At 40.3% G+C, this 144,179-nt stretch overlaps 4 protein-coding genes across 4 annotated transcripts in view; 2 read left to right on the top strand and 2 right to left on the bottom strand.

The window, feature by feature from the left end:
* The first annotated feature begins 265 nt into the window (after positions 1 to 265).
* LOC119726162 (gamma-aminobutyric acid type B receptor subunit 2-like) lies at positions 266 to 46,560 on the top strand. Its single transcript, XM_038197781.1, has 16 exons — positions 266 to 661; positions 21,764 to 21,901; positions 23,967 to 24,137; positions 25,366 to 25,467; positions 32,839 to 32,904; positions 34,372 to 34,563; positions 35,423 to 35,653; positions 36,209 to 36,272; positions 36,884 to 36,973; positions 38,685 to 38,841; positions 40,002 to 40,134; positions 41,159 to 41,266; positions 41,709 to 41,834; positions 42,162 to 42,307; positions 44,142 to 44,334; positions 44,817 to 46,560. Exons 1-16 carry the CDS (start codon positions 266 to 268, stop codon positions 44,997 to 44,999), a joined length of 2,496 nt encoding a protein of 831 aa, XP_038053709.1. The 3' UTR covers positions 45,000 to 46,560.
* A 4,372-nt stretch (positions 46,561 to 50,932) lies between these two features.
* LOC119726174 lies at positions 50,933 to 100,600 on the top strand. The gene is made up of 3 exons (XM_038197786.1): positions 50,933 to 51,115; positions 78,728 to 78,873; positions 98,643 to 100,600. Exons 2-3 carry the CDS (start codon positions 78,771 to 78,773, stop codon positions 98,990 to 98,992), a joined length of 453 nt encoding a protein of 150 aa, XP_038053714.1. The 5' UTR covers positions 50,933 to 51,115; positions 78,728 to 78,770; the 3' UTR covers positions 98,993 to 100,600.
* A 6,224-nt stretch (positions 100,601 to 106,824) lies between these two features.
* LOC119731961 lies at positions 106,825 to 110,730 on the bottom strand. The gene is made up of 5 exons (XM_038205290.1): positions 110,655 to 110,730; positions 109,900 to 109,983; positions 109,070 to 109,417; positions 108,322 to 108,400; positions 106,825 to 107,733 (listed from the first exon to the last, which is right to left on the bottom strand). Exons 1-5 carry the CDS (start codon positions 110,728 to 110,730, stop codon positions 106,881 to 106,883), a joined length of 1,440 nt encoding a protein of 479 aa, XP_038061218.1. The 3' UTR covers positions 106,825 to 106,880.
* Positions 110,731 to 126,835: 16,105 nt separating this feature from the next.
* LOC119726187 overlaps positions 126,836 to 144,179 on the bottom strand; it is a 26,524-nt gene continuing 9,180 nt past the window's right edge. The window contains exons 2-8 of the mRNA XM_038197792.1: positions 136,509 to 136,598; positions 135,394 to 135,433; positions 134,057 to 134,137; positions 132,192 to 132,254; positions 130,623 to 130,667; positions 129,113 to 129,185; positions 126,836 to 128,728 (exon numbers count right to left, since the gene is read on the bottom strand). Of these exons, the coding sequence (XP_038053720.1) occupies positions 128,722 to 128,728; positions 129,113 to 129,185; positions 130,623 to 130,667; positions 132,192 to 132,254; positions 134,057 to 134,137; positions 135,394 to 135,433; positions 136,509 to 136,595 (396 nt within the window). The 5' untranslated portion in view covers positions 136,596 to 136,598 and the 3' untranslated portion in view covers positions 126,836 to 128,721. The remainder of the gene's footprint in view (positions 128,729 to 129,112; positions 129,186 to 130,622; positions 130,668 to 132,191; positions 132,255 to 134,056; positions 134,138 to 135,393; positions 135,434 to 136,508; positions 136,599 to 144,179) is intronic.

The raw sequence follows: 144,179 nt of genomic DNA on the forward strand, positions 1-144,179 counted from the left end.
TTGTCGTGCAAAGTATTCCAAAATGCGCTAGAGGAAGGTCTTAATTAATTTGCACAATTTCCATAGATCAACACTCTCAACTCGTGATTCGCTACAGCCAAATCGAAAAACCAAGGTTACATTGTCTACGCGTTTATACCTGTGAAATCACGTGCCATTGGACCAATGTCAAAATTACATCAGCTATTGTTCATGTTCCGACAGTGATACAGTTATGCTAATTATTGGGCGAAATGGAACAGGCCAGAAATTTGCACGCGCAAAAATGGACGAGTCCTACTCGTCAAACACTTTGATTACAGACGATGCGATCGTGCGAGATAGAAATGTATTTATTCTTTTGAGCCGAGAGTTGATCTTCACTTCTGAAGTAATCCTAGGCGCCAGAATCTTGTTAGAAAAAAACCCTAAAATGTTGATGATCGTGCTATCATGGATTTTGCTGTTTCTGGCGGGCCACGCCGGCAACCTGTGTACCGTGTCCGCCAGCCGTACGCCCCTCCACATTGCAGGGCTTCTCCCGCTGTCGGAAAAGGACGGCTGGAGCCGTTTCTTCGGCTACAGTGCTCTGGTGGGTGCCAATCAAGCGATCGTGGACATCAACAACAGAAGTGATATTTTACCGAACTACACCCTGGTTCTGAACGTCTCCGATACAGAGGTATTTTTTTTTTAAATAATCATTTTGTTTAAAATAAACGTCTTATTCATTGTTCATAGTTTAACCGACAGTAATTTGGGCCATTCCATAAATTTGGGGTCGAATTATGTTACCAGGCCCGCCGCTAAGGGGGGAGGGGCCCAGCCCCCCTCCCCCAACGACGAGCAACTGCCCAACCCCATCGGCAAAAACCATAAGCGCATATACAAGTGTGTTTTTTTCTTATGGTGTACCCCCTAATTTGTACTGTGTCCTCCCCCCCCCCCCCCAATGATCGGAGCTGGTGACGGGCGTCTGATATAAGATTTTGTAAATTCAGGACACATTCTTTAATGCCTTCTATCTCCAAGAGTGATTATGCAAAGCACGTGCAAAACAAATAAAAAATAGTTTGAAGTCAATTTAACGATACCTGCATGGCCAATTACGCAGGTCAGGTGTAACAGGGACACATGAAATGTCACGCTTTTCGAACCCAATTTATGGAATGACCAATATATTTTTAACCTGAAAACGAGCCTTGGATACTAAATCATGAATCAATCGAAATCAAATCAATCAAATGAATCTGAGACGAATTGTCAAATTATTGACTCTCATATCCACATTCCTCAGAATGTAAGACTGAGTGGCGTGTCAACGTGAAGAGTTGAATATGCCCTTACTTATGCATAATTGTGAAAAGGGAATAGGAATCATTGCGTGTGTTATCAAAATTAACGTCAGTGCTAATGCATAATGTGTTTAGGCCATACAGCTGTATTAAATTACTAGAGCGCTGACTCGTATACGCAGATTTTGGGTGATGCCTGCTGAGGGGCGCATCCACGTTTGTGCACAAACCTATGGAAAAGTTGAAATTTTGTACGGCGTTTGTACGGCTATTTGCATATCTGCGTTTGTATTCGTTACCGGTGCGTCATCGAAGCCGATACTCCCAAATAAAAACCGAAACCATTGATCTCCAGTATATGGAGATCAATGACCGAAACGCACGATCAGCAAATGAGCGTTTCATTTTGCTCTGCGCAAACAGCGCAAGGCGTGCGCGTACTTGCGCGTTGCCTTTAGAGTACACTTTCAAAATTCAATCCATTTAATTTCATTATGTTCATAGATATAGAATAAAAAGACTAGATCGGCAGCACGTCCACACGCGCCCATTCACTTTGCGATAAATCTCCGCAATTTTTGTTGTCTTTCGTGGACGTGCAACAAATTAACGTAAAGTAATGGAGCTTAATGTATCTTTCCTCCAGCACTTGACCTAGCTCAACGCGCGTGAAGCTAGAAATGCGCACCGAGTTTTTACGCGCTGCGCTCACGCACGCTAACACGTTGGTGGCGCTTTTCATTTCGGCTACGGGATAATCAGTTTATTTTCTGCAAAGTTCAAGAGATACTGATTAAAATAAACAAGCGTAGACTGGTGTTTCAACATTATAGAAACGATGTTATCTTATTTATTCTCTGGTGTATAATTATTAGCATTGAAGGTCTCAAGTAACAGAATATAAACTCGCAATGTGCGCGTAAGCGGCGGTGCGTTCGTCACGTCTAGCGCGCAATTTGTATCTTTCCTCCCGAGTAGTAAGGGAGGCGGGGGTGCTGGACTTTGTCATAGGTCTGTGGGTAGTACAGGGCCATTAATGAGAAGTCAGGGTACCAGACTTTGTCATAGGTCTGTGGGTAGTACAGGGCCAATGGGAAATCCCCCGATCTCAAGAAAAAAAAAAAATAAAAAAAATAAATCTAACGGAGAGAGAGTGAGAGAAAGAAAAAAATTAGCTCCTTACCCTGTAAAAGGTGAGGAGCTGTTTTTTAATATAAAAATGGAGAGTAATATGTTTAGACCGACGAGTATTTGAAAAATGAATAAAAAATAATATCGGTTTTTATTAAATAGATGGAATACTTTGAGATGACACAACTTGGAGATCAATGCGATCATCATATACTCATCGAGAATGGTTTTTTAGTTTGTGAAACGTGCGGTGAAATAGTCTCGCGTTACTTTGATTTTTCGGCAGAAAATGCGCAAGAAGATCGTATCAATTGGTCAACTTTAAAGAGAAACAAAAGAAAAACTGTGGAGAAACTTATTTTGTCTGTGTGTCCAGAGCAAGACGTAGAAGATGTCCAAGAAACAATCAATAAATATAACGAGCTCGTTAATTACAAAACATTGAGGGGGAATGGTTGCGTCAAACGGTCATTAATAGCGGCGTGTTATCATCACGTCGTTGGATTAGACAAAGAACGAGTTAGAGATTTATTTAAAGTGACTCAAAATCAATTGAATAAAGCACTAAAAAGATACGATGACCACTACAATAAAGGCGGGGCCGAGGGTAACACCCTAAGAGGTGAAATAGAGGTATAACTCGGTGGTTCGCTTTCATAATGTTTATTTACCGTGAATTTGAACTTGTAAGTTTTTCGATAAGAGATTTTTTTTCTTTTGCCAGCCGTTCGTCTACCCGTTTGTTAACTTCTTTTTCAAAGTCTGTATCGTTTTTAATCTTTTGAAGCTTTGTGCTGGTTTTTGTTCTAATTTTCTGCTTAAGCTCGTTAAATTTGGCGAGCTCTCTCGTAATCAATAAGAACTCTTCGTGTGATATATCTCCGTCGTTGATGGCTTGAGACACATATTCTTCAATCGTGTTAAGTTTGGAGTCTGCTAATATCTTAATCTGGTCGTGCTTTTTTAGCTTGGCGGATAATCGCCTAGACGCGATTCTAAGCAGAATATCTACACCAAAAGCGCCTATAAACGTTCCTTCTAGCACCAATCCAACGGGGGTTGATATAACACCCAAGAGAGCGGGAATACCGACAGCCCCCGCTATAGCCCCCAATCCTTCTAATCCTATCTCTACGTAATTAATAGTGTCGATCACTCTCTTTATTTTTTTATAAGTGTGCTCTCGGTGGTCTCTCTCTTTTAAGATTAAAGATCGAATCTCTTCAATCTTTTTAAGTCTGTACACTTTTGTTTCTTCGTTACTATTTAATCGGAGTACATCTCCAGAAATATCGGGGTATAACGCCTTACCATCTACACTCATGTTTTTAATATAAAAAGATTTTAAAATTAAAAGATCTCTAACTCTATCATGATACTCACACCCTTGTTGTTGATGATCTGTCCTTTTTCACCTATGATTGAAAATGTCAGTTTGTCGATTATACCGTTTTTAAGTTTTTTGAAATCCTCGACTCTATCAGGCTCGGGTTTGCGCGTACCCACGGGTACGATTTTTAAGATGTCGGACGGTCGACCATCAAAAAAGTTTTCACTCGTACTTAATTGCGGGCAGCGAATAAACAAAAATTTAAACGGATTAATGTCGTAAGACCCCGTATATACCACTTTGGGTATCAGTCTTCCTTTGGGTAAATTAAGTAATCGAGAGACTTCTCTGTTTAAACGCAATTTGAGATTGACGTCGGTTACCACCAACGTCACCTTTTTAGATTCTCTAAATATTCGAAAACTTACCCCGGGTATATAATTTAAAATAAAATCGAACCAATCGACGTCGTACCACCCAGGTGGGATGGTGACTGAACCGGTGACTCCAGCTGGTAACGGCGCTAAAAGACTCGGAGAAATAAAATCTAAATTATCACCAGACACGACAAGACTCCCACGTATTGTTATCCCAGCATTTCTAATTACTCTCGCTCTAGGTTCGCTTATTATACCTTCGATATATTCTAGCGCTATCATTTTACCTTCATTGATGAAGCTTCTTCTTTCTGCTATAAGTGTTATTAAAAATTTAAGCGTATTGCTTTGTTCTTCGGTTAGTGTTTTGTCTTGTCTTTTAAAGCTTAAAATTCTTATACCATCTACAATTTGATCCATTTCTTCCCGGATCGATTCTAAAGCAGAGTCTAGTCTATCTTCTTCGTACGCTTCTATAAGATCGTTTATAACTCTATTGAAAGTATTTTCATCGTTAATTAAAAAGTCGTAGGGGTACTCGGGTACCAACGATTCAATATAATCTCTATCTGTTCTTACTTCTACATCTGGGCTAACCAGTTCGGGTCTTATACCATCATCAGGTCTTTCAGCGGGTCTCCCATCTATTTGCGTATACCAATCAATCTCCGTGGCGCTGGAAATATTAAAATATCCGGGGTTAAACATCACCCTTTTTACGCGTACAGATTTTTGACCGTTTAAATTATCTACGACGTCTTCTAATTTAAACGTCTGCTCATTTTGAAACAAGTGAAACGAATGCATTTATTTTAAAGTCTTTTTATATTAAAACTGAAACTAAAATAATGGCTGCTTTTATGTTGTTAAAAAAGCAGATACAATCGATAGCTGATCAGGTAACGAGACAAGTAAATCAAAATGTAGCCAAGGCAACCGAGCCAAAGCATCAAGCTGCGTCCCAAGCAAAGTTTTTAAACAGCACTAAACCCAGTGAACTGGAAGTTATAGTTAATAATACCAACGGGTTTTTAAGCTCGTTTCCCGACTTAACCTCAGACTATAAATTGCCTCACGTTGAGACGGATGAGGATGTAGATCGTTGGAAATCACACCCCATGTCGTTTTATCAAAATCAGTTAAATTTTGCGATCTATTGCGCTACTACGGGCTGCGGTGTTGGATTTGATCTTTTAAACGCGAGCAACCGTTACGTTTGGGCCATCTTTAACTTTCATTTATATTTTACGGTTAGAAAGATCCTATATGACCTTGCCGCTCCTTTACCGGGAGATGACACATTTAACGTTCTAGACAACAGTTATAATCATAGAGCATTTAACGATATCTGTTTGTTGTTTGGCATAGATCAAAACAAGTCTTTTAAACAGACGAGAGACACAATATCTAACGGTTTGGGTAACTCGTATAGCTTTAATAAGGGCAAGTTTTTGGCGGTTGGCGATTATTATAGAGCACTACCCAACAGCCCCAAGGTTCTTTACGGCAGCGGCGGCTACGGGGGTCTAGATAGTCCTAAAAAGAGAGGAAACAGTTACCTTCCTTACACGATTATTTATATCGAACAAAATGAATCGGTACAAAATGCTTGGTTAGATTTTATACCCACCAAGAGTTCGTTTACCCCCGCGGGAATCATAAAGATCAACGAATCGATCAGATCTTATGTATATGCTTTACTCGGTGCGCAGGCTCAAACAAAAACGAGCGTATTATCACCGGGCACCGGATTAGACGCTCAGAGACAATTTAACGTCATCGTTGAAGATATCATCAATGCAGTAGACGACATGGAAACGAGTATCAATCAATTTCAAGACTCTTTGCAGTATGCCAGAACGCCTTTAAATTTTGTCGTGAAACCGGGGTTATATTTAATTCCATCGGATATGAACTTAAGGATTGGAACGCACGACGGCTATAACAACAATCTTCAAATCGCTACCCAGAGTATGAAAACTGGTTTGGTGCCAGATTTAAACTCACAACCTCAGCCGGACGACTCTTTTGATGACACCGATGACGTCGCGCCACCAACACCCCTAGAGCCTATGACCGATGTTGTATCACCAGCACCAACACCAACACCAACACCAACACCAACACCAACACTAACACCAACACCAGCACCTACACCAACACCAGCACCAACAGTTTTAACCCAACCCACAAAACTACAAACTCACCAAGACGAAAAATTATCGTTGACGGTAGGAATATTAGCTATCGTTGGCATGGGTATTTTAGCTTACGAGGCAACGCGATAAGTCACACTCTAATCTCAAAAAAAAATAAGCCTTACCAACTTTGTGCTGGTAAGGCTTATTTTTTTTTGTTGTTTTGTTTTTAACTTTGATTACAACTACCATCGTTTTTGTAGGTACGCAAACACCAAGGCCCCCACACCCAAAAACAAAGCCCACACGTGTTCGGCCAACCACGATACGGACTTACTCAGCGCGTTAAATAGCCAACTCAGTACGCTACCTATGATGCCCGGCAGAGCACCCAACGCGCTCACTCCGAGTTTTTGAAGAGCAGATGCAAAATTAGCGAGTTGTTTTGAAATCCACTCTTTGATACCACCTTTTGGTGGTGTTGGTGTTGGTGTTGGTGTTTGCGATGGTGAGGGTGGGGCACCCGCACCTCTCACGCTAGCGACGATGCTACTCACGATCGTGCTGATGGCTAAACTCAAAGCGGCTAAAATGCTAACTACGGTCACACCTTGTTCTCTAAACAGAGTTCTAATCTTTTCCGCCAGAGTCGTGTCGTCGCCTAAAATTTTATTAATCGTTTCTTTGATTCTAGCGATCTGACTTTTGAGCCCTCGTTCGTTGGTTTTTGCGGTTTCTAATCTGGTGGATCTTTCATCGTCTAAGACGCTCAATTTATCGTTTAACTCTCGTCGTTCTTCTTCGCTGATCCTATGGTCACCTAATTCATGTTCGACATCAAATATCTCTTGGTCTAGTTCTGTGAGACGCGCTAAATTAAGTTCTAGGTGACCTCTCAACGTCTGAAGATTTTTGTCTAAACCCTGGAGTTCTCTGTAATTTAATCCTTCCGTTTGAGTTTCGGTGGTGCGGCGTAAATCTTCTATAATCTCGGTTACCTCATCGGTGGCTCTGGGTAGTTCTGACAAGGGGACACTCTCGGGTTGTACTTTTTTGAGTTTATCTTTTAGTTTGGAAAGTAGTGTTGGGTTATAGTCAGCGATTTTGAGGGTGTCGCGAATAAATGCGGTACCATATTTATTTTGTAAGGTACTTAATTTGTAATATATTCTTTGACCACCTCGTCTATAAGATAATGGTTCTCGACCTTTATATGTTTTAACGTATAGATTTCTGTCTTTACCAATTTCAAAATCGTTGGGGTCGATAAACGCGGGGTCTATATTATTTTCTTTGTAAAATGAATCAACATCTTCTTTTATTACTTTTATAGATAATCTGCTTATTGTTCCCGTGCCGAGGACGCTTTCTGTGTCTACCGGTGGTGTAGTAGTATCAAAGTCGTCATCTACATTGGTCTCTGCTACATCATCATCGTCGTAATCATCTGTTTTTTCGTAGTCTGGATCATAAAATCCTCCCTCATCCATTTATTTAATAAACCTATTTAAATTATGCCGTTTTCATTATACTGCCCGGTAGTATACCCTGGGTCACCAACCAATTTTGCGTGGCCAGAGCTCCACTTATAATACCCGTCAATTTACCCGCATCTTCTACGCTTAGTTTGCTTAAATCCGGCGCTTTCATTTTGAGTAGTTTAGCTCCTACCATGGCGTATCCCATCACCAAACCCGATATGACGGCTCCGTGATAAATCGTATTAGCTATTCCGTTGGTGTCAAAGTTACTCATCGTTTTTAATATAACAATTTTTAAATTGCTGGTTTAGCTACAGACCTAAAAGGTCTGATCTATTCCATGTCTAGCGTTTTGGGGGCGCTGGGTGTAGTGGGTTGCGTGACTACCGGCACTGGCTGTACTACCGGCGCAGTCACCTTACTTTTTAGTACCAGCAGCCCCACTCCTATTATAGACGCTATAGCCCCCCACATCGCCCAAGAGTTGTAGTCTGGTGAGCTCGTATTATCGTCCGATGTTACGTTCATTTTTGCTAATTTTAATTTCATCTGTCTATTGTGCTCGGCTAAAGCTTTACCCTGCTGTATTCGTTTAGGATTTTTAGTCTTGGTCACTCTCGTTACCGTCGGTGACGACGTTGTTTTTATCGGTTGGGGCGTCTCTGTCTCTGCTGGTTGAGCTGTGATCGGTGCTGTCGTTGCTTTCTGATCTTCCATTTATTATATGAGGTTTATTAAATTTTAAATGTTTTGTTGTGATTATCGTAGCAACTAAGGGTGATATTAAAGTTCCGTACTTGTAACAAACGTCGCTCAACATACCAGCCATACTCGCGCTTATAATAGGATCGGAACTCAAGTCGTTGGTGAGTTCTTCTTCAGAATCTATAGTGACGTTATATCCTAAAACTTGTACGGGTGTAACCACAGCTAACACTCTCGAAAATAGACTTAAAGTGTATTTACCAACAGTTTGAACAATTTCATTTCCAAATTTAGTTTCGTACAGATGATACAGCTTGTCGAGTTCTTTGCTGTCAAGAGCTTCGATATGTTTAACGGTGTATTCCTTTCCCAGGTACTTTCTAGAGTTTCCGGCTGCTACGACACCGCACAAACGATCTTTATGTTCTGCGTTGTGATCTTGTTCGTTTGTTAAAGCAAGTTTTAGGTCTTCCATTTAATTAGAAACGAATTTAATTTTGTTGTGGCTTTTGCAACTTTGTTACACAAGCAAAGGTACTCGTAGGTGTAAAACGATAAATTAATCGATATGACGATAATAGCCAAAAACTGCAAATACTCGAATATTGCTATCATTTACTAACAGCAAAATGTATTTTGTTGACGTTTGTTGATTAACAAATTGTAATGGTTGTGTAGCTTGTTGAATAGGTTGTTACTCAGCTAGCTTATTTAATTTGAGCACCTAGCTTATTTAACTTGAGCACCTTGCTTATTTTACTTGAGCACCTAGCTTAATTTAGTTGAGCAGTTAGGTTATTAACCTACTCAAGTAGCTCGTAACTAACTGGAGGTTCGGTGTATACGACCAATTTACTATATTTCACATCTCTCAAACGTCGTTTTATATAATCTCGTTCTTCAATGGGTACGACGTCGTTTTCATCTAACGCTTGATCAAACGATGTTTTATCTTTACAGTAAAATAACGCTAACCATGCCGTGTTTTCTCTATAATCTTTTAAAACGCTGTTGTACTTTTGGGTCAGTAACCAACAGCTGTGATTTATGTGTCTTCCGCTAAACGCCATCTTGCTTAAAGCGCACGTCTTTTTACGATATTTAATCTCTTGATCCGAAGAGCAATCGTCCAAGATAAACAGCGTGGCAACACCTTCGAATACCTTCCTGTAAAAATCGATCGCCTCGTTGAGCGTCATCTTGTACATTTCCGGATCGCAGAGGTATACCTCGGGATCTGCTTGAATCCACTTTCTGGAGATGTACGTTTTGTTTTTAAATATGGTAGGGCAAATGATGACTATCGCTTCAAATACGTTTTTATAGTCTGACTCTAACAGATCCAAAATCCATTTGGTTTTACCCGAATTTGTTTTGCCGACGATTAAAGCGCAATGCGGTTGTGTCATTTTAACTTAACAGAGATTTAAAATTCCCGTCTTCCAAGGTCAATTGAGCATCCATGACCAAAAAGACGTACATCGTGAGGTCACCTTGAGTTTCGGCTTCTCTGTTAAATTGAACGTTGATGCCTCCTCCGTCTCCGAGTTTCCTACCGGATCCGTGAGCAGAATTGTCGTCGTTACTTCTAAAATCGAGCCACAGACCGTACTTGTTTTTTAGATAGTCTCCGAGGTCACAACCCGTCAAATTTAAGTCTTTAGCTACTCCACGCCCGCTTTCGGTATCGCTGTCTCCAAAGAACTTGCTAATTTCGTTCCAGTGTTGATATTGAAACATGCCTTGACTGTAGAGTTGATTGGGTTTACCTTCTACAGTCACCGATGTTTTGGTTAGTTTTGGATTGTAAAATCGCTGCGGGCTTTTCTCAGTGGGATCTTTAAACAAAAACAAAATACCCTTGAGACTCCTGATGGGTTGATTGACGCTGACGTTCCAAAGCGTGTCCGATTTGTTAACGGATCTAACTTCTAGCGAGTGGATTTTATCAAACAGATATTGCATTAACCCCTTGTGTTTATTTCTGATGGTGATGGCTAGGTCTCTGTTGGTCACCACTTCGTATTCGAGAGACAAGTCTGAGATACTGTACATCGCCGCCGTATCTGAACTGTTGACTACTTTATCGTGATCGTTAAACTTTATCTCGTACGTCAGAGGTTGTTTTAAACCGCTGGGGTAAAAAGGGTGATGCGAAGTCAGTATGTCAATGTCTAGGGGGATACAATATCTGTTACCATAGGCATCAGCGATAGCCTGATCTTTACCGTTGTTGGCGCCCGCGTTAGCATCATTTGCCCCCGTTCTTAGTTTAGACACGTTTTCTTTTTCTATGCCCGAGTACGCCATGTTTCGAGTTGCCGAGCTGTTGATCCAATTGTCTTTAAAGTTGTGATACACGTCGGCGTTACGATAACTTATAATTTCGTGACCTTGAAGCCTGACGCTGATTTCGCTGACTAAATTTCTGGCCAAATTGCTAAAAATGGTTCTATTGTTGTCGCCTGCACCTTCGAGTTCTAAATTAAAAGCTAGTTTACAAGTGTCAGGTACGATCACGTCGTCTACGCCCAATTGAGGAAACTTAACTCTCAGCGTTTGTCCCGCCGATATACTACTAGGATTGTGGGTAATGACCACCTCTTTTCTCTCACCCTTGATAGATCTGGGTATTTTTAATAGCCTGCTGGGATTGAGCTTTTTTCCGTACGCATTCATTTTATTTATACGAGTTTTAAATTTAAAGATATCTGTAAGCCAAGAAGCCCACCAAAAGCGTTCCTCCCGCGATAAACGCCAGTTCTTTTTCTATTTGTTGGTCGCTAGGCTCGTAAAAATCTTCGAGTTTGGGTTCGCGGGGTAACTCGACGTTTTCTCCGGTCATTTCGTTGTAGTAACGCAACGCTTGGTCTACGTTGGAAAATGTTTGTTTAGAAACATTTTGTTTTCTGATACGTTCGTTGAGAAAATCGAGTCGTTTTGTTCGTTCTCGTTGCCACCTATCTTTGGCGGCTGAGAGTTGTTCTGTCGCTAAATCGTGTCTCTTACGCTCTTCGCTGCCACCACTTAGACTTGAAAATAAATAGTTTGAACCCGAAAAAGCTAAGGCGTTGACGACCGCACCTCCAACCATCATAAAAAGAGCTGACGCCATCTATTTAATGTATAAAGCCTTTTAAATTATTATTATAGTAAATGATGGATAAACTTCAAAAACTGTATTATAGCCCGAGCGGTTATTGGAAAGGTGAAAGCGCCGTCGACCATTTACACGATAAAACCAAATTCGATAAAAAGGTAATCAGGGATTGGCTTAAAAAACAAGCGATCTGGCAAATTTATCTGCCGGGTCCTGCGTATGTACCCAGACCTACGAGTACATCGCAAGAGTTTGAAACACCAAACGACTTTCACCAAATGGATGTGCTATACCTACCCTGGGATAAAGTAAAACGCAAGACTTATAAATACGCTTTGACGGTTGTCGACGTAGCGAGTCGATACCACGAAGCAGAACCTTTGGTTTCTAAAACGGCGGATTCCACGCGGGATGCTATCGTCAAGATTTACGCGAGGTCGCCTTTGAGTTACCCTAAAACGTTGAGAGTAGACGCCGGTACCGAATTTAAAGGCTCTTTTAAAAAATGGATGGCTTCAAAAAACGTCGAGATTATCGTCGGCAAACCCGGAAACCACCGATCGCAGGGTATCGTAGAAAGATTTAATCGAACGCTAGCCGAGAGACTGTTTGGTCATCAGTACGCTCAAGAAATGTTAAATCCCGAGAGTAGAAACACGCAATGGGTCGAGCGATTACCCAGCGTGATCAAAGCTATAAACGATGAAACGACGAGATTAATAGCTAAAGCACCGTCAGAGGCGGTTAAACTATCCAGAGTCAGGCAATCGCCGGCTAAACCCGTTAAAACAAAAGAGCAACAATTACCGCAAGATGCCATGGTTAGATATTTATATTACCCGGGCGAGCAAGAGGGTGGAACCTCGAGAAGAGCCACAGATCCCATTTGGAGCGTAGACATTTATAACGTGGAAAAAAGAACGAGTCAATTTAAAATGATTAACGGTAAAAAAGTCACGACGGGTCCTACTCTTTATTACCTTCAAAACGGCCCAAAAAGGAGTTTTGTGAGACAAGAGCTTCAAGTCGTACCCGAGGACACGCAATTACCGCCTAATTAATATCTAGATTACGGTGACCATAAGCGAGCGTGTGTATTCCATCCGGTAAAATGTACCTCTTGGTATCCAACGGACTCAACGATAGTTTATTTTGAGATATGGTGTAAAGGATGTGATTTTCCGACCTAATGTGAGTCATCGTTTCTGTTTTAGATTTATTGTTAAAGATGCAGTCGTAGTAGTGCTGGTGTTTTAATTTTTTGTCAGTGACCGATTTTGTGACCCCCTTGGCTTTTTTAAGAGTGATGTTGTTGTCATCCGCTAAAATCGAGTACATCTTAGGTCTTACGCAAACTGCTTCTTGAATGACCTTACCTCCAAACTCGTCTTTAAATTTACCGATCACTTTCTTATTGGTTGGATTGTACAAAGGATGATCTGTTGGGTAATTTGAAAAGTCGTAGTGTTGCCCGTGAGATTGTATGTCTTCGTATATGTCATCCGTGTAAACGACAATCAACAAACTGTCCGTATCAGTATACATCAACCTGATTTTATCTCCGTACTTGTCTTTCAATCGGTTGTAATAAAAATCGTACATCAGCGTCTTTGAGAGATCTAAGATACTCACTCCGCAGTAGATTGGTTTGTTTAACAAGGTTTTAGTCTTGTACGTTTCGACAAACGACAGGTCACATTCTGGAAACGGCGTTGTTGTTTTATAGCTCGGTTTTTGAATTATTTTTTTGTATTTTTCTTGATCGCTCTCGTTATTGTCTCTCAGTAGGTAACCGTCTATTCGATTTCTAACGTTTTCCATCGTCTTACCAAACACGCTGTTATTCATCAGTTTAAAAAAGTCTTTCTCAAAATCAGAGGTCGCTTTGGTTCGGAGTTGTGTGTTTTTGTCGATGTAAGATTTCATCCAAGGCGCTTGTTTAAATTTTAACACGCGATGCACCTTTTTTAATTTCAAACCTAGATTGAGGTATGACTGCAACGTAACGTAGTGCAACACATATTTTTGTTTTGGATTGAGGGTACACGTTAATTTTTGTACGTCGCTACTAGGTTCGGTATCTAATAATTCGTTTTGATAATCAGACATCCACTCTTGGGGTATGATGATGTTTTCTGGTGCTAGTGGATAATCGTTATGCTTGACGTGTAGATCGTGCGGGTAATCGAGGTCTACTTCAAAAAAGTAACCGGTATTAGACGTTTTCTTCAGCGTTAATATTCTTTCTTCGGTAAACGGTTTCGAGGGTGTCCATTTAAAATCGCTGTACGGTAGATATTGACTCATAGCCCAACCGTACAGATTGTTGGCATCCAGATAAGCGATATAACTCGAGGGTTTGTTTGAATCGTAGTCATCGAGATATTGATTATTTGCTTTGTGATGTCTCATTCCACCCACGCTCGATATGCCTCCTCGTTTTGCCTTTTCAAAAAATAAATGTTTGTCGACGTCTTGCAATAGTTCGAGTTTAATTTCCGAGTGTTTCAATAGAGCATCCCAGGACAATCCGGGTGCGGTGTAATAATTGGCTGGATCTAGCCCGTAGTTTGTAATGCACGTTCTTCTAAAGTTTTCAAATACGCCTGCAAGTAATAACGTATCGGTGGTCACGTACAAGTCGTGATATTCTCCTAGATTGTGTATATTAAACTCGTTCCACACGCGTTGAGCTCTGTCGTAGTCTTGTTGCGATATATGTTCGTCTTTTAGTCTGCTGTAAAACTTGCCGATGGGTGGTAGGCTGGTCTCTTGAAACTTATCAAACGAGTTCATATATTCGTAGGGATAAATTCCTTTTTGTAATAGCAAGTCAGAATGTTTAAAATGCTTTTTGAGTAGCTGAAACGACTCTTTTGGGCAAGCTTTTACTAATTTATCCAACGATGATGCCATAAAACTAAACGAGTCTAGAAATCGTAGATTTCCTATCGAGAACGAAATATACTTTTCTGAATTTTTAGCGATCACTTGTATTTCTGTTTGACTATCATATTCTGTCATTCCCTGCATGATTAAATGCGCGTCGTAATTTTGTAAATTGTGAAAAAAGACCGGTATCGGTGTACAACCGGGTTTAATTTGTAGTTTGAGGTTACAATAGGCGTGTGCGGCACCTCTATATTTACCAGTGACGTGGCAGTGATCTCTCACCTTTCTAAATTTATTAATGTTCTTGTTACAGTCGAGACATTTAGACTCGGTAAATCCCTTACTATTTTTGTACTGATATTCTTTCTTTTGTTTTATCGTTTTGGGTTCTCTGGGGTTCTGGCACTGACAGTTGCTCGAATAATTGGTATAAATTGGTTTTTCGCAAATCCAACACGTGTTTGTTTTATCGTGATGATCTTTAGCTCGCTCGTTAAATTTCATGGTTTGGGGTTTTTCAAATAGGCAATTAATATCGCTTTGTAATTGTAACAACGTCGTTATAAATCTAGTTGAAGCGTCTTTGCCTCTATAAGTCTCTTGATATACATTTTTACCGTCACATCGGACGACAACTAGCGAATAACCGCTAGCTTTGTGAACGTTAATCTTTTTTGTGTTTGTCTCTTTATCTGTGGATGTTGTTGTTTGTAATATGGATTCAAAGTCGGCATAAATGACAAATGGTGCTTTTTGTTTGTGCCTATAGTTTTTAAATTCTAATATCGGTACGTCTCTCTCTTCACTTGGTTGCCCGTCTATGTATTTTGGTTTACCCAGAGGAAATACAATCTTTGATGGATGTGTATCTATACCCTTACAATCGGTGATATGTCTGTCTAATTTGTTTTGATTGGTAAAATGACAAAGACATCTTCGACAAAAATATTTCTTACATTTATGTTTCGTAACGTCGTATATCAACCTCGTAAAATCTTTTATCCAACAATAGTGATGCTTGTCACCTTTAGAAATCAAAAGCAGATCGATCTCTTTCCCCTTGTAGTTTTTAGACACGTATAATGGATATATCTCACCCTCATAACCATATACGTTTATCGATAAATTATTTTGTCTTTCTATCTTGGGTATCTGATCGACCGGTGTCGGAAAGTCAACGCCTTTAAAACTGAGTCCGTCGTCTTTGGTGTATACAACAGGTTCTTCTTTATGAATTTTATAATTAGGATTATTTCTTATTTGATTTTTTACTTTATCCGTATACAACTCAAGAGCAGCTCTCAAACACCATCTCAAACACTCATCGTCTTTGTTTTTGATGTTGATCATCGCCTTCTTAATTTTAAGATATTCGGGTAGGTCTATGTAGGAACTACCTCTCGCTGGATTATATCTGTTGATGTTGATGTATAACGCCATTATCTTTTTTAAAACCCAACCCGATCCTTGATTCGTATACCTTTCATCCTTTTTGAATAGCTCTTCGATCTCTTCTTTTAAAGCCTGTTTTATTTGACTTTGATTTAAAACGGCTTTTTGCTTGCTATAATGAATAGCTTCGATCGTTTCGATCGTACCATCCGGTTTGGTTTTTTCGTATTTTATTTTGATTGTGAGCTCCATTTTTAAACCTCTCAGCTCTCTCAATTCAGACTTGATTTTATTGACTATTTGTTCCTTGTGTGAATCAAAAAACTTGATTAAATCATGGTTATAAAGTCTGGGGTTTAATTCCCAGTTTCTGTAGTAATTTCTAAACCTTCTCGTTTCTCTAAAAGCTGACTCTGTAAAGTATTCGGGTTGTCTGTATGTTTTAATCGCCGAGATTAAATCTTTTTTCAAAACTCGTCCTTTATAACCCGTCGGTACGTATTCTAGATTGTGTTCGTCTACAATCTGTTTGAGCTCATGTAGTGTCTTTTTCCTCAAGTTTTTAAATTTACTTTCATAATGTTTTATCCCCTCGATGTAAACTTTACGAGTAAGAGAAACATTTTCATTGTGCGGTATATTATACCGCTGTACGTAATCACGCAGCGTGGCTTTGTTCCATTTAGAATATCCTTTGACGGTCGGTCTAAACATATTACTCTCCATTTTATTATAGGAAATATAATATTTTTTCTTCATTTTTTTTTGAGGTTAGACTTTTAGATTTATAAATAATTAGACTCCCCTCATTCGTGCCTCAACACGTTTCAAGGTCGCGTTGTTTACGCCAAAATTTTATCGTGCCTCAACACGTTTCAAGGTCACGTGGTGGTGACTCCCACATTTTTCAAGGTCACGTGGTGGTGACATCACCTCATTTTAGCGATGACAGATTTTTTTATTTTTTTTTCTCTCTCTCTCCCGGCGTCAGATTTTTTTTTTTTTTTTTTTTTTTTTTTTTTTTTTTTCTCCCGGCGTCAGATATTTTTTTTTTTCTCTCTCTCTCTCTCTCCCGGCGTCAGGATTTTTTTTTTTTTTTTTTTTTTTTTTTTTTTCTCTCTCCCGGCGTCAGATATTTTTTCTTTCTCTCACTCTCTCTCCGTTAGATTTATTTTTTTTATTTTTTTTTTTTTTCTTGAGATCGGGGGATTTCCCATTGACCCTGTACTACCCACAGACCTATGACAAAGTCTGCTACCCAGACTTCTCATTAATGGCCCTGTACTACCCACAGACCTATGACAAAGTCCAGCACCCCCGCCTCCCTTACTACTTCCCGAGCCCGACCCATAGCACGACCTTCCAGGCAAGGCCGTGCGTATGCACGCGCTGCCGATCTAGTATTTTTATTCTACATCTATGATTATGTTCTTACGATTGGTTTGCTTACTAAAGATTGTAATAACTAGATTTGCAATATCTTAATAAAAACAAAAAAAATATCTTGCAAAGATCATAATATTGAATGGTTTCTCGAGGGGAATATTCACAAGGAACAACCACGGATAACCGAATTATATCAACATCGTCAGAGATTCATTGACATGAAATGGGACGCAGTCTAGATATTTGTAATAATCAAATGTTGTTCCACTTAAAAAAAGTCATTCCTGCTCTCTCCCTCTGCTGAAAAAAAAAACTGCCCGCGGTTGAAGTTGTTTGAATATTTTCCGGACAGATGGGACGCGGTCTAGATTATGTAGTGATAATCAAATAGTCCTTCACTTTCTTCAGAAAATCATGCGACTCGTGTGCTTTTGAGGAAAACCGTTGGTAGCTGAGGATATTGGAATTCTTTTCAGACAGAATTAAAATTGCTGTTTTTTACTCGAAAACTTTATTTACCCAAATTGTTTTTGATTGATTTTTTTTTACCTTTCAAGGGATTTAAGACGGACGATTTTTTTGTTTCTTGTTTGTCACTTTTTGTTTGCAGTTTAATGGTCATTTTTATTTGTTTTTTATTGTGTGTGTGTGTGTGTGTGTCTTGTTTCTCATTTTGGATGAAATTTAATTAAATACTATTGTTGTTTTGTGTTGAATATTTTTGTGTCACAATTATTGAGAATTTTTTTTTACGGTGACGATATTTTTTTCTAAACTCAGGAAACAAACATGTTTAGCGTCCCCGCCCGCTTCCTTTTTGGAGGCCGCCGCCTCCCTTTTTTTAACGAAAAAAATGATGAATTTTAAAGAGTGACATCATTGTGCCTCTTTGTCTGTTGCATCTAGCCAATATCAAGCTGGTTTGTCATTTCCTGAGTCCAAGTGGCGGCCATTAAAAAAATAGCTGGCGGCCATCTTGAAAACAAAAGCCCGGTCGGGCGGCCATTTTGTAGTAAAAAAGGGCCTCTTTCCTTTTCTTTCAAAAAGGCAGAACGCTAAACATTTATTTTTTCATTTGGCCTAAGACTGAGATGAAATATCGTGGCCTTGGTCGCACCGTTTTAACAAAGAGTAGGACTACGCATGTAGTGCTCAGTAGCGGTTTGAACAGATTTTTCAAAGACAAAATAGGATCATTTTCTTTTCATGCATTTTTCTTCGTTTCCCAAATCTAAAGAAGAATGTTCAAAGCCTAACCTGTTGAAGTTTCAGCTCAGTGGATATTGCACTCTTCGAGAAAACAGTGAAAAGCCATGCACAACCTTTTGATCACGAAACACAATTTCGTCGATAACACACTTTATTTCCCCAAACAAGTCTTTTGACTGATCATTGGAAGCATATATTTCTTGATTTCTTCTTAATGACAGCAAGCCAGACGAAATAATTTCACAGGGTGTTTAGTACCAGTATACGATCTTTAATTCTGATAATCTTGGCACTAATTTGGTAGGTTACCTTGCTAAAATGCAAATGAATCTATATGCCTTAATTGGAACATACAAGAGTACTGTCGGTGTGGCGGAGAATGGGCGACAGACACCTTAGGGCTTTAATGTAACCTTAATTTAATTCAACGTGAGTGTTCGACATTCATTTCAAACAATCTCTAGTCTGAATCAGTCATGCCCCGGGGAATGGACAAGCCCGGCCGCTAAAAGCTCCATGATTGCTTCACATGTGTACCGTTGGCTTTTGTATTGAACCGTTTCCGTTACGGCGCTTCCAAAAACCAAACAAAATGAACACTATAAGATGAAACGAACATAGTATTTTGTAAGCTCTCTGACAATTCTAACCCTCTTCTTCCTTTTTCTGTTAAGTGGGAGCACTCAAGCACCAGTCCGTAAAGGGCCCGGTGTCTGAGAGCCATTTGTTGTCCAAGGTTAAAGAAGTATAGGGCCTACATTGTTTATAAATGTGCGAGTCATAGGAAGTGCCGAGACAGCATGTACAAATCCTGCATACCTTATGATAGTGTTCCTAGTATAGATCTGATTCAACTATGCAATTGGGTCATTCTGTACATTTCGGATCCAAATTGTGCCATTCTTTTCATGTCCCTGTTACCTTGGTACGTTGTGTTTACCAATGAAGTATCATTAAAGCTATAGTCCATCATTTGTAATTAGTGCATTTTGTTCGTTTGAAGCAACAAAAGTGTGCAAAATCTAATGAAGGATACTGAACTACTTACTTGATGAAGTTTAAGCTCAGCTTCAGCTTCATATTCCAAGAAAAACAGCATTCTAGGATCTCAATTTAAAATCAAAAGTTGCTAAATCATGTTTCGAAGTGTTTTGAATTGCAGCTTTACGCGATGTCGCGCACTGATCCAACGAATTATAGCAATCGCGCGCGCCTGTGCGTCGTTCCAATGCTTGTGCGCGCTGCGCCGAATAACAAAACGAACAACTAATTTAAATTTTCCTACGGTGATTCTAAAGTAGCACCGTTGGAAATGCCTGCTTTCGTCGATTTCTTTAAAATGAGAGCTTGCCAGAAAGGATAATTTCACAGGAAGTTTAGTCCCCTTACTATCTTTCAACCAGTATGTTTTTCAACAATAATTACGCCAGTTACTTTCTTGGATATCTGCAAATGATGGACTTGGGCTTTAAGAATGGCTTCAAACGATTTTGCATTTGTTAGATATATAGTTTGCTTTTCATTATCACTCTTGGATGATGATTGTACTAAGAATTGTATCAAAATTATGAAATCATTGATGTCAGGTGAAACAGGGACAGGAACAAGAGTTGATCACAAATGTATAGAATAACCCAATGAAAAAAATTATTGCTTTCGAAATCATAATTTAAGAGCATGTAAGGGTACTCCAGGTTCACAAAAGATTGAAAAAGTACGATATATTCGCGATACAATTTTATATTAATCATTTTTAAAGTGATTCTACGAAATTACTCAACCAGGAGGAGCTCCGTGTATCGCGTGTAAATCGAGCTTGGGTGACATTGCGAAGGTCATATGTGACCCGCTCTGCAAAAATGAGTCACATGTCTCCAAAGCCACTTTTGAGCTAAAGGTCTTTGAAAGAATGTTGCACAGTGTTTAAGCAATTGGAATCCTCAACATTTTAAATTCTACACAATGTCCATTTTCATCAAGCCAAACATTCTTTCAAAGACCTTTAGCTTAAAAGTGGCTTTGGAGACATGTGACTCATTTTTGCAGAGCGGGTCACATATGAGGATTTGTTTTTTTTCTAATCATGAAACAACCGTAGTGATCGTAATAATTTCAAATCCCGCAGATAACAGTCGCTGACTCAGTCTTCTCTACCCTCCGCAATCAATTATCAATTTGCTACTGGCTGTTTTTCCCAGAGGCACATTTCCAATTTTCTGTTTTTTTGCTGTTGTTTTATCCCGTTTTAGATCCAAAGCTCCCTCTGCTTGACTAAACACCGCCAGGCGAAAACTGAACTCCGAAAAATATGAATACAGTTCAAGTTTGTAATTTCAGGTCATCCGAGAATTGAAATTGCTATGGGAAAAAACCAGCAAAGAGTCAAATTGAACACGAAGTGTTGACAAATGTTTGAATGATGGAATTGCGTATTTCAGTCGTTTCTTGATTGTGTTGGGTTTCTCTTACGATATATAGCCTAGGCCGACTAACAAATCATGTTTTTTTTGCTTCTCATTTGGTAACGAAATGGCCATAACTCGCATCATCAACATAGAAGGAAGTGTTTTGTGGCGCAAGAAAATGTCCATCTCTGCACAGTGACAACAGCATACTGCACTTTCCATTTCTGATTTGATTTGTATACCTTGTGCTTGTGCATTTTTTTTCAAGTAACACTATTTTTTCTGTTGTAGAATCGCTGCATTTTTTTCTCTTTAATCCAAACACAATGTTTAGCTTCATAAGTTAAAGGATCTAAATTTCACATTTTTTTTTTCAATTTTTGGGGTGGCTAAAAAAAAAAAAAAAAAAAAATCATTTGAAATTTGAACAGATTTTTTTTGTTTTTAATTTGAACAGATTTCTTTTTTTTTATAATCTCGGAAAAAAATATAACATTTTGGAAAAAAATATTACGAACTGGTTTTTAATTACATTAACATTCCAGTCTTTGTCATTTATAAACATAAATGCTGGAAAGGATTCAGACTCAGACATACGGCAAAAGCAGAGACTGATTGCATAGTCATTAACATTCCCTACAAGTCAATAACAATTTTAAAGAAGTCCCATTAAGTCTTAATTACAAACAGAACCACGCAAAGAAGGCCGTTGATTAGTCTATGTAATAGACCTTGGCGAAAGTTATACTTGTTAAATGTGTCTATCTGTGCAAAAATGCATTAGTTCGGTTTTGTTTTTGTGTTTGGGTTTTTTTGTCTGGGTTTTATTCTGAAATCTTAATTAGTGTGGTTGGTGTGGTTGGTCATGCAACGCTATTTCCTTAAGGGTTTTCCATTCCAACTCTGATATTTAATTTCAATGTCATCTTGGATTTGTCTGTAGGGGAACTTGCCCGCAGCACTGAACAGGTTGTACGAGTTCCTTTACGAGCCGCCGGTCAAAGTCGCCATCTTCGGCTCTTTGCTGTCTTCGCTGACTGAGGTAGTTGCTGAAGTAATTGGAAAGTGGAGCATCGTCGAGGTAAATATAAGATAAATTAGCAGAAACCTTCAACATCCGCTCCGTTCACAAGTACCTCCTCACCGGCAAAGAAAGTACAGTTGGCGGTCGGACCGAACGACGCCATCTTGCCTGACTGCAATATTTTTTTTCCGCGGAGCGCGGCCACTGCGTGTACATAGTACAAATCCCCTGGTGTACGTGCGTCACACAGGGAACGATGCACGCGCGTTAACCAGCGAAATGTATGTGTCCCGCCTAATGAGACGTCGTTGCTGGGTACAAGGGCGCCCTCTTTAGTTGGCGCACGGAGCCCATAGACTTATCCGGCAGCAGCCATTTTCTGCGGTGGCGCCAGGCTCCCGCGAGTCGCACTCAGGTAGTACGCACGCACTCCGGGCTCCTTCGACCCCTTCTTACAGGGGGGGGGGGGGGGGGGGGGGCACCGTACCAGCATGTTATGAGGGGCACCATGGGGCTGAACCTCTTTTTTTCTATCAAATTTATGCACATTTCATAAAGACGTATGGTTAAGAGAAGAGAACAATAGTCATCTTGATTCCTCTTCGTTTTAATAACTCAAACAGTTCTGTAATTGTTGTTTTTTGGAGGGTGGGGGGGGGGGGGGGGGGCACCTGGGGCTTCTTGGAATGGGGACGGGGGGGGGGGCACGTTCCGCAAGCCCCTACACTCCCTCTTAGGCTATGCCACTGTTGCCCACTACCGGTCCCTACAGTAGACATTCAAAGGACAATGGAGGGACCGAGAACCAGTCTTAGTTTTGACAGGGCAATGCAACGCTAAAAAATAATCAATTTGGTTATCGCACACGTGAAATCCGTGTGCCAGTCTGCCAGGGTGTAGCCTTGTCACGATTGATAGCACCCATTCTCGCGCGTATATATTGCGCGCGTTCTTGTCCAATCCTCAAAACACCTCAAAAATTCAAAAAGATGACCAATGAAGGCTCGCATTGAGTACCTTCTTTGGTGTTGGTTCAATTCTTTCCTGGGAAGAAAACAAGGCATGGTAGTTTGGAAGCCAGTAGGAAACATTAGGACTAAGAAAGGACGATGCTGATACAGAGAATCCACGTCGTCAAAATGTCTCATAAGTCCATCACAAGCCCATCACGAGTCGATCACAAGTCAATCACAAGCCAATCACAAGCCAAACACAAGTCCTTCACATCATCACATTATCATCTACAATCGATTACAATATGCATTTGCGTCAAGCACGATGACGGACACGCCACATGTCCCGTTCCATCATCAGCGTCCTGAGTTCATCAGTAGTCACGGCACCACTGTCCTCCATTGAGGTCTTCACCATGATTTTGGAAGGCGCCCACAGTTGATCCTCCCATGGGTCGGTTCCCAGATGATGACTCTTGCTGGCAGGCGACTTTTGGTGTGGCAGACAGTGCCCGGCGAGTTGCATCCGCCTCCCTGCTATCTTGTTTGTTGACATGGGAAGATCGCCATAGAGTTGCTCAATTGGTCACTTGCTGCATCCACCTGACGTTGAAGAGCATCCGGAACATCTGAGTGTAGCAGCCATCAAGGGACTTACTTGGCCATGAACTTAGTGCATGAGTGAGGGTCCAAGCTTGACATCCGTAAAGGAGGATTGTCCCGATTAAGGCTTCGGATATATTGAGTGCTCTGGAGAGGTTGGAGGTCCAGATAGTCCTCATATCACTGAGTGCTTTCCAGGCAAGACCTCTACGCACCTTTGATATCGTTATCCGAGCTCGCCATGAATGACCCGAGGTACTTGAAGTCAGAGACTCGTCACAAGCTCATCACAAGTCCATCACAAGTCGATCACATGCCAAACACAAGCCCAAAACAAGTCGATCCCAGAAACAGAAGCAATCCAGTCCTAATACAGGTAGCGTGCTGCTCTCATCAACATCTACTTGTGACTATACTTGTGTTTTTCTTGTGATTGACCAGTACACGATTTGTAACGGCCTTGACTACAGCCGTCTGGAACAAAACAAAATCCCGTTTAAAAATTCTGACGAACTCAATTAATTGAGTGGGATTCTAACCCGGTACACTGTTTCTGTTCCTTCCAGATGTCCCCAGGTGCGACCACTCCAGTCTTAAGTAATCGGGACAAGTACCCACACATCTACCGAATGCTGACGTCAGCGGCTGGCTTCTCCGGAGCAGAGTTTCGCATGTGCGGTATGTTCGGATGGAACAAGATTGCGACCCTGCACGAGACTACAGAGCCGCATGTTGGAGTGAGTGGAACCAAACCAAGCCAAACTTGAATCCCACCTAGCCCATCCCACCCCATCCCAATTCAGCCCAGCCCAGATCACTACCAAACCCAACCTAACCGAAATCAAGCCAACCCTACACAACCCATGCTTTAACAAATTTAGATGAACAATTACCTTCAAATAAACTAAGGCCTCCGAATTGACGAAGGTGCACGAAAAAACCCTTTCCAACTACCTGTATTTACCTGATCTAGGAGTCTCTTTACCCAAGCAGCTTTTAAAGCAAAAATGTTCTGCTCAAAATTGATTATATTCCAACCTCCTTGATCAAAATTATTAAATAAAACAGTGCGTGTAATTTTGTCCGGTTCGTTGTTCCACAAAAAAGCAAAGAGCATAGCATTAATTTTCTTTAAAAAGATCTTGTTAGGAATTGGCAACACAGAAAAACAAAACTTAGCTTAGGCATAACTAATGATTTGGGGATAGTAATTTTACCCTGTAGAGTCAAATTTATCATACTCCAAAGTTTGAGAGAATTTTCAATTGAGAATACAATATAAGATCACAATTTATATAAAGATGTGGTCTTTATTTAATGAAAAACAGATGCCCAATGATTTAAAGGAATCTTTACCCAATTTGAAGGGAAAATCAGACTTGAATTTGGCAGTACTGTTTCTGTAACAGCCAATGTGAACAACCTCTGACTTATGGTAGTTAACACTTAAAGCAGAACATTATCGTCTTATCGTAAGCCTTTTTCTTTATCTTCGAGAGTGTCCAATGTTTTACGTTAAGTGTTTTCAGACCCATCCCAAATTGAGAAATGTTTAGATGGTCACCATCAACATGAATACCATTAATATCATTGTTCCTCTTAATAGCTTCTGCCAACGGTTCAACTGTTAAAATATAGAGAAAGGGTGATATCGGGCAACCTTGCCTTACTCGTCTAGTGAATGGAAAAAAAAAACCCGAAGAATTACCGTTGTTCATAATCGTGCTTTCAATATTGTTATAAAAAGCCTTGATCCAGTTTCTTAAATCTTCACCAAAACCCTAATAAATAAGAGCCTTATTTAAATAATGCCGTTCAAGCTTGTCGAAGGCTTTTTCAAAATGTACACAAAATATACCAGGAATATCTTCCTCTTCAGTATACTGTGAAACTTCCATGATAGTTACAATTTTTTTCACGAATATATCTTCCTGAAACAAACAATACCCCCATTCTGCATTGCAGGTTATAAACGAGCTCCAGCGCCTGGTATCGACCAGCAATGTGTCCATTATCGCCGCGGAGAGCTTCTACAAGGACCCATATGAAGCTATGGAGCGCCTCAAGGTAAAATTAATTTGCCGTAGCCAAACATCGAAAGGCAATTATTTTCGGCCAGCAAGTGTCGAAAGCCTTTAGGTCATGGACCGCTGTGACGTTTTCTTTAGGAGCACCAGTCATTTATTTAACCACGTGTCTGGAACAAAAGCCGATACAGTGGACAATTGAGCAATTATAATTCATTGTTACGCAGTTAAACCGACGATGAGACAAGGAAATACACATGCGACAAATATGTGTAAACCATAATTGTTGGGCAACGTTATTTTCCCAACATTGGTATGACGTTACCTCTTTGTTTGTTCATTCGGTTAAACATTGACCTACAATTTCAGATTTGCCCAAAATGTCGGCAATGGGGTACGTTGACCAACATTGGGCAGAAAATCAAACCCATTCGCCCCACTTTTTCTACAGTGTATTAACACAGAAACATGCGTAACTATAATTGTCAGTTTTTCTCATTGGTTTTGCACTTCAATGTCTTAAATTTACAATCCATCGTTTGTAATTGTGCATTTTGTTCATTTGGAGTAACAGAAGTTCTCAATATCTAAAAAAGGGTGCTGGATAACTAACCTGTTGAAGTTTCAGCTCAGCTTCAGCTGTATTTTTTTTCGAAAAAAACAACAACATTATTGGATCTCGGTTTTCAAATCAAAAGTTGCTGAATCATGTTTTAAATTGAGCCTAAATTCAGCGTCCGAGACACGTTCTCACTGAGCCGATTGCAGCTACGCGATGTCGCGCACTGTTCCGACGAATTATATTAATCGCGCGCGTGTGTGCGTCATGTCAACGCTTGCGCGCTTCGTCGAATAAAAAAAAAACGAATTACTAACGGAAATTGATTGATTGATCGTTGATTTCTTCAAAATGACAGCTTGCCAGAAAGAATAACTTCACATCGAGTTTAGTTCCCTTACTTTCTTTCAACCAAGTATGTTTTTCCACAATAATTACGTCAGTTACTTTTTGGATAGCTGCAAATGATGGACTGTAGCTTTAATGTTATAATCACTGTATGTTCAGTACTTTTAAAAGCTTATGAACAAAAACATTTGTTAAGAAACAAGGTTGTTCGGGTCGGACTCGAACCAACGACCTCCCTGTTTGCAATGATTTGCAATTTTTTCTCGCATCAAATGCACCATCAGACGCACGAATAGCCGAGCCTGCTAAGAGTTGGCTAAAGGGTTCTAATACGATCTTTAAGCTCCCTTCAGTGGCGGATCCAGAGAGGTTCGTGCCGGGGGGGGGGGGGGGCGCAAAGGCTCATTCGAGTGAAAAATTGCCTTATTTTAAAAAAATATGGTCACTGCCGGGGGGCGCACGCCCCCGTAGCACCCCCCATGGATCCGCCAATGCCCTTCATAAGTGTTCCTTCAGCGACTAGGAAAGGAGAGTTGGGGGAGACATCGATTGGATCCCGGTACATCCACTGCGTATTTCGATTGATTTAAAGTTATGGGGGCGGGGATTAGTCTGGGAGACTATCGCAAGTTAGTGTTGGCTATTCAGGAAATCTTGCATACTTCACGCCCAAACCAGTAGAGTACAGTACACATACGCTGTGTGTCCCGTCTACGGGGCTTTCAAAGGTGGTAAAACGCACCCTCTTTTGATGGCGCACAAAGCCCATAGCAGCGGGTACCGCAATCAGTATCTTGTGATTTCTTTTTTGTTCAAAGTAGTGAATGGTTGATTTCATCTCCCGTACAAATCCGTGAAAAACGAAACATTACATCTGTTGTAATTAACAAGAACTCAATCCAAAACAACATTTAGAAGGAAAAAACATAAACCAAAATAAATACTCCAACAAATAAACAAGACAATTCCTACTAAAAATACAGCGTCACAAATAACAGCATCGCCCACTACCATGCATACTGCCAAACTGATATAAAACTGTTTGTAAAAAAAAGGGGGGAAAAATTTGGTCATGCTAAGAAAAACCAGTCACACTCATGTGAGAATGACAGTCGATACCAATCCCGCATCGCGGAAACGTAAGGCCGACTCGTGTATGTTCGTGCGTCATGCACTCGAAATCCAATTAGCGACGTCTGGCACTACGAATTATCCGGAAACAATGATAAAAGAAAATGAAATAATGAAGATAAAAACCTTGAGAAGCCATCATTTCCTACATTGATTCCCATGAGGTTTGTTTCCCATTTCCTGATTAAGAAAATGATGACCAAACTAATACTTGTGCATACCAACCAGCCCAATTACGTCTGAAGAAGAGACACCTCCGCTTTCTTGATTAAGTAAGAACATTCTTACGCCTCGCGCCTTATCTTGAATTAGATTCCAGCCATACTCGTTTATTTTATTTTATTTTGTTGGGCTGTTTCGGCAACCAGCCGAGACAGCCTTTGTTTTCGTTAAATTTGTTTTTCTTTTTTCTTCTTTTTCAGCCTTTCCCCTTAGCATTTGTACACGTTTTCTCAGTAGAAGGCACTTTGGGCACTAAAATCAATCCGATTGACCTTATACTCGGCACACACTTAGACCAGCATCCGAAGATGTGTGTCGAACACTGGCGTCATCATGACGTCATTACGTGACCCGTGACGTCACAATATAGGTGCATATTTTGAAGGCCTATATTTTCATAACTACAGGTCAGATTGGGTTGAAACCTGGTATGTACCTAAACCAGGATGTGCTTCAGATGAAAACATACGTGACTTCACGATTACGTCATCACGTGACAAGTGACGTCATATTAAATGTGCATATTTTAAAGGTCAATATCTAATGAACTACAGGTCTGGTTGGTTTGGAAGTTGGTATGTACCTAGACTGGGATGTGTTATAGATGAAAATAGAAGTGATGTCATGATGACGTCATCATGGGTTACGTGACGTCACGTTAATGATTAATAAATTTAATCTTTAAAAATCAATATAAAATCAACCGTGAGAGACCTGAACATGAGTTTTGCAAGAATTGATAGAATAATCCAGGGTCTTCATTTTTGATATTATGTGCAAAATCATGTGACCCTTCCTTCAGGTTGAAACCGGAAGTGCCTTATAATTAAAAATCGGTGAAAGATGTGAACTTGCTTTCAACGATATATGCTCTGACTAAGTTGTTATTTACCCAAAAAATATAATTATAGATGAACATTGATATTGACGTCGTTATGACGTCATCACGTGACACGGGACGTCATAAATCAAAGCCCTATACGAATGTTATCACATATTATATGCTACCATTTATTATAAACATAACTATCCTTCCTGGATAGAACTCATACTTGAAACTGTACTGGTCACATGTCACACAAAAGTTAACCGAAACAGCCATGTGTTTGTCCACAAACATACGTCTAGTTATGTATTTGTTATTATTTTCTTTTGCTACGAAACTGCGGTATATACTGGGTACAAGCCAGGACACAGGTGCGTAGAAGTATACAGGAAGACGGAGGCAATTACTATGAAATAATGGTTTTTATGGAATTGCAGATCAATACATATTTCACGATGCATGCATTTTACATGGTCACATGTCATAAAAAGTTAACCGAAACAGCCCTGTGTTTGTCCACAAACATAAGTCTAGTTATGTATTTGTTATTATTTTCTTTTGCTACGAAACTGCGGTATATAGTGGGTACAAGCCAGGACACAGGTGCGTAGAAGTATACAGGAAGACGGAGGCAATTACTATGTAATAATGGTTTTTATGGAATTGCAGATCAATACATATTTTACGATGCATGCATTTTACATGGTCACATGTCACAAAAAGTTAACCGAAACAGCCCTGTGTTTGTCCACAAACATACGTCTAGTTATGTATTTGTTATTATTTTCTTTTGCTACGAAACTGCGGTACATAGTGGGTACAAGCCAGGACACAGGTGCGTAGAAGTATACAGGAAGACGAAGGCAATTACTATGAAATAATGGTTTTAATAAAATTGCAGATTAATAGATATTTACGATGCATGCATTTTGCATGGTCACATGTCACAAAAAGTTAACCGAAACAGCCTTGTGTTTGTCCACAAACATACGTCTAGCTATGTATTTATTATTATTTTCTTTTGCTACGAAACTGCGGTATATACTGGGTACAAGCCAGGACACAGGTGCGAAGAAGTATACAGGAAGACGGAGGCAATTACTAAGGGAATAACAGTGAGAGGATCCGGTCTTCACTTCGTGGTAATGACCGGGTTTGGGGGTGACCGCTGTAAATGGACCGAGGTCCATTAACAGCGGTCACCCCCACACCCGGTTATTATCACGCAGTGAAGACCGGATCCTCGCACTGTTATTCCCAATAATAAATACCTTTTTAACGAAATAACAGTTAAAATGCTCCAATTTTGTGACTTTTTCCCAGCGATATTTCGAGACTTTTTCTGTGTTCATGTTCATGGGCCATATGTTAGCTTATGCGTGGTACCCTGTCTCTTCAATAAGCGTTGTTATATACACCACAGCCGGGCCCAGGCTGCGCAGGACAATTGCAACGTCCTCATTGCGTACGCGTACGACTTCTGCTGCCGTAGCCAAACAAATTACAACAATGTTTTCATATTTTTACCTTATGGAGGAAGCTGAAATTTCTTTTACACATTCCTTGTGTCCAGAATTACAAAAATGCTTGGTTTAGGAAAGGTAAATATGTCGATGGGCGAAGTATTTACAGAAAATAAATCGTAGATCTACGCTTTCGTCGTAAACATCCTCAGTATACTGCACTGCCGCTGTACGATGTCGTTTCAAAACTTGCTTAAAACCACATGTACACAAACCAGTCCCTGCGTCGCCTAAACACCGGATGAGTTTTTTTGAAACTCCCGCTCTCCGGTTATCACCAATCTAATGGACCCGCTGGCGAGGTATGTGTTGACAAGTTATAACCCACCCATCACCGCAACCCAGCAGTGGAACTGATTTTACTCCCTATATGTGTATTGAATTTCCAAAAAAGGAAAAAAAAAACTTAACAAATACGCTCTAGGCAGTTTAGTCATATAACTACACAGGTATCCATACCAGTGCTTGTAAGTCTTAAATAAACGAAAATCTTCCCTAGCTGGTTGCAAACACAATGTTTTCAAAAAAAGATTCATCAGCTCGCAGAGCCCCTCATACTCCAATGTTATCATACATCCCATAAAAAGAAAAGAATGAGGAACGGCCCTGCTGATGCTGATAGCAAATCCCATCCCCCTCCCATGTTTTAAACCCCAATTCACGGCGGCAACTTTCTTGGAATGACCTTGGAACTTTCCAACAAGTTATTAATATCAACAGATTATTCCCTGAATTTTGCTTGCACAAAACCGGCTCTTCCTTGCTTTTTTACTAGCCAGAAAACCACTTCTTTTTAAGAAAACACAAGTCTGATAAAAACTTAGATGCATGGTGGCGGCCAAACTCCATTCAATTTAACTTAAAATGTAGTGGCGACATGTATGATTACGCCCCTTCTTATTAAACACAGATCTACGCTTTCGTCGTAAACATCCTCAGTATACTGCACTGCCGCTGTACGATGTCGTTTCAAAACTTGCTTACGCGCCCGCACCCATAGCAACTGTGTTGCGTACGCGCGCGTCAGTCTCACGTGAAGGTGGTTGAGCGCATGTGCAGTGCTGTATTGTTACAAGCTGCCGTATGACTGTTGTAAATTTGGCCAATCATTGCCTTCCATGAGGCTGGATAAATGCTGGTTCAGGGGCCATTTTTTCGCTTGTTCTTTGAAACCGGTCCATTATCACCGTTAATGCCCGGCCACGTGATAGAGTTTCGACCAATCAGAAACCATCAACTATCCAAGGTATTTATTACTATGAAATAATGGTTTTGATGGAATTGCAGATCAATAGATATTTTACGATGCATGCATTTGGCATGGGACCGCGTGATAGGAGTCCTATTACAAGCGTTGGGCCACCTCTTTGTAAACCTAACCTAATTTCCCCTTACTGGGTAAGCGACAAATGACAAAAGTAAGCATTGAAATAAGTCATAATCCATGCATCAAATGTAAAAAATGCAGAAAAATGTACATGACACAAACTTTACAGATCTCATGGGTCGTAGGTACCTCAGAGTGGCTGTTCTTTGTTATTATAATTTCATATCAATGAATACACAAAGGGCTTACTCTGCCTATCCCAGATTAAAATAACCATTGTCCTCTAACTCCACCTTATCGAATAAGGTATATTGCCATATGCTTGAAACATCATATACAAGCACGAAATTTAAGAAAATATTGTGTTCAGAAGGAATCCAAAAGATGTGAAATTTTTGAACTAAATCGTACTACAATTGTTATTGTTATTTCTTATTTGCTCAAATATCATTTGCTACCTTGAATATCCTTGCTTTTTACAGTATAAAACATTGCACATTAGTGATTTGGTTACCATCGCCTCTACAGACTTATAATCTGCTGTTTATGTAAGATGTGATTGTGGCGTGCACATTTCAGCTGCCTCATTGTTAAAGGTAGAGTCCATCATTTGCAGCCATCCGAAAAGTAACTGGCGTAATTATTGTTGAAAAACTAACTTGGTTGAAAGATAGTAAGGAGACTAAACTCCCTGTGAAATTATTCTTTCTGGGAAGCTGTCATTTTGAAGTAATCAACGAAAGAAGGCATTTCCAACGGTGATTCTTAAGAAGCACCGTAGGAAAATTTAAATTAGTAGTTCGTTTTGTTATTCAGCGCAGCGCGCACAAGTATTCGAACGACGCACACGCGCGCGCGGTTGTTATAATTCGTCGGATCAGTGCGCGACGTCGCGTATAGTTGCAATTCAAAACAATTCAAAAACATGATTCAGCAACTTTTGATTTGAAATTGAGATCTTAGAATGCTATTTTTCTCGGAATGTACAGCTGAAGCTTAGCTGAAACTTCATCAGGTTAGTTGCTCAGTATCCTTCATTAGATTTTGAACTCTTTTGTTGCTTCAAACGAACAAACTGCACAAATTACAAATGATGGACTCTACCTTTAAAAAAAGAAAAGAAAAAAAAGCTACGGCAATGAAATGAAATGAAGGTTGAAAGCTAGGCAGAAGGCGGGAATTAACCCAATAAATAAAAATCAAAGTGCTTTCCATGATCTGGGTCTAGGTTGGAATGTCTGTATAATGTCTTCAAGAAATACTGGTCTATTTGTATAAATAGCAGGGACACGAAATCCTTCTGTCCAATTGTCTGAATCCCTAGGAAAGTGTCCAGCAAAGATCAATGTTGGACGGTAAACCTCTTCAAGGCGATGTCATTATGAAATAATGTTACACATTGGCATTGAATTCCTTTTTATGTATGGGTTTGGCAAGGATAACAACATATTAGTTTGTTCTGTTGTTTGTTGCAGAGTAAAGATGTTCGGATCATCGTAGCGAGCTTCTACGAAAGAATGGTTCGGAAGGTGTTCTGCAGTGTGAGTGACCTCTGATTAAGGCTTACCATGGACAAATGTTGAGCATAAAGGGTCGGGTTTATGTCTGCCTGAGACCACTTTTATAGAACAGCTATGCACAGATTCTTGCCAAGCACAGCGTTTTGCTGTTAGAAAACAATGCATAAAAGCCACGGGAAGCGCCTGTGCGTACTTTTGCTGCTGCCAAAATATTTTTGTATCTGATTCAGGGGTCAAAGTAAATACGGAGCTTTTCAGCATAACGCTCTGCTAGGCACTGCAATTGTCCTAGCCCATTCGCGGGGAGGTATCCAGACTTAATACCATGTGACTTTTTTATGGTTATGACTTATTCTCAGCCAATCAAATAGAGACTGAAAGTGTGCCATTTTACATCTGTGAGCTTCCGTTCCTGACCCTTCCGTGACCCTTCTATGGGAATTTTACACGGAGTTGCCCTTTATCTTTCTATAATTGTTAATAGAATGGTTTCTAACCGTAATCACCTCAAGAAACATTCATGTTGGACTTTTATCTTGGCATTCCACAAAAAAAAGTGATGAGAAATCAGTTGGAGATGGGTAAAAAAGAATTTTACTTACGACCTTTCGCATCCGGGTTTTCGTACCTAGGTCTCCTTGTTTGATCACGTTTGTTTTCACATCGCGTACATGCGTGAATGATAACGAAAATGAAAACGAAAAGCATAACGACGCGAAGATTTACCTACCTACGTCTGATGAATTCTAGATTTAGTCGGGCTTGCTTGAACTTAGTTCGTATCAACGGTCTTTTTTTATTTGTTTGTAAATGAGAATTTTGTCCTTCAACTTTATTAAAAAACAAATTCTGGTCATCAGGGTCAAACTTTCAGGCTGTATAACGGATGACTATTCTTAGTAATGGAGCGCTTGAGGAGAACGTTATGCTTGCTAAGCACTACGTTTATTAGCAAAATTAGGGCTATACCAGACGAAATGTCACGCCATATACATGTACATGTATAATGCTTGTGAATGGTTCTGACATTATGCGTTGCAGGTATCTCAGGATGTTTGTTGTTGTTGTTGGTGGTGTTTCAGATGATTAACAATAAAACAATGGACTTTTTGTTTGACTCGTGCCTATCCAAGCGATCAAAACCATTCCCATCTAACACCGCCTTAATGCATAACGTATATTTATATGTCACACCGTCCACAAATAAGCGCCAATTCATGGAGCTATAAAATGTTTGGCTCATCAACATGTTGTTGTTGTTCTTGTTTCAGATGATTAACAATAAAACAATGCACTTTTTTTTACTCGTGCCTATCCAAGCGATACACAACCATTCCCATCTAACACCGCCTTAACACATAAGGTATATTTATATGTTACACCGTCCGCAAATAAGCGCCAATTCGTGGAGCTTTAAAATGTTTGGCTCACACAATTAATGTATAAGCTGCTGCGGCAATACATTTGTTTGCTTGTCACTGTGTCCAGATATTCAAGTTGAACATGTACGGCCCTAACTACGTCTGGATGATACCCGGTTACTATAGCAACGGCTGGTGGATGGTGGAGGAGGAAGGGGTGAGCTGCACCGTAGAGGAACTCAAGCAGGCCAGCGAGGGGTACCTGACTATCGCTTACAGCAAGTATGGAAGGGGCGAGGAACCAGGTGTCGGTGGAAGGGTAAGGAGATGGATCCAGCAATTTAGACCTTCAAAGACTTTTTCAAACTATAGCGCCTAGGTTCCAGCTGGCAATTTTGTTGACACAATATCCATATTCATATTCACCTTGCGATGTTGTTTCCTTGTCTACAGTAAACATAATTCGGCGTTGGCGTCATTCAAAATCCTTGCTACAATGCACTTTATTTATGAATTAGGCACGCATTTTTGGGTCCATTTTTTGGTACTGTATGTTCTCAGTGCATGTATTCATAATATCCGGACACTGGCCGCTACGGTTGGCGCGTTTCTTGACCTATCGCCGTTTGCGTGTTAGCCAAGCCCCTTAGACAACCCTATGGACTTTTTGTACACAAAGTTTTATTTGTTTCAGATTTCGCGCGTTCCGCGCCCATTTGTATATCATGTAATTGGACAATATTTCACAAGCTGCGTTGTCGCGATTCGAACGCGATTCTACCGCGATTACGTCTATCAGTTCACGTTGCGTGCTTCTGGCAACGAAACGTTGCGCCCTATGCGGTACAAGTATGACGATATGTCAACTCAACCATGCTTTAATGTGCACACGGTGTATCATTGCACCAATGGAACCGGAAGTTACCGCAACGTGAGTGTTAAACCAATGGGCGATTGTAATCAGTGGTGTATGCGCGTGTTTAACGAAGTCACCTAAACGAACCTGATAACTACCATGTTACGCAAACGCTCATTGTCATCTTTAAAAAAAAACGCGCGTCGTGCGACTGTCGCCTTGCGCCTTGCAGGACGTAGCGTTTTGTGGTCAATAATTCGGGCGAAAGTCAGGTCTGTCATCACATTATTACTTATTCAACGTCCTAACCGTATCTCTGCAGACGCCGGCAGAATTCAGGCACGAGATGGCGGACGTGGTCGGGTACGAGATTACCATCACCGACCGCGGCTCGGTGGCGGCGGGCTATGACTGCATCTGGGCCTTAGCCATGGGCCTTGAGTCTGCTGAGGCCAGGCTGGGTAGGGGGCTGGATTCGTACCGGTACGGGGACGATGAGTTCGCCCGGACAGTCGGCAGAGCTTTCCAGGATCTGAGCTTCCCTGGCATGTCGGTGAGAACTACGTGAAAGCTTAAAGAAAACACATGAGATTTGAAGGTTAAATTTTGTTTAAATAAAAAGGAAAATGTCCAGGATTAATATCATAATAAGAAGTTGCAGTCGTTTATTTGTTATTATTTTTTTTTTTTACATTTGTCGCACCACAAAAACATCCCCCGTCATATCAACAAAATGTGTATACATCTTTTGATGCATTAAGATCCGCATGACACTTCTTTTTTGGGGCATTGTCTTGTTAGCATCAAAGATTATCCAGAGGCGTAGGGGGGGGGGGGTGTTAACAAGTTCGTGAAAAGGGCGCTGTTCAAACCGGACGATCATGCAAACTATCAGACAAGAGATAGTGCTTTTCAAGTCATGCAGCTGGTAATAAAAGGTGCTTGTTAAAAAAGGGCACTCTGCAAATATTGTGTGGGGTGGACGCTGGTTAAAAAATGGGCGCTTGAATGGGAAAGGGCAGTCTTTAGAAAACCCCCGGTGGTTACGCCTCTGTTATCCATTGTTGTAACTAATCTACCATACATTTGTCCTTGATTTTGTTAACAGGGTCCAGTACAGTTTTCTGAAGGAGGCGACAGAAGTGGTGACCTTTTGATAGAACAAAATATAGGTAAGAATAACCATTTTTAATTCTTCCCGTCCGGAACTCCCACTAACAAAAATAAGTAAATACAAAATGAATACCCATTCAGGCAATCGAGACGTTATTCGAAAAGCTATGGGAATTAAATCCCAGAAGTTACGAGGGTGTTGCCTCAGAACATTACCAGAGGTTTACAGTTTACCTATAGCATAGGCGTAGCCAGCAAAAAAAAGGGGGGTATTAAGGGGGCTATTTCCCCCCTCTCCCAATATTTCGTGAAGACTGCCTTTTTCCATTCAAATCCCTTTTTTCAACGGGCTACCCCCATAACTTGTAAAGAGTGCCCTTTTCTTCTGAACAAGTGCCCTTTAAAAAAAAAGAAGTGGTGTCCCTTTTTGTGTCATCTGCCGTTTTGGGTGCCTTTTTACTGAATTTCGCACATGTATCGCCCTGAAAAGCACATAATGGCCGTTTGTGTGCCTAATCGTCGGTTTTGAACAGCGCCCCCATCAACAGATGGTACCAGCCCCTCCCCCCCCCCCCCCCCCCCAATTTTACGAAAATTTCTTTACAGTGTCAATGTCAATTGCAGAAAGACGAGAGAGCTTACCATCTTCTATACTTCATTGACTTTACAGATGGGGTCGAGAATATCGTAGGCATTTACAACAACATCGAAGACGAGATCACGTGGAACAGACCCACTGAAGAGCTGTGGTATTACAGTGGTAAGAAGAGTCTTCAAAAATACTTTCCCCTGCTATTTTCGAGTTTCACCTGGAAAAAAATGTTGTAGATTGTTATTTGTTCGCATTACAAATGTTATCCACTCTTGACATCGAACCAAAAATCAATCCACGTTTAGTTATGGAATCAAATGATATATTTGCAGCCACACAGTAATTCAAACGTACCTTTTGCGCGTAGCAGTCGCAAAGGCAAACACCCCCCCCCCGCAAAATAAATTAACAAATAAATAAATAGATACATTAAATGAAAAAAGCCAACTGAAAGCTCAACCAAATAGTGCACAGCTATTATGTCTGTGATTATCATGGTCAGTGAATATAGCGCCACCAAGAGTCACAGTAGCAATGAACTGGTTTAGGGGTGCACTCCACCAAAATGTGTACATTCCTACGCGCGAGCTCAGTAGTATTCTGTAATTCTTAGGCAATTTTGAAGAAGAGGTCCTTTCGACCTCTACTTGGGACAGATTGTAGAAATGTTTAGGGAGATCAAGCATGAGCAAGCTAGTCAAGTTCTCCTCTGGAATCCTGAAGCCCCTCCACGAAAAGGTCGTCCCAACATGACCCTGAAAACATCCATCGAGCTAGAAACTGGTCTGAGTGGTCCATCTCTTTCCACCACTATGCTCGACAGGGACATTTGGGCCCAACTCATCAAGTCATTATGAAAATGAATGAATGAAGAAGAGAAGCATTTGTGGCTTCGAACTCGGGGGAGTTTGTTCAGAATAAGTCTGGAACTATGTGTAGCATAGAGGCGGGGCGCTGCCGTTATACATCTAGACCCGCGCTAGAGAAAGCGAACGTTTAAGGAATGGTTTAGGGGAGGGGAATATAAAAAAACTCAAAGTGGCTATCTCTGACAAAAGTGAAATTAAAATTCTCCTGGCGGTCGTAATCTTTCATTTTCAGTGAGTAACCAACCACCGCCTTCCTCCTGAGTGCCACCAAGTCGCGTTTTTTTGTATCCGATTGTGTGTTTTGTTTTTCTATTAGCGCATATCTAGTGGAGTACGGAACCTTTGGTAGGTTTGTCTCCGTGTTGACTAAAATCCTTCACGGTTGTGACCACAATTTAGGTAGCACGCCCTCTTTTGAACGAAAATTAAAGTTGACTTCAGTTCAGCGGGAATTTCTCCGTGTGGACAAAATTTCTTCACGGTGGTGACCACTTTTCCTGGAGCGCGTCCTGTTTCGAAAGAAATATTTTACTTTCCTTTACAAAATCATTTATTCTTTGTTTACGAATCTATTCCCCCCCCCCCAAATAACATAATTTTGGGATTTTTTTTCCAAAGTGTAATTTTGTCAACTCTTTATTTGTTACCATAATATGTTTTATAAAGTACAGGGCCCCGAGGGGGAACAATTCAGTGAAAAATGATGGGGCTAACCTGGTAAAATAACAAGTAATAACAAAAAAAATAAGTATGCACTTCTCTAAGCTTATTTGATCGAGCTATTGTTTCAACAACTCTTTGTTTCTGAAGCGTAATGCTATTCGAATCTTTGTTTGAGTGATTTCACATTATGCGAATCGTATATTTTCTGTATCATGATAATTTTGAGCCTTTCTTGCTTTTTAAGGAGCAACAGTTTGTGTCCAAGCACTGATTATCCTGTAATACACTTTCTTCACAACATTTCTAAATTATTGAATGGAAGTGAATCTTTTTTTTTTATTGCAAAGACGGGAAGCCGCCATTCGATTCCGATATAACCAAGACCATTGAGCTTCTACAGAGTATACCGATTAGCGTCCTGGCTACCGTGAGCGTGTTAGCGGCCCTGGGGATGGTTCTGGGGGTGATGTTTCTAGTGTTCAACATCTGGAAGCGCAACAACAGGTTAGTTTTCCAGTTAGCCCTCGTTTATAAATAGGCTGTCATAACCTGCTGCATGTATATTCATTCAATGCTTTATTGATTATAACCAAACAGCTCCATCTCTGATATTCACGTTTTGTTACATATATGGCGCTTCTCAGTACACATGTCATTCGTCAGCTGTTAAATGAATATCTGTTGACGTAATAAGACAGAATCTCTTGTGAGTGTATATAAACTGCGAAGTTACTAAATATACACTTCCATTTTGTTCATATTACACAGTGGTACTTTGCAGCACGTTGGGTATTTAGTCTAATCACCCAACAATGTTCCTGAGCCTGTTTGGGGTGTAGTCTTATCTCAAAGGATTGGAAACAACTGCCACTGAAAGTTTATTGCCGGTTATAGTGACAGGGTGATTGATTATGCCTGCCCTGCCTAGCTCAAGGCCGAGTACCCAGATAGTTGTAAATACACATAGATGGTTCTTGTTACTGGAGCTGGTGCCTGGCTAGGAAATTCTAGGTGCATTGTTCAACCGGGGCTTGTGCATGTTATCTTTCTATGCTTTAATGAGAAAGTTGTGAAACGTGATTCTTTTTTGACTCAGAAATTTCGGAGTAATAAAAAAGTTACGCAAAACGTACTGCAAAAAAATAGTATTGTCTCTGGAGCGACGGTTCAATCGTGTAATCCAAAGTTATGAATTTCCGAAGCAATCGATGTTTACATCGGATAAATTCATCTTTGTAACCTTGTGCAGAAACACTAAATGGCGCTATGTGATAAAGGACACAGTCCGTGCGCAAGCTGGTTCGGGCATGCTCCTATGGCGTGCTCATTGCGTATACACGACACATTTAAAATGGAAGTTGGCTACAAGGCCGTAGTCGTTTGCGCTCGACGAGCCACATGTGAACATGGGCACGTGCTGCATGGTCCCTCATTTGTCCTGATTTAATCAATGTAATGGAAAAGGAAATGTTCATTCAAATTGCAATTTGAGACATTTTGCCGAGGACGATAACAAATTCTCAGATACAGCATGCAGATTGTCTTAGAACTTTTGGAGGTGAATCGTACAATGTTAACCGAACATTTGTCATAAAGATTTGACGTTAATCTCGGAAGAACTGCAGGCGATATATTTTTTTGAAACAAAAAATCTTTCTTCTTAGGCAAATCAAGATGTCCAGCCCGAAAGTAAACAACATCATCGCCACTGGTATCCTGCTGGCATACCTCGGTGTGGTGCTGCTAGGCATCGATAGGTCTATGGTAGAGGAGACGTCGCTGCTTACCATTTGCAGGGTGAGGATGCTCCTACATTTGAAGCCATTGTACGATCAATTGCTTTTCGTGCATTTGGTTTGTTTCCACTTAAACACCCCTCAAAACCCAAAAGAGAATGTCCAAAACCCTTACCTATTGAAGTTTCAGCTCAGTGGATATTACACTTTTCGCGAAAACAGTGAAAACACGCACAATCTTTTGATCATGAAACCCGATTTTGTCTATAGATCACTCTTTATTCCCACAGAAGTCAATAGACTAATTGTTGGAAAACACCTACATTTCTTGATTTCTTCTAAATGACAGCAAGGCAGACGAAATAATTTCACCTTGTTTTTAGGATCAGTACGATCTTTAATCCAAGTAAGCTTTTTGATAGTAATTCTGTAGGTTAGTTGTTGGATCACAAATGCAAATAGTCATACTTGCCTAACCTTTTCATGACCGATTTTGGTTTTTTTTCGGCAATGGGAATGAGCACACCGGGACCCGCCGTAATTTGAATTATTCCTCGATCGATTTTTTTACAATTCAGGAGGAATGTTAGTTCGCATTTTTTTCATACTGGCGAATGGGTGACACCGCGTTTTTGTTCCATACTGGCGAAGGGGTAACAAAATTGTAATACCTGTTTGCCGGTATGGAAGGGTCGCGGTGCAACCTGTTCGCCAGTATGTTAAAACAACGCGACGATATGTTGCATCGTGACGTCACTGTATTTTGCTTTCGCCACAACACGAGTTCCTTGACTATTTTTGCTTTTTTTTCTACAGTCCAAAACAGTGTTTGTGGCATAATCGCTTCACTTGTTTTGAGGCATGTATTGACCCCGATAAAAGTTGTTGAACGCCAGCAACTTCATTTCATTCGACCGACACCTTCCAAAGATATCATTAGCAGAATTAGAATCTGACAGATGACTAAATGCTATCGCTTCATGGCGCACTCCTGCATTGTAAATGACTTCCGATACCTGAGCTGAGAGATTCTGCTCAGACGAATGATAAACCTCATGTCCTATATTGGCACTTTTCGGTTTCAGGTTCGTTCCTGGATCATTCCCATTTCCTTCACTCTTGCATTTGGAGGAATGTTCACCAAGATGTGGAGGGTGTATAGCATCGTCATTGCCAACAAAACTAAGAGAAAGGTACTTAATTGAGAACTTTATAAAGTTGTTGACTTTTATGTAGTGGCACGTAGTTTTTCCAGATATCTCGGGAGGTGATTCTTATAAGTCAGCTAGGTATGTGTACTAGCAAAGCTCATAAATATTCATGAATAACTTAGACGGTAGCCATTTCTAATGGATACAGGAGTCAGCCACGTGACGCACCTCAAACGTAAATTTTAAGACCGTCGATACATTACACCAAAATGTACGGACAAAAAAAGCTTGCCAAAACGCATTTCTTTAATCCTATGAAATATTGTAAGGGTCTGGAAAATATGCCGAATTCGCCAACAGCCTTCTCCAAATGTGGACAGTGTTTGGCTTTACGCTCACATGCCATTGCTAGGCCTTTGTGATGCCAGTCTTGTTTAACTTTTACTTTTTTTTCCCTCTGATTTCCTGTTTCGTGATTTTTAAGGTGATCAAGGACTACTATCTCTTTGGTATCATCGCCGTTCTGCTGTTGGCAGACTTGGCCATTCTCATCCCCTGGCAGATCATCGATCCAATACAGATCAAGGAGAACAGAGTACCTATACCTCAGGTATGAACGGTTTCCCATATTTCACTGCATTTACCAGCCGTTACTGTAGAGAACCACTAATGAGGGCGCTTTAAAAGTACCAAACGGCGCCCTCAAGGTTTCAAGGTGTTAGGTACGAGTCGAGAACTGTATCACAAAGAATGACTACACTACCGATGTTTGCAATGTCATGTACTCTTGTAAGACAATGTAAGACTCTTGAAAAATGTGAAAATTCTTATAGAGTATAATTATCTTAACACGTTGAAATGCTCTATCGCATGCAGGCCTATTTCATGCTTAGATACATTGTAGTTACCGACTTTTTTTCCTCGTTGTTTCACGCAGACCGAAGACGATCTCACACGTCACGAGAAACGCGAAAAGCTGTACGTGAACTGCACGTCCAATAACAACACCATATGGACTCTGGTGATCATAATCTACAAAGCGTTCGTTGTCGTCTTCGGTGCCTTTCTGGCGTGGTCCACAAGGTAAACGAACACTGTGCTACTTACCTAATTTCCCTCTCAATGGGTGACGTTTGAGACTCGTGGGGGCAGCAAACACATCGGTCCTTTTCTATTGTTTGCGAAATTTTGAACAGGCGTACGTTAGATTTTCAGGGTCAGTAGTCCGACTCTGGTTAAAAGTGCTCTCACCACTTTATTTGGCTTTGTTTGAATGGAGGAACTTGTGAAATATTCAAATGTTGACCAACAATTGTTGGAGTAATTAAGCAAACGGACTACGCTTTTTAATACCATGCCTATACCCGGGAAACTTAAACATCTTCGCAAACGATAAAAAGGCCGGTGTGTTTGCAACCAATAAAAGCAACTGAAAACGTTTTCCATTGACCACTGGGGTCGTTACTGCAGGTGCACACGTGTAGATATGCATGGATCATTTACGGCGCAAGCTAGTTTTTTAAACTTAATTAACATGCATTTTCTTCACATTTTTGTTAATGGAAGAGACAAGCATTTATCAGCGCTTTTGGATGTGGCGGTGGATAAAAGCAAACATAGGGCAAGTCCGCGCAAGAACTATTGTTGACCATTGGTTAACCATAGTTCGACTAAAGTTAGCCCGAACTCTGTCTAGTCGACGGTGGTTGACTACGCTAGTCATCTATTTCGAACCAGCATACTGGGACTGATTGCATCGCTGGTAACCAATAGCCGCGTACATTCATAACGTACAGCAGGGAACCAGGATCCAGACGTTTTGCGATGACATTTGACCAGCGTTTGACTAGAGAGGTTCTCACGTTGTTATTAGTCCGCAGGCGTAAGGAACGTAACAAATCAACCACTGGTCGACTAATGGTCCTTGCCCGAACTTGGCACTTGTTCTAGAGGTCTTGCTGTTTTATGTTTAGGACGCCCTCTTTGATTATCAAATACGCCAGCGTTCGAAAGACTTTGATTTTTTTTTCTCAGTTAAAACTTGGCATTTGCAGCGTTGGCGGGTAGGCTAAGCTTACTTTCTATAGCATTATTTCAGAATGCTCATCGAAAGCTGTGTGCAGCAAATTATGTATTGATAATTCACCATAATATAACAATAATTGGATATAAAGAGCGCCAAATTGCCAAAGGATACAAGGCGCTGTAACAAAGAAATGAAAAAGGGGAAAGAAGACAAGACAAGCAAACTACGGTTTGGGAAATAGATGTGTCTTGAGAGAGAGCCTTTTTGAAGGACAAAATACTGCTTGAATGTCTGATGGGGATGGGTAGGCTATTCAATAACTGGGGGCGGCAATAGAATGCCCTGTCACCAGCCTGTTTACGTGACCTGTGGATGACAAGGGACTCTCCAGCAGAAGAACGAAGGGAGTAAGGATGGGTCTGGATTATGAGAAGAGAGGAGGTATAATCTGGTGCAGAGTGTTTCAGTGATTTAAAGTGTGAATCAATGTGTGGAACTGAATGCGTTGGGTGACTGGGGGCCAGTATAATTATTGTTTGAGCAGGCGATAGAGGGTTTGGGTGTGTTTTGGGCTTCTGAAAGATACGCCTTGCACATCTGTTTTGGAGTCTCTGAAGACGAGACACGTCTTTCTTAGAGACACTGTTTCGCAGACAGCAGCAGTAGCCCTGACAGAATTAGGGCACTGACAGCATTGGTGCAAGCATAAATGATGGAAGTAATCCTACCAGAGAAAACAAATGAAGGAAGTTCACGTGAAGAATAGACTGCGCAGCACCGATATCATATTAAGATGATGGAATGTAAGTCAGATAAGAGAGTAAATCAAGCATGCTTATCTATCAACGCTGACTACAAGACCTTCTTTTGATTCATCTTGTTTTCGTACAGGAATGTCAAAGTGTCCGGCTTGAACGATAGTTACTACGTGGGTCTATCCATCTACAACACCGTCATTTGTTGCATGGTAGCCGTCTCGCTATCCTTCCTGAACACCTCCTCAATCGTCGTGACCTTTGCTCTAGTCTCCGGTTTCCTTCTGCTCTGTATTACTATATCCCTCTGCATGCTCTTCTTTCCTAAGGTGAGTGGGCCACTGATCTCGATATTGGAGATGGGCGTGAGTGCTTCTTAAATGAATGTATGATTTGCAGCGGCGGCTGAACAGTTTTAATATGAGGGGGGGGGGCACCTGCGAACCAAAAAGCGGTCAGTCTCGGCATAAAGTAGGGGTGGGGGAATTGCTGCCGTTTCAAAGGTGGGGTTGAGGGGGGGGGGGGGTATTAGCCCCTAGGTCCCCCGGTTCTGCCACCCCTGATCATTGGCGTTTATCCCAAAAGCAACCTACCACATTACTATCAAAATGCTTACTTGCATTTATTAATAATAAACACACCTTATTGATAATTCCATAAAGACATGTTTACCTTGACACCTGTTGTCTGAGAAACGAATAATTAATTTACTTGATAGCAGTTGTCACAGCAAATATGAAGGTAAATCTAAAGCTGAGTTAAAAAGTGGGAAAAGTATCCTAAACATTCCTGTGCATTTTTTTTATTCCAGGTAATCGCTGTGTATCGCAAGAATGAAGTAGCCGACGAAAACTTCACAGGGATCAGAGTAGGCACGACCATGGTGCCCACGATGGCTCACAAGCCGCGTGCGCTAGGCGGGGATATGCCCACTACCAGCGCTCACAATGGCGAGTTTAAAACCGCCACCACTGATGGATCCAATCCAAAATAGGCTCATCGAATGGGGGCGCTGTATTACGACGCCGTTCGTGGATAACAGCGAGACGTGATTTCAAGTGAAGTGCATTTAAGCTCATTAGTTTATGGGAAAGACGTTTGCAAGACCAGCATCTGTGATGTGCGTGCAGATTTGGCGATCAATATTATGCAAAACAACTGCGTCTTGACCTCCAGATTCTGACCATTCAGTGGGCGCCTTCTATCGTGTCTTCGGTAACCCGATGACGTATGAGAAACACTTGGTGTATGCAAGCAGGCCTATGACCAGTTAACATCATTGGCCACTCTTTTACGCCACGATTTGGAAATGCGGCTGCGATGGGCTGGCGGGCGAGGTCGCATACAATTTGCGTGCTCGGATATACATGTATCCGCACAGCTATAACTTCATATGAAGCGCACATGATATTTGAAAACACGTATGGATGAAGTGCGCCCTCAGTGACAGCTTAAACGGACTGTGAATTAATCGAGGGAGGTAAAGTTTTAATATTGCCTAAGTTTGTGGAGCTTGTGCAGACCCGAGGAGAGTGTATATTATATGAGGTCTGATATTGTTCTTGTTATACAATCCCCTAAATTAATGTGTCCTTGCCGCTTGATATAATCCGTTCTTGATGCCCAGAAAAGTAAAAGTATAGTTGTTACGTTCGTTTCAAATCGTTTATTTATGACACATTTGGATATAGGTTATTTTCTTTATTAGAAATGTAAGTTTCCCGTAGATCTGATTTTATAAACGATTTTATGGAATTATTTTTAGTTACTTAACTCCAGACACGAGGATGTTTTAACATTTTACCATAACAAAGCTCGTACTGACGCGTACAAATACTGTGGGGTAGTTCGTTTTCCTAATTGCTTTTCCGAGTCTTGTGAAAGAGTCTCTTAAACTATTCGGAGGTCGGGGTTGTGGAGAGTTTTAATAATTTTCATTTTTTAATTAATGTGTCCCGTGTTGTATATGTAGGTAATTTTTATCAGCCCTTTTTATCAGCTCTTTTTATCGGTCCTTTTTACCTGGATAGGAATCCCACTTGTCTTTTAGTCCTGTTAATACAGTTCTGTGGGTGGCCATAGTCATGGATTTAAAGAAAAAATGGGGGACCTCCCAATATTTTCCTTTTTTAAAATTATTTTTTATTACTTTATTTTTTTTTTCATTTATTTTATCAATATCGATTTTTGTCTGAACCTTTGTGTGTTACCTTGATTGTAATCAGGGGTATGGATGAATACATTGTCGGATGACAGTTTTTATTCATCTGTTCATTCCTTGACAGCCCCTGCTTAATGTTTGATTGTAACCTTAACTTAAGATTTAAAATAAATAAAATAAATATATGTTGACACTGTGAAACTTAGAATAATGTAATAATATAATCAATATTGGTTTAACTTGAACTGTTTATGAAAATGTTATTGTAAATTAATATATTGTTATCATTCCTAGCCATGAATATATTTTTACAAAATGAACAATTTCCAATTAAAGCCTTTGAAGACTAGCTTGGAAATATGGACATGAAGTTGTCAAGGGCGGATCCAGAGGGCCATACCCCCCCCCCCCAAAAAAAAACCGAACCCAATTTGTTTTTAAAGTGACGTCGCAATAAAGGCAGGCACTGCGTACACCACCATCTTTTCCTAACAAAAATGGTCAAAGTGATCAGAAATTGCCTCAGATCGCACCACAGAGCATCTAGAATCTCTGAACACCATGCCGAAATTTATGGGCCCCACGTTTTCGGCAACCAAAACATTTTTTGGCCCCCCCCCCCCCAGTAAAAGTTGTGTTCTGGATCCGCTTTTGGAAGCTGTCGGTAAACAGGTAATGTTGGGACGGAAAGACAAAAGTAACATTTCTGATTTCTACCGTACTTCAACTCACCTGTATATATATTTTTTTTGCAAAGATGCAACAACGAATAAATTATGGACACAAGGCACGGACGGTAGATGGCGCTTTTTGTGAGCTCTACTCTTGGAAATGGAAACAAGGTTGAAAAAATGCAAGTGCCCCCCCCCCCAGTTGTCTCTCCAAAATCTCCATTTGTGACCGCTGAGGGGGTACTCGTGCATGAAGTTCATAGCTCCCTGTCTGTTACACTTATAATGCCTTGAGCATTTTTGTAAATAAGTATTTGTATCAGAATGTCTTAAAAAAAAAAACCATTGAAATGTTGTAAATAATGGTGAAGTTTCTTTCTAGCTGAACTGCAGGAGGACAGCCGTTTCACCAATTAACATTTCACTCTATCTTGACCTGTATGTGGCCATGCAATGCCATTATATCACCATTATATCACCACTCCACAATCGTTTGTTTTGTCGGGGTCCGCTCATAAGTCCGACGCCTCATAGGTCGGACGTGTCATAAGTCCGACAAAATCGCATCCCCTAACCAAATAAAGGACCATAAGTCCGACGCCTCATAGGTCCGACGACTCATAGGTCCGACGCCTCATAGCTCCGACGCCTCATAGCTCCAACGCCTCGTAGGTCCGACAAATTAAACGCCTCGTTTTTCCGATGTCGGACTTATGAGGCGTCGGACCTATGGGGCGGAATAAATACATGTTATGCCTCATAAGCCCGACGCCTCATAAGTCCGAAATTTCGGACATATGGCGTCGGACCTATGAGGAGTCGAACTTATGATACGGCCCAGTTTTGTCTCCCTCTTTTTCTGATTTGGTTTCTTTGAGTCCAATTGGTTGTTCTGTATTTCCGCCGGTTGTCATACCTCCTTGCAAGGTGACCTGCCCACCTCCACTTCTTTGAATAATGGTATTAATAATGTCCTCAACTCCTGATTTCTTTCTTAGATTCTCATTTGTCACCCTGTCCTTCTTTGTTACTCCTATCATTATTCTTTCCATAGCCCTCTCTATCACCTTTAGTTTTTTTTCTAGACGTTTGGTGGTAGTCCATGTCTCGGCACCATACGATAGACACGTAAGATGCACTGGTCGAATACCTGCCTTTTCAGGGATAAAGGAAGGGTATGGTTTCGAAAACGTGGCTGAGTGTGCCAAGCTAGAAGTATTGTCTAGTATGTAAAACAAGTATTCTTCCACCAGGAGCGATGTTGTTTTGCCTGTAAAATCGAGTCATCGAAAGTAAACTATACATTAAGTAAAAAGCGCCTTTCTATGAGCATGACGTGGTTTGCTCCATATTGACCCCCCAAAAATCTGTTTGTTAAAAAATGACGCAGCGGTTAAAATAAAGAGCCTGCGTACGTCCATTGTTGCAAACGATAAAAAAAAGGAAAATGTAAAATGTACGTTGAGCAAAATGTGTTGGCCCAGAATAGCACTAAATACCAGATGCCCATTTCAACGATAACAACGTACCGTCTTTGCATAAAAAATTACTATGAGCCAAAACCAAACTTAGAATGATAGGCAATTTACATTAAACAAAACCAGAAGTGCATTTTGTAAAGTATAACATTGCTGTTGAGAAGAAGCTTACCTTCCGTTGTAATTTTTCTTCCGAGCATAAAAATCTTTCAGGAAAATAGCATTTCCCTTTCTTTGAATGAAAATGTCATGTAACTGTTTCCGTCGGCAATGTACTTTTAAACCTCCGAAACCAATGGTTAACAAGCGGGGTTTTTTGCATGCTTTTCATTGAGGACGTATTACAAAATGTGTGACGTCCGCCCTACCCGTCCACCCACGTGACACCTACGTCATCACATGACGTCACAGTCCCCGCCAATCAAATAATTTCTCTTTTTTTTATGTAAAATAACCGCGTCTTGAACCTCCGCGCACCTTTTAGCATATGCTTAGTGTTAATGGGCATGTGAGGGATATAGGGCAGAAAGTGTCTAAACAAAAGTATTGTCTGGCAAAACTAGGTGTTCGGTTGAAATTATCTCTGCGAATCGTGTTAAACAAGCACGTCGGAGCTTGATACACTGTCAGTGATTGCAAGGTAATAAAATGGCACTAACTAGGCAGACTGCACTGACCAACAGCTGAATGTATTTAATTCAATTCTGCAATCAACGTCATTGTTAGTGAAAACATCGCTCAAGAAGCGAGGAACTCTGTCCTGTGAAATATACTTTATAACGAGAGAAAAGGCTTATAAGCCATCGTGAACGTTAATTACACAAAGACGAATACCAAACTACCGAGGACAACTATATGTTAATATTGGGTTTTCATCTTCTCTTAATTGTTTTATACATACCGTAAAGAAATTGCGATATTTTTTTTCAAGCTTACTCGGATGGGACTCGCACCCTCGATATCCTGCTTACTAAGGAAGACGTCTCACAACTCGACCACCGAGCTTGGCTAGCTGGCTCGAGTTTGATGCAGCACGGGTACTGCAACCAAACGGGTACACACCTTCCGACACACCTATGTTCCGACACCCCTATGTTCCGACTGTAATTCATTACTCATATCCCTAACCCTAAGCGGCAGTAACACAATCTAACATGGGGATTGTCGGAACATAGGGGCGTCGGAACACAGAGCAGTCACCAACCGAACGTTTTATAACATGGAATGTGCGTCGGGGAGTTGAACATTCTTACATTGGGTTTTGCCCTTCGCCAAAGTATTTAAGACACACTGTATTCTCAGTATAAATACGTCTGCGAAGAATTCCATCTCATAAAAAGATACAAAGTCTGGTGCACCTGTATGTTTAAATATATTGGATCGAATAAAAATAAATGTAACTTTTGATTTTACAGTGATATATTATGTACAGTTGTCCCTATACGAAAACCTTTCATAATAACATTTCCAGAAAGCAAGTGTTTTCTTTATGCCGATGTAACCTTGGCTGTTAAGAGTAAAAAAAATAAGTGGGAAGAGAACTCGGCGACTCGGCTTTCTGTTTTTTTGTTGTTGGCCGGTTTATTCTGGATAAACTGGATAAGGAAGGAAAATAATGAAATGGTCTTTCCTCGTCTCTGCATGGTCAGCATAGCAATTACGCTATCGCGGGTCCTGTTGACTACGGCTATTCTGATTGGCCGTGGGTGATTTTAATAATAATGGATATTTTTAATTAAATAAGAAAAAGAGTACTTCAGGAGAAACGAGAAAACTAAGGGGGACCTTTGTCAGACATGTGACACCAGTATACAAACTACACTTTAAGAAAGTGTATTGTGTGCTCTTTTGAACCCAATGGCACAATCAATGATGTCGTGTCGTTAAACATTGCTGAAGAAAATATTTGTTTTCTCTCTACAAAAATACCCAATATAACTAAAACGGCGTAGTACTTTTCCAGTGTTTGCATTAATCTTGTCCTGAAAACATCCAGTATAAGCAAATATTAAACCACAAGCAGTTAAGAATCGACGTTAACGACCGCTCATTTTGGACGATGACAATTTTTTCAAAGAAATAGTAGTTTCCAACTCGAGTGTGAAACTCATTTACTCAGCTGCTTTATGGAATTTGTTTTTATGTTCGATGAGTCTGTACTTTAGACACTTCATCAACATTGGTAGTTAGCTTTCAAAAAGGAAATGACGCATATCACGGCTTCAAAAGGGCACACTACTTGAAATAAAACTTGTTATTATTGAAAAATATCTGATCTTCCAAAGTTACAACATTTTCATCAGATTTTGAATGACGAAAATGAACATGTTGCTCTCTTCAAAACAAGTTGATGATATCAAGTAATCAATTTACAAACTGGTAACGTAAGTGCTGTTGCTGCTTCTGTTAAGCAAAAAAAAATATAAAAAGTACCGAACGTCAGAGTGGCTAAATCCGCCCACGTGATTATTAAGTCCTTTTCCCCTCACGGGGAAAATTCCCTGGATTGGATAGATGAGGATTTCGCGACTAGGGGCGGGCTAATATCTCCTATACGCCGTGAGTGGACCAATAGGGCGTGTACAGAACGCAGTTATATAAGCCGGGTAAAGTAGACGGGCACCACTAGAATTGACCGGAGCCGTGTGGTACTCTACCTCCCTATAGAACACCGAATGCAACATCTCTCCATTGTTGTCGCTGTCTGCAAGTTTCTGCCAGTACTACAGTTTATTTTTTTCTCATCCGAGTTTCAAGGGAGCTACTAGGAAAAAGAAGAGGGTGATTCCACCTAAGAAAGGTTAGTAACAGTTTTCTTTAGTTGGTAGAAAATGATATCAATACCACAAGAAACATGATGTTTACATACGCTGGTATAGACCAGAGTGGCCCAATCCACTGCAAAAACCTGTCTTGGAGCTGTGGACTGATTTTGAAAAATACTAGATATGTTCGTCTATTGTAGAAAAGCATCCAAATTAATTATGTTGTATAACTAGATATTTTATACTGTTTTCGCTGTGACGAACGCATTGTGTAAATTCATATTGCATTGCATGAAATTTAAGAGCGGTCTGGACAAAGACAATTTGATCTTGGCATCCTATGTTCTGGAATTGCATTGGAAAATTAGGGTATTAAATCCAAGCTACATCGTGCCAAAACCCCGACCTCTATCGCAGCTATTCCCTTTAGGCCTTCATGAATGATTGTAAAGATAAACCCTTAGACAAAGGATTCTATCAAATCGGTGGACTTTTGTTCAAACAACAATGGAAACGTATTCACACGAATTGTGCCCTTTTTCATATGATCACGATGCTTCGTAGGCTTAAATATAATTGACCGTGCTCCATTCGGTTTGAAACGATGAAAGAAATAGTCGATGTGCCGTATTGTTAACGAAGGATGTTTTCAATGCCTTATTGGCTGAGCTAGAACTTAGAGCAAGATGCACGCTTCTGTGCAGATGTGTGTCAGCAGAAGTTTTTTAAAGGCATACAAGATCATTTGCATTCATCCCAAAAGTAACCTACCAAATTATTATCGAAAAGCTTACCTGGATTAAAGATCGTACTGGTACTTAACAGCCCGTGAATTCATTCCACCTGGCTTGCTGTCATTTGGAAAAATCGAGAAATATAGTTGATTTCCAACGATCAGTCTATTGTTTGAGTATTGGGGAATAGAGAGTGCGGCTAGACGAAATCGTGTTTCGTGACCAAAGGTTGTGCATTGGTTTTTCATTTGTGTTCTCGGAAAAGTGTCCGTCCACTGACATGAAACTTCAACAGGTTGGGTTTTGAATATTCGTCTTGGAGTAGTGCTATTATTGAAAACGTTCAAATGCATCAAAAGCAATGATCCTATACGGATTAAGGAAAAGGTCCTATTCATGTTTAGCGACGGGAAATCATTACAGCTACTACAACTAGATTTGTTTTCACTTTATAAAATCGAGACTACCCAATCGTTTGCCCTATTTTATTTGAAAGACAAAAATAAGTTTTTATGATTCACAAATCCCTAAAACGTGACTTAAATGTGGGGAACAAGTCAGAATTTGAGAAATTTTTATTTAGTTACTTTTGTTTGAAAAAGTATAACCGTATTAATCGTGCGCTGACTATTCGAAAATGAACGTAATCTTCAGTTGTTTTTCTAGGTCTAGTAATAATTGTTCTTCCACAAATAAACTCCCTTTTTTCCCTGCAAAATTGACATGCAACATTTAAAAATACATGTTGATATTATTTTGTTACCACGGCAACAAGAGACCTACTCGTGTAAACATCTAACAAGAAAACAGTGTAGGCTTTTTTTTTCAAACGGTATGCAGGTTGGCACCGTTCAATAGTACAGTTTTATTCCCACGACAACTGCTGACTTTCACCCAAGCTCTCGCGTCCATTTTACCGCGAGGATATTTCGCACTCCAGGGTTTCGGTCGGCCTTGGGCGATTTTTATCGAACTTTCGGCGGCATAAAATTGCGGGTAGGTAGGAAAATCGATAATGTCTTGGTCTTGAGTAATTATTCCTCAATTAGGTGCACAGCCAAGCTTAACACTGCTCTTATGAGCAGAGTCTGCCCAATATCCCCCTGCTTGGTGAGAAAATGACGCTTGCTTTGCGAAATAAACGATCAGTAAAGACCGACGTAGTTTTTTTGACATCGTTGGGAAGTAGGCTATTGGGCGGGGCTATTTTTTTTCTGATGCGTGGGCAATCGTACATATATGCATCTTGAATTGAGTTTCAAGAAAAAAACAATATTTTTTTCGAGTAGATGTTTGCAATCCCTATTTAAAAATAAAAGGGAGTGGAGCAGAGATGTAAGTTTTTCTTTGGAAGAAATATACCGAACTATTTCGTTATCTTCTAAAGCAAACTGCCGGTTTAGCTAGCAAACCTGTTTTTTAGAGGATAATTAGGCCAAAAAAGTCTTCGGCTCCTGGTATGGAGCTTGCCCCAAAAGTGGTGCGGCGACGCGGCTTTTTTTTTACTTTTTTTTTTCTTCTTCAAATGTCGGCTGATGACTGCAAATGGTCCCCGACTAAATTTAGTGCAAAATGTATGGGAGCCCAGAGAGGCCACATATCGAGCTTATACTTGATCGTAACCCCATCTAAACACACGTTAAAATTGTGCAGCAGCAGGATTCCGGTCAAACCAATGAATTTGGCAGTTTTGAGACATCATCTTACATTAATAAAAAAACGTTTTGAGTTTGATGACGCGCATGGCTACGGCGACGCGCGCGCAGACCAGAAACCGAAGCTTTGTTGGGCCTTAGCCTACTCTTTTTATTATAGGGTAGCCCCTTCCTTTGAAAATATCATCGTTTGTAACAGATTGGAAAATGTCGGTTAAAAATCACTTTAAAGTGTTTTGGTTCTGGTGAAGTAGCGTTTGGGGGTGATGTGACAAGTATGTCACATACAATTGTATTGTATTGTATTGTATTGTGACATACTTGAGGTCTGGGTCTATGTTTAAAGACACGTAGGAAAATTTGCAATTACCCGGATACGTACCTACTGATTAAGCGAGAAAATAAATCTTTGCTCAAAGTGAAGATAGGACTGGTACCAAATACCCTGTGAAATTATTCCACCTGAAATGGTATCATTCGGAAAAAAGCAATCATTGGAGGTGGTTCAAGAAGTGTTCACGCGGGCACAGTTTTTTTACGTGCGTTAAGTACAGAATTCAGTTTTGAGACCCAAAAAATGGTGCATACTTTTTCACTGTATCATCAAAATGTTTGCTATCCATTGAAAATCAACAAGTTAGCTGTTATTCACTCTTCTTAAGCTTCTTAAAATTTTGAGCAATTTTGTTGTTTTAAATGAATAAAAATGCTCTCACACAAAAGAAATGATCCTTTTTACCTTTAAGATATTTGCCATCTCTGTAGTTTTGCTGTGAACATGTACTGATTGTATTTAGAAGGCTTGATTTTATTTTATTTACATGCTGGTCCAAACAATGAAAACAGGGCGAAAAGAAACCAAAATTATGATTAATCTGACCAGTTTCACCTTTAATGTTTACAATTCATGGAGCCACTTTCCGACCAATGCCACGCAGCGTGCACCCGACATCCGCTTCGAGCGGTCCGCGGACGTAGAGTCGTAAATGGTCCGTGAACATTCGGCTTCTAATTGGCTGTTTCATGTTTCGCCGCGCGCGCCATTATGTCATTTGTGAACAGGTGTTTTCGAAGACACAAAGCTAGCTCGCGACACAAAGGAATGTTAATACACTGACCTGGTTAAAGTAACAAGATGTTATTTTTTCTTTTGGTCTTTGCGGATGTATTGCGGACGTCATGTTAACCCTTGTTTTGTTTGCTGATCTGCATGTAAAAAAAAACCTGGATAGCTGATTGGCCATTCTGAGATGTTACAAACAAGTGAAGCTGCGCACTGGTTCCCGATCCTCCATTGGAATGTGGGGAGGGAACCAGTTTCAACCACCCCATTTCTCAAACTAATTAAACTAGAGTCGTCTGAAAGTATGACAAAAACATTCTAAGCAGAAATGTTCTATTAATATAATATTTGTTTTCATATTGTTTTTTTTTTGTAAAAAAAAACCCAAAATATTTCGTTGAGTGAACAGTGTACATGTCAATGAAATTAGATAATTTTCTTTACAAATCTATTGTTCTTGGAGTGGTAATAATATAATATGGCAGATAGTGACGTCACTTCTAACATCCAATGGGCTATCCAGATTTTTAAACGGAGATCAGTGAACTTACCAAAATGACGATATCAGACAGGTATTTATCTTTAAATCGTGTAGGGCCTACATGTTTTAACCTCAGCTCAGTTTACTTTGTTATTTTAAATAATTCCTAAATTGAGTGAGAAATAGAAAAAAAATCACGCTCTGATATACTGTTTTACTGTAAAAGTAACAAAATATCAAAATTCGGGGATATTCTGACGCAAAGCTTTATTTTGAACAGCGGCAAGCATAAGAAGGTGAAGAAAGGTGAAGAACATGACATACTTAAATGCATATTGGATCGTTTGCTTTTCATGCATTTTGCTCGTTTCCAGTGATAACACCACTCAAAATCCAAAGACGAAAGTTCAAAACCTAACCTGTTGCAGTTTCAGCTCAGTGGATATTACACTTTTCGAGCAAACAGTGAAAAACCATGCACAACCTTTTGATCACTAAACGCGATTTCGTCATTAACACTATGTATTTCCCAAAATAACTCAACTGACAGATCGTTGGAAATCACCTACATTACTTTATTTCTTCTAACTGAGAGCCACCAAGAACAATATTACAGGCTGTACGATCTTTAATCCATTAAAATAATGCTTTTTTTTATATTAATTTGGTAGGTTACTTTTGGAATAATGCAAATGATAAAGCTTTAAAAACAAAGGTCGAACAAAAGAAATCCAAGAGATCTTGTAGCGAACACACATAATGAAAATGTGGTATTATGGATAAAATACGGATTTCGTGTTCGAGATATTCTGTGGTCGGAGTTTCGGTCATCGTTTTCCAATTGTCAATACGAGGGCACATTGGATGATTGAAAGGGGCGGATAGTCTAGGAAATTGTTCGAAGCCTCTGAGAGATGAAGAAAAATGCAACCCAGGGCTGTTTTAAAATGCAGCGTTGGGAACAGCCCAGACGCAAGTCTCAGGTTGGGTTATAACAATACCTGGGGTTATCGCGAAGCGTTTGGTCCGCTTGGGAACAGACAGCTTTATCCCACAACTAGAACTTTCATTAAGGATGCTCCGTTAATGAAGGTGAAGGCACGTTAAACCGCTTCAAGCGATTTAAGTGGGCTTTTCAAAATTGACCGTTAGGGACCCTTTTTGTGTGTGATCTTAACTGACTGTTCGCCAACGTGCAGTTGGATTCGTAGAAGAGATGAGTAGAAAAAAACAGAGAAAACCGCTAAGATGCAGACGTTTTGTTTTCACAAGTCCTGCTGTTGCCATAGAAACGGTTCAATTATGTCTCATATACCGCGGCAGCTCAATCGAATTGGACGCTTGCCTCGGGAAGCCGGGTGAAAATAAAATGATGCATTTTTATGACAAAGGTATATTTTTTACATAATTTTGTTGATGGGCGCTTGTTTGCTAAAGGTATTCCGGTCCGTCAATATTACACTCAAAATGTATAAACATCACTTGTCAAGGAACACTTTGTCAGCATCTCTGTTTTTTGGTAATCAGTTTCAATTGGTAAGTCCCGACAATTGAGCAATCGTTATTCAAGTTGACTAGTCGCTAAACATCAAAATGTCTGTGGTCGAAGAGAAAGTTCTTCAAACGATTTTCATATTTTTTATGGCTGTCGTTGATTGTTGGTTACTAAAGTATTATAATGTATATTTGAAAAGGAGTGTAAAATGTTAGTTTAAAAAGTATTTATTTCGCTCCTTGAAACACCAAACACCCAAAGCTATTTTAAATGAGGGTTATTTGGTGCCTATCGTTGTAGCTTTAATGTTCGGGGTTTCGACCGAGAGGAACTAACTGAACTCGATCCGCGGGCCGGCTCGAGTAAATTACCCGTGTATCGTTTCCCGAGTGTAGCTCCCGGTCACGCAGCGGTTGTAGGGCGAGTGGGGGACGAAGGTTGTCCCTATACCAAGATATAAGCCGGTGTCTTATTCACGCCTCGGAACAAAAATTACTCCATGGCGTACAACGTCCCACCGTATCAATGGAAACCAAACACCTTGGGGGAAGAAAAGGTCTCAGTGAGATCCGGTAGCCCCTGTTACTCACGCGTGGTTTGCAACTGCGCTTGGTGGTAACCCAATAGCGCGCGCGGGAAAAAAAAAGCGCGCCAGAAAAAAAGGGCGCCAAATAAGAGGGTAGACAAGAAAAACGCGCGAAAGGATAACACAGCCGCACTGGCCTTGGTTTTCGCGCCCAAGGCAGATGTTCGAACAGTCTCTCTGACGCGCGGAGGTGCGAAGAAATTGAGCCAAGTGCGTGGAGGTAGTAAGGTGGGGGCAGGCTTGTCCCTTTCGGCTGTCAATATCACACGGTTGGGATTATGTGGGAGGTATGTTCCCCCAAGGGTATGTATGTCATAATTAAGGCAAATTGTATTACAAATAAATGTTTGAATGTTGAAAAAGCCTGAAATTTCCGCGCTGTGGATTGCGACCCTTGCGTCGGCTGTGTTTGTGCTTATTCGTGCGAACCAAAGCAGGCAGTGCCCACGGGCGGAATACATTGATTCGATATGTACATTATCCTGACACACAAATTCATTTAATAAATTCACGAATAGAGCACATGATGCTGCAGCAGTCCCGGGATCACTTTAAGGAGCTCAGGAAGCATCCGATGCATGTTTTTTATTATTTTATTTTTTTGCATCAAGTCAGTCTTAAATTCGTATTGATTTTTTTTGCATGATGACATCCCAAAAGCAACCTACCGAATTATTATCAAGAGGATCGTACTGATACTAAGCCCGTGACATTATTTCGGCTTTCTTGCTGTCATGTAGATTTCCAAAGATCAGTCTGGTTTTGGGGGAAAAGAGTGCTACAGACAAAATTGTGTTAAGTGTGATCAAAAGGTTGTGAATGGTTCTTCACTGTATTCTCAAAAAGTCTAATATCCACTGAGCTGAAATTCAACAGGTTATGATTTTGAACATTCGTCTTTGGATTTTGAGTGGTACATGGTATAATCAATGAAAATGATTAACATGCCTTTAATAAATTAACGAATAGCGTACATACGACAGTCTTCGAATCTTTTTTTCAGGAGCTAAAAAAGTTAATCTGTTGCATCCTTTTTGCATCAAGTCGGTCTTAACCCAAACCCATAATTTGGGTGCCCCTTTCTATTTCTTTATTTGCTTCTGGCGTAAAGATTGCTTTCTCTGTCCCTCAAAAAAAAAGAGAAAAAAACCCACAGAAATGAACAAAAACATCCGAATATTTTCCCTTAGCTGGTCGAACTCATTGGTATATTTGGACCCAAAGTACACAGGCCCATTGTAACGTAGGCAATGGAAAAAAGACGTTTTCCACGTCACATAAGTAAAGCTGGAATCGTAAGCTTATGATTTGCCCAGCTTGATAACCAGAAGCATGTGTGTCGAAGGCAAAATTATTGAGTGTATACAGATTGTGGGTTTTAGCCTGCCACGCTGCCAAGTTGGAATGAAGTGGCTGTGTCCTTAGGCGAGCCACTTTGCCTTAACTGCTTGCTCCCCACACAGGTGTTAATGTAAGTAGGTACCTGGAAGGATGGATGGCTGTCGTGTTTGAAGCAAGCCCCATCGGCGGAAATAGCATTTCACTCGTAAAACTAGCCCCCCAAATTGACCCAGAAATGCTTCTCCGCCTCCAGGACAATTTGAAATTGGACAAGTGAGCTCATTAAATTGACAACTCGACCCGACATGTGATGGGTTTTCTGTGTTACCTGAGAAGGATGCACGTAATATTCCCATGTATTGGTATTAGGTTTGGGACCAATAACATTAATATTCTATTAAACCTACGATCGTGTTAGTTAACCTACATTTATGTTCCCGTTGTCTGTGCCTTTTCAGGCAGAATGTTTGCCCATGTGCAAACAGGAACCTCTGCCCATCCTATATGGGATTTTTTTTTCTCTCTCTCTCTCTCAAAACACCAGCAAACCAGACTAAGCGTTCTCCCTCCTCAAATCCCCCACGATCCCTTGCCTTACTGCTCCAGCTGTCTCCGGGGACTCAAAAGGTCATCCTCGGCCCTTTTTTCGTCTGATTGATTTTTCTTCAAACCTGCCGAAAAAAGGTGGCGTTATTACTTCTTCATAATTTACCTTTGGCTATGTTTTTTCTCATAGCTGTCACGACTACTCTGGTTATGGTTTTTGAAGCTGAGGGCAGTTCCCAAAATCACACATTTCGCATTACTATTTTGTAGTGTCTCTTTGATCGAAATTGTGAAGTAAGAGAGAAAGAAGGAATGGGCATTTACATAAACTGGGATTAGTATTCACAAGAACACAGTGGCGGCCATCTTTGCTATCAAATACTTAATAATAGATAATGTACTCTTGGGGGCACTATACTTATCTTTGTTCTCTTTTAAATATATCACAAAGGGTTTATGGCTTATTTTGTTTGAGTCTTAATGAATAAGACTCTAAAGTCTAAGCAAGTCCTGGAATTGGACGTCTCTTTGTAAATGATGTTTATCACAGTAGCCAAAATATTCGGCTTTTAGTACCCAGATATCCAATGCCCTGTGGCTCCCACAATGCAACGCAGTTAACGCATCATGACGTCATCACATCTCGTGACCATAATTCAAAGTTCCACCAACAGCTTTTTTCTTTTGTCTTCCAAAAGTAATCATCATATCTATTTTCATTCGAAATACCTGAGTGTGCAAAAATGAGAGCAAAGGCTTCAACAGCTACTTGGCAGTGCACAGCACGTAGACGTTATCAATAAGAAAATACACCTTGGCTCCAATCGAGAAAGGTCTTTAGCTGAGCATTTAGGAGAAAATTGCCCCAGCGGAGCTCGATAGCACTTGAAGGCCGGAGATCTCGTCGTATTGCTTGCCCGCGTGGGCTCCTCTCACCCGCTAATAAATTCCCGATCGATGGGCCCGGCCGGCCCTTGATCAATGATCGCAGAGGCGTTTAACAAACCTTGGCTCTGTCCCCGGCGTCGGCTCTAACTCAAGCTGTAGTTGACAAGAAGCCTGTTGCGTTTGAACGAAAGGAATCTTGACCAGACATAGGCCTATAGACTTTTTGCGTTGGAGGTATCTCTTTGTTATGTTATTTTAGTTACATTGAACGCACAAAAGGTTTAATCATGCCTATCCTATCGATACATAGGCCTAACCAGAATGTGATGTGTCTGTATCAGAAAATTATACAGCTTAGACGTAAAGTCCACGTCGGGGGACGAAAATCGTCAAGCTGCGACCTTAAACCAAAACTAAGGAAAAAGCCAAGGTTTAGTAAATCTATGTAAACCAAGGCTAGCAGATATATGTCATGACGTCATTATGTTAGCCTCGCACCTTTGTGACGTGCAAGGGGAGGGTTTAAAGTATAAATGGTTGACGTGCACACAAGAAAGATTGAAGGAGGAGGTGGTTGAAGAGAAATGTGATGTTGGCACTAGTTATAGTTTTCTACATTTATTAGACTACACAAAGAAATCAATTGCTACAGAACCAACACAGAATTATGGAATCCAACTTTAAATTTATTTTCAGCGGCTAGTTCATTATATATTTTTGTGTGTGTTTTTAAATCGTGATCTTTAAACTCTGGTACTTTTAATATCGCCTCCATTTATTTATCTACATTTATTAGACTACACAAAGAAATCAATTGCTACAGAACCAACACAGAATTATGGAATCCAACTTTAAAATATATTTTCAGCGGCTAGTTCATTATATATTTTTGTGTGTGTTTTTAAATCGTGATCTTTAAACTCTGGTACTTTTAATATCGCCTCCTTTGTTTTCCTCCACTTTCAACTTTACCCTTTGTCACGTCACTAAGTTCCCAGCGCCCCATTATCCCCTCCAGTTACACCCCTATTCATCTCACACTTTATGCACTGACTCACTCCTTTGTCCCCCAGCATCATCCTCTATTCTGAATCCCCCTTGTTCCTTCCTGCCCCACCCCTCCCCTTCGATCGTCACCACACTGACACACCCCCTTGGTCCGTCACCTGTTAAATCCCTCTTTTGTGTTTCCTCTACATCTACATCTAATTAGTAAATACTGGAGAGGACCGATTGGTATCTTCGTCCAGACTTTCAGGGACATGTCAACGTCTCCTTGGACATCACAACTGAGAGTGCAAATTCAACAATCCAAAAAAGAAGTGCGCATTATGTATAGGCTTCAGTGACTGGAAAAACCCGAGGATTGTTGCTTGGAATGATGGAACGTCCAGCTGGCCTGCCCATGTACAGCTGTGCCTTGTGGTCGTTCAGGGAGCTCCATAGATTGATGTTGAATGACGGAGCAGAAGTAGACAAAGTCATGGCGGTATATGGTAGAAGATTCGGATTCCATTGACGGGTGGTCCGGGGGTTGAAGCTTTTGTGTGTGTGGAGATCTCTATTCTGGCTGTGAAGTTGATGAATTTGTGTGGTCTTTGGCTTCTGGTAACTGGTCTGTTGGTATTGTGGATTTGGTTGACTAGGATACATCTTCTTGCACCTGGGATAAATTCTTCTTCTTCCCCTACATGCTTGTTTCGTTTACCATTTTATCTCTGAAGCAGGTCTTGTTAAAAATTTGTTGTTGATTTGTAAAGTTTCAGGTCAATCCAGTAAATCAGCTGCAGTTTGCGTAGTTTAATTCATTTTCATTTTTTCATTTGATATTTGTTTGTTTGGAATCTTGATATGCAGTATTCCGCTGCTGTCTTTCTTGTTTCTACGTGAAAGTAGTTCAGCAAACTAAAGTGAATGCTTCAGATTTAAGTGAATGGGCATATGGATTACAGCGCGATACAACGTCACCGGTGATTTCTCATCCGTGCATGTGATACAACAATCAATATTTCTTGTCATCGTATACTGCTCTAGTGCTTAATAATCCAAGATGCCTTGTAGCAGATGTCGTCATACTAACAATTATCTCATCTCACTGGTAATTCTATATCATGTCAATCATTTTCCCCTCCTTTGTGAAATGTAGGCCGGGATATGATGCACGCTTGGCGAAGATCCGGAAAACTGGGTTGGAGTCAAGTCCAGTTTGCGTGATCCCCCTCAAGGAAATCTTTGTCTAATATGAACACTCCCCTAACAAAGCGACCCTTCTTTTGTCGTTCTCAGTGGCATTCGTTGCATATGTCAGTCGTATCACTTATTTCGACGGACCTAATTATGAATTGTGATAAGAAACAATTTGATTCCGTCGGTTATTTTGTCCTTTTCTATTAGGCTTTCTAAGTTTAATCGATACTCGTTTCGCATTTTCCATATATAACTTCCACCCACATACAATCCTATTTTTCACCGGTTATAAATCTGTCCATTTTCGTTTCGGCAATCTCCCTTTAATCGATTCTCATTCCATTTTACATTGTGCCGACGAACTGGTTGCGAGTCCGGATATTAATAAACCTTGGGCGATCCCACGGGTATCGATTTTTGTTTTTATTTCATAGAGCCCGGTTTAATCCACGGTACGGAATCGAAATAAAAATCGCCCGCTTATCAAGCACCGCAAGGCAGAATGGCGTGGGAAATATAAGTAAAATGAAAAAACCGCCTGGTTTTGACTGGTACTTGAAAGTGACACCTCGACATCGCCCAGAATAACACTCTGTCATGATGTACACACGTAGACAACTTCCGATGCGAACGCGCAGAGAGGCAGATGATACATAAAAGTTCAACGGGTAAATAAATGACTCGCGATGGGCCGTGCTTGAGTAACCCTCGCGGTGAATTAACTCACTTCTGATGCAGCCTTTAACTGTTTTTCCCCCACGCCGAGCCGACAGAGTACGTACGAGGGGGGAAGAACTAGCCCCAAAACAAATCCCGGTCTTTTGTCCAGTGTTCCGGGGCTAAATATGATTGGCAAGCATCAGCGGAGACAAACACGGGTTGACAGATCGCTCGAACCGGGGGCAAGGCAGAGGACATGCTCCGGTAAAAAAAAAAAATAGGTCCTTCGCTGTAATTGAAACCGGCTATACATTACAGCGAGCCCTCACTATTCAACGACTTTAAAGTTTGATTCATTTCATGCCACATCTCCCCTAGATTTTTTTTTCATTCGAATGCATGTATCACCTTCTGTCACGTAGGTCTACGCCTCCAAAATGCACTTTATGCCGTTTTTGTTCTACCTCTAAAATCGTCTGTCAAGAAAAGAAAATGAAAACCTCACTTTGATATAAAAATGGAGCATTCACCAATGTTGGATTGAGACATGCAAATGAGTCTTGGCTAGATGTATGTTGATTGGATGAGGCAGAAGACCGTCATCTTTAAGACGCAGCTTTGGCAATTCTTACATCAATTGTGGCCTGGAAGGGCTAAGATGGACTTGCCTCGAAACGGAGAGCATCTTCTGAGCAAAATCTATGGAATAGTTCGCAACATCACGTTACGTTTTATGTCAACTGACGTGATTTCAAATTTATAACAACAGATGCACCGCGAAACCCTCTGCAAAACTCACACCCACTTTGTCTTCATTGAAGGACTTTTAAAAACCGAAGCCATTCTAAGAAATTGCTAAATGGTTTTCGCTGATGGGCTGACTTAGAAGAAAAAGCGCGCGCTTTTGTACACCTTGGCGGGAAACGAAAACACAAAAGAGATGCAGCATCACGCCGCGCCATCCTGTTCAGCATTGATTTCGGCGTTTAAGTCTAACCACCCTTCAACGTTGATTGAAGAGGGACCCATATTATCGTCTTCTCACCCTCCATTCCACGTGTCCAGACTAATGCATCATTCCCCAAAACACTCCTGATGATTACCGGGCGCTGTGTTGATCTTTCCCCCCGCCACCGACCCTGTGCCTTAAACCCACCGTGTAGTTCCCCCAGCCTGGGAAATGCATCATTCAACTGGTGCAGCGACACGGTCTTCGTTCCGTTGGCAAACCCTGCCTTCTCCTCCCGGCCCATCCAACGTATATACTCGACATCATCATCATCACTTTCGGAGATCACCGCTCGCAAATATTGACTTAGGCAATTAATGTTCGGCCTGCACCACTCCCGCCAGCCCCGGCAATTGAATAAACCGCGGCGGTGTTTTTAGCTCGGAGAGGTTCCGAACTCACGCTTAGTCACGGGACCCGGCAAGTAGGTTGCTTTTGTAGCGCGCTTCTTCATAACTGCTAAGAAAACCAACATCGTTTTTTTAATATACCTAAAGCCACGCTTGCACTGATTTAATAGACATAAAATATTACCCGAAAGGCCATCGCACTTTTAAGAGATTGAAAATGAGCCAAAAATAAATCGAGTGACAGTCGTACAGAGATAATGGTAAAGAATAAAAGCTAAATTTCGTGCAATCGTTGTTGATGAAGGAGATTTAAAACCAACAATGCAAAGTAACATATTATGATGGGATAAAACAACATTGTAAAACAAAGACGTTTAGGAATAAGCCAACACTTAAAGAAATAAAACTCTCTGATGAAAAATGAGACAACACTATGTGGCATTGTCACTGAAAATCATGTCTTTTGATCAAAACGTTAGTAGCGTCATTCTTAAAAGTGAGAAATCGACAAAGAATTTAAACAGTTATTAAAGTTGGTATATACATGTTTTTTTATTTTTATTTTCTTTTCCGAACGAAATTTACAGGAATATAATGTCCTGCAACAAATAAAATTGCTTCTTTATTTTTGCAGGCCTTTACACAGATTTAAGGTTATGTATTTTTCAAGGTGCCACACCAGAAAGCACGTATACACCAATTTTAAGGAAATCATCAAGACGACAAAACTGCCACTATAGACTTCTGTGCAATAAACAAAAGGTGCTGGGCATTTTACGTTTATTATTGCACCGCTTTGAACATGAGGGACCGATGATAAATTTATTTTCTGAAAAATGTTTTCATCAGTAACGTTTACTCGCACAACAGAAAAACAAAATCAGTTTTGATCGTTAATCCCCCCCCCCGAGAATCAGCTCAACCAAATGATCAACCAATCAGCCAAACACAAGGAAACAAACCGACCAACAAACAGGCGGACACAAATTGGACACAAAACAAGCCTTTATGAGGTTGTTATTTAATGTTTCACTTGTTTTGACTCCATCCTTTTATAAATTACAGACTTACCCTTATTGTGAAATTTCAAATTCTTCAACGTACAATGGTGAAAAAAACGTAATGTAAATCAGTTTCGGTTTGATTCTCGTTCTAAATCTCTGGCAGGAGCTTCTACAAGATACTTGGGTGTTGGTCGGTCGGTCGGTCGGTCGGTCCCGAAAATTGACCAAACCTATTTTACCAAAATTGAGCAATACCATGCCGTCATCAGTAAATGCACTCTCAAAACTGTTTGTAAAGTTGTTGATGAAAATTGTGTAAACAGAGGCGAGATATGTACAGTAATGTTAAGTCACGTGTTATTTTCTGTATTGGGTGACGGTATCCAGAGGGAGAAAATGAAAATTAACCAAAAGTATGGTGTTCCACATGTGCCATCGGCGTCGCATTTTTTGCCAGAGCTTATTGTGCACTCGCATTTGTTTTTTTTCCACCGACAGACTGTAAGTTTGCGGATAATACGCGACTCGAGCGCCAACAATGAATCATTGGGCGACCATAGACCTGACTTAAGCAAAGGGTCTTTAGTATTTGATTTGATTGAATCTACAGCTTACAAGAAGTGCGGTATGAGCAATCTTTCATTTGTCTCATTGTCGACGTAAATACCTGAAAGGTCGACGCGGCGACGGCTTTGCAAATTGTTTTGTACATTACTCGTGGAACAAAATGAACCGGTTATTACGCCAGGGTAGAAATTGCTTCCCTAATCGTGGAAGTGATTTTTGGGAGAATATTGCTAGTAATAAGTGGATAATCCACCGGAAAAATGGCAGACTCCATAAATCATTTTTTTCTTGAAGAGTTGTAGTTTGCCTCTTGCGTTCTGCGGTGTATCCATCATTTAAGGGCTTGGCAAACGGTAGTTTGTAACCGCGCCAACGGCACTGCATTCGGGTCATCAATTAATTAAGGTCCCTGTGGGAGGGGATGAAATACGTTCTTTTTCTTATTACGACGACGTTTGATCGGCGCCCGAGCAACTGAATGACTGTAAATTGATGGAAGACCAACTCGTAATATCAGTGACGTGGGCAGTGTTGCACAATCGCTGGCTCTGTTTCACGGCCACGAACCAATCACGAAAATAACTGTATTTGTTGGCATTTTCTCCGAACAGTTTTATTTCATCAGAATATAAATACTCCCTGCACAACCCTTTTATTTGTGGAAAGCCACTCCTAAACATTTTTTTGTCAATATCAACATCACTTTATGTTTTATTGGCAAGCTTTTTTGTGTGAAAGTGTTGGTTGGTGCTTCAGTCGTTTTGACGCTATCATTTTATAAAATACAGCCTGTACCGTTCACGTGAAATTTCAACTCCTCGAACGCTGAAGGGTGAACAATCAGTGTACGGTGTATATTTAGGTATGGCGTAGGCTACATAAACCAAGGCCGTTGCGATATCAACACGTTACCAGATCAATGATCGTGGGTGGAGTATTAAATTGCTATTAAGCTTATAAAAAGAAATAGAATAAATAGGATAAATATGGTTCGAGGTAAAGGATCGCAAGAAAGGAAAGCATCGGGTGCGATTTGGTAATTACTGAGGCCCTCGTTGTCGATCCTATTGAATAAGTCAAATTCTGATCTTGGGCCGGGTTTCATAAGGGTTGATCAAATTGATGAAATGCTCCTTGAGCAAAATGCGTCATTAATAGTGTTGGTTGGTGCTTCGCTATTTTTGACGCTTTGTGCGTATTTATACATCAGTATTTGTAGTGGGCGTCCTTTAGTCGCGTCCAATGATCAATCAGAAAGTCAGGTTGGCGCAGCGGTTACTGTCCTCGCCTTCCACCGCTGTGGCCTGGCTTCGATTCCTGCCATGGTCCACATGTGGTTTGGGTTATCAGTCCCTGCCTAAATTCCGTGTTTTTTTTCCCCAGAACATTCTTCTGGAGTTTTCCTCCCACCTCTAAAACAGCAATTTCTAGCCATTGTCTTCTCTGTACAGGCTTCTTCAGGCTTGCGAGCTACAGTGCCTAGGTCACTTTTGAGAAATCCTTGGTTTCATTACCAGAAATAAATAACATATTTCTTGTTATGTCTGGATGTTATTCGTGGTATAATGATTAATATTCTTGGATTCGGTGGCGTATCAAGTCGTCAGCGTTTTCACGAAGAGCCACATAATTATGTGGATTTTGAAGAAAAGGCGTTTTCGAGATAATCGCAAAAGAAGTTTCCCATATTTGAAAACTGCAAAAAATACAACTTTGTAACAACTTTGCGCAGCAAGGAAACCATCACACGATTCTATGACAGTTGAATTTTTACATGAACCCAATAATTAGACTTAATACATCAGTTAATTGGTAAAAAGTAATAAGTAAAGATATGTGGCTCTTCGTGAAAACAAAAATTCAGGTTTCCAACATTTTGGCCCTTCTGTTCAACGTGTATTTCCATAGGCGCGCGTGAGTACGCGCGCGCAGCTGAAAATGTGAACAAAGATTATGTGGCTCTTCGTGAAACGGAAATCTCAGTCGACCTACTTTTACGTATTTCCGTGCAATAGGTTTTGTACATGTTCAAGGGGCCAAAATGTATGTGGCTCTTCGTGAAAACGCAAAATGCCATTATCAAGATTTCTGCTCCTTGCAACAATAACGTAACTTAGAAATTAATGATGTTTTGCTTGCAGAAACATGTCAAAGTGGTTAAGTACATTGTATTAAAGTAAAATATTGAAAAAAATCGAAAGCGAAAAAATTGTAATTTTTGACATGTGGCTCTTCGTGAAAACGGTGACGAATTAAGCATAATTATGTATGCCCCCCTCCTCATTCCACTGGTATTGTTGTCGCCAGATTCAATAAAGCTGTTGAATTTTGTCAGAAACAACATACAGGAGCAAAATAACAAGAAGAGCGTTCCCGTATATCATAATTTAAATAACTGTCGAGGTGAGTTGTTCTCAGGGTTAAAAATCAAATTAGCAAACAGGTGAGCCTAGCTGACATCCTAACGAGGAGCTGGCCAATCAGGGAGATGGGGATGAATTTAACAACGTTAATGGGAGCAGGTGGCAAGGGTGTATTTGTCGCTCGTTAGCAAGAGATTGGCTGCTTTCTGTTGTGGTAGGGTGCATGAACAAACACATGTTTTCATTTTATTTTCGTCTTTTTTGGGGTGTTGTTTTCGTTGGTGTGCAATTATTTCCTCCACTTGGGTGACGGCCTTGGTACCACAAACAAGAATTTTGAAACACTAATTGTTGCTGCAAGCTGATGAGGTTTTAGTGTTTGAACACTACCGGATACACAAATCACTAAAATTGTTCCCATTCGTTAATGCTGTAGAATAATCTGCATTCATTCGTGGAAAAAACGTAACAACAATTGATGGTTTTGTGACGAAAACGGGTAATAATATCTGTTGCCTACAAAAATATCCGTTGTCTGAGTTTACCACATAATGGCCTATTTTATGTTATAAGCAGTGCAATAAGTGACTGTGGCCAAAAAACTCCGGAAAATATCAATTTCTTCTCCAAGACCTAAATACATAATGTACATCTGTTAGGCTGATATTCTTGATTTATTCAATATGACATCATCATGCCCGCGGGATTAAGATATGATATCGATAACTCTTTGAGCTGAAAATACTCGTATGCAGATAAAAACCATTATTTTGATTCTTGGGTCCTTTTTCGAAGTTGTTAGGTATATAAAGGAAAGAATCGCTTCCTGAATTTGTTTCGTCTTTTTGAAATAGACAGACACCGTATCTTTCCACAAATAAGCTTAATGGCAGTCTCTATATAAGAACTTTAGTCAAAACATACTCACGATAGCCTGTGGATATAGGCGTGCTATCTCTGACGTTGCCAATCAGAGGCTGCCTCAGAGATATCTCAGTTCCCCTTAATCTCTTTTTTTTTTTGGAGGACGTGATTGTTTTGTTGGACTTTCCGGTCCTTTCAACACGCTGAATTGTAAAACTGGAACAAGAAAAATTTGCTTCGACTGGGCCGGTTCAAGAGGGTCTTAGGGGCTGTTGTAGACCGGATCTGTATGCGGGAGCACACGGAGGGGGCACCGTGGCCAGCCATGCGAGCAGCCTCCCCACTCAACCTCTGGTCGATGCGATCATGATGAGGATTACATTCAAAATACAGGCTGGGGAAACATTTTCTAAAACCCGGCCCTGTGTCCGCTTTGGCTTTAACTAAAAGGATTTTCATCAAAAAGCTTTTAAAAGTTTTCCCACTCAGACCTTATAAACATGTTCTAACATTTGGCCGTATGTGCACATTTTCAGAAATCGACCCAATTACTAGCATGTATCTTCCATGAACATCAGGGACCATAAATCATGAAGTTTGTTTCTGAAACCCGAAGCCAGATGTACAGCCGCGGTTTCGAAAACCCTAAAGATACTAGCGACCACCTTAAGCACGCCTTCTATTGCCAACTACGCATCATGTTCATAAAAGCCCGACGATGTGTACTTTAGGGCGGATCCGAAAAGAAATGTAAAAACCTTGAATTTGAATGGTCACTATCGATCGTTTCATTAGTCGATAGCGTTTTGTTGATTGAGTATAATTATAAAGACAGGTTTGGGATCTCCTGTTACGGTAAACTCCAAATAATGAAAACAGAGTGCTTGCTTTGCGAACATGTATACACTTGAATCATTGATGGTTATGGCTCAACGTCAGTTAGAAAATATCAAACTGCCTACATTTCTTGTCGAATACTGACCTTGTTCAAATTTTACAAGAATTAACCAACAATTGAGGTAATTGTATACTACAGTTGGTGTGTAGAAAAACATTGCCCAACATTTATTTTGCCTACATTAATACGGTGTCTGGTATTGCGAGTTAACCTGATTTTTTTCGCATTTGGTTTAAGAAATTGAGAATGACAATTTTGGAACGGGAAAAATTGGCGTTCGGTTTCAGGAAATAGAAGTTTGCAGGAATCGCAAGGGCGGGTGGCAGATATCTAGCCGATGGAACACAAACATCCAGACAAATTGCTCGCTTGCATTTCCTCTCTCTTGGGGCACTATGATTCCACCCTCAGAAGTACAACAAAACAAGCAAACGGAATCAGTAATCACATCTGACAAGGTTGGGATGACGGAGGGTCCTAGAAACAAACGAAGTTAGAGTGTGTGATTCTTGTTGATTGCCCGTCCCGTGGGGGGAAACGGACGGGGTAATCGTCTGGAGACGAGTGGGGAAGATCAGAGCATACCGGCCGGCGGTTGTTATACCCGCGTCAGTTCTTAGAAGTACCTGATGAACTTAGGTGAACAAGTGTCTTTGGCAGTGACCAATCAGAACAAGCCATCAATTCGACCACGGAGGCCCCCTTCAATGGCGTTAGCATCGTGCTAGCTATTGTTCAGATAATCAGTCACGGACAGTAGCTTTGCATAACAACACTAGTGGTTTCTCCATTAAAGGGGGCCTCCTGACGAGAGTACGGGGATCACGTGTACGCACGTGTCACTTTGAGTAGCGGACTAGTTTTATGATGTAAATCAGAAAATTAATAAAACAAATTAGGTGGAATTGATACTTGAATCTGTTGCAAATATGGACCCGAAAGCAAAGGAGGAACACGTCTTCGCGCCCAACCCTGCGTAATGTTGAGTCCCATTTTGAATGTGTGTACTCATAAACATTCCGGTTAATAAAAAAAAAGTATTTTAACTTGGATATAGATCCGCAAAAATCTAATGTCTTAACCTACCTTTGTTTTGTATTTGAAAGAATACATTTGGCATATACAATAAAAATGTTTTTGTTTCTCTCGGGTCTGTTGATCATTAACTTGATCAGAACAACAAGGATACGACTTCGTAAACAACCCCGAGGTTTTTTGAACCTCGACTCATTTTGGGATCGTAGCCTATCTGCAGAATCGTTTCGGCCTGTGCGCATGCGTGCATCCAATAATTAAATGTCTGTGCTAGTGTTGATCATAATTATAGCTTAGGAATTCCGAGGCTAGCGGAGCCACAATTCTACAGATGGGCCGAGATCTTACTCGTGTTTGAAAATGCCTATTAATTATAACCAAAGAAAATGGGGAGGCAAGTTCAAGAAACTGCAGATAACATTTCCCACAAATCTTACTTGTCTTAGATTGTTATTTCCAGCACCTGCTCCGCTCTAACCTACATGGGTGTATTTCGCCGTGTTGACTTTTCCCATCTCCTTGCGAGATTACAAGCGTGCGTGTCCCGTGCTGTGTACAGCATCACCTCTAGTTTTTTCCCTTCTTCTTCGTCTTCCTCTTCTTCTTCTAATTTTATTACCCGGGGCGCGCCCATCACCGCAACGATTATTGTAATGGATGGAATATCCCCCGGCGGTGTAAGTACTTTGGGAGTTCGTATCATCCGCGCGTGCAACGTCTGAAGGTGCATCAGCTTTTTAGCCAGTTGCCGAGAAAATAAATTATGTTTCTCTGATTCGACTGAGTCAACATCAGTGTTTTTAACCCTTTTTTAATGAAGGCACACAAAACAAAGTTAAAACTTTGAAACTGAATTTGGAGGCTAACGGAGATTGGGAAATAAACCGATATGCAAAGTCAAAGGTGTTAATATAGCCAGGTCACACCGAAGTGAGCAAACCTACTCATGCAGTACACACAATAGCCTACACAAATAAACTATTCAAAAAAAAATATAAAGTCAGATTTGGGTTGAAACATTCAACTCAGGTTAGATAATGTCTAGTTATTATTATACTAATGTGCCCTGAACGGGATTATAGTCTAAAGCCACAGTTTATTTTGCCATACACCCGCACCTCATATTCAATTAACACCATGAAACTTTACGGACCTCGACTTTGGAACAGCATCAGTCGATTCAAACGATCTTACAAACGAGCTCTTATATCTCTCATTATGTGACATAGTTTCTTTCTCATCTTTATTTACTCTCATTTTTTTTCTTTCTTCAACAGTTTATGTTTTGAATTGATTGTTTATCTTAAGTTATACCACCTTCTTCTGTTTTCGGAATTCATTTAGTGTTTTGTCTGTCCTTGTATATCTCTGTGTGGTGTTTTGGTCTTGTCCTAGTCATCTTGTTCTGTGTTTTTTTTTTGTACATGTTTAAAATAATATTTGTTAATGTTCTTCTATTAAAAGGCATTTCCATACAAGCCTCGGCTTCTTGAAAGTGCCTCCATGCCTTTATCTTGTACATATCATGCAATTAATATTTATCTATTTATTTCCACATGTATTTATCTGATGTCTTTTTGTGACATGCATTTAGCATTAAGTGTTACCAATAATTGTATTATTCTTGTGTCATAATTACTGTTGAAGGTATGGAAATAAATGGTCTGTTGAATTGAATTGAATTGTTTTCCTGAGCATTGCAAGCATCTTCGGTTAAGACGTTTTGTTTTTTGATCGTGCTGATATTGGTTATAGGTCTCATCTTATGATACAACAGACCTTATTCACGATAAAGCCATTTTCGATCGTATTCCCTGAATCTATTTTATACATTATAAACTGTTGAATTGGATGGTGCCAGACTAGTTCATGATTGGAGTGCGTTCCTAGCCTCGCTTCCAAACCTCAAGATTGTTTTTAAAGCATTACGGTGAGTTTAATCACATATTTAAAATCATTCATCAGAGCAGACTCGTATTCATTTGTCATGAACTTTTATTTCATTGCTTTTATTTCTACTCGCAAGCTCCAAAAATGAAGACTTTATACCTCCTTTTCAATTTAAAATGGCCGACTTGGGAATAAAGTCCATTTCAGGCGCCTGTTGATCAAATCAAATCCATTAAAATTTTCCATTATGGTACGAATGTTTTCAACGAGATCAAACTGACGCAAAGGTTGTATCTTTTCTCCTTTTCCCCTTAATTCCTTCCATTCATCCCTGTCGGCAATTTTGCTAAGTGCTTCAACGAAGACAATATGAGGAGATTTCAATCCGAACCGCCTTTGTATAGTAACACATCAAGATAATACAAAAAGAGTGGCGTTCATGAGTTTCATTGTGGGATTTTTTTTTCTCACATATGCATATTGCAAATGAATTATCTCCTTCCTCTTAGAGATTGTTTTATACACTAAAAATATCTGGCAATATCTTCATCGGTAGAAAAAAAAGGCGAAATTATGAGAAACAAATGAACCTCAAATGCACCTTTCCGTAAACAATTTTTTTTACTTCCTGTGGCCTCAGCCTTTTGTTTTCATCCATTGCATGTATTATCGCAAAGCGCCCCTGGGAGTTGGTTTTATTGAAGATCTTTCCTGGAGATTGGTCTTAAGATTGCGTGGTTCCGAAGTGTCTGGCCTACAGATAGGGTTGAACCTGTTGCTCAGAGTTTGAAATTTCCAGCTATTTCCTGCAGCATAAGAAAGGATGTCATGACTAAAATCTCAACATCGAGAGAAAAAAATATGAAAAAAATAGCTGAAAAATATTTGATTAAAAAAAATTATAAAATGAACAGGGTTGGACATAATTTAAAAACACAAACGATTCCGAAAAGTGAACTAATACAAGGAGTAACAAACTTAGCATTCAAAATGTATCTACCAAAATGATGATGTACGAAACACATTGTTCAAACATTACATTCAATGTGTGGACTTCCGAACAAAAGAGGTCCACATAAACCATGTAGCAGCGACAATGTTTGGACTTGCCCACGTCCACACAATGTTTCCCCCTCTCTGGAAAACCGGTTTAGAGGCATCATGTTGGTCGGGTTTGTCCGTGGCATAATGAAGAGAAACACTAAAGGGAATCATAGGGAAAAAATGGGTTGAAAGAGTTTTCACAGTGTGAGTAAATGATTTTTTTTTCACAGGTTTTTCTCAACTACACGAAAACAAAGGAATGTCCACACTGCGTATGCAACGTAAACATGTTTGTGTCCATGTGTAGTTCATGCACACCCTTCAGTTTCTAATATTACAAGGAAGTTAACAAGTTAAATAGAAAAGCAAAGAAGACAAACTATGACTGTAAACGCAGCGGTTTTTCATATGTTGTAGCATTTGATGTACACGACCTAACCCTTCATTTCCGCAAGGGTTCCTCAGGAAAGTTTCCAAGTCCCAAATACGTCAGAACCTCCGAGTTTGTTGCGAGGACAAGATATAACATGATAACAAAGCCCGCGGCAGATGTTGGCGTGCACATTAGTTGGATCAACGCCGCTTCTTTTGCATCATTGATTAAATTGAAGCATGGTATGTTTTAAACATCCAAATGAGCCTCATCAGTTCTGCGAAATACATAGCATTATTGCATTAAGTTGTCACATTGATGTAATATTATGTCATTTTGATTTTTGAATTGGATTACTAACGGTTGCAGACCAAGCATTTTAACGAAGAATACAGAGGAAAGTTTTCTGTTTGTAATAAGATAGGTTGGGGTGGGTGTGGCCTGTAGTGGTCCAAGATTTTGACTCTGGGGGCAGCGGTTTGAATTAAATTGATAGCCAAGTGTTGTGTCCGTAGGCCAGCCATGTTACCTTCTTTCGAACCTCCATTTTTACGTCTTGCTCAAATGGAATCAATACGAACAGTCGTTTTCATCCAAGTAATCTTTGCATAAACATGTAAAACCGAATGATATATCAAAGTGAAGAACAGAAAATGTTCTTCCTGTTCATTACGACTAGAGATTTTGTCTTTCAGACCTGTTTCGTCAGATTGGACGAATTTGTGAAGGTGTGTCATTTAGTTGACGTCAATTTCAGATCAGTCAATTTTTATGTCCTTTTGTTTTAACTCATAAGAGAAACTAGAGATTTATATTTAAGACCTGTTTCGACAGACTGGACGAATTTGTGAGGATGTGTAATTTAGTTCACGTCAATTTCAGGTCACTCAAATTGTATGGCCTTTTCCTTTACATCACAATTAATAGAACCGACTCAGTAGGTACTGTTGGTAAGAGAGTAATATCAATACAGGGATGGTAACAGAGTACTTTCTCGACAGAAAAGTCAACACGAACGGCTATAAACGCTTTGCCCCGTCGAGAAATTCATGGGGACAAGGCCGTACGATCCACGGTCAGATATTTAATGATATTGCGGGAGTTTGTATTTTTTCCTCTAGAGCCCGCAGACGGCATAATGTGTAAAACTGCAATTCTCTAGTCTCCAGGGAAATACATCTTTCGCATTTACAAGTTTTAGTTATTGTCATGGGAAACTCGGCGCGATGTAAGACTCACGTTAGTGGTTGCATTTTCCTAGCTTTAACTTTTTTTTCTCATCCAAAGTGCTCGTGAAAGATATAATGTACTTCACCATATCAGAAGGAGCGGCATCAATATTTGATGTGTTGTTGAAAAAACGGGGGGAAAATAAACAATAAGGGAGGAGTAACTATTGACGAAAGCTCGTACTTGGAGTGTTATTGGACACAGCGATATCAATTATTAAATCCGTTGAACGTTGAGAAGGATGATTTAATAGCGTGTGGGCTCGCCACAAATCGCAACGTGTAATGACACTACGCTGTCACAGCCCGGGAACTTTTAATAATGTTTATATTTGATTGGGGTGTATGTGTTTCGTTTGGTGAAGAGGACTGTAAATATGTCTTCGGAGTATTAAACGTCAAGGAGTGTTAGCTCAGCACTACAAGGGGAAGTGTTTGGCTACTTGAAGAATACATTGATATCGAAATCGTATCGGATGTCCTGAAGCTATAGGCCTTTGAATTCAATGGTGAATAATATACTGACTGGGATTCATCAGATCCGAATATTGTACACTGGTAAGGCATATGGGATCGTTTGCTTTTACCCCAAAAGTAACCCACCGAATTGTCACTAAAAATATTATACTTGGATTAAAGATCGTATACTAGTACTAAACACCCCGTGAAATTATTCCGTCTGGCTTGCTGTCATTTAGAAGAAATCAAAAAATCTAGGTGATTTCCAATGATCAGTCAATTGACTGATATTAGTTTTGGGGAAAAAAGAGAGTTAAGATGACAAAATCGTATTCAGTGATCAAAATAGTGTGCATGGTTTTTCCACTGCTTTCTCGAAAAGGTGTAATATCCACTGAGCTGAAACTTCAACAGGTTAGGTTTTGAACATTCTTCTTTGGATTTCGAGTAGTGTTATCATTGGAAACGAATAAAATGTGCGAAAATCAAATGATCCTTGATATGCCTTTAAATGTAACTATTTGCGTGCATGGGTGGAAGTCGCGAAGGGAGTCGTAAACGTACGGAAGACGGATAGTGCAAATCAATGAGTGTGAATACAGTTTTTTGGTGCGTGTGAAAATATTTTTTTGTACGGCGGCCGCCACTTATTATGTGGCGGCCGCCACATAAAGCCCGGTTCATACTTCACGCGAAAGCATGTGCGAAGCGAAATTCATGTCATCAACAATGGTGGACGTCACGAATTTTGCTTCGCTTTTGCTTTCGCGTGAAGTATGAACCGGGCTTAAGTCGTCATAATAAGTGGCGGCTGCTGTACAAAACAAATATTTTCACACTTTTTTTATGTGGCGGCCGCCACATATTATGTGGCGGCCGCCACATAATAAGTGGCGGCCGCTGTACAAAAAAAAAAAAAATTCACACGCACCAAAAAAATATATTCACACTCATTGAGTGGCACTATCCGTCTTCCGTATAAACGTCAATTTAGGAAGAACAATAAATTTTAGTGTTTGTTTGAAATGTCATCTTCTGCCCAATTTGTCAAAATGAATGGGTTTTTTTTGGGGGGGGGGAAGGGATGTTCAAATGAAGTTGGGGATATTTATTTATTTCTTATTTTAACTGGGAATATAAATAACGAAATTGCAAGGTTTTGTTAAACTTGGCGATTTTACGTAGATCCAAATGATTATCAAATATCGGTCCAAGCTTAATAACAAACTGTTGTACATTTTAAAGTTACTTAAATTTAAAAAAAAAGTCATGCATGCAATAATTTAAGGTGAGCTAGGTGCAACTGATTATCTGTCCCAAAAAAAACTTCCAAAGGGGGGTCGAAAGTTAAAATAGTTGGCTTTTAATTTCTGTATCGACGTTATTTCCTGTATAGCTTTTCAAAAACTGAAAGTGGTACTTTATACCAAGTTGATTTGTGTGTGTGGTGCTTTCAGTTAAACCTTGACAATAAGTGGGGAAATGCATTAGTCTTCTAGTGGTTTTGTGATTCACTTCATCAGTCTGTGGTTACTAATAAATGTTCTCATCTTCGTTTTTTTTATCGATTCTTCGGAAAAGATGCGTAATTTCCTGCGGTCAGTCAGAGTGTATATTTTATTTTTAGCCACCGTAGTGTGATCAGCATATGCCAACCTGCGTTTTGACGGTAAACTCACAATGATCGGTTGTACGGCAGAGTCCATAATTGCATTAACGGTAAAAATCAAAGTTATCGCTAATTAAATGCGAGGAGGTGAAGTCACAAATTTCAGTCCGTAAAAACAGGCGGCTCGAGATCCGTCAAAACGTGGGGGAAATTACCATTAAGAAAACCTGTCTGTTACTGACAAAATGACATTGTTGCGTCACGTTTCATTAAACATTCTCTGAGTTTGTTTCTTTGAACGCCCACCACTGAATGTCCATTTCGGTTGTGTACAAATCAGACGGTTGTATACTATATGAACCTAGCAAACCGTTGTGTCAACTGTTGTTTACACAACTTGTGTAAAACATTACACAACTTGTTAATTTTTTTTTACACAACTGGTTGCTAGGTTCATATAGTACACAACCGAAATAACAGTGGCATACAGTCAATGTATTAGCTTAATCAACGGGGATTGAACTGCAAAATGTCCACCAAGTCACCATATCATTTCCCTCGTAACAGCTTCAATATATAGATATGTTACTTCCTACACCCCTACCGTGAAGTGCTTATGACGGAGCACTCAATCTTTCTACGTACTATCCTGATAAAGAATCGTTAATAAGTACGATGTGCTCTATTTATTACACAAGCCAAAAAAATCAGCATGACGAATGTGCGACACATTTTCATCGATCACAAGTTGCTGTCAGAAAAGGAATATAGATTTCTGTTGCTGTTTTGTGATCAGAGATTGATGTAACCCCAAAAGAGAGACAAAACAAAATACCCACGAGTGCACATTTATGATAATTATGTTGGATCTTTCAATGCCTTTTGAGATGACTATAATCGCATGTGTGGTATCTTACAATGCCTCCCTCCCTAGATGACTAAAACCGCATCCGATGCACCGGTTCGGAGCACTAAACCGTTGGACAATCTTCACTTGAATCAAAGAGCAGTTTCATCTGCGGATTGTTTTTTTTTCTGAAATCAATAACGTCATAGTGCGAAGGCCAAGCGTTAAACAACACTCTGGACATTTTTTCTTCAACTTATTTTCTGTTTCCATCCTATCCCGGGAGGAAATGTGCGAACATGATCGAAAACTTTCCCCAAGTCCGCCGTAGAGGGCGCTGCCGCGCTTCCGGCACGGACGCCTGGCCCGTGCACATGTATAAAAGGTTGATTTATCCTGGCGCCACCCACGCACGGAGCGGGGAATTGCTGTATAAAGACCGTCTGACTCGATACCGTACTTTCTTTCAGGATACCTCGGCGACCGGTTGCTGTGTGGAGTTTGCGCGCGAAGATGGAGGGTTTTACCAAGTGCTGTCTGCTGGTGGTTCTGGCCGTGTGTTTCGGCAGTCTTTGCGTCATGGGCGGTGACGATCTGATCGGGCAAGGCTATAACGGTAAGTCGCCTTGATTTAATTGGTGTCCGTCTGATTGTTGGTCTGTTCGTCTACCAGGTTTCCTTGTCTGTTGGCCTGCGAAATTGTGTCTGATTGTTAAAAAAAAGTTAAGTTCTTGACTGCATGCGAAGCCGTGTTTGATCTTGCGGGGTTTTGGAAGAATCTAGTGGGGATCCCGGATGTTTTAAAAGGGTACAGGTGTTAAAGTCCAAGTAGTTTTCATAGGGATAGTTGAGAGACAAGGCCTAAATGGATGAACTGAGATATTTTTTCTTCCATATGCCATAACTTAACTACAGGAGGAGCCAAAAGTGAGATTTTGTCCAGTAAATGTGTACCGATTTCGTTCGACAGAGGAGTAGGTAGTCGCCAACTTGCCACCCCACCCCAACCCAAATCATAAATTCCTTTTTAAACATTTCATGATGTGTCACGGTTTCCCCATATTTTTGTCATCCATGAATCTGCCTCTCTCAAAAGGGTTCTTAAAACTTATCGTTGTCCGCATCATCTCGTCCATCTATAAAATGAAACTTCTGAAGTATTTCAATTTTTTTTTCTCAAGACCATTATCTGTCAAATAGAACCAGATGCTATCTCAGGTAATCCCTTACATTGTGTCCGAATTGATATGATCTTAAAGGCTTGTTTCACCAAAGACACGTCAGAAGCAGTGCGGCGTCCATCTTTCCCCTTTCTCTTCTGTTTTTCTTCTGAACTGTCGCCTGCTCGTCTCGTGAAGCAACCAACGAAGTGTCATTTTATCTCTCCAAAGATCTCCTTTCTTCATCACCCTGTATTTTTCTTTAGCCGCCCTGCCCGTTTAACACTAAACGAAAATCCCCACTCATGAAGCACCTGTTCCTTAGCAATCCGCATAGAATTCAATCCACGTTCTCCCTCTTACGTTCATTTTGCTTTTAAGCCTCTTTCCCCTCAACCCAGCCCCGTCTGTTCTCTTGCACGAACATGACCGCAAATCCTGGGGATAGAGGGATATATCGCCCCACTTTGTAACAGTATTGTAGTCCATCACAAGTCCCTGCAAGTCCATCACAAGTCCATCACTCGTTCATCAGTTTCATTCAAGTCAAACTAGCTATTCAAATGAACTGTAAAAAAAATATTCCTTTGTCTTTGTTCGTCCTTTACTTGCGACTGGCCTTATTGTAAAAGGAATTGTGAAAGGACTTGTGATGGACTGGACTATGACACCCAACAAAGGGGGATGGACCAATGAATCATCCACTCATGTTTTTGTACTGGACACACACAAACAATCATTGTAGCTGCTCAAAAATTAAAACTATACAGGGTGAGTAAAAAAAACGAAACCCAAATGTCGGGACCATTGTTTTAGTGAAGTTCTGCATGTAGCACTTTTAAAATCTAGGATAGAAAAGTCTAATTCATAAGCTTTCTGTTAGTAGAGGAATCATTCAAATCACTCATGTACTTTTTAAGTAACGGAGTTTTAAAACACAACCGCCGTTTTGGACAGAACTTTAAAACGGTGGTTGTGACTTTAAAACTCCGTAACTTAAAAAGTACACAAGTAATTGAAATGATTCTTGTACTAAAAGAAAGCTTATGAATTGGGCTATCATATCCTAGATTTTAAAAGTGCTACGTGCTGAACTTCACTAAATCATTCGGGTCTCGTTTTTTTTTTACTCACCTTGTATGTCAGTAATTAAGTTAGGGCGCTCATTTGTAGATTGTATTATTCATACAAGACTAGAGAGTACAGGGCCCATATATATACGGAGAGTTGTTTTGGATATAACCAAGCCTTGCCTAGAGTACGCAACGCTACATGGTAGTTTAGCACTAGGTCACTAACACAGTTTCTGTCATTTTCTGTCACTATCAACATGGACAATATGATACGCGCATGTGTACAAGTGCAAACACTCATCTTTACATTCACGAATCACGAACGCTGCAGCATCAGTCACATGGAATATGTTGTCTGTTAATTGAAATGTATATATATAAATTTGTGATTTTGCCTTTCTCAAGGCTTGATTTAATGTTTCCACAATCTCTCACTTTGCCCCCCCCCCGCCCCACCCCCTCCCTGAAATCGGTTGCTGACATGCCTCGAGTTAAATTTGAATACAATCTGGAACGCTGACTTAATTCAATGCTTTGCACGTTTTAACTCTGCATTCTCCCGACCAAAGAGACTGTTACTATATCACGTGATTCGGGGCAAGCCCTTATGCTAGCAACCCCAAGCTCCGGCATGGTCTGGTGTCTTTGTGCCATTCTCACCCATTGTGAACAATGTGTTGGTGCTGAGCGTCTCAAACCAAGAGCTTGCCCCGAATCATGTGATTAGCAACAGTGTATTTGATCTGGAGAATTCAAAGTTAAAATGTGCCAAGCATTCTGAGCAAGTCAGTGTACCAGATGTTTTTCGAATTTAAATCCCAAATGGTATAGGTTACTCGCAAATGGCTTATTCAAATGTATAAAACCACATTTACTGTTTTTGCTGTACCCGAAAGGGCAGCCTATAGACGTTATGCGTAGCCACCATCTGAGAAGGGCAAAGCCTTTGTTTTGCTGGGATATGCATGAGCGCGAACCTTTTGTGCATTCATTGTTACTGAATAAGAATAACGAAAGATGCCCTCTAAGATGGCCACTACGCATTATGTCTCTCGTCCTCTGACTGACTGTGTCATCGACTGATTGGTTGGCTGAGTCACTGACCAGAAAGGTCATTAACGGCCAAAACTGCTGTAAATGTCAGGATCGATCAATGACGTCTAGAGTGAAGTTAGTATGTTTCTTTATGTAACTAATTGTTCATTGATTTCGGCGGTTTTTGTTTTTGAAACTGAATCTTAACGTCCCTCACTAGAATAATGTACAGAACAAGTGGCGTAGCACGGTCATTTTATTGGGGTGGGGGTAATTTTTTTGGAAAAGGGCACTTGCACAAATGTAGACACTTTTTTTTCCCCGGACACTTGGCGGGGGGGGGGGGGGGGTGGTACCATCTGTCGCTGGGGGCGTTGTTCAAAACCGACGATTATGCACACTACTAACGGACAATATGTGGTGCTTCTAACGGAGATACATGCGGAAAATTAACAAAAAAGGCACCTGCAACGGCCGAAGGCACCAAAAAGGCCACCACATACTTTTATAAAGGGCACTTGTTCAGAAAAAAAAGGCACTTGTTCAGAAAAAAGGGCACTCTTTACAAAATATTGGGGGGGGGAGGGTAAGCGCTGGTGAAAAGAGGACATTTGAATAAAAAAGGGCAATCTTTACTAGATATTGGGGGGAATACCCCCTTAACACCCCCCCCCCCTGGCTACGCCTATGCAGACAACTTTCATAGGATCATCTGCTTTTTGCGCATTTTTGTTGTTTGGAGCTACAGAATTGCTGCCAAAAAAAGAGATATTTATGCACATTTTTGGGTCTCGTAAATAGCACGTAAAAACTGTGCCCGCACGAGTACACTTCCTTAAACCACGCACCTTCAATGATTTCTTTTCTGAAACACCATTTCAGGCGGAATAATTTCACAGGCTATTTGGTACCAGTCCTATCTTTACTTGGAATTCGAGTAAGGATTTTCCCGTTACATCATTGCACATGTTCCTTGTCGTGCCTATAAGTTCAATGCGCATAATGACTCATTTAACAATTCCACTCGTCGAAGATTTATTTCATTACTGGCACAAAGGATCTCTGGATATCTTTCAACAATAACTACGATTAGATAACCTTTACCGGATATCTATTGTAGTGATCATTCTTCAGATGAATTGTCGTTGTAGATCTGTGTAGGCCACAGCTTAGCGCCACAAAGCGTATGCATATGTTACACCGTGGAAACAAACGCACACACCGCATTACTACCGTTAAACAACATTTTAAAAACAATCGTAAATATTCAGAAATATCAAATTGATCTTTCTCTAAGTGCATTTCATCTCCAAGTCAGAGACAGAGACTTCTGAACACAAAAGATGTTGCTGTTTCAAGCATTTGCAATCGTAGCATGAGTCGAAATTACAAATTCTGAATTCGTGACAAGGATGTACATGTAGATGTTTTCTATGCAACCATTAGGCACTGCGTACGTTCTCAACGGAATATTGAACTAGTCAAGAAAGAAAATTGGAAATTTCAGACATGATTACACACAATCAAAGGAAGAAAATTGATATTAATTTATACGGCATACACATACTCATTGTAATCTAAACTAAATACAATCTAAATTTAACTGGGAATAACAATTTCAATGTCCAACGAAATAATAACGGTGGTTTCAATGCAGATGAATATTTCGTTGAGATATTTTGTTTTGGTTTGTCTGTGTTCCAGAGCTTTTACTTCTACTTGAAAGGTTTTTGGCTGGCAAACTGCCAACGTCACAGTTGTAGTGTTTGCCTTTAAAACACCAGGGATAATCCATTTTTCAACCTGAAGTTCTCCTTACCCATGCTTAAAATTCCGCTTAATGAAGATTTGTTTGGGATAATGCAGTCGCTGCACTTTTATTGAAGTTACAGCTTACATCTTCTTATCAGTGTTCATTAAGACTTTGGGATACGTCATCAACATTATTACATGCGGTTGCGCAGTAACGTAAAGACAAACTTGTACAACAACACGGGAGGATGTAACAAAAAGTGCAGTATTTTGACTTATGTATTGTGCACCTGTCATTGGATAATGAAAAGCTCTTCATGAATTAAATCCCCTACTCCAAATGGGATAAATTGAAAGGACACGACTCTTTGCGATTTTCTGGAGTAGGTTTTAAAGTAAAAAAAAAACAACAACAACGACCCGGAAACAATGTCGCCGTTCGCATTTACACGTTATTCTTGGGAATTTGGTATTAATGAAAAAAGTGCAAATTTTGGAGATCTAACGTTGTTGATTTAGAAATCTAATCTTTGTATGGAGCAAAGTGTTTCATTTTGTACATGGAACAACTTCTTCATTTTTCCTGCCGATGTGTTCACTTCTTTGTGATGGTGCGTGCATGTCTTCCTGTATTATTTAAATGATGCTGAGCATGAGGATTGATAGCATCGTGTGAATCATTTCAAAGACGCGTCTTTGAAACACGCCCTCTATTCTGTTTTATTACAATTGAGCTAACCACGGGTAGAGGTTAGGTTTTAAAGGTCAAAGTTCAATGATATCGAGATAAACATTTTGTTACTTGTTGAATCAAAGTTTAAAAGCTGGTAGAACCATGCCATTTTTTTTCAAAGGGTGACGCATTTCCGAATCAAAATTTGCATTGAATGCCCTTCAGATTTGACGAGCATTACAATGATGGTGATAATAAGAAGCGAATTTTATCCAATTCTTCAAAAAATATAATCCTTAAGTTGATTTGACAGGGGATAACTCTGTAAAACCACCGCAACACCTAGCGAGTCACTGCAAGGTTACACGCCGTCTCTCGGCGCTGTCTGCCCCACGACTGTCGCCCGGGTCGCGCCGCTCCGCTCTTTCTCCAAATCCAATTTGCGGCATTTTTCACCGTTGGTTTGCGCCTTGCCCATGCATACAGCGCCGAGGGAGAATCGCCCCCAAATTGCCTCTAATTTATCTGGGGACGGATCGCTCAAAATGACATTAGGAGAGCCGGGGGAAAAATAGGCGGGCTGTTATTTCAGCTCATTTCCCGCTCATTATGAATATTGATAGCCGGCATTATTCACTTAGCTGTGAGGGATGATAGAAGGACGATGACTGGAGTTGTCATAACGTCATTAGTCAGAGTCGATTGACTTGACGATTTGTTTCCCCTTGAATCAAAGACATCAAAGCAGCATTTTTTAGGCATTTTTTATTTTTCTATTGATGAAATTCATATTGCTGAAACTGTACTAGTCTGATAAAACGTTAATCAGTGTCGGATTTGGAGGGGCGGGGTTAGCGGGAACAGAACTTCAAAGGCGGCCGAATACCAAAACGGGAATTTACTTTTATTCCGGCGACTTCTGTAGGACATGAGTGATGGCTCTCCAAGATCGTTTTTCTGTCATGCAACTATGAATTTCCCTTGGTTGTGGCTGGATGTCTTGGCACAGTGTATTAACATATGTAGTCATTGCTCGTCCTACGTTTCGCTTCCCTTGGGTTGGCTGCCAGAGAATCAAGCTGGCTACTGGTTGGCTACTGGATCTTCTGCAATGCCCTGCAAACTGGAGCCGTCTCTTCTTGATAGTAGTTGTTACTTTTGGTAGTTGCCCGTAGAGCTCTTGATTGGTTGTGTGACTCTTCCAGCTGACGTTGAGTGCTGACCCTGTGTTTAAAACGGTGGTTGTGTTTAAAATTCCGTAACTTGAAAAGTACGTGAGTCATTTGAGTGACCTGTGTACTAACAAAAAGCTTATGAATTGGGCTTTCATATCCTAGATTTTGAAAGTGCTACATGCAAAACTTCACTAAAACAATGGTCCTCACATTTGGGTTTTGGGTTTTTTTTTTACTCACCGTGTACACTTGGTTTTTGCTGAATTCTTGTGCAGCCCAACTTGCATAGATGCCAGCTCTACTTGCTCCAAGAGGTCTTGTGCTTGGTGGGTGGAAATATTCCACTTTAAAAACACGGGTGTTTGTTGTTTTTTTTTTTGGCCGAGTTGAAGTGGGTTGGTGGTGGTTGTCTAAAGTACATCTTGACAGAACTTCTGTCAAATGTTTAATTTACTGTTCTCTTCGTGCAAAATCACAAGAGTTCAAGAGATGTTCAAGAGCCGTGATGAAATGTGGACTCTTTCGTGACGTTATCATATTAAGCAGATATAGGCATGCATAAATTAAGTAAGTTATTTCCAACTGTCTCAGATTTCAAATTGAAAACATAATAAAGCAAGATTCCTGTAATGCTTAATTTTCTTCCTTCAAACAGTCTGCTGAAAGAAGATCCATTATTATGCATGCGTTCCTTTGGGCTGCTGAAAAAAAAGTAGCATCTTAAATTTACAAATAATTTAGAGTTGAAATAGTATATGCACGTGATGTCATACATGTCAATAATTGTGCTCTCCTATAGTAGAGAAACAAATGTTTATTATTTTTTCATGAGCTGCAGCATCAGGTGTAAGTATATATTGATCGCATGGGAGAGTTTGTTGCTGTTAGGTGGTGTGGAATTACACGAGCTTGTCCAACCCTTACCCTCAAGTCGGATCAGATTATTTTTTTTTGTCAGATCGCCCAATAATCCGCTTGCTGGCTCCTAGACGCATCTTTCCTGTCGCCGGCAATAATGCGCGCCGTCTACGGAGTGCTGACGTCAGTGTGACGTCACACGCCACTCGGATCTGACATCGAGGCTCGCCGATGTTGCTACGGGCTTCTAATGAGACTGATGACAGGCAACCGGATAATGTAAATGACCTATCGCCATTTGCGAGTTAGCCACGCCCCTTAAACAACCCTATGGAGTTTTGTACGTTAAGTTTTGTTTGTCTCAGACTTTGCGAGTTCCGCGTCCATTTGTCTATCATGTAATTGGACAATATTTCACGAGCTGCGTTGACCTTAACGCTCACGCGTATATTAATTACGTAATTAATGTGGTACATTACGTGGTTTGAGGATGCAAATTAGTGGCAAAATCAAACAGACTTTTTTCTCACTAGATCACGCGAGCCTTTTAGGTGCGGCCAACCGGGTTCAATTTGAATGATGCCGATATTTTTTTCCGAGTATATGAATTTTCTGTCTTTTTATTGTATTAAATCTTATTTTACTTTTCATTGAAGTAGGTTTTTTCCTTTTATTTGTAATTCACGGCGCTGGAATTTTAAGCTTAAAAGGAAAATCTCGTCTAGGAACATTTCTCTCGGCAACAGACGCATGCACACTATGGCCAGTAACTATACTTGGTTGCAGAATCAAATAATAATTGAAGACTGGCGGCTAGTCTATTGAATAGCCGCTTGCACACAAGCGTCTATGATGTTCGCGCAGAATCAGCGATTAATTATGTAAAACAAGACTGCGTCTTGACCTGTAGATTCTGACCATCCAGCGGGCGCCTTTTATCGGGTCTTCGGTATTCCTGTTGTTCATGTAAACCTGGCAGCCAATTATCGACCAATCATCAGCAGAGGCCGACTTCGATTAAAGTTGACTCCGATTGGCTTGCACGCGGGGTCGCATAAAGTGTGCATGCTCGGATAGTTATATCAGACGTTTGTGTCTCTGCACACGTGAAAGTCTGAACCTCAGACTAATTGGCGGCAGGCATCAGGTGAAATACCATATGTGAAATATCAATCTGGCCACGACCTTCTCCGGTGGGGACTACCAGTGATATCACGAAGACGTCATTATTAATTGGATCATTTGTTGACATTTCCAGAGGGTTATTTGGTCTGGATTTCCAGCTCCAGAGCCTGCCTCTTTGGACGATCATACTCTGTCTAAACAGGTTGCTTCTACCTCTCTACCTACATCCATTGACGGATGTTTTCCCAAGGACGCGTCCCAACGAGCGTGTCTTCGCCGTTCCGTCTTCCGGCGCGGCGCTGCATTTCCCCCGTCGCAATGTCAACAACGCGCGCGCTCCGTCGAGCACTTTGCACACCGTGCTCGGTACACAGACACATGCAAACACCTCCTGGCTCAGGCGTTGTTCGGTATCGATCCGCACTCCGCGCAATGATATCGCACTTGTGAAGGCGCGAAAAGACAACACCCCGATCGTGTTGGGGCCATAACCTGTTGGCTTGTTTGAGTTGAGTTTTCGACGTCCCAGCATAGGCTATTTCAGGTCACGTAATGAAATTACACTCCTTAACAAAAAAGGCAGCGCACATGGTGTCTCAGTGCTTGGTAAATGTCAATTCAATTGTGCACAAGAGTCGGTGTATGAAACCGCTCTCATTATGTACTCGATACTAAAAGCTATTAGCAACGCAACTCGGCTGTATAGGACAATGGCTGAAGAAAAGTACGTAATAAAAGTACAGTTAATGAAATGCCCAATTAACGTAGACGCACTGCAAAACAGGCCAGTTCTCATGTCTCCTTACCCACAACTGTGATAACTTATTTCTTCTGTGAAGGAAATGCTTCAGTCTGGTACCGGGACATCATACTCCAAACCAAACGCTGACAAGCAATAGTTCAAATGAAATCATACCACTTCGCCAATTATTATAAGTTCCAAGATTTGTTTCGGTATGCTTATGATCCGATTCGAAAACCAGAGAGCAGGTTGTGGTAGCATACTGCTGGAAAGCCATGGGGACGAGGTTGGGTAGACACCAATATGAACGATTACTCACAAGGTGAAGCCCTTTGCAGTTTCGTTTTTTTAAATTAATTTTTCCCTTTGCTCCCTTGCCAACTGTGGTTGTAGCAAGTATGATTCTTGACATCTTGGTCTCTTTTGGTACATCCCTGGCTATCCCCGAGGCCCTTCCACCCTCAGATTCATCATTTTTACCTGTCGACCTCCGATCCCCGCTCTCCTCGTGTGTCACCCAAGGTTTTCCCATTCGATTTCCTCTCACGATGTGCCATGAAATCCAATTTCCGCTTAGAATCGTTTGTTACTGTATCATCAATCCTAGAAATCGAGGGGGGAAAGGTCTGTCGTGCTTGCAATACCGAATACGTGTCCTGTGTATCGATAGTCTAGACTTTGTGTACCAAATCAAAGAATGGATAGGTGTTTTCCCCCTAAAACCGAAGTCGGCCATGCTTCCCTTTTTGGGCTTAAGAGGTCACTTGAGTGTACTCTGATGTTCAACCAACCGTGTGACTTGTAACAGAGAGTGCTCCAATCAAGATGGCGCCGGTTTTAAGTGACGTCATTGGATCATCTCAATTTCAATGTCGACAAAACATGGCGGATTGTTTGTGTCGTGCATCAGCACGATGTGACACGATCGGGACTTGTTTCCCGACTTCTCGCATTTATTTACAAGGTGTTTGTGTGAAGGCTGCCAATCAGTTATATGACCCGGGAAAATTACGGAATCAAAGCACGAAAAGCCTCTGCTGCCCCCAAGCGTCCGAAAGCTGACAGTTATTTTCAAACATTCTGCGTACGGATCTACTACACAATGTAAAATCCAACTCGTAATTAACAATCCCGCTGTGAAAATGGACATTTTGTGTACGGAAAAGTAACGCATTCGTCTACCGAGAGTACGTCATGCTGCGCTTTGTAAAAAGTAAACCTAGAAGGTTGGATATGAACTTTACGATTCCTTCTTACACTGTGGTGGCACATACTGTGATATTTAATATAACGTAATGTGATTTGATAAGATTTGACTTAAAAGGTCAAGAGCAGACGATCCCTTGCTATTTTTTTTTTATTGTTTGGCCATAGCATAGTATGATATGTCACGGTGTGGACTGTACCATATTGTGGAGAGGGGGTCTGCTAATAAACATCAGTCCTTCAAATGCTCCCCTATCAGTTTCAAATGTAAAAAAACCCACTCTTGTCAGTGTAGGTATCATGGCTCACTATAACACGGAGCGCTCTTGTTGCCAAGACGACGGGCTCTCTGAATGACAGCTAAATATTGACATTGATTCTGTTTCGCCAGTTTACATACAACCCTCGCAACACCGGAGTACAACACGAAGTACATCTTGGGTGTTTCACGAGTGTTTGCCCTGATCGACAGCCGTGGTTTGTCGACCACTTATCCTATGGAATAGCACTGAAATGTATCGTGGCTGTAGGATTGGTATAAACATATCCAATGGACACCAATACGCACGCGCCCATGGCATTGAGACATGTAGCAGATACCGGGTGTTGTTCGAGAATTGTCGAAAGAAATCTCTGTCTATAGGTTCGAAGTATCCTCTGCAAACTGTTAGTAAGGAAGGTACTGTTTTTGGAGATTAAAGTCCTTTTTTTTTCAGTAAACGAACTGACAATTCTACAGGGTGTCCCCAAAAGAGGTTGTGCAAGCAGATATCCTTTATTTTCTCAAAACTACTTAACATGAATATTTCATTTGATGGAGCATATTAATTATACTCTGGTGTATATTCAGTGAAAATGCCATGGAAAGCCGTTCATGTAAACCAGAGATCGAACAGATTATAATAGGCTATGGGTTTTCCACCCATTCCAATGGGATGGGAATTACACAGTTAACTTAATTTACATCAGAGTGAAAAGGCCCATGCCAAACTGATGCACTGATATCATTAAATGTGTTAATACTCATGTTAAGTACTTTTTGAGATATTAAAGGATGTGTGCTTGTACAACGTTTTTGGGACACGCTGTTGTATTTGGTGTTGTACATGCGTTGGTGTCTTTCAGCGCTATTTTACAACAAGCATTATTTGATTCTTTGTAAACAGACAGCGTTGTGAATGTGTCCTAATCAAACAGAGCAACTTTTGTAAAACAACCTTCAAAAAACGTATCGTGCTTTGATAAACCTTTTCATTCATAAATTGAAGCATTTTGATTGATTTGAAAACAAATACCATTGCGGTCGGTAGGCCGAATTGCGGTGGTTAACAGTAACATTATCATCACCACATTGAAACAAAATGTACATGTAAAAAGATCCAACTTTAAGCACATTTTACAAAAGAATTGATTCATTAGACAACAAAATCATAAAAAATACCAACAATATATACTATATGTTTGGTTAAAAATACACCCTTTGAGGACATGGGACATGGGATCATCAGTATTTTAACACTTCATTTTAACACCAATTTCTTAGCTTTTATGACAGTAACGCTCATAAAAATGTGTAAAGACACGGACCTAAATCATGAACCCAAATTATCTTTTTCACAATGAAAAATCTTGAAATCGATACTCTAACAGATATTAAGGAAAGGACTTTAGCGACCGAAAAATGATGGAGCAACGAGCATTGTTATATACTGAAACAACGGACAAATAACCGAACAAAAAACTAAAGGACAAAACTTCAGATGCACATCTAGTTACGAATTTTATTTTTTTAAGGAGAAAGAGAATAGGCCCATCTTCCTTGCTAATTAGGTGTGTTAAATTTCCCATAAACAGAAATTCAAACGTTTCGGAATTTCTCATAGACGGCATGGAAGATTCCGTTTGTGCATTGTAATACGCACGCTTCGTGCCTTTTTATAGTTTGCATCATATAAAAAGTAATCGAGAACGCGTGGTATCTATCACATATTTTCCCTTTTTTTTGTTTCTGTCAAACAGGGTGTCTAAAAAAAAGAACGCTCAAAGCCCCCTCTTTTTCACAGCTTTTTAAAAAAATACATTGCAAATATCGGTACACATAGAGAGTTTATTTCATTAGCTTTTCACCAACGAAAACAACTTTCCAATCGGGTAAATATTAAGTTATGGCCAATTGAATACAAGTACCGCTTTTTCGTTTGTCCACGGCGACTGATGTTTTGACTGCCGCATTAAGAACACATTCTGAAAACAAAATTGCTTTTGTGAAAAGGGATACCAAGTAGAGATAGAGGCAGAGACAGAGGAGCACAATAAACATCTAAGAAGTTAACCAAACAGTCCTTTTCAGGACTACCATTACTTCCAAAAGGATAATGACCATTGATTCCAAAAAAAAAAACGAAGAAAGAAACATTAAACATGAAAGAAAACAAAACTACCCCTCACCCCAATCTATTACATATAAATGACAATTAAGACCGTGGACAGATTGGAAAATCGACACTTATTTTGAATTGGCCATAATTCAATAAATATTTACCCGATTGGAAGATTTGTTCATTGGTGAAAAGCTAATGAACTGTGCTCTCCACATATGTTTCGATTTTTGCGACGTATTGTTTTTTTTTTGCAGCTGTGCAAAAGAGGGAGCTTGTGGGTTCGATTTTGTTTAGACACCTTGTCATTGTAAGGTTATCGGAATAGGGCCATATGAACCTCATATAAAATGCGAAAGCACCAGTGTTCATGACGAGTAGTGGTTGGCTAGTCTCCGTTACATTCGTAGGAAGTCTATATTTACCAAGCTCTGTGATAAGAGAAAACATAAAAAGGGAAGGAAGCAGGCTACGGACCACCACTGACAGACAATCTGTCTAGTACTGCCGACATCGAACACCGCTGGCGAGCTGTTTAAACCCTAGGAGGACCGACCCGGCGGGAAGACAACCCGATGAACACGGACTTTTTAACGGTTTGACAAAAGGTCGGCTTGTCAGACTTGAAACGAGAGCTATGGCGGACAAACTCTGGTTCCCTCGAATTAAAGAGCGTGGTCAAATACAACCCATGCCAGAGGTACTTCGGCCATAAACGCACAGCAGCCAATTTGACACGTCTGACATAATTCCAAAATGAAGGAAGAACATTTACATTTGAAGGTTATGAATTGAAGTCAAAGTGAGTGGTCAATCTCGGCCATTGGTAACCTTCAGGGTTATGATAGCCATATCCACGTATACGGCCCCGGAAACCAGCAAACCAGGACATGCACACAAAACAGCCAAACTATTACAGAGTGATATTGCCAAGATTTTAGTCTTTTGAATTTTCTCAAGCCATGGTCGGATTCCTGACTCCCAATATACCAACAACGCAAAGGCAGTTTATTATTAAATTTAGAAGTTCCTCTACAGACCTACATGCTCAGTGCACATGCAAGGATTTACCTTTGCAATCTATCATTAAAAATGATTGACAGTGCAGCCTGTTGGAGAACCCTTTCTCCGGTGTATAACTTAACATGTTCGTTCCCTGCGTCGAAAATTTGACATTTCGCGAGAACGCTTGGTCCGACTTTTTTAATAATGTGTCAAAAAGTGTGAAATACACAGCACGACAACAAGCGTGTCCATGATATCGAGAAAAGCAAGACAAATCTCGAGGAGATTTCTTGCTCGAGGCACTTTGAGAGTTAAGGTTTAGGTAGTTTAGCTTACTCGCTTTGATTTGCCGGGTCCGGTAATATATTTTTTCCCCGCGTGATGTAAGTCCAGCTTTTCTTATTTTGCGGGATCAGGTGTGTGTGTCCGCGCACCGAGTGACTTCATTATGCTGACACGGACAAAATATGTGATGGGGCCGCATTCCATTGAGCTGTTTTACGCTTTAAAAAGGTCCCTGGTCCGCTTGACCCGAAATCTGGGTGCTCTTTTGCCCTGACACTTTTCTGGTTCACAATTGACACTTTTCTGGGTCAGACTGACACTTTTGCTCATGTTTCCGAGTCACAATATTCCGGAAATGACTCAGGAGATGAGTCATTGGTAACCGCTTGATAGTCCAAAGGTTCGATAGTCCGAAGGTTCGATAGTCCGAAATGTTCATTTGTCCGAAAACGGCTTAAGGTTAAATAATCCGAATGTTCGATAGTCCGATAAGATAAAGTTCGATAGTCCAAATCAACACTAAGGTTTAAACAGTCCGAATATACAGCATTGAATAGTACTCTCAATTCCAACTTTTGAATCTAGTGTGCTTTCGGATTAATAAACCTTCGAACTATTCAACCTTGTTTTCATTTCGGACTATTGAATAACCGGACTATAAATTAACCTTATTCTAAATTCGGACAAACGAACCTTGGATTATCGAACCTTTGGCCTAACGAACCTTCGGACTATGGCATCAAATGCTCGGGTTAACGAACCTTTTTTTTTCGTGTTGGGACTAATGAACCCCCGAGCATGGAAAATGTGTGTGTTCGGACCACCGAAACGTCGGACCAATTAACCTTCGGACTCATGATCGTCATTTTGACCTGGGAAAAGTGTCAGTTTTGGTCCTGAAAAGAAGTGTCAGGTCACAAAGAACCCGGATTCTATAGGTAAAATCTGACCAGGCACTTTTTTGAGAGTGTAGCAGAAAATGATAAGTGCTTAGCACTTATCATTTTCTGCACTTATCATTTGTGACTGGGAACCAGTCACAAACGAAACACATTGCAATGAGACAAATTGGCTGGTGACCTGTTTTTTCTCAGCATATATTCTGTGCACTTAGTACACTTTGGAGCTTAGCAGCTCTGATTAACGTGCTCCCCGAATAACTTATGGAGCCTGCCGCGAGTTGCAGGCGTCACAAAGAACCTATAAACTTAACATGTCAGAAACCTTGCATACTTACATTAATGTGCAAGTAGGTACAAGTCGGCAAGTTAAAGGCATATTATAGGATCATTTGCATTGATTCCAAAAATGACCTAGCGAATCATTATCAAAGATCGCACAGAAATTATTCCGTCTGGCTTGCTGTAATTTAGAGGAAATCAAGAAGGGTGTGTGATTTCCAACGATCAATCAATTTGGCCGAGTTTTGGCAAAAAAGAGTGCTACTGACGAAATCGTGTTTCGTGATCACAAGGTTGTGCGTGGTTTTCCCCTGTTTTCAGTGTAATGGCCACTGAACTAGAATTTCAACAGGTCAGGTTTTGAACATTCTACTTTAGATTTCGAGCGTTGTTATTTTTGGATATGAACAAAATGCATGAAAAAAACCCCAAATCCGGTATGTCGTTAAGCGTTAGAATAATGAAAATATACATTTAAACTTGGATATTTTTTTCGATACGTTAGGCAACTCTGTTCTAGCTCCTTTTCTGTAGATGAAGCAATGCAGGTACAGCGTACACTGTGCAGACTCCAAGTGTAGCATTCCTCGTTTTTATGCTTTGCTATCTGAAGTAAAACAAAATTCCATCAAAATATCACTTGTTCAAATACCCAGAAAGACTCATATACTCTCAATTGCCCCCTTGCTAGTCTTAAAGACAAATCGATTTTGAGTTTCTTTTTGAGTTACATTTTTTTTCCCCAACTGACAGCTGAATTCATTCAAATTAACTTTCGACATCGGATATATAAAGGCATAAAGGAATATCGATGTTCTAATTAAGCCTACTTGGCTATACATGTAAAGAAAAAAATCTGTCTTGACAGCGAGTTAAAAAAAAAAATTGTCTGCGAACAAGAAGGCGAGAAAACATCTCATCTAGATCGAGGGGAAATATTTTCTCAAAATTGAGTGGCGCGAAAACAAGTTCAAGATATACCCCTGCGGGCCTCCACGTAATATAACACACTCCAAACACAATATGCTGCGCGCCGAGTTTGGAGTACAAATCATTTCCCGCCAAATTTTGACATGTGATATTCGGCAAACCTGATATATTATTTCTTCTATACCACGCCTCGGGCGACACTAGTTGGCGGCATGGGGCTGATAACAAGTGGTCATGTCTAGTACCCGACTCGTTACGTGCGCACTACTTGATGTATTAACCAAGACAACATGCTCCAGTTTTTGATCAAGTGATGCTGCTATTAAACTGCAAATTTCCCGAAGGCTTTCAGTTTTATACATTTATCCCCTTCGTTAGCAGGACAGATACAGGATTGTGTTGCTGCAATTTCTCCATCTGGGTTAACTAGCCTCCCTTCGGGATTTCATTTTGTTCCACGTTCCACTTTCGCCGAAATGATATATGAAATCTTATACTGGTTTGTCTTACTCGCTGCGATGCGTTGACAGGAGAGCGGCTCGTATCGCGTCTAATTTGTGCGTAATGTCATAATCAAGAATTCGTATCGTGGTTGGTAATTCAATTAAAGATGAAGGGGACGACGAAGCAATTGGACATGTTTGAGGTCAATTTTTCATCAACACTGTCGGCTGATATTGCGCCGTTATCTATCTGTGCATCTGTACTTCTGGTCTTCGGTTCACTGTCTCGATATTAGCATCGATAATTTAAAAGTTAAATAAAGAAATTGACTTGAGGGGGTTTGAACCCGCGACCTCCGGGTTACCATTCCGGTGCTCTACCATCTGAGCTATCCAGCCCTATGTTGGTGGTTCCCCAATTTGTCAATGTCTTTATTCAAGGGGCACTAGTCAGAAGTCAAAAACCCGTTTATATCATGCAGCCAGGGATTACGCATCGGTAGTTGGTTTTAAAAAGAACATCGTTCCCATAAATTATGCGTCCATAGTTAGGACCGCATGAGGGCGCCGTTATGACGTCATTTTAGGGGTACAAACACTTGACATAAATCCCGTTTCTTGAAATAGTTATTTAATTTTACATGAGGTATATGAGCATTTTTGGGAAGTGCGCGTAATTACCAATGAGGTCTATGTCCGTCTATTTTGGTGTGGAACCATAACGACGTCAAAACAGAGCCCTCTTACGCTCAAGTAAATGGTCGATAGCTATTCTGTTGTAACAAATACTATATTCCTTTTACAATCTGGATTTTCCTTGATAACATTGAATATGAATGTTAACAATAATTACTAATGTGAAATAAGTATTGCGTGGTCTTCATACAAATGATCAATTGCGCACTGCATAGTGTACCACAGAAATTAGCATTAAAAAAACAAGAATTAAAAGAAAAATAATAAATCCAATTTCTTGAAATGTCTATCAGGACAAACATGTCTATCAGGACATTGCAAATAAAAATACACACAAGATATAAGTGTGAGATCAACCAAAAATATAGCCCAGTCCGGGCACGCTAGCATTTCCATCACAGAGGCCCCCTATAATGGCGAAAGCATTGGGCTTGCTGTTGTTCAGATAATCTGTACAATAGCTTTCTACAATATCGTGCACAATGGTTTCTCCATTGAAAGGGGCCTCGTGAGTGCAGAGTGATCACGTGCCCAGATTCATTTATATAATACAGGTAATTGTAAAATATTGAACTAAAAAAACCCAAATATGACGAGGTTGTAAGGGTCACCTTGATGTACAGAGTGAGTACAAAAAATACGCATACCATACCAAATGGCAGGACCAAGTTTTGAATGAAGTTTTGCCTGTAGCACTTTAAAAAATCTGGGATATGAAAGCCCAATTGATAAGCTTTCTTTTAGTACAAGAATCATTCACATCACTCATGTACTTTTCAAGTTACGGAATTTTAAACACAATCACCGTTTTACAGTTCTGTCCACGAATCACAAAAAAGTAAGTGTTCTTTCAGCAAAACGAAAACATTTTTTTTTCATAGGGATGCATGTGAATTGTTTTCGTTTTGCTGAAAGAACACTTACCTTTCTTGTGATCCGTGGACAGAACTAAGAAACGGTGTTTGTGTTCAAAATTCCGTTACTTGAAAAATACATGAGTGATTTGAATGATTCTTGTACTATTAAGAAAGCTTAATGACTTGGCTTTCATATCCTAGATTTTGAAAGTGCTACAGGCAAAACTTCATTGAAATATTGGTCCTGCCATTTGGGTTGCATTTTGTTTGACTCACCGTGTACTGTGGATGATATATAAATAGACGTTGTACTTAGTTCCTCATTTGCTCCTAATTTAATTCCTCCACTTAACAAAACATATCCGTTGCACAAATGCACGTTGTTTTTCTTTTTTAAATATTAATGTTTCCCCCTGTCCGTCGGAGCAGTTCCGGCAAGTGAGCAGCTGGTTCTATTTTTTGTCCTCTAACTTCCGTGACCATACGTGATAAAAACGATTACGAGACAAAGACACTAGGGGAACTTGGTTCTTAAAATATACCGGAATGTCGCTTAAAGTGTTGGCTAGAACCTGTGCGGCCGCTGAAAACTACGGAAACGGTCACAGGAAGTCGGAAATGAGTGTCCTTTTCTTGTTCGTGACAGCCTAAGCGGCCACATCAAAAGAGATTGAGTATTAGGTGTGAGTCTGTTTCTGCATTCAATAGGGGACGTTGAACAATAGAGGACAATAGGGTCCCCAATTCACAAAGGTCCCAAATTTGGCAATCGTGTAAACAAAACATTTGGGAGATCTTCTTAAGTACAAACACAAGAGGGACAATCCCCGATTGCAGGCAAATACACACTTGTGTGTGTCGGTGTTTTACGATGGAATTTCTTAAAATGGTGCATGATGGATACGATCTATTGCGTTGTACATTTCCGAATGTTTTGAGAGTGGTTTTGTTTTGCTTTTGTCGTCAATTCCCTCTCCTGTTGTTTCCGTGACCAAGGTTCGAACCCTGGTAAATTTGGCCTTAGGCGATCAACAGATTCAGTGTCTGTTCGTTTTGGGTTGTCTGTTTGTTGTGTGGCTCGTTTGAAGGGAAAAAAAAACATACCAGCCTAGCAAGCCTTTTCCTCCTGCTTCTGGGAGAAAATCGATCGTTTGTTTTTTGCCTCTCTCACTGTTCCTTGAGGTTAAAAACTTGCCATGGTTTTGGTATTTTGGGGGGTGAAAATCGTTTGCCTCACTAACAAAAATATTTAAGATTGGTCAACCGCAAGGTAATTCTGCAGGTTATGGGTTTGATTCCCGCCTGGGGTCTCGGTGCATGCCCTTGGGCAAGGCACTTTGTCACTCATTGCTTTTTTTTCCACCCAGAAGTAAGTGACGGATACCTGTAAAGGCAGAGATGGTTATTGTGATTGACTTTAGCTGCCTTGCGCCTAACAGGCTGCATCGAGCTGTGTATCTCCACATGGAGCTGAAATTGTATTTGGAATGTTTAATTTTATTAGGCCTATGATCGGGGGTAATAAATAAAGTAAAGCGCTTTGATCTTATAGTTAAAAGCGTTATATAAGAATCTGTTTTGTCCCTAGTTTAGTCACTCCGAGAGCCCTCTCGTGAAGCTCCCCACCTTTTGCTCTTCGTCGATACATTTCGCAGCTTAAAGTATTTTTTTTGATGCTACACTGTGCGTGAAACAAAGGACCCCGAAACGACACTGCTAACCAATAACGTAGTATCAAAGTTAGAGGCTGGTCGAAACAGGTGCATATCGTTTGATGGAAATAATGTTCCCTCGGTTTTTTCTTCTTGCAGACGGATTGTACACAGGAGATTTCACCGACGAAGAGGAAGGAGCCGAAGCCTTCCAGAATCTGATTGGCGACCTCATGAATGACGTCGGCGCCGAAAATAGCCTCCGGGACGCCATGTTGGAAGACACGCTGGCGCATGCGCAGTTCGGGGCCGAGACGAAGCGGACCAATCGGTGCCGTCCCGGGAGGTGCGTCTTCAGAGGTCCCAATCCCAACGCCGGCAGCCGGGTTCTACCATTCGGGAAGAGGGAGGAGACACCAGCCAACACATTATCGCGGAGAGGACGCGGCCCATCCAAGAACCGACCCAGAGGCAACCGGACCCTATTGCCCTTCGGAAAGAGACGCTAACTTTCGTAAAAGGTTTAACTTGAAATCGGGCATTCCTCAGTGAAGCACATTTCAGGTGATTTTTGCATTGATTTTGAAGTTGTTAGCCCCTACTTTACAGTGGTCCAACTATGAGTCCAAGATGGCGGTCATTTTCAGGTCCGAGTGATACAAATCCTTACGTTTGGCAGATTTTTCAATATAATTATTGATCAATGACTCAAACAGCTAGTGAAATGTGGTTCACTTCTAATTCCTCCTAATCGCAAAAAGCGTTTATTTCTTCATGTAAATAAAATAAAAAATGAATTCAAATGATTAATTTTAATACTGACATATACACTTAGGTTATTTTCTTGCACTCTACGTAGAGAGGAAACAATAGACTTTCCGTAAAAGAAAAACACTAGATAAATCATTAGTATCAGTTGTAACGTAGATCAAAAACCACAAAGCTAGTTAGTTCAGAATTTGCTTTTGTTTCAACCATTCGCCAGGAAAAACAACTTACCTTGTGTTAAATTAAGAACATAATACTGGAAATATCTTTGGACGATTTCACAATTCAATCCAACCAATGGATATATTTTGTTCGTCAGCTTTTACTTTTTATTGTAACTTGTTATAATCTTACTAATATTCGATGGGCTCGTCTCTGCTTCTGTTTGTCTTTTCACCTCTTTTTCCAAATTGTGATTTCTTCTTTCTATATAGTTTGTGTTTTTGTAGTGAATAGTAAGTTCACCAAAATTGCACTAATTTCTCGTATTTATAAAGACACTTATATGGAAAGGAAATAACATACTAATCCATGGCAGATATTAGGAAAAGCAGGTGCAATTAAACAAATTAAAACAGTCAGCAGGTTTACGTTCATGTATTTTATCGTTTTTAAACAAAATAGTCAGTTTTAGTTCTAGGCATCAACTTAGTGAATCCCTCTGTCTATTGCAATGTGTTCAAATATCGCCACAGTTATCCATAATCCACTTTTAAAAACTATTTATTACACCTTTATTAATAACGTGCAGAATGCGAACGCGGTGACTATGTTTTGAGTAAATTAAATTGCCCTAGTCTAGAGCTCAGTTGAAGAAAATTTGCCGAAAACGTGTTATACTTTTAATGGATGACAAATCGCCGGCTTTGTCCGAATTCCGATATTAATGCTTAAAGTAGTTGCAAATTAGTTTAAAAAAAAACCAAAAACAGCAATTGCCGGCCTCACATCTCAGCAGATTTTGTTGACCGTAATTTAGTGATATCGATCGTGCATCAATCATTTTGCTCAGACAGATGTGTAATCTCTATTGTAGCCTTAGGGCAATGCAAGCAAGTGAGTAGAAAATTATCTGGTTCATGAAGTTTGCTGTGAACATGGGGAAAACAGAAACCCAACTTTGCAAATTTACAAAACATGCTTAATTCATATCACGATTACCCGGTTGGGCCTATTGTAAGCTGTGTAATGATTCTCATCGTGAATTGGTTGCTGACTTTCAATTCCTACAATAACTCGCATTGAAAAAGAAGGGGCGAATGAACTGATGCGATCTAGCTAAATGAGTCATTTGTCGACCCCGGTGAAATTTGTTTTATTACAGATTTGAAAGGAGCACAATCTCAGCATTACTGCTGTGAAAACCGCATGATGACACTTTCTTTAGTTCAAAAATTATGCAAATCGGAACAGCAAGAGATGTGATGAAGTGATGCGATGAAGTGGCCATATTTTGGCTTGTATCTCCAAATGAAATTCCCGACAAACGACTCATGTAGCTTGCTTGCATCTCAATATTATTGTGTATTCTTTCAAAGGTGACAAAATCAGAGCGTATAAGCTAGGAGTTAAGTTTAGAGTTCACCTAGCTGCCTTCAGATCATATTGATGGAATTTAAGTAACCTTGGTTGTTCTGCTGAAGTCACGAGAAAATAAAACAAAATCATTGAATGGGAAACAAATGCTGTTGATCTTTTTTTGTGGTTTGATATTAGCCCCCCCCCCCCCAAAAAAAAGGTTGAGTTGCCCTCATATGAAAAATATCAGGAGGATAGTTGGCAGGGTTGTTGGGGTGAGGGAGGGGCTGGGGTGGGGGAGGGGTGTCACGAAGGGGAAGGGTGGTTTCACGAGGATTGTTGGGGGCAAGAAGGGAAGGAGCTAATGAACCTGGACCTTGCTGTAAGACGGTGACGTCATAGACAACAAATTGCCATTGTTAATGCAGTCACTTGTGACGTCATGCTGACGCATTTTACTAAATGCCGAGGTTAGAAAGGGGTTATTACAATGATGGTAGATACCCCATTGCTTAATAGCAAAGCTTCTTTCCACAAAATAATAATTATTTGAAAGAGAAATTCTCTACCTCATGGTTAATTGACGACTGCAGTAAGTGACCTGTATTAAATGCTTTCTTCTGCGTATGGCCGTACACTCACCATCGATCGACCATTAGTGGAATTAAAAGCAGACCTTGGTGAAACTGAGTTCTTTTTATTGCGACACCTTTATAAGCATTCCGTATAGATGTGTGTGTTGCCCTTCACCGGTGTACTTCATACACGTTGTATGTACAGTGCTGTTCCGAGTGATTGTGAGAAAAAAAATAAGCTATTTGGGTTGGACACGAACCCAGGACCTCCTGCTTTCTAATGCAGTCGTCTTACCACTCGACCACCGAAATTGCCTGGGTAAGCTGGCTGGTTTGAACCTGATTTAGGAGCGGGTACCTCATGGGTGAAGGAAATTCAATATTGTTTTGTTTTTCCCTTCAATGGCTGTACCCGCTGTGATAACAGATTAAATCAGCCCTCTAGCAAGCAGGAGAGCGTGGGTTCGAGTCCCACCCGAGAAGTTTCTTTTCTTAAACTTACCCTGAACAACACTAAACAGTGCTTTACGAAGTACGGTGGCGATAACTAGTCTATGTAAAATAGACAATGTTCCATTACATTTGAGCAGATTGGCTAATTAATTATACAAGACAACCGCATCTTGACCTCCAGATTTTTACCAATCGGCGGCCGCTTTCTGTATCGGGTCTTCGGTCATTTACTGTTATCGCGTCATAGACATGGATAAAAAAACACTCTAGACACAGCAACAAAGGCTGTGTCACGCGCTCTGTATCATGTTACGCCACAAGCGCCCGGCTGTTGTATTACAAAACACTGCATTCGAATTGACCAATCACAGTTTTAGTCCTGATTTGAGGAAAAAATGATGTCACGATTTAGTAAAGTCGACTCCGATTAGCTGAGGCGCAAGATAACATAAATGTGCATGCTTTGACTTATCAGACGTTATACAGGAGACTTGGCTACGTGCATAACGGCTGATACTCAGACTAGGTGATGAGGTGAAGGGCATAAAAGCCACCAATGCCAAATTTACATGACCCCGACGCAAATTCCATCTATTAAATGCTTATTAGCATTATCACTTCTCCCGAAGACCAACATTAATTTTATCTGCACACTCGTGGACTGTTCGCAATAGTTCTAAGCGTCCCCTTCCCTATTGAATTAGTAAGTTATGTAAACAGTCGTCGTTATTTTTAGGACCCCGTCTGTGCTCCTTGATTTGTTATGTGATTATATTCACTGCTGTTCGCCGTTGCTGTTTTGTCTTCAAAATTATGTTGATGCAAATTGACAGATTTGTTTTTTTTTAATGAATTTGATAGCTATAAGCTATAGTTATAGAGAATTGCGCCACTTTTCATAGTGAGATCTCTCTTTTTTCCCCCACCTGCCTTGATTGGCAACAATAGCCTTTCACTCTGTGACAAATGAAACCACAAAAACCGCAATTGCAAAGTTCAATTCAATTCAATTCAAAGTATAAACATTTATTTCCAGATGATCATGAAGAAAAGTACAATAAATATAGACAGATGTGGAGGCACGTTCCAAAAAAGCGGGGCTTGTCAAGGAACAGCCTGTTTACAAAAAACAAAACAAAGTAACAGCTTCACAATAAACGAATAAACATAACAACACCTATAACAAGAACACAAACAGTGTGTATACGTGTACGACGACTAAGATAAGAAAAGATATGATTCAATAAGAAAAAAATAATAAACCAAGATCAGAAAAGTAAAGTAAGTGGGGCTTACTGAGGTGACTGGTGGATTAACAAAGACTTCAGTTTGTGTTTGAAAAGTGGCGCAATTCTCTATATAGACCCTTTCATAAAATTGGTCACTGCTCAGTCAACCGTGAATGTAATGACATGATCAGGATGTCATTTTAAAGAGGAGATTCAACCCTAACAGAAAATATCTCCCTTTGATTCACATGAGCCCTACTTCTGTTCCAATTAGCAATAATATCTCGGTTTCGTTATTTGTATCCACCCTGCATACTAACTTGTTTGCAACAGCTTTCATTGGTTTTGTACACGTTTTCTAACCGAGGAGTCCTCGATTTGGTTCCTGTCCTCAATTCATCGATGACGTTGCACGTGTGTGTCCTCCATTAAACAAACGCCGCAACGCACATGTAGGGTTTACACGTAGGGAAATATATTCCAAATCAAGGTGATGCTTACAGTACATGTAGTACTACATATAATCCTCAAATCCAACAAAACTGATTCATGAAAATTTTAAAGGTCCACCGTGTAATGCAGACGTCAATATTGCATAAAAAACACAGACACGCGTTTAAGCGGGTAAAATCATACCAACACTCAATAAACAACGATTGTTTTCTTGAAAATAACATATAATAATAATAAATAATAATGATGAACTAAATAATACTTTTATTTTATTCAGGCCCCAGGGTGCCGTTGGATAAAAATTTCTCCTTAATTAATCTATGGCGAACTGATTACCTAACACTTGATAGCATATCTTGAACAAAATTCGAAATTATCGTTTCTTCTAGAAAAAGAATTATAATTAAAAAAAAAAATTAAATTTCGCAAAAATGTTATTAGAAATAAAGTGTATGGTATTATATGTAGTTTATCAACGTTTTGTGTTAGCTTTGGCGAGATTAATATTAATAAATGCAGCAATTTTGGTGCAGAAGCATTTGATATATATTTTCAAAGTAGCTTCAACCCAGCCTTGAAAAATGACCAGTAAACACTTGAAATCTGAAGCGTTTACTCCGTTTTATTCATACAAATGAAGTAAACACTTATATTATAGCAAACGAAAATACTTTTAGCTTTCAGCGAATGCTTTCCAGTAAAAGCATTTGCTTCAATTGTATTCAGACAAACACAAGTAAATTCTTAGAAACAGGTAGTAAAAGCAAAAGCTACTATTTATACGGCCTTTTGTTTACTTTTGGAAAGTCGAGTGGAAAGCTTATATTTTAGGTAATGCAAGAAATTCTTGCCATTCAAATTGACAACAAAAACATATGTACGTATAATTTGGGTTTGCCACAACCTTCAAAACGTGCGGACACGCCATCTTTAAAAATCCACCCGATAACACATTTTACTGCATGTGATGTAGAGCATCAAGGCTGCATATACACGCCGCAAGTACACAGCCGAGCGACTGAGCGAAATGCAATTTACCATCACTAGGTGACAATCACGGATACCTAATGTTTGTAAAATGGATGGGCTTATTTGATTACAAGGCCTTTCTTTGCAATTCCCTCTTATTGAGAGAGAAAAAAAAGAGTTGTGATTTTCCCAACAAAGAAAACGGTTAGATGCGAAAGGCCATTGTGCAAATGACCTGCAGTTAGACTGTTAAACGCCGCGCACATCCTGAGGGTATTGTCCCGTTACCAAATAATGTATTTTTTTCCATTGCGTGATTTGATTTTAACCCCAGTCGTTCTTGTTAGTCAGTGTAGTAAACGGTCGCTAGTTTCTAGCCCATTGCCACGTTCATTATCTTTAGCAACCACACACAAGGGACATAAAAGAAGTAAATATTACCTGAACTCAACTCGATCAAAGGACATGTGATGTGGCCTTGTCTGATACAAAATATGCAGTCTAAGGAGGTCCCCCGATGTGCCGAAGTGCCCAACTAACAGGAACATTACAGTTATTTCCCCGGCCGTCTTGCAGAATAAGAAAACCACATCTAATGTTACTTTAAACGTTTATTTGACAACTAATAAAACTTTCCCACCTGGTTACACGGAGTCTGGTTCCAAGACCAAAATATTCTGACTAGCAAATTTTAGTTCAGGCTAAGGCTGGCCGTTACATTCAAAAACTAGAAAGCACTCAGAGAGCTCACACCTCCTAAAAAAACCCAAATATATAATCGATTTGTACTTGTACCAAGGACCACCCTTCGGTATGTACATGCCTGTGTTGGCCTACCTTTCTACTTCCCCATTGTATAAAATGGTCTAGTCCATTGACCTGTGTGGTTAGATTAGATGTGCGATAATGCATACAGGGTCACTGGGTCAGTGCTACGCACACGAAGCTGGTCATACCGAGCGATCTGGTGAAGATTTCTGAAATCAAAAAATTCTGCATCTACTTAACTAGCAGATCCCGATCACTTCCTAAATGTATTCGATTTGTACTGGTACCAATGACCACCCTTAACAAGTTTTAATGAAAATACGTGCAGAATGTTTGAGTTATCCTGTTCACAGACAACCACACCAACCAAAGCACAAACAAACGCCGATGAACACAAAACCTCTTGGTTGGACGTAATAAAACATGACGCAGCAAAGACCGCCCTCATACGAGTGCATACCTGACGCACAACGTGTACATTTGGCATTTACTACAGATACTGGCTAATACCCCTGGCATTGCATGTTTAAATGCCAGCAACAAATGTACGAACTCACAATTTTCAAAACTGATAACAAGCATGAAAGGCTTTGCGAACATATCCGAGTGTCAACGAAAGGTTTTGGTAAACTTCGGACATTTTCGGAAACGAGCAGGCCGATCCTGGCCGTTTTGGGGTCATGTATATTTTTAGCCGTGGCAAATACGTAACCTAAGATTTGTCAAAGAAGTCAGCATAGTTTGGGTCTGGGACCCAGACTAGGTGAGACGCTGCAAAACGAGGCAGATGACTAAAGTAATTTCGTACACTCCAAATTGAGAGGCATTTTGTCCACACTTCATAATCGGAGTTGCAGTTAGAAGCGTTCTATATCAGTATAGTTTTACAATAAAGAACAGCTGGGGGGGGGCGAATTCTGCTCTAACGGCGACGCATCTAGGGGGAAAAAAATGAGCCTCACCCGTGTAATATTTAAAGCAAGACTATCTTTATGTACAAAGCAACAATAATATTTTTAGCAAGACTATCTTTATGTACAAAGCAACAAATAAAACACGTTTTTTTTTGTTAATTTATTTGTGGTGCATCTAAAGTTTATATCGACCAACGTTTTATTTTTCTTGTACGAGGTAATGTAGCTCTGACTTTTTTTACAGCTTAATAACTTTGGAACTTTTTCAAGAATTAAATTCTAATCATCCTTGCAATATTTGCTCAGGTTATCATTCACGGAAAGAGTGATAAGCAAAAAACAGATTCATGTAAATTCACAGTTAATGGCGCAAATTCAAACTTTGAATCATAATCCAGCTTGTTAATAGTGCAAACAATAATTAAAACCCAAAATACCTATTTCATCCTGATGCAGGATGATGGAACTCTAAGTAATTTATCCATATATTTTATATACATTTTCTTATATACATACAAAGGGCGCAGTTGTCGTTAAAGGTACTGGTCTGCATGTCGGCCACTCACAAGTAAAATAAGTCAAATAAGATGTGCTGTCAAGCGAATGTGAACAGGTGGAACAAGTTGTAACTAGCCCTTAGACTTTTGCAGACGTTTAATTGGCTTGCGATCATTACATCGGAAAGTCCCTGGTTTACGAACTGTTTTGTGAAAGCAGCTAAAAGTAGTTGTTTTTTTGCCATGACTTTTCCTACGGAAAGGATGCGTAGGCGATGTTTTCCACCCATCCCTCGGTTTCGCCGGTCGACTCGTCATAACGCTGGCTGGTATCCACGTAGGCATACTCGCTCTCCATCTCTGGATGCACACAACCTTTCTCGCTGGCCTTGTACGGCGGGGAACCCGTGGAGTTACTTCCTTCCTCAATCATAGAATAGTCTGCGTTGGGTGGCTTGTTAGCGCCCTCTGTCGGCGCGTCCGGGTACGCATACACGTCGTCTTCCTGGGGATCCGAAGTTGTGGTGGTTTCCAATTTCGCGAACGAGTAGTAGTGATCATCGACGTCATCTCCGGTAGTGTACTGCCCGTTGTCGACCAAGACACCTCCCGCTTCAACGGTGAAGTAGTCGGTACCCCCGTGAACCCTCTCAGGCGTCACCGGATCGGGTGAGCCCGGCTGCAGTTTAAAATAATACGAGTTGTCGGATTCTGCCCCGTCTTCCGGAGCTACTCCCCCGTCCAGTTCCAGGTAAGACGGAATCGCTACGTTCCCAGCAACCTTTCTGCCCGGCTTCTGTTCAGACAACACTAGATGTTCCCGAGGTTTTTTGACTGGTGATGGATTAGGCGCGGTGTATCCCGGTTCGGCTCTCTCACCGACGGCACCGGTGGCGTACCGAACACTGCTCTCTGTATTCACTCTTTCCCCTACGGCGCAGTACGTGTATTCCGCAGAGTCGTCGGCTGAATCAGGAACGGCCTGGCCAAGGTCTTGCATCATCAGATGATTCGGTCCTTGCGAGTTCTCGTAGACGACGCTGTGTTGTTGGAAGCCGACAGACGGCCGTAAAGTGGCCGTGGTTTCCTTATCTTGCCTCTTGTGTCTAGAAAAAGATATCCCAGAGAAATACAATGGGGAATTAAGTTGATAAAAAAAATTCTTAATTAGAATATAGATGAATGTCATGTTGGGAGTGGGGTTGGGTTTGACGTATCGATTGAAAGGTTTTGATATGAAAAAATAATAATTGTTCTAGCTGGTGTAAATTTTTGGAAGATGGATGTGTTCAAAATGTTTTAAACCCGTGTTAGAACTTCTCAATATTTTTAATAACAGGTTTGATGATGGAGGTTTTACGGGATTGAGGATGATGGAAACAATATTGATAAAAGATATTGTTTCCAATGGGCAGCTGTTGCGGTTCAGACCTGGAGATCCAGCGAAATAAGATTTAACATAATGTTCTCATTTGAAGTTCGGACGAACTCCAGTTTTGATTATTAAACTTTTGGTGGAATTGTAGTAACATTTATTGCGGTTTGGAAATGAAACGCAATAATTCAGATGACGAGAATGGCGAATCAGCTGCTTCAAAATGACATCGACAGTGAGTTAGGTTGCATTAATTATTATTGTACATTTCCCTCTCTTTCTGCTCGAGTTGCAGGAAGGATAGCTGTACCATGTGTACCTTTTCAGAAGACAGACGACGACGACGATTGCACACACGACGATCAGGACACATCCTATTGCTAGACCAATGTATGTCCCTGTGTAAAGGACAGGGGGGAAGATGCAAAGCAAATACTTGATAAGAGCCAATGCTGATGGGAAAAAGGGTAAAGGGGGCGAACCTGTGTTCACAGGAACGGAGTGCCAATCTCTCTTTCGTTAGCGATTGGGCCAGACTCGTATGCTGCTGTGGGGGGATCCTCCACAGTGGGTCTATTACCTTCCCATCATTGAATAATGCCGTTACCCATTAAACACCTGGGTTGAGAGAAGTAATTGAAGTAAAGCACCTTACTCAAGGGCACAACATGCATGACCACGGCGGGGCTCGAACCCATAACCTCACGATCATGAATCCTGTGTTCCACCTCTAGAATACACGTGCCCATACGTGATAGAGGCAGGATGCTTAAAGAGGCAGAAGACATCAAACAACCCTTATAGCAGATGGGTTGACTTCCCTCAGTCAGATGATAGCCCATGACAAGTTAAGGCTGGTGACATTGTGAAGGGATGCATTTATAAATGTCTATGTTAACACTGCGCATTTGTGGAAAACATCTCATAGTAAAGAGGGCACGGTTTTGGTGAACTTTGTTTAGCTGAGATCATCGTGAAACGAAAAGCGCTTTTGCGACAACTGGAAAAAAGGAGTATTTCTCGATCATGCCTTCTACAAGGAGCATTGGAAAGATTTATGAAAATACCTGCATTTGACCCGTTACGAGTATCAAATCCACCGTCTCCAGCTGAGGATTCGGTCGTTGTGCCGTCCTTCTCGCTGGGCGACCTCGTCAACTTGGAGTCCGTGGCACCACCGGCCCTGGTCTCAATCGTCAACGGGGAGGTTTGGGCGGATTCTCCCGTAGTCAGGTCAGAAGTGACTACCTCTCTTTCCGTAGTTTCTTCTTTCTCATCTTTTACCGTCGTAACCGCGACTCTGGGCGTTGTTTGGCCTTGTGTGGTTGCCACCTCAGATGTTCTTCGGTATGCTGTCGAAGGCACGGCAGTTGTTGGTCGTTCAGTATCGGTGGGCGCATCAGTAGGTGTTAAATCTGTTGTGAATGATTACGACATCGTTTAAAATCACGGAGTCAATTTAAGAGCACAACCAATACAAAAGTGGAATTATCTGACTAACAACGTTAAATCACGGACAAACTCCTAAAGAAATCAAGAGTTTAACTTCTTAGAGTGAAGGAGCAAAGAGATGAACTCATTTAACGAATGTCAGTGGCCCATAACTTTGGCAAATAGCAGCGCATTTCGTCCGAAAAAAAGCTGCCTTTTCGGGAAAACATGTTATGGAACAACTTAGTTTGATAATTTATGACTTATTTAATTAATAATCGCATTTAGTATTAGTTGTATAGGACTCTAAACCATGTAGGCCTAGCCAGTATTTTCCTGCAACGAAGTTATCAGCATTGTTCAGAAATTGAGTACTTTCTTACGTCATGATTTCTGCAAAATTGTTCAGGATCCTATCGCTGAAACCTGAATATTTTTTAGGATGACTCCTTGCAATCGTACTCACCTGTGCACGTAACCTCCACTCCGCCATGGCTGTCACATCTACTATATCGATGCGTAAAATCGCACGCAGAGAGAAGTGTATCGTCTAAATAAAGAAACAAAAAGTGATTTTGATTTTATAGTAGTTTTAAGTGGAAATAGCACATTTTTCTCCCTCCGAGCCCACCCGACCCATTCCACCCAGGCTTGGATGCAGAAAGGGCTTGAACCCCCCCCCCCCCCCCCGCTCTGACACGCATAAAACCTAAATATCCGCCTATACGCAAAATTCGCACAGAGCTAGCTGGGTTATGTGGGTATTGGAACATTATTGTGTAATATAGTGTTACCGATCGTTGCTTTGAACAACGCCCCCATTGAAAGTATGGTGCGAGCCGCCCCCCCCCCCCAAGCCCAACCCCCTGCAAACATTCCTGGATCCGCCCCTGCCAAATCTACTCAACGCCAACTCGCTTTTTTACCTTCCAAACAAAAACTACATATAGTATATATTTTTTTATCCAATCTTTAGTGAAAAACATCTACAGATCCTTTGAATTCAGCAGCTATCTTGATGTGTTTTATAGGAGTTAGGTTGTTCTTTGTGTTTTTGTTTTTATCTGAACTCATTAACAATGAACACAATGTAAACGATCTATCGTTTCCCTCTATATAAAAAAGTACACCTCGGAGATGGTTGCAGTTCAAAGAATCCACAGATCCGCTGGCGACGCTGTTAATGTCGCCGCTCTACATGAAGAACATTCTGGTACCAACCACTACCGCAGATAAAATTGGTGACTGATGCCCAAGTTCTATCGTCGATCATTTGTCCGTTTCTCGTCTCAGTCATCCCTGCGTATCCAAGGTGTCGACAGGCCGTTGTGGCATCATTGCTACCCCAACCCTGGTCGCAAACGTCGTTCCACGACCGCACACCATAACGTCTAATTCGGACTTGCACGCGGCCGGTGTTAGGTAAACCCGGCTGTTTGTCAACCAACCTAACACCGATGACAGCTTGGGAGAGAAAAAGTGACAAGATTTCAAGGCATTCATATTATAACTTAACTCAAATGTTATATGCATGATCTGGTAAAACAACAACAACAACAACAAACAAACAAACAACATGAGAGGCAATAATTCCTTTAACCCTATAAGGGCCGGGTTATTTTGACCATCTCTCAGCCTGGGGGGGGGGGGCGGATTCCAAACCCTCTAAGATCTCGAACATCGAAAAAATTGAAACTCGGTACATGCATAAAGCAACTTATCATGAACAAGAAATTTCATGACTATAATGTCAAAGAGTTTTTGGAATTATGGCTAACAACCCAACAAACATGAGAGACAATAATTCCTTTAACCCTATAAGGGCCGGGCTATTTTGACCATCTCTCAGCCGGGGGGGGGGGGGAGGGGAGGGGCGGATTCCATTCCCTCTAAGATCTCGACCATCGAACAAATTGAAACTCGGTACATGCATAACGCAACTTATCATGAACAAGAAATTTCATGACTATAATGTCAAAGAGTTTTTGGAATTATGGCTAACAACCCAACAAACATGAGAGACAATAATTCCTTTAACCCTATAAGGGCCGGGCTATTTTGACCATCTCTCAGCCGGGGGGGGGGGGAGGGGAGGGGCGGATTCCATTCCCTCTAAGATCTCGACCATCGAACAAATTGAAACTCGGTACATGCATAACGCAACTTATCATGAACAAACCCAAGAAATTTCATGACTATAATGTCAAAGAGTTTTTGGAATTATGGCTAATTAATTATTCATATGTACCAATGGTAATTTTGCTCTGTGTACACGACGTATATACGAACATTCAGTTCTCCCGGACCAATTTTTATGTTTTTGGTATCGAAAGATGCGCAAGGCTCGAGGCTAACATTTCATAACAGCTCGGGTCGCCAAAAAAACATTCAAAGGCTATCGTGGAAAAAGTTGGGGGGTGCAGATTCCGCCCGGCCCTTTTAGGGTTAAACAAGAGCTTTTTGTATTGAGTTTAGGTCAAACTCGGGCTGAATTTAGATTTAACCAACGTCATGGATCATGCACAGCTACAGTCATCTGGTTGCTAAGGCAAAGTGTCTGCCGTTGTTCAGCAAAGCTAATCCGATTACGTACTTAGACGCTATAACAGAGCAGTAAAATTCATGCACCACCAAAAATGTGGCATTTGAACGTTGTGTTTCTCAGAAAATATACACAGTATGATTGGAATGTTAAATTATAACGGAAGAAGAAATTCTAATTGTCATGTCAGTGAATAAATCGCAGCCATCGTGCCGAAGGATCAATGCTAGTTACGGGTATAGCTGACCTTCAATTCTGGAAGAAATCGTTTGAAACGTCCCCAAATCTCTGCATTTGTATCGATTTCTAGGAACTTTTTAAAATGGTAATTTCACGAGTAGTTAAACAATTATATCATCAAGGTATGTTCCGAATTTCAGCTTAATCTGTTGTTGCAAACGCTACTGTTACACTCTGAACCATCTCCATGTAAAATTTCGACAAAAAATTTCTGCCGACCAACCCCGATGCATTGTTCAGCAAAGTGCCTTAGGCGTTACGGTTGACCGAATCGGCCAAACGACACAATAACGTATCGTAGTTAAGCATATTCATTAGCGTCACTCAGCGTGTTTTGGCATAGGTCTCGGTATCGACCAATGGAAGCCGGCAAAAGGGTGATAATTATCAATTAATAACTCTTGAAGGAGGCTTTTCTCAAAATGTTTACTGCACACCATAATGGATAGGAACCTTATCAGTAATCGTGAGGCTTGAAAAGATCGACAGGTACTGCAAACGTCAGTGTTACAACTTCAAGAAATGCACGTAGCCAGGCCTATTTTTCCAATTTCAATGAAAAGTAAATGAACATATCACAACGATTTTTAATACATACTTGGATCGTTTTAAGAAAAATAAATCCTGAAAGTTGCATGAAGATACGGTCTTCTAAACTGGAGAAATTATTTTTCAAATATTTCACCCGCCTACATGAACATGTCGGTGTACATGTAGTTTCTTTCAAAATAAAGTGTTACGTAACCACTAGACTGCCTAGGCGTACACGTACATATTTATTATAATGTGTACCGTACTCTTATGTGCGCCACTGAAGTATGCCACTCAACGGCACGCGTGTTAAAGGGGCATGAAGGCCTAGCACCCAACAGCTCGATTTTTGAGTGTCAAAATATTGATCCCGAAATTTGCTCTCGAATGATTCTCGCAAGAATAACACAAAACGCCCAGTTTTTAAAGGATTGTTGTGTGACGTTTACATCTTATTTTTAAATATTCATTCGAATTAACATCATTCAAAAATAAATTGAAACAAAAATATTGGACCGATTTTTGTCAGTTCAATTCTCTTTGAAAAGTTCAATTCAACAGAAGGGTGCAACACCCAAATTGCACGAGGTCTCCAACTTTAAGCCTGCGGTGACATACTTTCTTGAGACCTAAAAGGTTGTTGTTTCACATCCGAGCTGAGTTAACCTACAATCTCACAGAAAGATTGTTTTTGTAGCACGCACAATTTACCTTGCTGCATCGACATCCATGGTCCTATGCACAACAATACAAGCAGGCCCAGCATATGCACGGAATGAACGGGGAAATTTCTCATGTCTGTAACATACAAATAAGTAGTTATTAGTACTTTCGCATCGCAAACCCATTAAAAAACAAGACATTGAAAAGACAATTGTATACTCATTCTTTGTTGACAAAATTTGTTATAGAAAATAAGTGACGTGTGAACAGTCACGTATCACTACTTCAGGAATTCCGCTTGATTTTTGCGACGTCACAAAGCCTCCCTTTATGGTTCAAGGACAACCACGATTTGCATGTTATTCATGGAAGTTAAAAAGGATATGTATATAGGAAAGTATTTGTTGCTTCTTCCTTTAATATAAACAGATGTGTGCTTTTCTTGAGTATTGAACGTAAGACAGTTAAAGCTACTTCTAAATGGAACTTGCTTAAAGGGAATATACAACATTTGCAAACATCGAAAAATAAAATTACCAAGTTTTTACGAAATACCTTAATAGGATGTTGGTAAATGACAGTCTAAAGCATCCTGTAAAATTATGGCACCTGGTATACTGTCATTTTCAAGAAAAGTGGTATTTTTGTATCAATTTCCAACGCTGATCGGCCGATCAGCGTTGGAAACAACTGGCTTTTTTTCAAATACTGGCCCCAATTGACCATTGCACTTGTTTGCAATCGATTACAAATCTATGAACGGGTACGAGCCAGCTAGACTGGTTCCCTGACCTTACAATTCCCCAATGTATGTAAACTGCTCTGTTTCTTCTTATATGGAGTCAGGAAACCAGACTACAGGAAAATGATCGTTTTTCTTGGTTTTTATAGCATTTTCGAACCCAAAACCTCCAAAAAGTCAGTGTAACTATATTTGCTTTATATTTCCAACCCCCCAATTCCATCCATTTCTGAAAATTACAGCAAAAGCAAATGATGTATATTCCCTTTAACATACAAAAATAAAACTGAGAATACTCACATCTTTCATTAATAGACTGTGATGAAATCAAACTATTGTCTCCACACTTTGGATTAATGTCAGTTATTTTAAACCCTTTTAAATAACAAAACATATTAAGCTCCGTTGGTCAATCTTCACCAGAATGGGAACCTTTAAAGTGTCCATATCCAAGCACTTTGAAAAAGACTGTGGACAGAATAAGACGCAAAGGATCAGGATGCTAACTCACGCTAATAGTAATAAGCGGATACACATTGACAGTCCTCGACAATGATCTGTAAAATCAAACTAATTTCAATCAGAACAACCTACCTTCAACATATGTTGCTGTCTTCTTCTGGATATCGAGACTGCACTTGTTCTAACGTCCAAAACGAAGATATGACGAGGACAGAATAAATTGAGCTGACGATGAAAGGCTCACATCTAAAACACCATTGACGTACTTTGAGCATTGCCTATAAATTCTGTCGTGTACTGAGTCCGTATTGTTTTGTCTGTTTAACCACAAACTTGTATTTCCTCGTACGTCACTCGTCGATAGACCCGAACGTGGTTAGCTTGCACTACTACGGAAGCATATTGCTACCAAAACGAAAAAGGGTGATTTTAAATCGTTTGAACGACATAATCATAATCTCGATTAAAGGACATATCTGTCGTTTAAACGAAACTGCCTTCTCTTCGTTTGAACGTTGCTTGGGGATTAATAGCGGTGCCGTTAAATAACTCAAAATAATAATTAAAAAAAAACTCGGCACCAATAGGTTTCCGTACAGTACCCTTAAGTGTCTAAATCGTTGAAAAGACAAGCCCACACCGTTGTGATAATTTCTTTTGACGTGTACCAGTCCCTCTTTTCCGAGATTTTGGATGTTCCTCCCGCAATTGTATCAAGTCCTGACCCTGGCAAGCGCCTTCCAACCGCCACCACGGTAGAGGGCGCTATCAACAAGATGAATCCAATCCAGTCTTGGGAACTTTGGCAGAGCTACCCAGAAAATTCCTCACACACCTCACACACGCGCTGTAGTCTAGCTAATGTACGCGTGTGAGGATGCTCCGAATTTCCTGGAAAGCGCTACCAAAATTCCTTAGAATTCGATTCATCGTGTTGATGGCGACGTCTCGCCGTCTAGGAGGTCGGAATGATGCAATGGCCCCTACCCCGACCCGTACGCAAGAGACCGAGATATAACCCTAGGCCCGTTGCATTGTGGGAATACAGATATGCTCATTACTAATTAGCATACACTCCTCCCGGTACCTATGCTAGTATTGATGCCTATATTTTGAAGCCAGAATCGATGATGGGGGACTGGGAACCACTTTTTCCCCGACCGTCTTGCAGAATAAGAAAACCACATCCAATGTTACATTAAAACGTTTATTTGACAACTAATAAAACTATTCAACTTGGTTACACAGAGTCCTGTTGCAAGACCAAAATATTCTGACTATTCTAGCAAATCTTAGTTCAGGCTTAGGCTGGCCGTTACATTCAAAAACTAGAAAGCACTCAGAGAGCTCACACCTTCTAAAAAAAACCCCATATAATATGCCTGTGTTGGTCTACCTTTCCACTCCCCCGTTGTATAAAATGGTCTGGTCCATTGACCAGTGTGGTTAGATTAGATGTGCGATAATGCATACAGGGTCACCGGGTCAGTGCTACGCACACGAAGCTGGTCACACCGAGCCGTCTGGTAAAACTTTGACATGCATTATTATGGGTGAACATTTCACCCACAGGAGAGAACCAACGCACAACTCTATTCACATGCGATCCGCGGACAGGATTCGAACCGTGGTCACCTCGGTGAGAGGCGAGCGCTTTACGCACAAGCCACCCATGCCACCCGAATCCAGCTTGTTAATAGTGCAAACAATAATCAAACCCCAAAATGCATACTTCATCCTGATGCAGGATGGTGGAACTATAAGTATTAATCCAGATATTTTATATACATTTTGTAATATACATACAAAGTGCGCAGTTGTCGTTAAAGGTACTGGTCTGCATGTCGGCCACTCACAAGTAAAATAAGTCAAATAAGATGTGCTGTTACAAGCGAATGTGAACGGGGGAAAAAGTTGTAACTAGTCTCTAGACTTTGCAAACATTTATTTGGCTTGCGATCATTATATCGGAAAGGCTCTGGTTTACGGACTGTTTTGTGCATCTAGCTAAAAGTTGTTTCTTTTAGCCATGACCTTTTTCTACGGAAAGGATGCGTAGGCGATGTTTTCTACCCATCCCTCGGTTTCGCCGGTCGACTCGTCACAACGCTGGCTGGTATCCACGTATTCATACTCGCTCTCCATCGCTGGTTGCCCACAACCTTTCTCGCTGGCCTTGTACGGCGGGGAACCCGTGGAGTTACTTTCTTCCTCAATCATAGAATAGTCGGCGTTGGGTGGCTTGTTGGCGCCCTCTGTCGGCGCGTCCGGGTACGCATACACGTCGTCTTCCTGGGGATCCGAAGTCGTGGTGGTTTCCGGTTTTGCGAACGAGTAGTAGTGGTCATCTTCGTCATCTACGGTAGTGTACTGGCCGTTGTCGACCACGTCTTCTCCCTCCTCAGCGGTGAAGTAGTCGGTACCCCCGTGAACCCTCTCCGGCGTCACCGGATCGGGTGAGCCCGGCTGCAGTTTAAAATAATACGAGTTGTCGGATTCTGCCCTGTCCTCCGGAGCTACTTCTCCGTCCAGTTCCAGGTAATACGGGTCCGCTACTCTCCCAGCAACCTTACTGCCCGGCTTCTGTTCAGACGACACTAGATGTTCCCGAGGTTTTTTGACCGGTGATGGATTAGGTGCGACGTATCCCGGTTCGGCTCTCTCACCGACGGCGGCACCGGTGGCGTACCGAACACTGCTCTCTGTACTCTCCCTTTCCCCCACGGCGCAGTACGTGTATTCCGCAGAGTCGTCGGCTGAATCAGGAACGGCCTGGCCAAAGTCTCGAATCATGAGATGATTCGATCCTTGCGAGTTGTCGTAGACTACGCTGTGTTGTTGGAAGCCGACAGACGGCCGCAAAGTGGCCGTGGACGTGTCTTCTTTATCTCGCGTCTTGTGCCTAGAAAAAAATATCCCAAAGAAATACAATGGGTAAGTTGATAAAGAAAAATCTTTATTAGAACATGGATGAATGTCATGTTGTGAGTGGGGTTGGGTTGACGTATCGATTGAAGGGTTTTGATATGAATTACATTTGTTCTAGCTGGTGTAAATTTTTGGAAGATGGATGTGTTCAAAATGTTTTAAAACCGTGTTAGAACTTCTCAATTTTTGTAATAACAGGTTTCATGATGGAGGTTTTACAGGATTGAGGATGATGGAAACAATATTGATAAAAGATATTGTTTTCAATGGGCAAATACGGTGTAGCGGTTCAGAACTGGAGATCCGGCGAAATAAGATTTTACATTTTTTTAGTAATGTTCTCATTGAAGTTTGGACGAACTCCAGTTTTGATTATTAAACTTTTGGTGGAATTGCAGTTAGATATATTTCGGTTCGCAAATGAAACGAACTAATTCAGATGACAATATGGGCGCGCCAGCTGCTATAAATCACATCGACAGTGGGTTAGGTCACAAAAAGTAGTTTTCCCTTTCTGCTCGAGTTGCAGGAAGGATAGCTGTAAACCGGGTCCCATTCTTACCTTTTCAGAAGACAGACGACGACGACGATTGCACACACGACGATCAGGACACATCCTATTGCTAGACCAATGTATGTCCCTGTGTAAAGGACAGGGGGAAGATGCAAAGCAAATACTTGACAAGAGCCAATGCCTATGGGAAAAAGGGTAAAGGGGGCGAACCTGTGTTCACAGGAACGGAGTGCCAATCTCTCTTTCTTTAGCGATTGGGCCAGACTCATATGCTGCTGTGGGGGGATCACCACACCTCCTCAACGGTGGGTCTATTACCTTCCCAGCATTGAATAATGCCGGTACCCATTAAACACCTCGGTTGAGAGGAGTAATTGAAGTAAAGCACCTTACTCAAAGGCACAACGCGCATGACTCCGACGGGGCTCAAACCCACAACCTCACGATCATGAATTCTGTGTTCCACCTCTAGAATACACGTGCCCATACGTGATAGAGGCAGGGTGCTTATAGAGGCAGAAGACATCAAACAACCCTTATAGCAGTTGAGTTGACTTCTCTCAGTCAGATGATAGCCCATGGCAGTTAAGGCTGGTGACATTGTGAAGGGATGAAATTATAAATGTCTTTGTTAACACTGCATTTGTGTTAAACATCTTATAGTGAAAAGGGCACCGTTTTGGTGAACTTTGTATAGCTGAGATCATCGTGAAACGAAAGTCGCATTTGCGACAACTGGAAAAAGGGAGTATTTCTCAGTCATGCCTTCTACTTGGAGCAAAGGAAAGATTTATGATATAGCTCATACCTGCATTTGATCCGCCACGAGTATCAAATCCTCCTTCTCTGGCTGAGGATTCGGTCGTTGTGCCGTCCCTCTCGTTGGGTGACCTTGTCAACTTGGAGACCGTGGCTTCTACGGCCCTGGTCCCAATCGTCATTGGGGAGGTTTTGATGAATGCTCCCGTAGTCTTGTCTGGAGTGACTACCTCTCTAGCTGTAGTTCCTCCCATCTCATCCTTTTCTGTTGTAGCTGCATCTCTGGGCGTTGTTTGGCTGAGCGTGGTTGCAGCCTTAGACGTTGTTTGGTATGTTGTCCAAGGCACGGCAGGTGTCAATCGTTCAGGTTCAGTGGGTGCCTCAGTATTTGTGAAATCTAGTTTGAATGATTAAGTTAACGGGAAGTCACATTGTTAGCATTCTCATTTTCCGGACTGAAATTAAGGGAGAAGACAAATGGCTGAAGGATTATCTAACTGGCAACGTCACAGGTAAATATTACAAAAATCGCAGACAAACTCCACGAAATCGAAAGTTAAACTTTTTTTAGGTGGAGTATACTAAAGAGAAGAACATCTTTAACGAATTTCACTTGCCTATCATGGCTGAAAACTGCGATTTGTTTCCGAAAAAAAGTGCTGCCCTTTCCAGAAAACATGTTACGGTACAGTATAATAGTTTTGTAGTTTATGGCTCATTTCATTATTATCCGGAATGTGATGTGGACATGTTTATCCGCAGTAGGATCCATGCATTAAGTATAGGTTGCAGGATTCTTAACAAGGTAAGCCTATCCAGAATCTTCCTGCGGTAAAGTTGTCAGCTTTGTTAACAGATTGATGACTTCGTTACAAAATTATTTCAGCGAAATTGCTCTGGTTCCTGCGGCCATGCTGCCGCTAATACCTCAGTATTTTGAAAGGATGACTTGCAATCGTATAAACTCACGTGTGCACGTAACCTCCACTCCTTTATTTTGGCGACATTTGGCACGTTGATACGTGAAATTACAAGCAGAGAGTAATGCATCAGCTAAAAAAAGAAGAGGTTACATTATTTCGATCATATATAGCAATTTCAGCAGTTTGATGCCAGGCCTCCCCCCCCCCCGTCTAAAAAACGAAGGAACCCCCATTGTCCAACGGTGTCCAATATTGCCCACTTTGTACAGCGCTACAATAATTCCATGGTGTCAACAAGCCCCCCCCCCAAAAAAAAAAAAAAAAAAAAAAAAAAAAAACACCCCACTCCTTTCTCTTTCTTTGGCGACTGGCAGCTAACTGGAAAAATCCTAGTATAGAGGTACCAACCTGGATCGCAGTTAAAATTGGTGAATGATGTTGAAGTCCGTCCGTTAATCCGTAATCCGTTTCTCCAAGTACTTGGCCCCGCGTATCCGATGTGTCGACAGGCCGTTGTGGCTTCGTTGTTACCCCACTCCTCATCGCAAACATCGCGCCACACCGACCTTCCATTACTTCGTTTAATTCGGACTTTTACGCGGCCCTTGTTAGGTGTATCTTGCTCATTGTCAACTAACTTCACACCGATGATATCTAGCCCCCAGTGAAAAAAAAGTTCACATATTTTAGAGTGGTCGAAAGGAGCGCGCGTGCAAGTTTCGCCAGTCCACGTTCACTTGTCATGTTAACAACTCGGTACCAAACACACTGACTAGATTAGTCACATATTCCCAAGTATGAATTTGACCTAATTGTTCTCTGCGTAATCGATGAAAGGATGTCGAGGTCATTTAAATGTTTATTACAGTAATACATTTGACATGTTTTCTATAATTATGTTGTAAAATGGTAATGCGTTACTTTCTTAACCCTAAAAGGGCTGGGGCGGAATCCCCCCCCCCTCCGACTTGAACAAATAATGTCGCCTTAGCTGTTATGACTTTTAAGCCTCGAGCCTTGCGCACCATTTGACCTATAGTCATGAAATTTCTTGGGTATGTTTATGATGAGTTGTACCGAGTTTCAAAGTTTTTCGTCACTCGATGGCAAAAAGTGGACAATCGTATTTTCCCATTGTCTTCTGGTAGAGTTTTAGGTTTTTAGAAATTGTAACACCGGTTAAAAAAAATCATATTTTCTGCTGGCAGAAATTTGAATTTTACTTTCACGACCATCTCGGCGCCTCAGAAGTGGACAACTACAACTCTCATTTGTTTTACTAGCAACAATTACCATGCTCCAAAAGTGGACAACCCCGTTTTCCCATCTAGATTGTAGAAGTCAAAACACTCGTTTTTAAAAATGTAAAATTGTCTGCCAACAGAAATATGGGTTTTATTTTGACGACTTTTCTTGGTGCCCCAAAAGTGGACAACTACAAATCCGTAACTTCTCAGCTCAACTCGTAACTGAGTCAACTCATACCGGAGTTTACTCGTTCTCGAGTCAACTCGAACCCGGATCAATTCGTACTCGAGTCAACTCGTACCCACCGAAACTTTGGGTTTGAAAGTCTTAGGAGGTCATGGATTGAGAATGTGAGCATTTTGTGCTGGTGACCGATTCAGCACAGCGTGCCGTGATTTTCTACTTTGCCAAAGACGAGTCTTGGCACGTATCCTCCATGCATATAGGCCTAACATGATCGAGTTTTCCGGCACAAGTTGACTCGGGTACGAGTTGACTCGATGAATATTACAGAAATTACGGATTTTTAGTTGTCCGCTTTTGAGACGTCAAGAAAAGTTGTCAAAGGAAAATCCATATTTCTGCGAGCAGAAAATTAAAGAAGCGGGTGTATTCTAAAATCTAAATTTTTGCAAGCAGGAATGAAAGAATGAGTTTGTCCACTTTTGGAGCATCATAATTTTTTTCTCGTAAGAATTTCAGTTGTATAGTTGTCCACTTTAAGGGCGCCGAGATAGTCTTGAAAGTAAAATCCAAATTTCTGAAGGTAAAACAAAATGAGTTAAAAAAAAAATGATGTTGTTATTTCTAAAAACCTAAAATTCTACTAGCAGAAAATGGGAAATACGATTGTCTATACTTTTGGGGCTCCATACCTATACACATCGCATTGATAACAAAAACACTATCCCCCATTTTTGTATTTTTTTGGAGGGGATGGGGTTGATACCATTGATCTCCATATACACAGTCTGTGTATATGGAGATCAATGGTTGATACACATCCACCTTCACATCGCATTTGAAAACTGCAATGTAAAACGCAATGATACCAAAGTGATTTATAGTTATGCATGCATGTCACAACCGAACTGAGTGAACCTACTGTCACAGAAAGATGTTTGTTGTACGCAAAACTTTGTGATTTACCTTGCTGCATCGAGATCCATGGTCCTATGCACAACAATACAAGCAGGCCCAGCATATGCACGGAATAAATGGGGAAATTAGTCATGTCTGTAAGACACAAATGAAAATTAGTTGTTAGTGTAGGTTTTCCCGGCCAATTTCCAGAAATTTTCATTCACTTCTAAAAATCGGTCTTCGTTTTCGTCTAAATTTCAAACGGCACGTCTTTAATGCTATTTCAATTAAACGGAAATTCAATCGTTTTTATTGTCCGTGCATTCGGTTTTGAGAAACAGACATTTAAATTACGTTACCTGTGCATTTATTTACGCAAGCATTCCTTGTCTAAATTGATCTCAGGTACAGCTAATTTGATTGACGGTAAATGAAAAAGAAACACCTAATTATATCTGGTGCCGAATGCATTAACCTGAAAGTGAAATAGAATTGTGAATGTTTGAAATCGCCCTATAATAGCGAAAAGGAAGTCATGTAAAAGATTCTGAACGGTCACAAATGAAATGTTATGCACAATCAGATCATTGATTAAACTGAAATGGAATCGAATGCTTTGGTAGCGAAAATAAAACGCATGTTCAGAGCGATTCTCAAGTTCGGACGAAAATGAATGACCGATTTTCAGAAGTGAATTAACATTTTCGGAAATTGGCCGCGAAAACCTTTACTTTTGCATCGCAAATCCATTAGACAACGCGACATTGAAAACACAATTGTAAATTCGTTTTCAATTATTGACAAAATTTATTATGAAAAATAAGTGACGCGTGAACAGTCACGTGTCACTACTTCAGAAATTTTGCTATGAGTTTTGCAACATCACAAAAGCCTCCCTTTATATTTCAAAGACACCCACGATTTGCATATTATTCATTGACGTTAAAATGATGTAAGTGGGGAAAATAATGATGATTGCTTCTTCCTTTAAAAAAAATAACGTGTGATTTTCGTTGGTATTGAACGTTAGACAGTTCAAACTTATTATCTATACATGGAACTTGCTTATTACACACAAAAAATAAATTTGAGAATACTCACATCTTAGACCGTGATGAAATCAAACTATCGTCTAAACACTTTGACCTTATGTCAGTTATTTCCAGCCCTTTTTAAATAACAAAACCAACCCAAGCTCCATCGGTCTATTTTCACCAGAATGGGAACCCCTACAGTGTAAACATCTAAGCACTTTGAAAATGACTGTGGGCAGAAATTGACGCGAAGGATCAGGATTCTAACTCGCGCTAATAGTAATAAGCGGCTACACATTGACAGTCCTCGACACTGATCTGTAAAATCAAACTAATTTCAATCAAAACAACCTACCTTCAACATATGTTGCTGTCTTCTGCTGGATATCGAGACTGCACTTGTTCTAACGTCCAAAAACGAAGATATGACCAGGACGAAATAAATATTATTGACGCGACGATGAAATGCTCACATCTAAAAACACCATTTACATGCTTTTAGCATTTCCTAATTCCGTCGTGTTCTGAGTCCGTATTGTTTTGTCTGCTTAACCACAAACTTGTATTTCCTCGTACGTCACTGAAACTATCGTCGATAGACCCGAATGTGGTAAGCTTGCACTACTACGGAAGATATTGCTACCAAAACGAAAAAGAGTGATTTTAAATTGTTTGAACGACATAATCATCTAGATTAAACGACATATCTGTCGTTTGAACGAAACAGCCTTCTCTTCCTTTAAACGACGCTTGGGGATTGATGGCGATGCCGATAAATAACTCAAAATAATAATAAAAAAACTCGGCACCAATAGGCTTCCGTACAGTAACCTGCAGTATCTAAATCGTTGAAAGACAAGCCCAGACCATTGTGATAAATTCTTTTGACTTGTACCAGTCCCTCTTTTCCGAGATTTTGGATGTTCCTCCCGCAATTGTATCAAGTCCCGACCCTGGCAAGCGCCGTCCGACCGCCACCACGGTAGAGAGCATCATCAAGATGAATCCAATCCAGTCTTGGGAACTTTGGCAGAGCTGCCCAGAAAATTCCTTACACACTTCACACGCGCTGAAGTCTAGCTTATGTACGCGTGTGAGGATGCTCCGAATTTCCTTGAACGCGCTGTCAAAATTCTTAGACTGAATTCGATTCATTGTTTTGATGGCGACCTCTTACCGTCCAGGAAGGATCCAACGGTCCCTAACCCGTCCCGTACGCAAGAGACCGAGATATTACCCAAGGCTCGTTGCATTGTGGGAATACCGATATGCTAATTACTACTTAGCAAACACTCCTCCCGGTATATACTAGAATCGATCCCTATATTTTGAAGCCAGAGTCGATGATGGAGGGACTGGGAACCAGTCTAGAGGCCAGGCCGGCTGCATCGGGGCAAAGAGATTATTAGCGCTATAGAGATTAGTATTGTTTGACAATGCCAAGTTCTCATTGATCTGGAATTAGACATAGGCCTACCTCAATTACTAATCGAGATATTTCCATTTCAAACAGAAGTTAATCCAGATATCTCTCTTTGCAGCAGGTACAGAGTGAGTGAGAATGATCTGGAACCCAGTTCACCCTCTGTTATTTTTATGGCAAATCATATTGAGGGGGAAAACGAGTGGTTGATATGTATGATTGTTACCTTGTCTTCCACAGAAATTTTGAATTTTTCATATTAGTGGCCGTGGTGAGGAGTTATGCCATCTTCGTTGAAGAGGCTCATTTTCCAGTCTGCACACGAAATTGGTTTGGCCTTTTTTAAATGTGTCAATAACTTCTTATTGAGTGATTTCAATAAATTTGTTCAACCATGGAACCGTGGTCAGAGTGTTTTAAGAATGTATTCTTTGCCAGCTAGCGCTTTTCTTCAAAATGGATATACATGACACTTTCACCAATGTCCAAAGTATCAATCTATAACATATATCATTTTGCACTTGTTTTGATCATTGCTACATATTTTTTAATATGTTCTTTAATGTGGGTCCAGATTATTATTAATTACCCTGTACGTCTCTGTTTCTGAATTAAATGTTACATTTGCACGCCATAATTGACTTGTGGTGCCCTTTCCCTTCCGTCAGATCGATGACCTTCATAATCATGACATGCAACCGTTATAATCAGCAGTGAAGTTCAAGTGATGTGCCATACATGTTTTTTTTTCCTGCAGCCTTATCCGGTTCATGAAATCAATACGTTCTTCCTGCTCACTATCCGAAATCCGTCAGTTTCGTATTGCATAGAGTACAGTGTGTAGAAAAAATATACATTTAGAGAAAAAAATATTAAAAATACAAGCTCTTATTTGTGTTTAATAATAACTTATACACGCCTAAACACAATGCAGTTTCCCTATCTCACTGGCCACCTACATCCAGATGTATAAACAGTTAATTGAAAGGGATTATGTCAGTGCGGTCCAATTTGTAGCAAGGTGGATAAAATGAGTTTACATGGCAGCAATCTCTGTTGGCAAACTTACACCTATTGTTCTTCGCCAATCAATATTTATTGTTGGAACCTATGAATCATCGATTGTTCATCGTTTGCATAATCATTGAAGCATAAGTTAAGGTTGTTCCAACTAAATGGAAAACACTATTGTGTTGGGAAATAACCATTCTTTAAACGCAGGCCTAAGTTATTTTTTTGTAATGTATTATTTGCAAGGACTGACTTTAACACACGAGAATGAGAAAACTGATTGGGCCTGCACACACCACAATCTTTATTCAGCATCCTCAAAAGCCTGACAAAGAAACGAAAGTGAAACAAGGAAACACTTTGAAGTAGAAGGCGTGAGAAGCTTTCGTTCGTGCAGTTCTGTTTATTTGAAAATCAAATATTCGTTTTTATTTCACCGTGTTTTTTTTAACCACAGTTGCCATGTAAATGTAGAGGGACCAGTGGAATTGCGTGTAGTACTAGTTTACGTTAGCCCAAACATGATTTAAATTGTCTTCACTGAATTATGTACACTTTTCAGGCAAAAACTGCTTGGCTTCAAATTCATTATCGTTATAGGAGTTCATGTCATTATAGTGTAACATATTATGTTTATATCATTATATCATTATGTACTTTAATAATAAGTTTGTAGTCTTAATTGGAATTAACTGAGATGTAGCTCATTTCGCATTGATGTGACTAATGAGTTAATACGTGTATTCGTGGTTTTTTTTTTCACAAACGAAACATTTTTTTTCTAGTTTGTGTTTTCAGTCTATATCTAATATACCAGCATAGCAACAGTGCGGACAATTTTGTCATGCACTCTATTCTTTGGAAGTGTTGAGCATTGTTGCAGACCGCTTCATAAACAACACAGGCGCTGCATCAGTTTTGTCGAATACAATGAATTGAAGCAATGAAAACTTAGAATAGCGCCACCACTGGACCTATGCATTCAACAGAGGGCGCACTCTAATAATGTGGAGCAAGGCGACAGGCATTCTCATCTGGACACAAAATGGCTTTGGGCAAACTTTGACGCATTAATGCATTCAGCAGACCTTGTAAACTGCAGCATCCTTCTTAGAGTGCGATGTGACAGAAGAACGCATTTTGTTTATTCCTTTGAACATTCTTGTTGTTGGTTTTGAAAGGTGTTATTATTGAAAACGAATAAAATACATGGAAAGCAAATTATCCTATATATGCTCTTTAATAATCTCAACGAGCCTGTACACAATGAAAGCAGAACGAATACTTCATTTTGGTTTATGCTACTTCACGTGGTTTATTTGGGTTTTCTTTGATTTAAATTCTAACCAAAACTAGCTTTCATTTAATATTTACTGTTTGCAGACATTCAGTGCAGAGAATGAAATACTTGGATGTCTTTTATTTTATATCATTAAACAATATAGAGGTTTTCCCATTTTTCTGTCATTAGTAATACAAATTGACTTTCAACAGTACCCATTTTTTTCTAAAGGCTACTTGTTGGAACATTTGTAATGTTCCAGATTGATTTATTTCATTTACCCTGATTCGGTCAAGCAGAACGGGCGTCCTTGCAGAAGGAGTAGACTGAGGGCGCTCTTGACACGTGGCCTTTGAGGGTCCAGACCAGTAAGTAGGCCCGACATTGCCTCTGCTGTCAACATCACGATTTGCATGCCGTCAAAATCTATGATATACGAGCTTTTTTAGTCAATGTTTTGTAAAAAAAAAATAAAAAAAATGAAGCCGTACTCAGGACTGTCAGCTTGTAATTCTGTGAAATTTGGGATGTAATTGTGCTCTCAAGGCGCTTTATTTTGCAACGGAGTGTAGGCATCGCTTTTCAACATGGCGATGGGCTTCAGGACTGTTTTTAGGGGTGATCATCTTCGGATGAAAATTTCTCTCAAAAGTCATTGAATCCCCAACCAAAAAAAAAATAAAAAAATATAAACATGAAAGATGATGAAATAAGCTTTAATTTGATGCGTGTCTTGAACACCTCAGATAGTGGTGAGTATTTTAAAATAATTCTGTGAAGTGTGCGTAATTACCAATAAGGTCTATGGCAGTCTATTTACTGGTCTGGACCCTACAACGAGCGCTGTTTAGGGGACGATTTAAATGAGGGCGTCCTCCAAGGCAATCTTGAACACAATAAGAAATGCAAATGTCAGAAAAGCACCCTCTATAGTCGTCAATCCTCCCATTTAGCTCTTTAAAGGAAACCGTCTTCTCAACATATTTCTTTAGTGAAAATCGAAATTAACGAATTCAATCGAGTGAACAACCAACAACATTACGAGGTTTTATTTATTCGTGACTGCGAAAAGTAAACTACAAGCTTTGTATATAATGGTTAAAGGTGATACATAGTTGCACTCAATGTTTACCGTTCAAACTAAATTATATGTGGAAAGCACTGCTTCAAATCCGTATACTTATTAGGCATTTACATGTATATAATCGTCCGATCTACAGCTATACAAAAATAATCGGCAGAATGTTTATCGTACTGGCACAGCGGGAAGTTAGAGTAATGCTTTAAATAGGAAGGAGTGCATACGTGTCGAACAGTACATCTGAGATCTAAACGTTTAGCAAAACCGTAACTGATTGTACAAAGGTTGTGTGGTGGGGTGCATACGTGTCGAACAGTAGATCTTAGGTCTAAACGTTTAGCAAAACCGTAGTGACTTTACAAAGGTTTTGTGTTAGGTGAGTTTGATGCCATTTCCGAATCTTGGCTTCGTCTTCAGCTTCGGCTCCGGTTCCATCTCTTGCTTCAGACTCATTGTATCCCGTCAGCCTACAGTTTATATATTTCAGAACCAGAATTGTACACGAGTCCCCCAAAATTATGGGCCTAAAATATCCGGACGCCGCAGCTGCAAAACGAAGCCACGGCTTGGAAAACTGTCGTGGTGCTGGGAAGGGGCGGGGCAGCAGTAGGGGAAGGCGTACAAAACTAATTAACTGATATACAAGTGCGACAAAGGCGTCACAAATCTCCAGTTTAGCCGTGCACCTGATTAATTAAAAAGACATTCCAGTCAATGGCGTGCATCTGTTTTATATCTTGTTGGATTCTTATATTATACACCAGATTTTGGCATGTTCTTTATACAAGGAATTTCCACTTCGCGATGACTTCTTCTGTTTGACTAGTTCCTGTACAAAAAAAGAAACAGATAAATTTATTCCAAATCCAAACATATTTCTGACTGATATTTAAGTTTATGGGACGGATTTTGCGTCGGAAATATGTGAATTCGTCACTGCATGTTTTACCATCACCGACATGTTTATATAATTAAAAGGTTGGGGGTTAAAACTGATAATGAACTGATATTTGAGTTACTAAAACGCGGTTTCATTTAAATGCATTTACTTGCTTTTAATTAAAGGCTGTTTAATTTAAAGGCCAACAATTTTTAGCTATGTCCGTGATGTTTAGATGAGATGATCTGCCGATGCCCAGGAATTTTAATGAATATACCATGAAGAAAGTGTAATGTAAATGTGATGCACAAAGTGTTCATGAATATTCATTACCTCAGGTATGGGTAGACATCATCCAGCATTTCCTGCCCGTTCTCCGCAGCCCGCTTGTACTGACCGTCCATTGCTGCAAATATAAAAACAAGCACCACACATCAAAGATAACACGACACAAAAGAGTCTGCGACCAGACTGATATTGTTTACGAAACCCCTTTGTACGCTGGTTCGACCAATCATAGCCTGTTTGTTAGAATGATATTGATTGTGTACGAAAGGTTATAGCCATAGTAGTTGGGTAGATAGGGGAAATATTTGTGGGAATTGTGCCTTTGATGATACAAGCATGGAATTCAGCACATAGTCTGCGTATGTCTTAAGAAAGATATTTGGCTAAAGGGCCATCGTAAATTTGTCCTTTGAAAAATATATATTATAGGTAGAATAACAATTTTCAAAAATTTCAACATGGCTGCCATTGCTAGTTATTGTACCTATATTTTTTCAAAGGAAAAATCTGCGATGGTCCTTTAGCCAGATGTCTTTATCATGACACACTCTGACTGTGTGCCAAATTACATGCTATGTATCATCAAAGGCAAAATCCGATCGCCTATTTGCCGTAATATAGGAACTGGCATCTTGTTGTTTGCATACACTAAAAGAACACTCGCTTCGCTATCACTGATACTCGTTGAGACTGTCACATACACAACTGGCCAGTGCATTCAGAACGGCGTCAGGGCACTTCACAAACGACAACACCAGACTACACTATTTGCCCGCAGTTTATCAAACTCTCATTGGACCACTTCGTGCACGTGGTGCAGTCCTCAAACCGCGCACGCGCTAATCTGCTCTTCGGCCAAGTTGACGAATCATGGGTGTTAGAACGCCCTGTCTGACCATCTAAGGACTGAACCTTATGTTTCATAAATATTTGCGGTTATTGCATGGAACGATTTATATAAGCGGTAAGAATGCATTGCATTAAGAAATTATAATGTGTAGGTAAGATAAATGATGTTTTCAAAACCACAGATTCGTCTCCGACTTCGGCCACATGGGTTTCGAATGATCTTCCATCCAAATGGAGATACTCTGATTTGTTTAGCCTTGAAATAGAGGATTTGATGCCACTTATAAAAGTACGACCTGGATCCGTATTGAGCACGAGTCTGGCAGAGTCAAGAGGCATGGGCGTCGCCAGGAATTTTTCTAGAGGGGGGCAAAGCACATTCCCCTCCCCCCCAAAAAATCCCTTTACTTTTCCAGCATATTCTCGATTTATCATTTTCTTCGAGGGTGGGCAGGGACATTTGTTCTCCCCTCCTTCCCTTCGCGCCTCTTTTCGTGTGCTTGTCCGGGGGGGGGGGGGGCTCGCAACGCTCATGTCAAGAGGCTTAACTCTCCTGAAGCCGATACCAGAGACGAAACGAGGGTTCGCAATCCCGTCGGATCGTCTGTGCATTGATCAGTGATAGCGCCCCCATGTGAATTGACAATGTGTGTGAGAATAATTATTTAAAGAGGTTTCCCGTGCATCAACGGTGACAGGGACGCACCTTTGTCCGAGTTTGGTATCTGCTTCTCCCAGTCTCTCTTATGTCCTGTTCGGTTCAGAAGTAAAAAGGGGGATGGGGCAATCAGCGTCATTATTCCGTTAATTTTGAATTAGTGGGAAAGATAATGAACAGAAAGCGAATGTGACACCAAAGAAAAGATTGGAAAAAGAAAGATTGAAGTAAAGAGTTGAGATTTCAGGGAAGATTCGAGCAGAACTGTTGTGATATTGCTTCAAAAAGTAATCACAGAGGAATGAAATAAAAGAAACAAGTTCGAGTCACTTCAGCATTAACGGCGTTGAAGCAGAAACAACGAAAACTTTGCCATGAAAACCCAAAATCAGTTTGAAGTCTCTGCAACGAGAAGGCTAATTGATCCTCTTTAGACAAGACGCCTCCACTGTTCAAAATCGGAAAAGGAGCGAGGATTTGGCTCATTAATCATTTCGATAGGCCTGATCAAAAGTGTATGAGAATCTTTAACTTTAAAATCAAAAATGGATAGGCGGAAGAATAGTTAAAGATCAAATCATGTAGAGGGGGATCTGAAAGAAAAGAGAAAGTCATACAGAATATAGAACTTAAACCCCAGATAGGAGCTATTTACAGATTTACATAACAGTGCTTTTATATTATGGTGACTTATCATCGAAACAGAAAACAAGTAGTACACGACAGTTTAACACATTGGACAATGTCAATCAGTTAGTAAGGACACTGAAAACGAAAACAAACAAGCAATACATTGACAAAATCTGAAATGTTACAAAGTCTCAAACGGTAATCCTGTTAGTTTTATTGTTACAACATAACGCATACGATTTCATACTCTAGTCATGAAACAAACGGAACGGAGAAAGATAGGGAGACGTGGAAGTAGAGAAAAAGAGAACAAGAAAGAGTGAAGTACGACACGACGACTACAATAACAAAAATTGACACAGAGAAACAAAGAAACTTCAGTGACTAATAAAACAAAACGTGGGCACTTAAAACAATCTTGTTAGTAGCTTGTTAATATCTTGTGAGTTTTACAAGAGAGAAGACGCGAAACTGAGAATGTGATGAAGTTGGTACTGTGTCATTCACCATAAACAAAAATCAAAAAGAACCTTGTCGTGCCAATAGTTCAACCAAAATAAAGGAATATCTGCCCAGAAATTAATGACTTTTCCAAACTTTCAGTGATTTTGAAGACAGGAGGGAAAAGCTAAGTTTGACACTATGTAGAGGCACAGTAAGCATGCTCCTTTTCGGAAGATAATATTTTTAAAATATTTGGAAGATGATGCCGCCTAAAACCACTTTCGTCTCGCTCGGTAACTTTTGATTGGGGGAGAAGCATAAGCAAGACAATTAAATGCAGTGATTTTTTTTTGGTATAATAGAACGCTTTCCAAAGATAGTTTGTTTCGCAAGGGGAGGTAAATTTAATTTCGACATTTGTTAGATTAAGGGAAATGCGCGTGCGCAGGTTTCCTGTATGCTTACTGCGCCCCTCTAGGTCAAAGGTCACAGGTCATCTCCAGAGTTCAAAGGTCGGGCTTAGAGGCTAATACCCAAACTTACCACCTCTGTATGGTACTCGTCTACCTCCCCATCGCCGAAATACCTGAACCTCGTCATCACCATCTTGGTTATGAATATTCATGAATTATGCATGAGATTCATGTTTTGGTCAGGCAAAGAGGGAGGAACCGGGAACAGAATAGCATAATGGCTCTACAATAACATAATGACTTTTGTGCAACTCTATTTCAGAAAAACCGAGATTTAACATTTTCCTCAATTGATTTTCTGTATCCATTTGCAGCTAGTTTTTATGCCTCAACTTTTGGATATCATATTGATATAATAACTATATCCATTTAGCATGTCTTGGTCAATCAAAGATAAAACTGATTACCATGCCACTTATGACAGTAAAAATTGTAATCAATAAAAATCCTTATCAACTATTACAAGGAAATATCACTCACAACCAAAAAACAAACATACGCAAACTTACAGACAAATATAAACAACCAAACAAACAAATGCATTTGAGTAGTTATAAATGGAGCGCAGCGCTTTTGTCGGGTTTCATCTAGACTTACGCGTTCAGCAGTCGCAAAAGTGCAGCCGATCGCGATTCACCTTTGATGGGCCGCGAGTTACAAGAAAAAAAATCGGAATTATTTTTCCCACAATGTTTGCGACCGAAAATAGCCGCCACTTTGCTGCGTGCGTCCAGCGTCATTGGACTGTTTGTGGAATGTTTACTGAAGGCTCACAAAATTCCCTAATGTTGATTTTGGCTGGCCCCGGGCCAAGTCCATCAATACATTTGCCCTTCTTACTAAACATACAACTGAGAAGGTACCGGCACCTGATGCGACCTTTGTGCCTGCCATTCATGACGTGGTATTTTGGTTTTCGTTTCACTGAATGCTCGCTATGCGATTCCGCATAAGTGCAGGTGTACGTGTTTAGTGACAATACAATTCATGATCTTCTTTCTTCAGACTTTTGTCCTCGGCACGTTCTCTCCGTAAACTTATTTCCTGGCACATATATTTCCAAGCATCTTATACAAATACATGTATATTTCAGTGGGTACCGCCGTTTAAACAAATAATATATGAAACTGCAAAGTATGTACAGCAAACCATGGATACATTTTTTAACTTGGCAACTCGTTCTAGGGGCAGATCCATTTTTGTCTGAAGGGGTTTAGCTCTCAAGGGAGGGGGTGCCTTAACAGGCAATATTATATTTTTGTGTACCCTTTTTTTGGCGTCCCAGAGGGGGTGACATATCTACCCTCCCCCTCCCTAGATCCGCCACTGCCTTCAGGTTGTTTGTTTTAACCGACGCTCAATACGACGGTGACTGCTTGATGTTCCGACACCTCTGTGTTCCGACACCCCTATGTTTCGACAACCCGCACATGAGATTGCTTTACTCCCGCTTAGGGTTAGGGTTAGGAATATGAGCATACTGGTGTGTCGGAACATACTGGTGTGTCGGAGCAAGGTGTGCCGGAACATAGGTGTGTGAGAACATAGGTGTGTCGGAACATAGGTGTGTCGCAACATAGGTGTATCGCAACATAGGTATGTGAGAACATAGGTGTGTGAGAACATAGCTGTGTCGGAACATAGCTGTGTCGCAACATAGCTGTGTCGCAACATAGCTGTGTCGCAACATAGGTGTGTCGGAACATAGGTGTAACCAAAACGAACATTATTTTCCTCAAAAAATGGCACGCTAAAGGCTCGTCATATTTTGGATTACTCAGAAATCTAACTGAAAACGAAATAAGAAAGAGAACAATTTATGTTTAGTTTTCTTTTGGAGTTCGCCTTTAGCGGCTGAGCGAGTGTGGATAGTATTACTGGCGCATCATCTGTTTCCCTGAGGGAGTATTGTGGATGATCCTTGAGAAGTCTTACCATATGCTCTGGGCACGCGTCCCTGAGGCCTGATGTGTCTGCCTCCCCATCGTGATTGTCTTTGGAATTGATCAAGACCATCTACGATCGAGGAGAAAAACAAAATAAGAAAACCAAATTAAGGCGTGAATATCATATCGAAGACATCCACTTATATAAAAACAAAATTTCGAAGCCTAAACCGAACACCCTAATACAATTTTGTCCGAATATCAACATTTCACAAATCATAGTCCATGTGCCCTGCCGACAGGCAAACGCCTGGCAACCAAAACATTTAAAGCTTTAGTCCATCATTTGTAATTAGTGCATTTTGTTCGTTTGAAGCAACAAAAGTGTTCAAAATCTAAAAAAGGATACTGATCAACTAACCCGATGAAGTTTCAGCTAAGCTTCAGCTGTACATTCCGAGAAAAACAGCATTCTAAGATCTCAATTTCAAATCAAAAGTTACTGAATCATGTTTTGAATTGTTTTGTAATTGCAGCTATACGCGACGTCGCGCACTGATCCGACGAATTATAACAACCGCGCGCGCGCGTGTGCGTCGTTCCAATACTTGTGCGCGCTGCGCTGAATAACAAAACGAACTACTAATTTAAATTTTCCTACGGTGCTTCTTAAGAATCACCGTTTGAAATGCCTTCTTTCGTTGATTACTTCAAAATGACAGCTTCCCAGAAAGAATAATTTCACAGGGAGTTTAGTTCCCTTACTATCTTTCAACCAAGTTTGTTTTTCTTCTTTCAGCCCTGCATGTTTGTGTGCACCCCCATGTTAATGTATGTATCTCTGTCATTTCTGTTTTAGCCTCTGAAGAAGAACTTGCTAAGTTCGCAACGTCAGGCCACATTAATTTTAAGATTTATATATTTCAGGTCCATCCAGTCAGTAAGCAGTTTGCAGCAGTTTTACTTTTTTTCAAGTTTGTTTTTCAACAGTAATTAAGCCAGTTACTTTTCGGATGGATGCAAATGATGGACTATAGCTTTAAGCATCTTTTGCATGTTATTTTGGCCCACATTAAACGGATTATGTCAACACGTTTAAACCAATCATATTTCAAGAGGTATATAAATGCAGTGCAGAAGAGAACCATTTGCTGGAAGTTGGCGTCACATGACCACAACATCCAATTTTGTAAACAAATGTCACCTGGTCTTGATGACCAAGATCACCGATATCCCTAAATGCTAAAAAGAAAACAAACTTTCTAATTTACATCATTTCAAGTAAGTGTCAGGAAAAGAAACCTATAATTTTCATTTGGGACAAAACCGAAATAAGAGATGAAATGCTCAAAGGTCTTTGTTCATAGTTCTGTTTTCACAACTTACGGAACATTCTGTTTCCTGCTAGCCACGCTGGTGATGCTTCCTGAGGAGAACAATCGAAATTAAAATTGACTTTTATTCACTAAAGAAGTGTTTACTATCGTTACTTTTTCACTTGTTACTATATGATGTCAAAAGTAGCAGATTAAGTGAAATCCATTTAATAACACATACTAGCAGGTTTATATTTTCAATAGGGTCAGAGGAACTTCCTTTTTATCACAAATTCATACGCTAATGGTTTTATCATATATTTCTTTCTTCTACAGGGTGGTGCAAAAAAAAAGGAAACCCACTTTTGACAGGAATTTTTACCTACTTACTTAACTTATGTGAACTGTTTTTATAAACGGTACTATATTTTGATTTTAATGTTCGCAAGAATAGTCTTATTATGCTAATTTGAATACAAGTCACCACAATCACTGTTGTCCACGTGTAAGTCTTAGAGTAGTGTTTGTTTTTTTCAGATCAATTTTAAGCTGCCACATCTCAGAGACAAAATAGGCATTTGCAATCATTTTTCTTCACTTATATTTAGATGTAAATATCTTAATACCATTAAATTGAATTTTTGAAATATGCTCAACCCGTAGGTAAAAAATGCTGTCAAAAGTAGGGGTTTTTTTCCCCACCACCCTGTATTATAAGAAGGGACATGCATTAGTTTTGACGATCATTGTTAATTTACTTTAAGTATCTTTACTTTCGTCTGAATCTCCTGAACAGGTCTGTCATAAACCTCAAACAAACTTTAATGTTGGCCACTTTACGGAAGATGAAACTTAAATGGTTCATTTCAACATTGTATTTTAACATTGTCATTTTATATATGGCTTGAAGCTTTGCATGGCGGATGAGATAAATTATAAAGTTTGTGGGTAACACCATGTGGAAAGAAATCTCTTCTCGGAAGAAGTGTGGTACTGGACAGAACCGGTTGGTTGAGTGTAGAACTCGACGACCTCCTGAGGACAGACAGAGCTGTCTGAAACGTTGAGTTCTATACTCAACCAACTGGTTCTTTTCAGAACCACACTTCTTCCAAGAAGAAATTACTTTCCACATGGTGTGACCCGCAAACTTTTTTTATAATTTTTTTTTTGCTTCATTCTCACCTCGCCCGAATCTTCTGCGCTTGTCTGTGAAAAGAAATCTACAAGAAGAACGAGCACTACGGCGCATAGAATGCACGTTGCCTTCATGATCTGAGGGGGAAAAGGAAAGATAAATGAACTTCAAAACTTGTTGATTGATTTTGGAAAGATTTGTTACTCATTGCGTAAGATGAAGCCAAATAACACGTACGCAGAATAAAGATGGGTTTAGTTGCGGCGGGATTTTTCTCATTTTAAAGATGTAGTAGCAGAAAACGTAACCACTTCAACTTATGGAAATAAAACAAATCAATTCATGTTGAAATCATATGAACTGTACAAATTAAGTTCAGCATGACATTTTTTTGGTTGAATTGTGGACCTAAACAAAAGAAAAACAAACGATTATTTTAACAGTTGAACAAAGAAATTGACTGGAGCGGGGTTTGAACCTGCGCTCTTTTTGTTCAACTTAAGGAAGAAAAATATTATAATGCACCTTGTCAGTTTCCCTTTGTGGTTAATTTGAAACGTTTGTAATAAAAAGCTCCTGTCTGAGTGATCCCCGTTTGCTAATTCCCAGATTTGCAGCCATGCTAATGTTGCTAGAATCGTGACTTTGGGCGTGATCTAGCTACATTGCACAATAATATGAGTTTATGGCTTCTGACTAGCGCCCCAGAGAAATTGACAAAATGGTTAACCGCCAACATAGGGCCGCATATTTGGTAGAGCACAGGAACGGTAATCCGGAGGTCGCAGGTTCAAACCCCGCACCAGTCAAATTCTTTGTTCAACTTAAAAGAAACTTAGTTAGTTTCCTTATGTGGTTAATTAGAAGAAAGCATACAGACAGATTTAAATTATTGTTAACACTGCAGACGCGGTTGATTTTTTTTGTCACCGTCTGTGAGTTCTTTGAGTTGTTGTGGAAAGTGGTATTTGACTCTGTCTCGCGTGGTTGTACAGTGTTGTTAAAACTTCATGGGTCTATCAAGACGTTTCAATACCGATGACACTAGCAAAGCAATTCTCGGAGCAACCGTTACCCTGTAAACAGCGCGGGACTTATTCAACAAATCCAGACGGATTGACTCGACAAAGACGGGCCCGCAACCCATTGCTCTATCTCACGAATCTATTTAGGTCACAGACGGCGCCTTTAATGCCCCAATTTGCTGAACCAAATTGAAAACTAACTTTTAAAAATCTCCTCGTTCATGCTCCATTCGGAAATGTACACAAAAACCACTCACGGGGCAAGTGGAAAGCGTTACTCCACAAATCCTACCACAAACACGCCATAACACACATTCAGCTGTATTTCCCAGCCGTAATTCGTGGTTTATGCTTTACAAACGGTCCCTATGGTAGTGATTTATTTTCATCTTCATTCTAAATTCAGTTTCCATCAAGTTAAAATCAGTCTTAGGATAATCAACCGATTATGGGACTCACGATGACAGTGACGTTTACGCCCGTTCTAACGATAATGCAAGACACGCAACGACAGTGGTAGTCGTATAGATGATATTTTCATAAGTACGTCTGGTCTTCTTTTGGGAAATGATCAAAAATGCATATTTTGGTACAGCAATGACAAGTAGAGACCGTGTTATGGTTATGATTATTCTGATGGAACACAAGACAATGTTCCAGTTACAAACTCTAGTTAAAGGGAGTCAGGTTGGTGTAGTGCTACTTTCCTCGCCTTCCACCGCTGTGACCCGGGTTCGAATCCTGCCTGATGGGTCAAAATATGGATTGGGTTTTCAGTCCCTACCTGATTCCGTGGGTTATTCTAAGAATACTCTTCTGGGCTTTTCCTCCCACCCCTAAAACTGTAATTTCTTCACATTGTCTTCTCTTTATTGGGACCCATGGAAGATCAATGGATTCCACTAAATGGGCTACCCAGTTAAAATAAGAAATAAAAAAAAAAAAAAAAAAAAAACACAATATGACAATAATAACAAAGAAATGTCTTTGCCACAGTTCGTTTTGAATACGGTGAGAAAGCGTGACGTCACCTCACCAGGTCAGGCTCCCTTCCTTGGAAAACATTTCACGAACATTCAACGGATGCTAAAACACACGATCACAAGCAGCAATTTTACATCCTACTTTTACAGAACCCTTTCACAAACTGGTACAATTGTACCTGAAAATGATTCACTGCCTTTCAGCAGATTATCACCACACCAGTTACAATCACAGTTGTGCCTATTTTTGCTCCCAAGATGAGAATCAAGCCAATTATGAAACGGATTGACAACAGCCATAGCGAAACATCGGTGTTCACTGGGCCGTTGCATGCAGTGCGCGTGAACCATCATGGTTGCACTGAGTTGACCTCTGAGTGACGTCAAGGTTATGCCAGCGAATAGCTTGTGACTTGACTTGGGCCTGAATGTCTTGTGATTGACTTGTGTGTCATGACTTGTAGTCCATCTCTTATCCCTCGACTACAACACTGAGTATTGTTTGCAAGATTACAGTGCACAACAAATGTTGGCGATATTTGGTTTTGCAATAACATCACTCGACAGTCAATAAATATATTTATTTAATTCCTTTTTTTTTTAAATTGTAATAACCCAGGCTCGCCGTGGTGGGGTGGGAGGGATGTTAACAAGCCATGGAAATGGCGACCAACCCCGCTTAACGGCTCTCAAGGTTGTGGCTTGGTTCTTAGTGTTGTGTTTTGGGCTTGTGGCTTAGTTGTTGGAAATGGAGATCAACCCCGCTTTGTTCTTAGGGTCGTGGCTTGCTTCTATAGTGTTATGGCTCGGGTTGTGGCTTGGTTGTTGCAAATGGCGACTAACCCCGCTTTGTTCTCAGGGTTGTGGCTTAGTTCTATAGTGTTATGGCTTGGGTTGTGGCTTTGTTGTTGGAAATGGCGATCAACCCCGCTTGGTTCTTCGGGTTGTGGCTTCTTGGTTCTTGGTTCTATCGTTTACTTTTTGTTGAAAAGTTCCTCAAAGTTTCTTCATGGGTTCTTCAGACTTCCCCCTTTAATCCTAAAGGGGCCGAGGGAATCCGCTGACCTATAGTCATGAACATTTCTTGGGTATGTTTTAGGAAGAGTTGCTCTATGCATGTGCTGAGTTTCAAAGTTTTTCGTCACTCGATGGCCGAGATCTTAGGGGGGGGGGGCGGAATCCGCCCCCCCCCGGCTGAGAGATGGTCAAAATAACCCGGCCCCTTTAGGGTTAATTATAAAACAATCTTGCAAACAAAATCAGTGATTTGTGGCAAATACCACACACCAGCGGAAATGTACAGCCCTTCACTTTACTTTGTAAAATATGGGTTTAAAACAACATCGCTCCGACACCGCAACGTAAAAAGGGAACCCAGTCTCCACTGCCAATTTAAAGAATTAATGAGCCTATTAGCAACGCTACACCGTTACAGTCATGTTGCGCCGTTCATGTTACACGGTAATGTCATCAATAAATCAGCGATCTGCAGCTCCCCATCATACACGAGTAATATTAAACATTTGCGCCCGGCTCTGGCACGTGATTCCTAAACATCGTGCATAGTAATTGGTCATTAGAAACCTGAGAGAGAACCTGAACACTTTACGTTTTTCCAAACACCTTGGTTGTCAATATGCCTCGAATGTAAAAAACTTGACTGGGAATAAGAAAACATTGATGTTTATTACAATATTTGTCTTTAAAATATAGCCCACTCGTAAAAAAATCCCCCTTTTGTTGGTGCTTGAAGCTGTTTCGGTATATGGTGACTTAACACAACTCTCACCTTGCTGCAACAACGCATTAATAATGCATAGAAAAAGACATCGGTGACTTTTGAAAGGAGAAACTTCTCAGTTAATGAGAAAGCGATACGAAAACACGTCTGACCCGCATGGAAGATAATGTTTGCACGGAGGTTTTTTTTTTTGGTTCACACCGTTAACTCAAAATGCGAGCGCGAACCACGCGAAAATCGCGCTCGCCAGTGGCGCGATCAGCCAGCGTACACACACGTGGGGCCAGTTGCGGCGATTGTGATGCATTGCAAATCTCCTGCCCGATGGTATCTGGTGACGCAGATAATTTCTCCAGATCCCATCGGGCCAGGGGATGAGGTGCTAAAAACAATAAGCCCTGACTTGTCCCCAGGGCCCGGGCAACTCGATACTGTGTTAATACGCGGCCCGCTGCGTCGTCTCGCGTAATGAAGAATTTTGACACCAAACACGTCGGCTCGCAAAAAGTCGCCCTGTTCTCTCTATTTCCCCTCCGATCTTCCCCCGGGGCTGTTGGGGTTTCAGGGAACGTGCCCCGACTATACATCATTCCTTTGTCACGGTTGGTCACGGAGCTACGAGATTGGAGACATTAATCCGTGTAGGATCCTTGCTGCAAAAGCGCCACGTGAAGGGAGGCTGGGCGTAAACTGAGATCATTAGTGGCTCTTATATACGCAGTTAATTTGTCTCAAAACCAGGTTTCTTTCAGTTTTGACTCGGCGTAACCAAATTTTGTTTTCAATTTACAAAGCTGCAGGAAGACTTGGCGCATAAAAAAAAATCACAACTAGAGGTTAGCGTTTGTTGTTACAAACGCAGAGTGGTCGGGCATGCAATTTGTTCATTAAACACTGCCGAATTGAGTATGAATATGTTTATGTAAGAACAAAGGATCACGAAGTAAATCCTTTCCAGTACAATCAATTATTTTGTTTCCAAAAATGAATATTTAACGGTGTGATAAATTTTAGTAAACATTTTCTGTACTCATACAAGTTATTTCTGGCTTGATGACGTCATAATTCAAAAACGGGAAGTGGATACCGATTTAGTTCGCAGTGGATAAATGTTCGTTGTGTATTCATAACACCTAACTTCCGGTTTGATGACGTCACAGTATTTGGAAGCAAAACGTGAACATTGTAAGGGATATCGTTAAATGGGCTACGAAGATATACGACATGAATCAAATGATAGAATTAAATCTAAAATATTATATTAATATTTTCAAATTCTCGTATAAGTAACTTCCGGTCCGATGACGTCAAGAATTTGGAACCTTGCCAAATTATCTGTGGCTAATCAAAGAATATCAAGGGGCGATTTGAAAATATTTGAACCGATCGTTTTCAAATAAAAAAAACAAACACTATTTTATGTGTCGCTAGAGGGCGCCCTTTCGAATGATGACGTCATCACACTGTTGTTTTTTTTGTGTCTGACATTCTTCACTTAACACTTTCATAGTTTATATGTGTGTAGTAAAATGCTCCCGCTTTTGAGTTACATGCCGTTTTTATTGCACTTCCGGTAACACCGGAAGCGAAGGTCAAGCGGTTTTGTTTCAGGGAACAAGAAATGTTTCTCACGGCATAGTCTACAACATCACGAAAAAACGAACACGATACTCTATTTGGTTCAAAAGATATAGCACAAACTATTTTGTCAAAATTTGCCCTTAAATTGCTTGTCATTTGATACTTGATGACGTCATGATGACGTAACAAAATTAATAACATTTTTGTACCATGGTATATGTTCACGGGAAGTGACTACTCATTTAGTTCGGAGTGGATAAATGTTCATTGTGAAGTTAAATAACGTCACAGTATTTGGACGCAAAAGGTGAACACTGTAATGTATATCGTTATTTGGGCTTCGAAGATATACGACATGGATCAAATGATAGAATTAAATTTAAAATATGATCGTTTTCAAATTCTCACAGAAGTAACTTCCGGTCTGATGACGTCATGAATTTGAAATCTTGCCAAGTTATCTGTGGTTAATCAACAAATATCAAGGGGCGATTTGGTAAATTTATTGCATATATATATATATATATATATATATATATATATATATATATATATTCTCTACACAGCACGACAGACTGAAACTTTAACACATCTTTGCTGAAAATGGCTTAAAGGAATTTTTTTGAAGCAATAAAAAAAGAGTTTGATCGCTGTTTACTCTTAGACTATATGAACTTTGTTGCTGACTCGGCAGACATAGGCCTACATAAAACACGGAAGACATGGTCTAGTTTTTGAAGCGCATGTCTGGAGCTGCACATAAACAAATATGGCAGCTCAAAAATAGAAACCGTATGGGTAGACTTCAGTATGGAGTTTAGAGTTGTCTTTGCATGGGCTAATAAAATTCTGCTCCGAGCTTACGAAAGAATGGCACGAAAGAGTAATTGTCTGCATTTAAGGTATGAAAGGAAAACTAGCGAGGGACGATTCCCAAAAACTTCTCTCACCAGATATTGAAAGACCAATGTTGGCTCTGATCAAATCCAGAAGGAAAATATTCTGAGAATCCTGGCAAGTTGACTTTTTGAGGGACAAAAATAGGGTAAAAATTACAATTTTGCAAGTTCTAAAAACATGTTTTTACGCGTGTTCTAAAAAATAGCACAAGGGTGACGTAATGATGACGTAACAAAAGATATAGTATCTTCGTAACGTGGTACAAGTTTACACTTGGTTTTATGATCATACCGTAAACCGTATGGAAGAACTTTTGCTTTGTTTTGATTTTAGGCTAAAGTCTTCATTTTGAATTCACCTAAGTTTAACCTTCCGGTTGACCCGGAAGAAAAGGTCAAGTGAGTTCACGTACACGAAAAGAAATGTTAATCAATTCATGGTCTATTTGATTACAAAATATAAACATCACTGATTATGCTGTTCAAGAGTTATAAGTAAAAGTAATTGGACCCTTTTTCACCTAAAATCGCTTGTAATTTGACACCGGATGACGTCATCATAACGTCAGAGTAATATGCACCACATCGGATGAGGGTCGATATATATTGAAAGTTACAAGTTCATACCATATACGGTTTAGGAGAAAACCTGCGGAGAAGTATTGTCCGGAAAAAAAAAAGAAAGAACTAGAGTTTCGCGTTTGTTGAGTTACAAACGCAGAGTGGTCGGGCGGACAGCCTTTTCATTATTCACTGCCCAGTTAAGTTAGGAATATATGTTTATGTAGAAAAAAGGATCACGAAATTAAATCCCTTCAAGTACAATCAATGTTTCAAAAAGGTATCTTTAACGGTGTGATAAATTTCAGTGATCATTCTATGTGCACAAAAAGTTATTTCTGGCTTGATGACGTTATCAGTCAAAAATGGTTAGTGAGTACTGATAAAGTTCGGAGAGGATAATTTTTCATTGTAAAGTTAAAATAACGTATGAAACTATGGGAAATATAATTGTTTGTATTAATAACATCTAACTTCCGGTTTGATGACGTATTGATAACACCTAACTCCCGGTTTGATGACATCACAGCATTAGAGATCCAAAGGTGAACATTGTAATGGATATCATTATTTGGACTTCGAAGATATGACAGGGATCAAATGATAGAATTAAATTAAAACTATGATCTTTTTCAAATTCTCCTTAAAGTAACTTCCGGTCTGATGACGTCATGAATTTGAAACCTTGTCAAGTTATCTGTGGTTAATCAGAGAATGTCAAGGGGCGATTTGGTAAAATTTGGACGGATGGTTTTACAATTAAAGAAGGGAAACTCTATTGTATGTGCCGATAGGGGGCGCCCTTTCGGATGATGACGTCATCACACGTTTTTTGCGTCTTGCATTCCTCACTTAACACTTTCATAATATATATGTCTGTAGTAAAATCCTTCCGCTTTTGAGTTATATTCAGTTTTTATTGCACTTC

This window comes from Patiria miniata, unplaced genomic scaffold (assembly GCF_015706575.1).
Source record: "Patiria miniata isolate m_02_andy unplaced genomic scaffold, ASM1570657v1 HiC_scaffold_1, whole genome shotgun sequence".
NCBI classification, from domain to species: Eukaryota; Metazoa; Echinodermata; class Asteroidea; order Valvatida; family Asterinidae; genus Patiria; species Patiria miniata.

Excerpts from the sequence above, each read along its gene's own strand:
- LOC119726162 (XM_038197781.1), top strand. The coding sequence starts at position 266 with ATGGACGAGTCCTACTCGTCAAACACTTTGATTACAGACGATGCGATC. Across the intron at positions 662-21,763 it reads TGAACGTCTCCGATACAGAG|GGGAACTTGCCCGCAGCACT; the intron begins GTATTTTTTTTT and ends ATTTGTCTGTAG. Across the intron at positions 36,974-38,684 it reads AGAGCTGTGGTATTACAGTG|ACGGGAAGCCGCCATTCGAT; the intron begins GTAAGAAGAGTC and ends TTTATTGCAAAG.
- LOC119726174 (XM_038197786.1), top strand. The coding sequence starts at position 78,771 with ATGGAGGGTTTTACCAAGTGCTGTCTGCTGGTGGTTCTGGCCGTGTGT. Across the intron at positions 78,874-98,642 it reads GATCGGGCAAGGCTATAACG|ACGGATTGTACACAGGAGAT; the intron begins GTAAGTCGCCTT and ends TTCTTCTTGCAG.
- LOC119731961 (XM_038205290.1), bottom strand. The coding sequence starts at position 110,730 with ATGACTGAGACGAGAAACGGACAAATGATCGACGATAGAACTTGGGCA. Across the intron at positions 109,984-110,654 it reads CAATTTTATCTGCGGTAGTG|ACGATACACTTCTCTCTGCG; the intron begins GTTGGTACCAGA and ends TTCTTTATTTAG. Across the intron at positions 107,734-108,321 it reads GTCGTCTGTCTTCTGAAAAG|ACACAAGAGGCAAGATAAGG; the intron begins GTACACATGGTA and ends ATCTTTTTCTAG.